This window comes from Tripterygium wilfordii, chromosome 21 (genome assembly GCF_013401445.1).
Source record: "Tripterygium wilfordii isolate XIE 37 chromosome 21, ASM1340144v1, whole genome shotgun sequence".
NCBI classification, from domain to species: domain Eukaryota; kingdom Viridiplantae; phylum Streptophyta; class Magnoliopsida; order Celastrales; family Celastraceae; genus Tripterygium; species Tripterygium wilfordii.
This window is the reverse complement of record NC_052252.1, coordinates 8,469,337-8,612,891: the sequence shown is the minus strand read 5'-3', so window position 1 is coordinate 8,612,891 and position 143,555 is coordinate 8,469,337. Positions and strand designations below refer to the sequence as shown.

General features: G+C 36.8%; 11 protein-coding genes and 1 pseudogene across 18 annotated transcripts; 8 read left to right on the top strand and 4 right to left on the bottom strand.

Annotated features, from left to right (window-relative positions):
• Window positions 1-2,685: 2,685 nt before the first annotated feature.
• Window positions 2,686-4,813, top strand: LOC119989718 (AP-1 complex subunit sigma-1-like). Its single transcript, XM_038835391.1, has 7 exons — window positions 2,686-2,785; window positions 2,892-2,978; window positions 3,504-3,595; window positions 3,702-3,810; window positions 4,131-4,166; window positions 4,266-4,352; window positions 4,480-4,813. Exons 1-7 carry the CDS (start codon window positions 2,783-2,785, stop codon window positions 4,549-4,551), a joined length of 486 nt encoding a protein of 161 aa, XP_038691319.1. The 5' UTR covers window positions 2,686-2,782; the 3' UTR covers window positions 4,552-4,813.
• A 6,869-nt stretch (window positions 4,814-11,682) lies between these two features.
• Window positions 11,683-15,188, top strand: LOC119988515 (B-box zinc finger protein 24-like). The gene is made up of 3 exons (XM_038833575.1): window positions 11,683-12,348; window positions 13,806-14,108; window positions 14,704-15,188. Exons 1-3 carry the CDS (start codon window positions 12,166-12,168, stop codon window positions 14,932-14,934), a joined length of 717 nt encoding a protein of 238 aa, XP_038689503.1. The 5' UTR covers window positions 11,683-12,165; the 3' UTR covers window positions 14,935-15,188.
• A 1,558-nt stretch (window positions 15,189-16,746) lies between these two features.
• LOC119988289 (protein YIF1B-like) lies at window positions 16,747-20,917 on the bottom strand. The gene is made up of 5 exons (XM_038833269.1): window positions 20,694-20,917; window positions 20,086-20,258; window positions 19,377-19,475; window positions 19,123-19,274; window positions 16,747-17,249 (listed from the first exon to the last, which is right to left on the bottom strand). The coding sequence occupies exons 2-5, from the start codon at window positions 20,254-20,256 to the stop codon at window positions 16,862-16,864; spliced, it is 810 nt and encodes a 269-aa protein (XP_038689197.1). The 5' UTR covers window positions 20,257-20,258; window positions 20,694-20,917; the 3' UTR covers window positions 16,747-16,861.
• Window positions 20,918-33,638: 12,721 nt separating this feature from the next.
• On the top strand, window positions 33,639-36,945 carry LOC119988362. Of its 4 annotated transcripts, XM_038833372.1 has the most exons (4): window positions 33,639-33,782; window positions 35,679-35,874; window positions 35,955-36,371; window positions 36,457-36,945. In XM_038833372.1, the coding sequence occupies exons 2-4, from the start codon at window positions 35,725-35,727 to the stop codon at window positions 36,787-36,789; spliced, it is 900 nt and encodes a 299-aa protein (XP_038689300.1). In that variant the 5' UTR covers window positions 33,639-33,782; window positions 35,679-35,724; the 3' UTR covers window positions 36,790-36,945. The 4 variants fall into 4 exon arrangements, with proteins under 4 accessions (XP_038689300.1, XP_038689298.1, XP_038689299.1 ...); XM_038833368.1 differs by lacking the exon at window positions 33,639-33,782 and having other exon boundaries at window positions 35,142-35,874; XM_038833370.1 differs by lacking the exons at window positions 35,679-35,874; window positions 35,955-36,371; window positions 36,457-36,945 and adding an exon at window positions 34,129-35,384.
• Window positions 36,946-37,350: 405 nt separating this feature from the next.
• Window positions 37,351-47,400, top strand: LOC119990193. 2 transcript variants are annotated; one of them, XM_038836061.1, is made up of 7 exons: window positions 37,351-37,592; window positions 38,030-38,118; window positions 40,319-40,468; window positions 40,577-40,815; window positions 43,689-43,799; window positions 44,740-44,784; window positions 47,075-47,400. In XM_038836061.1, exons 1-7 carry the CDS (start codon window positions 37,487-37,489, stop codon window positions 47,232-47,234), a joined length of 900 nt encoding a protein of 299 aa, XP_038691989.1. In that variant the 5' UTR covers window positions 37,351-37,486; the 3' UTR covers window positions 47,235-47,400. The 2 variants fall into 2 exon arrangements, with proteins under 2 accessions (XP_038691989.1, XP_038691988.1); XM_038836060.1 differs by having other exon boundaries at window positions 37,353-37,592; window positions 38,009-38,118.
• A 142-nt stretch (window positions 47,401-47,542) lies between these two features.
• Window positions 47,543-48,347, bottom strand: LOC119987859 (ubiquitin-conjugating enzyme E2-16 kDa-like). The gene is made up of 4 exons (XM_038832757.1): window positions 48,275-48,347; window positions 48,027-48,163; window positions 47,822-47,926; window positions 47,543-47,680 (listed from the first exon to the last, which is right to left on the bottom strand). Exons 1-4 carry the CDS (start codon window positions 48,345-48,347, stop codon window positions 47,543-47,545), a joined length of 453 nt encoding a protein of 150 aa, XP_038688685.1.
• Window positions 48,348-83,551: 35,204 nt separating this feature from the next.
• LOC119988787 (probable peroxidase 61) lies at window positions 83,552-86,388 on the top strand. The gene is made up of 4 exons (XM_038833949.1): window positions 83,552-84,037; window positions 84,189-84,368; window positions 84,603-84,762; window positions 85,239-86,388. Exons 1-4 carry the CDS (start codon window positions 83,804-83,806, stop codon window positions 85,670-85,672), a joined length of 1,008 nt encoding a protein of 335 aa, XP_038689877.1. The 5' UTR covers window positions 83,552-83,803; the 3' UTR covers window positions 85,673-86,388.
• Window positions 86,389-88,491: 2,103 nt separating this feature from the next.
• On the bottom strand, window positions 88,492-104,132 carry LOC119988786 (annotated as a pseudogene).
• Window positions 89,695-90,359, top strand: LOC119988789. Of its 2 annotated transcripts, none has more exons than XM_038833953.1 (2): window positions 89,695-90,187; window positions 90,275-90,359. In XM_038833953.1, exons 1-2 carry the CDS (start codon window positions 89,885-89,887, stop codon window positions 90,326-90,328), a joined length of 357 nt encoding a protein of 118 aa, XP_038689881.1. In that variant the 5' UTR covers window positions 89,695-89,884; the 3' UTR covers window positions 90,329-90,359. The 2 variants fall into 2 exon arrangements, with proteins under 2 accessions (XP_038689881.1, XP_038689882.1); XM_038833954.1 differs by having other exon boundaries at window positions 90,284-90,340.
• On the top strand, window positions 90,362-91,658 carry LOC119988788. 2 transcript variants are annotated; one of them, XM_038833952.1, is made up of 2 exons: window positions 90,362-91,149; window positions 91,434-91,658. In XM_038833952.1, exons 1-2 carry the CDS (start codon window positions 90,399-90,401, stop codon window positions 91,469-91,471), a joined length of 789 nt encoding a protein of 262 aa, XP_038689880.1. In that variant the 5' UTR covers window positions 90,362-90,398; the 3' UTR covers window positions 91,472-91,658. The 2 variants fall into 2 exon arrangements, with proteins under 2 accessions (XP_038689880.1, XP_038689879.1); XM_038833951.1 differs by having other exon boundaries at window positions 90,362-91,155.
• Window positions 104,133-118,005: 13,873 nt separating the features above from the next.
• On the top strand, window positions 118,006-125,607 carry LOC119989843 (protein NLP9-like). Of its 2 annotated transcripts, XR_005465899.1 has the most exons (7): window positions 118,006-118,268; window positions 118,748-119,802; window positions 120,488-120,532; window positions 120,749-121,501; window positions 123,356-123,479; window positions 124,003-125,304; window positions 125,376-125,607. XR_005465899.1 is itself a non-coding variant. In XM_038835584.1 (6 exons), the coding sequence occupies exons 2-6, from the start codon at window positions 118,849-118,851 to the stop codon at window positions 125,073-125,075; spliced, it is 2,949 nt and encodes a 982-aa protein (XP_038691512.1). In that variant the 5' UTR covers window positions 118,006-118,268; window positions 118,748-118,848; the 3' UTR covers window positions 125,076-125,607. The 2 variants fall into 2 exon arrangements, 1 of the variants encoding a protein (XP_038691512.1); XM_038835584.1 differs by having other exon boundaries at window positions 124,003-125,607.
• Window positions 125,608-129,522: 3,915 nt separating this feature from the next.
• LOC119989213 (ribosome biogenesis protein BMS1 homolog) lies at window positions 129,523-143,062 on the bottom strand. The gene is made up of 18 exons (XM_038834603.1): window positions 142,800-143,062; window positions 142,574-142,720; window positions 142,225-142,315; window positions 142,019-142,137; window positions 141,458-141,648; window positions 141,146-141,356; window positions 139,142-139,382; window positions 138,363-138,781; window positions 137,720-137,870; window positions 136,836-137,050; window positions 136,375-136,721; window positions 135,876-135,972; window positions 135,574-135,795; window positions 133,987-134,226; window positions 132,791-133,000; window positions 132,242-132,511; window positions 131,912-132,115; window positions 129,523-130,111 (listed from the first exon to the last, which is right to left on the bottom strand). The coding sequence occupies exons 1-18, from the start codon at window positions 142,965-142,967 to the stop codon at window positions 129,947-129,949; spliced, it is 3,708 nt and encodes a 1,235-aa protein (XP_038690531.1). The 5' UTR covers window positions 142,968-143,062; the 3' UTR covers window positions 129,523-129,946.
• Window positions 143,063-143,555: the final 493 nt, after the last annotated feature.

The following is a 143,555-nucleotide window of genomic DNA, read 5'->3' as shown; positions in this document are numbered from 1 at the left end:
CTGGGTCCAGGTATTTTTCGAGGAAGGAGATTGAAGAGAGCTCCCCTCCGACGGTATTTCTCTTACTAGCCTATTGCATTTTTTTCATCATGGTTTCGAATTAGACTTCACTATGCTTATTTCTATTATATATTTGTCATGCTATCCTATGATCTTTGATTTTTATAATCATATATAGATTTTTTATATGGAGTTCCAGTCATTTTCCTTCCTCAAATGTGTGATGTGTACTGTAAAATCGTAGGCCACAAATTAGGACGTAAACGGAATGAAGTCAGCATCAAGATTCTAAAATTACCAACCAGTTCTGTTTCTTTGTTTCACTGGTTATTTGGCCTATTTTGGCTCTAAATGTCATTCTTTTGCATCACTTGTTAGAATAAATCAACACTTTCTCGGTTACTTCTACATTTTTAAGCTAGACAGCATCGACTCGGATACGACGACACGGGATACGGGTGCGGGGACACATTGATTCGCAAATCCTCAAAGAATCCATAATGCGGGTGCAGGAGGACTCGGCAAATAAACGATTTTTTTATATATATATTAAACCAAAGTTTATTGATGATTATGACCATTGTCATCTAAATATTGGTGTGGGTCAAACTCAACTAACAAAAGTTATTAGCTGTACTAAGCCTTAGGCAGGCCTAAGCCCAAGTTCTAAAAGTTTCTTCCTTAAATTGTTGTCTGCAAAGCAGTTTAAGTAGACCCAAATTGTCTGCAAAGGCGTCTGTCTAATATTTATAAGTCAGACTGAAATTGTTCTAGTGGAGATGACAGTTGGCAATTGAGTTTTACTGGAGATGACAGATGTCTATTGGGTTTATAAGTTGATAACAGATAAATCCCATACGATTGAAATCGTTCTTCAATGCCAGACATCCCACACGAGTCAGCATACGTATTCTGCTGAGTCCCTGCCGCATCCGCGTCCTTGCCGCACTCAGTGCGGGTGCGACGGCAGTTTTGGCGTGTCGGTGCTGCCTTGTTTTTAAGTGACTTCTAGCAGCTTGCTTGGTGCAAGCTAGGAAGCACCAACACGGACACGACACGGACACTCCAACACGGGAATTTCAAATTTTGCGGGACACGGACACGACAAGGACATGTATACGTAGATATATATAAAATATATATATCCTATACAAAAATTAACATAAACAAATATTTTTGAATTGCATAATGCTTGATTTTATTAAATATATTTTTAGGTATTTTTGTCAAATTATTAAAGAGTAAAAAATAAATGACATTTTTTTTCCTTGCACGAGCATTCATGAATGGAACCTAGGTTAAGGACACCTATTGACCAACCATAAAGAACAAGGGTTTCAAGGTAGAGAAACGTGGTGTCACATCAGACTTGACTACTTACATGTAAAAATCCCATGGTGAGTGAGACATAAAACAACAACTCCAAAGAGAAAAAGAGCCTAAGAAATTTATTCATTTTGTCCTTGTTTTCCAACTAAGGAAAAGGTGGGCTCTCCCTCAAAAAAGTGTCCAGGAGTATCCCCATCGTGTCCTCTCTCTAAAAAATTGGAAAAAATCAGGACACGGCCTGGACACGTGTCGGTGGCGTGTCGGTGTCCAACACGTGTCGGATGCTTCGTCATTTTAGAAGTGTCCGTGCTTCCTAGGGTGCAGGTGAATGGTGATGGCAAGCAAGGCAAAACTATACATTATTCTGTTGAATTAGATACGGACATATGAATAGTAACACGTAGAGACCTGGATCCAGAGTCATGCCATCAAGTCTACGACAGAGGTTAAGCCACATATATATAGATTCTGTCAAATTAACTTGCTTCTTCATTGATTTGTGTTAATAATGGATGAAGCTGGTGTTGCTGTGTCGAGTTCTTAATTAAGTCCAACATGACCAGTCATTCTTCTTCTGCACATATAATTAAGAAGTTCTTCTTCTTTCTTGCCTTTTTATTTTGTTTAACTTTTGGTGAATACCTATTAAAATGGATTTGAAGAGGAAGATGAAAAAGGGGAACTTGATTGTGAAAACATGGGGGAGATGCAAAACATGTGTGGAATTGCTATATCTTATTGGGAATTGCTATATACAAATTATTGTGCACGATCAGTTAATCGAACTATATCTTCTGTTGAGTTTTGTATCGTGTTTCGTGGGCTAAACAACGAAAAGGAGATTGAAAGAACATGAAGCCAGAAAATACTTTCAGCAGCTGATTATGCCCATACCAGATGGGTATTCCATAGGGACTTGATGGTGTTACTCAACATATGTAGTTTTCTTGATGGTGATAAACAACAGCTTGGTCTTCTATTCACTGTGGGTTCTTAAACTGATATCCAAGACTGATAAATGAAAAATTATTGATCTCTCGCCGCAATGCTCAGGGCACACATTAGTCTAATCTAATTATTATTGTTATATATAAAAAGAGGATTCATTTCAACTAATGAGATAGCCATTAATTGAAACCAAGATTACAAAATATAAATATAAATATTTATAACACATAATCTCAATTAACTACAACTGATTCTCTCAAAGAAAAACTACAATCGATTGGTTGATAGTTTTGATTTGTTTATATATAAGAAAAGAAGCATACAATATCGATAAAATATCTTTTAAAAAAAAGTCAACGTTTTGATTTGCGAAACGAAAGGGAAGGCGCGTTGACCGCTTATAAAGAACAGAGAGCAGAAAACTGTTCTTAGCAAACAAAAAGCCATTTTTTGTTCTCTCCCCTTTGTGGAAGTAATAGTGATAAAAAAACACACAGAAAAAGCAATGGTAAGTGCAAAGTACTGTGTGTTTCAAATCTTAATTTGGGTTGATTTTCTGATGGGTTTTCTGATTTGAAGAGAAATTTTGATGGCATCCATCTATCTGTGTGCAGATTCAGTTTGTGCTTCTCGTCAGTCGCCAAGGAAAAGTGAGATTGACCAAATGGTATTCCCCTTATTCCCAAAAGGAAAGAAGCAAGGTATCCACCATTTTCAAACTTCCTCCCCTTTTCCATTTTCATTTTTTATATTGATGCTTCAATATTTCAAAATGGCTTCATCATCTACGGCAATTGAACTATATAGTATAGAAAACAACTTTCTTTGCTGTATACTTTCCCAGATTCCTTTGCTACTGTTTGCTTTACGCAATCGATTGAATAATATAGGTCATTGAAAGGATTTCGGAGATCAAGCAAAGTACAAAAGTCAGGATCTTTCATAAAATGGATTCCTACATATTCGAAGCTCACACAACCCCGTCAATTTTTGGATGGAATTCCAGATTTTCTTAGGGAAATATCTGCAAAAAAATTGGAATACCTATGGGATAGGAATAAAGAAAGAGGAAAAACCCAACTCCGAGCATAGATGTTTGATGAATTTCTATTGTGTAGTAGATGATTGTGGTGTATCAATGTTGTTTTTTTATTTTCTGAATTTGTAAAGTCTTGAAGTATGCATGTGGATTAATTTATAAAATGATTAAAAATGTTGGGGTGAAGGTGATTCGAGAGCTGAGTGGCATAGTGCTGAACAGGGCTCCCAAGCTCTGCAACTTCGTGGAGTGGAGGGGATTGAAAGTGGTATATAAAAGGTATTATTATTGTTATTATTATTATTAGATCATCACTTCTTCAGGTCTACTATGATACGTTGAAATTAACCTTAACGACATTCTTCTGGGTTCCATGGATATCCAGATATGCTGGTCTCTACTTTTGCATGTGCATCGACTCTGATGACAATGAACTGGAGATCCTTGATATAATTCATCTTTTTGTTGAGACCCTTGATCGCTATTTTGGCAGTGTAAGTAGCTTACTCTAACTGAAACAACTAACGCTATGCTTGGCAGAGGCCTTCATGGACATTGGAAACCCCCATTAACAGTATGTATGATCGATGAAGGGGGCCCTGTAGGTGTATATATTTTTCTTTTTAAGGCCTTTGAACACTACAGCGGAGTCTGTTATAATTTTTACAGCAGACCCCGAGCATCCCATTACAGGCCCTTGATTCCTAACAGTAGCCTGCCAAGCATAGCATACCTCATGTGCAGGAATATTTATGTAGTAAGTTTGATATGCAATATCTAAAGTTGATTTTTCTCTCTTCTTTTTGCCCATCAGGTATGTGAGCTGGATTTGATATTCAATTTTCATAAGGTATTTTTTTTTTTCTCTCATACTTGCATTGAATGCACCACAAAATAGACAATTGTATACATGGCTTCTTTCATTAGTGTTTTGTATATATATTCGCAGGCATATTATATATTGGATGAGCTTGTGATTGCTGGTGAACTTCAGGAGTCAAGCAAAAGATCAGTAATTCGCTTGATGACTGCACAGGTATATATATATATAGAGTAATTCTTTCATACCAATTGTTGCTTTGAATTTTTTTTTTCTTAATTTTTCTTTTCAATTCAAGGTTTAGTTTTGATTGAATGATAATAAGATTGAGTTTACGATGCAGGATTCTTTGGTAGAGATGGCTAAAGAACAAGCCAGTTCAATAAGCGGTATAATTGCCCAAGCCACCAAATAAGAAAGATCGAGCTAGCCCATGCTAAAGACCACCTAATCGTTTTCTGCTGCATTTCATGATTATATTAAATTTTTGATTGAGCTTGTGCATAAGGACTGGAATTACATGGAGTTTCTATTGTATTTTTTTGGTTTTCTTTGTTGATATAAGGCACATCTAATGAAGCAACCTATTCAAATTGTGTATAAGCTAAATTGTGTGTGCCAAACTACCTTGATGTATTTTTTTAAAATGGAATATTATTGTCTCAGAGAATCCACAAGTTTGATGCGTTTTAGTATCTTTTTTTTTGGGAAGGAAAATTTTCATCGACACCAAGAAAGTTACAAAAGCCGATATTGATCCTTCTCAATCAGAGAATCAATATCCAACCAAATAGCCCTACCCGAAACATACTTAGCCATTATTGCAAGAGAATGGGTTACAACAATTCCAGACCTAGGAACATGCTAACAATGAGAAACTCCAAGGTTAGACATAATAGATTTTGTCTCCCTTATAAAATATTCATTCTTGACTCTAAATAACTATCTCAATGTAATGCTTGAACAACATCTGTGGAATCCACCTCAAGAATAAAGTCTCTATATCCGTTATCCATTAGGCATCGTAAAGATCATGCCATTAATTAAAATATAGTATGAAATCACTTTTAGTATTTTTTGTACTCAACATTTTCTAAGGTCTCGTATAATTATTTTTTAGCCAAAATTGGAAAATATGAGAGATGGTTAAAGAATATGAAAGCTGGAAAAATAATTTTAAATAATATAAGAGAATGAGAGAATATTGATTAATACAAAAAAGTAAGAGAAAGAATCTAGGGAATGACATTTACATTCCTTACATTGATAATTGCTAAATACAAATGTTTTTTTGCTAAATACACACAAACATATATGTATTGATTTCACAAGCAATTAGAGATGATTGAGAGTGACAACTGACAAGACACAAAGAGGAAAAAATCTTTAGTTTCCAACTTTCTCCTTGAGATGAGTCCCATGTGAAAACCACCTTTTGTCATTATGCATTTATGCCGTCGTCTTTTATTTATTTCTTCTAAATATTTTAATTATTTAAATGATTAAAATATTCATTTTTATTTTTCCTTTGAAATTCTTATAAACATTTTTATAATTAATTTTATTTCAATAAGATATTTATTATACTTTTATATTTTCTATGTTAAATTAATCAATTATCTTTCTTAATCTACCGTTAAATTGTGTTCACAAAAACAAATTGAACACCTCAATTTTTCCAAAAAATAAAAACGTTTTTGATTTTATTCCCCGAAGGATCAATAATTGAACCGCACATTCTTTTAAATAATTTAACTTATTTACAAGAAAAGTAATAGTATCAAAATGAAAATTTATTTAATTATATATATTTCTGCTCAACTTAGGACCACCTAAAACACATTCACAAGTCATTCCAACTTTTTTTTATAACGAATTACACCATATCAGTTTGTCTTATATTCGATATGAGTCTAAATTTTAAATTTGAAGCATCATGTCAACATACACAAAAATTTATCACCTGACAACATGATAAGCTGAGCTGAAAGCTTGGCCGGAATAGTACATGAGTTAAATTGGCATTGAATAAATTTGTTCTCCTAAATCATTGCATTTTGAGTAAATCGGCATGATATTTGGATTTATTTAATGATTTTAGCCTGGACTGTAAGGCAGTAGCTCAAAGGATTGTATTATGCCAAATCTGTTCACGTGAAGGGCAATTCGGTCCAGTCGATTAAAGGCTGCAATGTCGACACACGCATTAAACAGCGAGTAGATCTACTTTCGCCTAAACTGTACACTATAAAATTTATCAGAACCAAAACTCTGGCACTCTCTCAAACTAACCTGATTTGACTGTTTTTAGTGTGATCAAATCATGTGTGTATTTAATTAAAAAGTGTGTGCATTTAGATGCACCCATTGATATTCCCTAATTTTGAAAAAAAAAAATAGATTTTGGAAATTCGTTGGGAAATGTGTTTGGTTTGGATGATCATATTCATAAGAGCATTTATATTGATGTGCTATAATATTAGTAGTACAGTATAGGGAATCATCTTTACTAGTATTAAGTTCCTATCTCTTAAAAAAATTTATATTTAAATGTTTAAAAATAAAAGTGAGTGTTAAATAGCATAAAGGGGTTTGTCCACAATGTTGTAAATGTCTTTTTACTTATTTCTTATACGAAATTCACCACTGACATTTATGAGTTTTACTAGATTTTTCGTCCTTAAATTATTTTTCTTCCCAATTTCATCCCTCAAACTATGAGAAAGTACTCCGTTTGTCCGTCAAAATGTTCTGACATCGGAAAAATCTTATGTGACATCTCACTAACTATAATTTGTACATAGTGAATATATGTGGAATACACATTGGATAGACTCAGAACTTTTCATCCTTCAACTATATATGTGGTTTCATTTTCCTCCTTCAAGACTTTTTTTTCCCGTCTCTCAAAGGTTGTTTCTTTATTTCTCATTTTCAATAGCAAGGGTTGGTTCACAGAAAATTGTTTCAATAGCCAAAAAATGTCCAAATATTTTTCCGTGCAAATATAGGAGTTGGTAAATCAAAGTAAATGATAAAAAGGAAAACATAATAAAAAGAGACCTCACTTTGAGTATATAATTGCCTCTGATTTAATTTTGATTTCTGCATTTTATGTCTTAATGTGATTTCAGAGATAAAAAAATTACTTTTTACATAGTTGAGGGATGAAAAAATATCACACTTTTATATTTTAGGGATATAACATTGAAGTTTGTCAAAATTTGCCACATAAAAAAATTTCACTTGAAAGATGAAATAGGTAATTTCTCATAGTTGAAGGACAAAATTAGGAGCAAAATAATTTAAGGATGAAAATGAAATAACGTGTATATTTGAGGAATGAAAATTTATATTTAGCCTAAATTTTACTTATTTTCTAATGATTATTTTTTCAAAAGAATATATTTTGACTTGCGGAAATTATGATTCGCTTATTGGAAGGTGTTGAGACTTACTAAAAATAATCAGTCACTTACTCAAAACAACATTAAATATTGTTTGATCCCCCACAACATTAATGAAGTAAGTTATATAAAGAAACATTAATGTAGTAATTCCCGTAACAAAGTTGTGAAAACAAAATAATAGCATTGATAGCCAAGTGATAAATCTCTCTAGGGTTAAACCATATGGACTTGGATATCATGAGTTGGATTCTCATTGGGAGCATTACACATGTGGTCATGCGCTAAGTTTTGGCCTAATTTACCCAAATAAGAAACTTTTGTGCACGCGGCTTGACGACTAAAGTTTAGGCTCATATCGGATGTTTAAAGGGTAAATTTGTATGGTTTCATTCTTGGTTGTCAAAAAAAATGTAGTGAGGGCACTAGGTGTTCCAGAGGGATACTAGTACTATGAAATCTGATATAATAAAGGTTAGGGTCGTGAGATATGAAACACACGCACAAATTGCAACACATGTGGTGCAACATTGTAAAACAATAAATATCAACCTATAAAAAATAATCAACAACCGTCAAGAAGACTCAAGTGGCATAATGCCTCCACAATTCAGATTATCATTCAAAATAACTAGAGTAATGAGACCTCAGTGGTCGATATCAAGCAACGAAAACAAAATATCATCTCGAGTCTATAGCGATTGAGTCATAACATCATTCAAAATAACAACGTAATTGACATTCCTAGACAGTGACAAGAAAAAATCATGGATGACACTGGATACACCACACCATCACGCCTCTGGCATCCGATAATCTACGTCCTCCTGATTGGAAAGAAAAGTGATGAAAGGATGAGTTAATGCCCAGTGAAAAAATAAACAATAGGACAACAAGTAATTGAGTATAGAAATACCAATACAGGAAGGAACCGTACTAGATTCGGCTCCCTACAAGAGAGTTACAACACAATAATATGTCAAAACAGAATAACACATGCATGCAACAATAACAACATGCATTAGGCAATGCAAGTTACAATACAAATATTTATATATCATTTATATTCAATAAAAAACAACCAAGATCAATTGAGTTACATCGAATGTTGAAGCACTCAATAACCAAGTGTATTGATATACGCGTAAGGTCCAATTGCACATCGAGACAATCCATTTAGAAAAAGTGTACTCCAAAAAAGCACTAGAATATCTAGAAACCTAAGAGCAACTCTAAGGGAGACACCAAATGAGGCATCAAATCGCTAAAACATGGCTCCAATGGGAGCATCAGACCAACAATCAAAAATGGTGATCCTCTTATCTAGATGCAAAAATGATTCTGGAGGATAGAGAAATAGAGAAGAATCAAATGGTGGAGGGAAATTACAAATAGTCGTTGGTGACTCTAATGACTCTATCTCATCGATCTTGAAGGCTGAAGCACATCCGGAATGAATCATGCAATCTCTTCAAGATGTGCTACTGTGCGCAAAGACAAAGACGAAGGTAGGTTCGCACCCAAGCTTGAAGACAAAGATGAAGATGGGTATGGGTTTATTCAAGCTGGGTGTATATGAACGGATATGGGTTTGTGAATATTTTGTTTTTTAAGAAATTGAATTGCAAGAGAAGGATCTAGCTGGAGATGTATGGGCTATTTAATATGTTTCACGTTTAATTAATGGTTCATTGTGGATATATGAGCAAAAGAAGTATGATTTTATAATTCAAAATTTTATAAATAAAATGAATATGACTCATTAAATTGAAATTCGTACACTTTATTTAATTAAAATGACACACTTGAAAACAATATTAAAACAACATTAACCCAGTACATTAAAACAGGACATATTGAAATTATAATCTCTCATTCTACTCCATTTAAATTCCACAAATGATCAACAAGATCCAACTGGAGTTGGAAGTGAGTGTAGTTGTTTCTTATCTCACGGTGAATCTACAATATTGAAGATGAACTTTGCTATAGTAGGCTAATTTTAAACAAATTATTTTTAATATTGAAGATGGACTTTGCTATAGTAGGCTAATTTTAATGGGAGCTATTTAAAATGGTGTTGAAAAATGGTTATCCATTTGGTTACTTGGGTTGGAGTTATAACTTTTTCGGGAATCAAATGAGGTATCAAAGTACTGTAACATGAATCAAATGAGTGTTTTGATGTCTCATATTAAAACAACATTAACCTAATACATTAAAACAAGACACACATTGAAATGACACTCTCATTCTATGTCATGTAAATTTCACAAATGATCAACAAGATCCAACTAGAGTTGGAAATGAGTATAGTTGTCTCTTATGTCATGGTGAATTTACAGAAACTCCGAAGTGCACATACGAAACTGTCATATTAGGAGTTGCATCATCAAAATCAATGTTCAATGCTCCACTTTCATCCTCAATAATCATATTATGCATAATCATGCATGTTTTCAAAATATCTATCAATGTGTCTTCATCCCAATATCTTACTGGTCAACACACAATATTGAAACGAGCTTGGAGAACTCTAAATACTCGCTCCACATCTTTTCTAGTATCTTTTTGTGTCTATACAAAATATTTTATCTTCAACCCTATTGGAGTTGGAATTGTTTTTACAAAAGTCGTCCAATTTGAATAGATGACATCTGCAAGATAGTACCCCATAGAATAATTGTGAGCGTTAATAGTAAAACTTACTAGTGACGAATGACCGTTTACTAGGGCAAAGAAAATGGAAGAGCATCCCAAAACATTGATATCATTGAGTGAACCCAACATTTCAAAAAAAGCATGCCATATCCATGCTATTGGACAATTTTTTCACTTCTAGTTTCCAAGCATCCTAGGAAATCCACATTGCTCATCTATTTCTTGTAATCGAATCAAGTTGTCCTGATTTGGAGCCCTCAGATACTACTCCCCAAAGACAACAATAACAACTTTCACAAATACACGCAAACTTTCAATTACAGTGTTTTCACCTACATGTATTGGTACTCCATACACTAGTATCCTGAAAGCAGCAATAACCTTCTCAAGAAGGGATAGTCCAAAGACCCACATGCATCAATCTTTTGGATGAAGTAGGGACCATACATCTCTACTCTGTTGACAATTCTATAGAAAAAGGGTTGATTCATATGAAATCTTCTTCTAAAATAATTTTATGGTAGGCGGGATTTTTAGAAAAATAATCGTGATAAAGCCTATCATGACCATCAGATCTACCACAATTAATGATCCTGCGACTTCAAACTAAACCACGATGACATTGTTGTTGTTTCTCTCCCTCCAATTCCTCATTCTCCATCGCTGCTAGGAGCATATCAAGATCATCATCAGAATCACTATCAAAGTTTAATAAAAGATTAGGATAACGATTCATTAAATAATACAAAGAGAAAATCGAGGATATAATATAGATGGAGTTGAAATGTGATGGTTGAAGCTACATTAAAGTGAGACATTATATTTAAAGACAATTTTAGACAATCAAAGTTTAAATTTGAAAAAATTTAGGCAGCTACAATTCAAAATTTAAATTTTAAAAATTTTGAACTAGTTCATGTAGGCGGAAAATTTTGAAGTTGCTAACTTTTTTAAAAATCAAATGAGGTATTAAAGTACTATTGTAACAACAATCAAATTGTTGTTTTGATGTCTCATTTTTTTTGATATTTGTCATTGGAGATGCTCTAACCAATGGTGGGTGATACACCCCATCTCGAACAACATCACAATAAACCTTAATTGTCCCAACAAAACTAACTCTAGTGTAAGCCACATTTAAAACATAAATTTAAAAACAACAACTTGATGAGTGATTTCGCCAAAAGACAATTTTTGAAACAATTCAAATCATTTGTTTATATAGGATCGTATGATCTTAAATTACGATTTTGGCAACCAATCAGAATGTGACAAGTAACTAAAATAATAATAATGAAAGAATCTATGTAAAACTATCAATTAATAATTTAAATCTTGATAGGATTTATCAAGGAGACTAGGACGGTACATGCATTAAACAGTAGTTGGACTATTTAAAAGAAACGGCTCATTTATTATTATTAACTACTTGCACAAGGAAGAACCACAACCACAAAATTTTCATTACCCCCACCTTGCATTGCTGTAACGATACCCTCTTTTGCTTCTGATTTTTTCCCATTGATTCTCCACCAATCGACAATCACTCCACTTTCTGTGCCTTCCACATGTTTTCCTGCTCACTTAGTACAATCACTCTCTCTCTCCCCTTGTCAATATATTTTCTCAGTTTCTACGATTCGGTTTTTTTCTTCCTCCTTTTGTTGGCCAGCACATGCTCATGTGTTCATACCAAAGAGATTGTCGAACCCATTAGATGAAAACCTGTGAAGAACCATTTGTTGTGTTGTTTTGGCACTGTTAGTGGCTCTTTCACAGCTTATTTCCATTTGGGTCTATTCAATATTGAGCGAATTAACCTCCACTCGTACCTCCGATTCTGTGAAAATCTCGCATGTTGGTGTCTCAAGTGTATCAAGAAGGTTGAAGGAGTATATAGAGATAGAAGTGGGTATCAGTTAAGAGGGCTCGGAGATTGAGAAGCAGAAAAAGGATTGATAATGAAGATTCAGTGTGATGTATGTGAGAAAGCTCCAGCCACAGTGATTTGTTGTGCAGATGAGGCTGCTCTCTGCCAGAAATGTGATGTTGAAGTTCATGCCGCAAACAAGTTAGCAAGTAAGCACCAGAGGCTTCTCCTTCAATGCCTCTCCAACAAGCTCCCTCGATGTGACATATGCCAAGTAATGTTGATTTCATATCCTTCTATTGGTGTAGTTTACTTGATCTATGTGATTCGATTCTGTCTTCTAGTAATTATTATTGGTATTTTTCATTAGAGTTCAATTCGTTACTAGAAAATTTGAGGAACCATGCTAATTTGGGAACTCAATTGAGATTAGATTTTGTCCCAAAACTCTACACAGCTCACAGAGTCCTTCAAGTTCCTATATTTTCTTTGTGGAGCCATTATTGAATCAAATGTGCAGAAGTTGTTGCCTCACTTTCTGCATAGTTAGTCCCTCTAGCAGATCTAGATATCTATTGCCATCATATCATTTCCCTCCTTCCATCCTTTGCCCTAAATAGATCCTAAAATTACATGGCTGGGTCTTAGGAGTTCACAAACAGAGTGTTTAGAAGGCTTAATACAAGGAACGTTAGTTAGGTCATCATTGTACATGGTATCAGGCCTTCCAGTGTGCCTCTCTATTTTGCTGAATGGTGTCAGTTCTTTAAGTTACTTTCTTTCAAATTGTTTGTTTTTATTTATCAAAATTGAGGCTCCGTGTGGTTGTATTGAATTGAGGAGTGGTGAAAAGAGAGATTCTGGGATGAAGACCTCTTTTTTGTTGTGTTCTTCTAGAGGACTTGAGAACATTATTTTGTTACTCTAGAGGAAAATTTCGAAGAAGTTGCTCAATTTTATCTCTCCTTATTGGCACAATGAGATGTGGCTATGGGCGGACGAAAACTTTAATTGATGTTGGGTATGAGATGTAAACACTTACATTTACCACATAACTTGAAGCTCCATACTCAAACTCTGGGATATTCTAAAGTGATAGTAATTGCCAAAATATTGATAGGATCACAACAACAAAAAAAAGAAGATATAATGAACCTGTACCCCCTGCACCTAGGGGTCTGAGTGATGACAAGCCAACCACTCGAACTAGCGGTGGACTAGCGTCATGTATATGATATGGGAAGCATCTCCTTAGCAGGCAGATGTTGCACCTGGCATATACACTGCATCTTAGTTCGCTATGCTCAAATAATATATTGACCTTCTATCTATTGGTTTAGGGCATCATGTACTGCCCGGGTTGAATCTTGCAGAGGTGGGTTTGATGTGTTCCTTGGACAGGTTATACATACTCCCAAGAATGAATGAATGATATCGCTTGCTATTCATGTCGAAAGTTCCTTTTGTACACATGTGAGGGCCTCCATTTATGCCCAAAAATTGCCTTCGTGCTAAAGCTTAAGCTAGGTGGTGGCAAATTTACTCTATGTACTTCTTTGCTTGCTAACTTGGAATTTGAACTTGCCCCAAAATATTGTTTCAACTTTTAAGCAAAATTATTTTCTGTGGGATAATTTACGCTTCGACATTCAAGCATGCTTTTCCTGACACCTTTTCTTTTGCTTCTAATTCTTCTCCCTCTCCCACTCACTGTCATTCATTTGTGGGCAGGAGAAGGCAGCTTTCATTTTCTGTGTTGAAGATAGAGCACTCTTCTGTAAGGACTGTGATGAACCCATACATTCCGCTGGCAAGCTTTCTGCTAATCACCAGCGGTTCCTGGCTACTGGTATTCAGGTGGCTTTGAGCTCTAGCTTCACCAAGGGTACTGAAAAGAGCGGCTTAGACCCACCACCGAATCAGAGTTCAAAGCAAACATCTACAAAAACTCCCGTGCAGCCACAATCCAGCTTCACTTCTCCATGGGCTGTTGAGGACTTCCTACCGTTCTCAGATTTTGAATCTTCCAACAAGGTAATAAACATGTTTATGCGAAGTCTGCATGGTATTATTCATTTACAGATGTCTGCACAATATTTTCAGTATGGTGAATTACCATAAATATCTTCAGATACTTGTTATAAATGGGTAGAATTTGAAAGGCGAATTTCTACAATCACGATAGTTCCACAATGTTCAAGAATGAATCTTAGAACTGAAGAAAAAACCACTTCCATATCAGGAATTTGAATAACTTGCTGAAAACTTTACTTCATGCATAAATTAATGTATCAGAAAATATTCAAATGAATTTTCCGGATGAGTATTGTAGAGAACAATACTATAGCAGTTATTACACATTTTTAAAGTTAACTCTAGTTGAAACTCGGATATACATGGCTAGCTAGGATAACTGATGGAGTTCTATTTCTTAAAAATGGGACTCACATTCTGGTTCACCAAGTCTTCTCAGTGTTTTGGCCTCTGTATGACCAAAACATTCAAACTCACATTCTGAATCAGTGCTGTTTTTATCGGTATAAAGAGCACATCGATGCCTGATCATTGGCTTTCCTTGAGTTATTTTCATATTATCATCGCCTAATAACTTCTTCTTTTTTTCCCTCAGAAAGAGCAACTTGAGTTTGGGGAGTTTGAATGGCTAGCAGACATGAATCTTTTTGGTGAGCAACTTCCTCAAGTAGCCTTAGCTGCAGCTGAAGTTCCTCAGCTTCGAATGTCGCAATCGAACAACGTCAGCTCTTACAGACCTCCTAAGTCTAGCCTGCCCCACAAGAGGCCCCGAATTGAGATCTTGAACGACGATGATGATTTCTTTACTGTACCTGATCTTGGCTAGACGCACACTTTAGGTCTGTATTAGTTATTGATGTGATATAAGGTTATTTTGGGTATTTTACATTGTAAAAATTATGGTTAGTTACCGCTAAACAGTGTGTCTGTTAAGTAGTTCAATATGCTTTTGCCACGTGTACTGGCTTAGCCTTGGCAGGTACAAATACCAGATGTAATCGTTGAGTAAGGCAGCTAGGCTAATAATAAGAGTTTGGCGTGAGGATTCTCTCACGAGAGGAGTTCTTCTTGTTTCTCTAATAGTTCTCTAGATCATTTCCATTCTCTTATTCAGCTTGAGCTAGGGTTTGTTGAAATACACATCAGTTATGAATCAATAGGTCAATGAAATATAAATTGTTCTCTGCGTATTTACGTATGTATTTATGTATATACGTAGACATATATAGATTGTTGCATGGCTTAAGCCGCCTTTTGTGATTTGCGTCCATCCCATCTCAGTGGTATAGTAGTATATCGTTAGATTTTTCTGTATTCTATCCTTTCTACAAATCTGGTTCATCGTCTGTTATGTACTTTTGTTATGAGTTTCGAGAGAGAAATCATCCCATGCTCTGTCTTAAGCAAATTCATACATTGATACTACCGATGTGTTAGAATTTCAATTGATTAGAACTGAAATATGTTATTAGAAATTGTTTTAAGAGAACTGTTCCAGGTTTCTCTTTTTCTGAAGCATTTCAAGATTTGAACTACAATGCTTCTTGGATGGTAAACTGGTCATACATTTTATGGCTTTGATATGAACTATTTTTTTGCAAGTTAAAAGTGGAAGATCATGTTTTTTTTTAATACAAGGAAGGAAAGGGGATGGGGGAAGATTCAAACTCGAGAGCTCTATGAGATTATGAGATACCAAACACATAAGTGTTATTTGAGCTACTCGTGGTTCTCATCATAAGAGTATTCTTGAAAGAGAGGTAGGTGCATATTGTTATATACCAAGCAACGGTCTTTATATTTTTATTTATTTGCTTTTACTTAAAGATTTTATAGCAAGTAATCCAAGTTCTTGGCATGGCCATGCCACAACTATCAGTTCTTCGGTTAATTGAAAGATCGATTGATCCAACTTCAATTCCATCGTACTCGTATAGTTGTAGTTGGGATTTTGCCGTTGATCCATGTTAGAGTTCAGGGGGCGGTTTTTGGGGATCTTATTGCTCATACCCTTCGGACAATTCAAGTAGCCGAGTAACGGCGGCTGATCTTGATCCCATTGGATATGATGGGTCGGAAACTTGACCGAACTCACCATCATTGATCTACATAACAACAAATTCCGAGGGCCGATTCCACCAGCCATTTCCAATCACAAGAAACTCACTGTCGCAGAGAACTCAAGCAACTTGAAAGTATTGATATATCGGAGAACCACCTCTATGATTTCATTGATTGCAAAGCTTGACCTACCACCTACTTAAGCTTATTAAGAAATTCACTCTCCGGGAGAATCCCTGATCTCTCCAGATTATGGCAGCTCAACATATCAGATGTTAGCATCACTCAGTTCTACGAAATTTTGCAAAACTTCCGGCTAAGTTACGAACAGTATCTGCAAGCCAAAATGCATATTACACCCATAACAGGCCTCCAACTACATAGAAACTTAGATTTGAGTAACAAAAGTCTCTCAGGTCCCATTCGTAAATAAGTTCACTGCTGCAGATCATACGAATTAACATCTAAGTTCAAAATTAGACACCATAAAGTTGAAAAAAGAACCGACCGTTCAATAACAAAGGCAGACAGGCAACCAGTGGTTGGGTGGGTGGGTAATGAAATATCAGAAACCATATGTAACAACTAGAGAAATCAACTGAAGAAGCCAATAATTTCTACAATATTCAGAAGCACTATATGAATACAGATTTCTTGTTTTTCTTTTAGACTACAAGAAAGAGATCACAGTTTTAAAAAAGCCAGTTAACAGTAATGTTGCCAAGCCACATGAAAAGTGGGAACTGTGCCAAAGCAATGAAGAGCAACATATAGTGTTGCTTGCTTGAATCATAACTCCTCACCTCTGCAAAGAGGACTCTCTTCATTGTCTTCACCAAGAAAATACCCATGCATAAGCATGTCCATGGCATCAAAAAGTAGTACGAGTATCTCCATGTAATTTTCCCAAGAACAGCAAAACATAACCCAGTGAAAGCGTACCCAGCATATGCCACAATGTCCAACAAGGGTGCTTCTCCGCCTCCCAATGAAAGTAATGACATTTTTAGCAACATGACTTGCATAAACCAGCCAAGCAAACCCTTGACAAACAACCAATTAAGAGCTTCCGGGCTAAACCTGAAATCCAACAAAAAAAGTTCATTAGACGTTCCAATGTTAGCGGGACAGAGACATAATGACATACTATGGTAAATTAGTAATATATTGTGAAACAGACGTGCAAGTGTGAAACACAAGAAATAGCAATTTTCAAAATCTAACATGAAAAAAAACGTGGAAATACAAAGAACAAATAACACCATCTAGATGCCGTACATGAATTTACAGTAATTTTAGGGCCACATGTGCTACAAGGTCCACTCACATAAACAGGACAGAAAATATTTCTGTCTGTTATAAGCCACTTGATTATCATATTCGCATTTGATAAAGATAAATAATTAAAATCAAATTCAGAAAGTTCAAATGGGTGAGCTGATGTACAAAATATAGAAGAGATGCGTTATGGGGAGCAAGAAAAGTCTGAGATCTTTGCAACAAATTGGAATTGATCAACTTGAGTTCCATTCTGTAAGCACTTTCTTTATCTTGGTGAAGCCAAAAGATACAAAAGGTATGAATTGAAGTTTCTTGGTACGTCAGTAAAGATGGTGGACAAACCATTCGGAAATAATGTCACTCACTAGAGGAGACATTCTTCAGTTGGGATAAGCGCAGGGGCAATTTTAACTGGGGATGAGCTTAGGAAAAGGTGAATAATGTAAATTTGTGCTTACTAAGAATAATCAGCAAGGATGTAAACTATTTTCTAACTCTTGGCGATGCTGTAAAAGAATAATGGCCGACCATTTTTGCTGGAGTAGAGATGCCATAGAAAAAGTAACAGTAAACTTTTGATGATTGTACTTCATTGCTTATTTTGGACGATGACGAAGCAGAGAAATATAAGCTTCTCCTTTGATCATGTAGAACATAGCCTTAGTAGCATCATACGGAATTTTGTAGAAATGTTTTTCTTAGCAAAGCACGATCCACGATCCTCCAGAAATAAATAAAACATATATATAATAGTGCCAAATAATGGGCATATTATGAGAGTTCAAGTACAGGGCTTCAGGGGCGGCAATTAAATCCAAAATGCATGTTGTTCGCTTTGCTACTCTTGATACTGTTGTTCAAGAAACAGAAGAGGATTAGCTAGCGTTCATGGCAGCAGGCTTGAATATTTGTATTTCCGCAATAATTTGTTCCCTGTAATTTGTTTTGCTGTTTTAGCTTGCAATTGGCTATTTTGATGAGAATTTGACTTTCTGGTTCTCTTAGTTTCAATAAAATCATTATCAAATATCAAAAGAATAAAACAAAATACAATGCAGGAACACCAATAAGACCAAAGAGAGAATGGCCACTCAAGAAGCAACCACAAAAGGAGAATGACTGGAGCAGTATTCAAGTTAGCAACAGAAGTCAAAGAACAACATCCTGCCACAGATGGATTTCTGCAGTAGTCATATTGCCCATGTACAATCCAATCAAAGCATCAACAAACTACTGGAAGCAGGATATTCTATGCATTGTTCCAACTAAACAAAAAAGTACTTTCCTGGTGTACATATTCTTTTTTTTTTCCATTCCCCATCTATTTAATTAATTTTTAAAAAAGAGAAAAAATGTCAAATTTCAAGAGTCAACCACTTTAAAATGTCATTTTTGCCAAAGAGAGACTGCATAATCTTTTTTCTTTGCCCCCCGTATCTAGAAAACAGAAACCAATGTAGTAAAACAAAACATTATGGTGAATTGTAATACCGAATCGTTTTACAGAAAAGACAACCAGGAATGAAAATTTATGAAAGAACAAGAGGTTTTAAAGAATTTTTAGAAGTAGACATTATAAACTAAACATAGATTACACAGAAAAGAACAAAAGGTTTCATGTAGTTGAAATAAGACTTTAGTTGTGTTTAAAGAGGAGGTTGAGTAAACTTACTTTCCATTAAGCCCCAAAGACAACCCCGCAAGAACAACATAAGTGCCAAATGCCATGAACGGAATGTATAGATCTGGTGCATTGATGTCATAAATAGGGGGTTTATATGATAGCCTGCCCCCTACTGGCTCGGTTATACGTGTCCAATGTCCCTGAAGGAAATGAAGGAATATAAAGGAACCCAAAAAAAAGGAACTGAATGATAACAAGTAAACACTTTGATGAGAAGAAGACATTTTGGAATCAGCACTTACCCTATGCAAGAATGGAAATAGAACAACCTTCAATTTGTTCCTTACATAGTGGTCATTCACTTGGAAATAGTACTGGGGATCAGAGAAATACCTACTTATCTGTTCATTTCAAAGCAATAAGCCAGTTAAATGACAAACATAAAACTGCGATTAGGACAAACATGCTACAGTAGATTTACAGCACCATAATATATTCGATTACAGCACAATTTTATGTAGGGATGTCTGACCGCTTGATGAAAATCCAATAACAAATGTTCCATCCAATTAAAAGAAAATCAAGAGGAAGGCAGAGACGACATGACTTCCGGTCACTAAGACTTATTCTAAAGCTCCATGTTTATTACAAACTTGTATGTTTGAGTACTATTCATACTTCAATGGCCTTATTTCCACTAGATGTCAAGTATTCCCATAAAAAAAACCTTTTTTCCTATCCCAGAGGCCAGAGTCATCACTCAAAATCCTTTCAGCCTTCATGGCATTATGAGCATGAAGCCAGAAGTACTAATTGTCAACATCAACAAAAAAAATTTAAGTTTATCATTACACAAAAAAATACAACCAACCATCCCCAGATAGAGGGAAGCTGCACTGACAGTACCCCTTCATGGCATATTCCAACTTGCCAAATGTGGGACTGTATCTGTATACAAGTATCTTGTATGCAATGAACATATATAGGTTTCAAAGTTAACGTATTACTTACATTACTTTGCACATACTCAGAACTAGATCCTAAAATCTTTTCTCCATATGCACCCAATCCACCTTTGATTAATCCTGAACCAGCTCCATAAAAAGAATTCCCAAATGGATTAGGTTGATTGTTTGTTGGTGGTCTTGGCACCCCAGGCTGGGCCCCAACATTATTATACATTGCTGTCATTCCAATGAGATGAAATACATATAGTCAAAATATAAATATATAATTTACTTTAACATGTTAACTTCAATTAAATCATTCAGTTTGTGCATCTTCTAATTCAAATTAAACGATCCCCATCACCAGCAGCTTTAATCAGAAATTTTGAACAAACGGTGAGAATATCACTTGTTACCCTAAAAAAAACCTAGTGCCCTCAAGGGCGTTATCTTATCGTCAACTTAAGAACACAAGGTCCCAAACTAATTTTCTTTTAACAGTTTTTAGATCAGACGTCTATTCACAGTCGTTAACATCCGATTCGTACTGTAGGACACTAAATTTCATAGAAATAACCGAATCATGCGATACTCAGAAAGCTCTTGAGCGTTGGCGTTGACAGATCTAAAAACAAATCGCCCAAAATATAAAGACGAAGATAACATACAAACCTGTGAGTGGGAGAGAGCAACTGTTCTTCAGGTGAAGAAAAGAAATCCAAGAAAAGCCCAGAAAGGTCTTGGATTACTATTCGAATTCCTGCGTCTGCTGAAAACCTGAGGATGAGCTGGGGATAGAGAGAGCGCGAGAGGGAGGGAAGATCAGTATGTCGCCGGAAGGAAGCGAGGTCGAAGAAGAAGTGCATTAGACTTCCACAAACAAAAAGACCGACCAGAAACGACAAATGGATTTGCGTTTCGAGAATATTTTATAAAAAGTAAAAATGATTATTATAACTCCATTATCATTGGTATTTTTTATTATGAGAAAATGCCTTAAAAAAGAGAGACCATATAATAAAAATTAAAATCGAAATTTCTTGTATTAAAAAAAAAGATTTCAACTGAAGACACTGAGAAGAATAGAGCCCGTGGTTTCCACCAAATTAGTCGTAGTTGAACGGTAAGATGGTTGGCATGTACAGAACAACCCACCCATTAGGGTGTGGGTTAGGGTGTGGGTTAGAGTCCTCCCCTCTCCAAATCCCCTTGTATTGAAAAAAGAACCCTATGTTGAAAGGTTTTCGACACATTATCATTTTTTTTTGTGTGTCCCTTTTTGTGCAGAGACTGGGATGGCGTCGAAGATCAATATTCTTGGCCCCAAGGAATTGGCACTGAAGAAGGTTGCAGTGGCCAAGAGGGCCAGGGACAAAGAGTCGAAGATGAAAGGGATCGGGACTTTGGCTGGTGTGATATCGTCAAAGGCGATTGTCGAGGGTGTTGGGCGTTCGTCTGGGCGGGTTATTCTGAAGGACAAAGCAGAGAAGGCTCCCATGATTGTCGAGTGCGGGAAGGCCGTGGTATTGGAAAAGGATCGAGGGTATGACGTCTCGGCTTTCGACACCGTGCTCCTTGATGATGATGATGTTGACCTTTCTTTGGATTGAGCTGGAAATGTAGAGCTCCCATGAGCAGGCTCTTAACTAGCAGATTTCTGCCTTGCGAGCCCAAAATGATCACCGTCTGCCATCCCTGGAGGAGGCGAAGGCCGCTTGCGACGTCCAGTCGAAGCAGGCCAATGAGGCGGAGCATGCCCTTGAGGGGCATCGGCTGGAGATAGCCACAATCAAATTTAATTTGAAAACCACTGAGGAAGCCTGGGATTCGGCTCTAGTCCGACTGTAAGAGTTTGAGAAATTCGTTGATGCCCCGACAAAAATACTGAAGGGGATGGTGTCTAGGGCTAAAGAAGTTTAGGCTAATCATGCTTTTTAGCTTAAGAAGTTGAAAAACGTCTTTAACAAGGAGAAGTCGGAGTTGGTGGAGCAATTGGAGATTATTGGTGGAACTACTACTGCCGAGGCAAGGCTCCAGATGCTTAGAGAGTTCAAGGAGGGTTGATCATGCGACTAGAAAGTCGATGAGGAGATCCTTAAACTTGAAGAGGCTTTGGGAGTCTCTGCTTCTATTGGCCCTCCTACTGACTCTCCCGTGGGCCTTCATGCTGCCCTTCCTTCAATTGATGTTTCGTTCGCTCTCGTTGTAGTTCCTGTGGAAGATATTGCAATCACAAGAAGCTCACTGTCGTAGAGAACTCAAGCAACTTGAAAGCATTGATATATAGGAGAAAACCCCTCTGGTTTCATTGATTGCAACTTGGAACTGCTGCTGCCGAGGCGAGGCTCCAGATGCTAAGAGAGTTCAAGGAGGGTTGATCCGGCGAATGGAAAGTTGACGAGGAGATCCTTGAACTTGAAGAGGCTTTAGGAGTCTCTGCTTCTATTGGCCCTCCTACTGACTCTCCCGCGGGCCTTCCTGCTGCCCTTCCTTCAATTGATGTTTCGTTCTCTCTCGCTGTCATTCTTGTCGAAGACATTGCCAAGATTTGTATCGTTGAGCCACCAGCAACTTGTGTACTAGACAGAAGAACCACGATAAAAATACTACGCTAGTTTGGTACCTGCCAAAGGCACTTCGACGCTCAAGTTAAAATGATAATCGAAGGCTTCTTTGAGGCAATAATCAAATATAAAGGCAATGAATATAAAGCAATAGAATGTGGTTCGAAGATTGGGATGAAGATCGTGTCAAAGACAGAATGTTGATGAGAAAATGGAGGTCCGAAGAGGAAACATTCGAAGAATTCCCGGAAGAAGAAGATCCTTTCCTTTTGGCAAGATTTTGCTATTTATACCGAGGTGTTGAAGACTCATGTCTAGACGATAATCGTTCGATCCTTACTAGATTACCGTTAGAGACAAATTATACTTTTCTTATGACTTTGTTCTGACCCTTCTGATGCTACTCTATGATGGGACGTGGGATGGCTCTAAGTGTCCGTGGATAAACCTGTTGTGCCAACGGGCAGGCTGAGGATATCTTCTTGTGTCATAATCAAATCATCCAAATCGTTTCCTGCAACACTCCAAGTATGTATACATATATATATATATACACACAATATGAGAGTTAGGGAATTAAAGAATAAGATCATGGCCATCTCAGGTCGAGGAGAAGGTAATGTCATCATCGGCTTCGATGTTCCTCTAGATCTTCGACTATCAAAGACACGTGTCTTTGATAGCGTTGCTCGAATCGATTTTGAATTGGTTCTCTACTGTTGCTTGGCCTGTGCTATTTTTTGCCATTACAGTTTCCCTCTCTCAAATTTTCTCCCAATTATTACTCCTTCTCCTTTGTACAAATATGAGGGGATTCTCCCATTTTTTTAATGTTTTCTTTTAATTTGTTGATGTTCTATTGAGTAAGGACTACGGACATATCATAGTTTTCTTCCTAGAATTCCATTTGGGATATGGTTTTGCTTCAAGAGAGCTATATAATTGGAGATCCTTTAGCAAGTTTATGAGTTCCAAATTCCAAGATTAAGTATGGATAGTCGTTATTTCAATGGAGTTAGATTTGGATCTAGATCTCGATCTACTTTCATATATGTTTGAAAGAGTTCTCAAATGGTTAGATTTGCTTTGTTCCTGTTGTTTTTTCATGTTTGTTTGTTTAATCCGGTGAAGTCCAGTGCAACATAATATCATTCGGTTTTCGGCGATATCCGATGGAATATGGTGTCGTTTGGAGGTGTCCGACAATGATCGATTTTGTGTTTGTATTTTTCCATTTTTCTTTTTTTAGTCCTATTGGTTGTACTCACTTTTATGGTGGCTCAAATGTCTACGGAACTCAATTTATCTTACCTAATTTATTGGGTAAATGAATACAATTAGGATGAGCACTATATGGACTCCACGTTTTACTAAGTACACCCCAAAATCTCATGAAAATGCCCAATCATAAAACACCCCACTATCCCTACCATTTTCAACCCCAAATCTCCTCCCCCTTCCATGAAACCCTACAAACCCACTCATCAACCAGGGGAAAGCCATACTTTATGGACTTCAATCGAGAAACTCACCGAATAAAAGGTTGTAATCAAGGTTAAGCTCTTCAAGACTAGCAAGTGAGCCAATCGAGCAGGGAATCTCACTGGATTAAGGTTTGAAAGCGAGTTATAAATTGAACCGGAGAAGTAATTGTTGGATAAATTCAGAGTTTGCAAGAAAGGCAAGTTCAGCACGAATCGAGTGAACCCATATAACTCGCCTTGTCAAGAGCGAGTTCTTTCACGCGACTCGATTCGACCACCACATTATTGTCACTTGGGTCTACACCGAAGCATGAGCTGGGACTCACTAAGTTGGGCTCCACTAGTGTGCTCAAAAGTATGGAGAATGTTTGAAGGAAGAGGAGATGAAGAGGTTAGTTACAAAAAGCATGAAGAAGAAGAGGTGGAAGAGCAAGGATCGGAGCAAGAAGAGAGGAACCCAAATGGAACAAGAAAAGATAAGGCAGAGTTGTAGATTTAAGGTTTGGAAAAGTGGTGCAGATTGACTTTTTAGAAAAAAACTGAGAATGGAGTATACTCGATAATGTTATATTTTTAACTGGGTAGTGTTTCACAAGATCTACTTCGATCCGTGTCCCCCACTCATTTACATAATATAGGTAGTGTCTCACTTGGCATGCCCTCGCCCCGAGTCCCCTACATCACCATATCATCATGCATCTCATTTTGTTCGCATTTATATCATTCACATAATGTTCCTATAGTAAAAAGGTCTCGTGCCACCACTTGGAAGTCAACGTGCATCGTGCATCCTCTACATAGGATTGTACAAACTCCATATGGGCTATTTTAATGCTACATAGATTTTGGAGACTTTTGGGGGTCATATTTTGAGGGTCTCTAGCATTGTCCTTGAATGAATGAATGAATTTGATAGGTTAGGTGAATATGGGCTTAATTAATTAATTGACTAATTTCAAGACAATTATCCTTCCATATACTCTTAGATTTTAACCAATCTTCTGTGGGAGAGTATTAATTTAATGGGATTCTATGATACAATGTGTTCGAAAATGCCATGTGTGAATGACTCCCAAAGACAAGAGTATAAAGTCTGTAGACTTATCAAGTCATTGTATGGACTTAAACAAGCTCTTAAACAATGGTATGAGAAATTTGACCAAGTGATGATGCATAATGAATTTTGAATTAATGAGTGAGAGAAATACGTGTACTCAAAAACTAATTCAAGTGGTTGTGTGCTTGTATGTCTATATGTCGATGACATGTTGATTCTTGGAAATAAGATTGAACTTATTAAACAAACCAAGAAGATATGTAAGTAATCCAGGCCATGAAGATTGACAAGCATTGTTGAGAGTATTAGGATACTTGAATAAAACCAAAAATTATGCTTTGCATTTTGGTAGGTATCTAGCAGTGACGCTAATTGGATTTTTGATTCTGACGAATCAAAGTCAACTAGCAGTTACGTGTTTACCCTATGAGGTGCCTCAATGTCATGGAAATCATCTACACAAACATCAATAGTGCTCTCGACGATGGAATCTGAGCTCATCGCCCTAGATAAAGTAGGTGAGGAAGCAAAGTGGCTTCGTCACTTCTTAGAGGATGTTCCATTATGGCCCAAACCTGTGCCTACAATTAGCATACATTGTGACAATCAAGCGCACTTGTAATGGCACAAAACGTGATTTATAACGGTAAGTTTAGACATATTCATCATAGACACAATACCGTTAGGCAATTGCTCTCTAATGGAATAAACAAACAATTGGCGATTCAATACTTTAGTCCATCGACTAGTTAAGTGGGTCCAATATACTTTCACTAGAGAAGATTCAAAGCGAAAGCTACCTATCTTAATGCAATGTTTCTTCTCAAGCACACTCAAACTTCCTGAGTTAAAATAAAATATTTTGTTGATCCATTGATGTGGGGGATTGTTGGAAAATGTCATGTGTGAATGGCTCCCAAAGACAAGTGTGTATACAAAAATACCATACTGAAAACTTAGCACTAGGATTGCTAGTTTATAAGTCGAGTCTTGGACTTCTCATTTGGACCCAAGGGCACCTAAGGTTTTGTGGTGTAGAGACTCTCCACACCATAGGCCAAACAACCACAAACGCGCCCCCTACCATCCGATCAGGTGGACAGGGCTCGGGCACGGGTCTGTGATTAAAAATATTATTATACTTTTTTTATCAAAGTTTGACTAGAGTCCTAATTCAATTACAATTGGTTGGGTGATTAAATACTACTGAGATGAACTTTCTTCTCTGATTAAATTCTTTTCTTTTTACGAGATAGATTTAATTCTTTGGGATTTCCTCTACTATAAATACTCCATGGTAGATGAATTCCAAAATACACCGAAAATACTTTTTCTCTCCAATTTTGTTTTTCATCTACTTTTGTTCTTGAGTGTTGTCGTTCAAGACAATTCTACAAAGACCTATTCGACGTAGTGCTATTGAGTTCAGGTTTAGGTGGTGTATCTTGAGAGGTGAAGCTCTTCAATCTACTAAGCACCTGATAGGTAGGAGCTATCGCCTTCAAGAGATTTGGGGATACACGTACCTCACTTTTGTAAAACAGATACCAGGATCTATTTTCTTTTCTTTGCTTAATTTGTAATCATTTTATTTTTATTAATAAAATCATATTGTTCTTGCTTTCTGTCTTTAATTCTGCAACTATTTTTTATTATTACAATTACACAAAGAACATACCTTGGTGTTCCTTAATTGTTGTTTGATACATGACCCAAAAAAAATGTCAAGAAAATTAAGAATAGTTATGTACTCGTAACTTTGATTATTACCTTGATACTCATTAATTTTGCAAATTTGAAGTATGAGTATATTAGGCCCTCGAATGCTAGCAGATAAGTTCGAGTTAAACTCTTCAACAAACGCCCCACAACGTACAAATCAATTGATTTTTCCTATAAGAAATGATGTAGAGGGCATGTTAAAGAATTTAATAATGAAATTAAAAGAGGTTAATAATTATGTGTTTTGTTATATTATACTTACTCCAAACCTTCCAAGCCAATTGCTTAGTAATTTTTTTTCACCTTTTGAACTTTGAATGAGATCACCAATTTCAACGTAACGTCTAAACCAAAAAAACTCAATCATATATGTCAATCACAACAACAATGATAGGAAGCATATTTAGAAATGATCATTTGAACATAATTATATAACAATTAAAAAGGTTTCATCCTTCTTTGAAATTTTCTCAAGAAAAGATACAAAATGAAAACTTTATTTTGGATTGTTCAACTTTATCGATGATGAAACATTAGTATTTTCCATGAAATTCAACTTGTACCTATGTATTGTAGATTTGAATTTTTCATTGTTATAGCCAACTATAAAATTGATCATAGCATAATCATAACCCTCAATCAATAGATCCTTGAACCTTCCAAGTGAAGATGTTTTTACAGAGGTATGAATTCTTCCACCCTATTATGAACAACCAAATCAAACATCAAATATGTTTAGTAATTTATTGTCTTTCCATCCATAAGAAATATTTCAATTGTGTTTATTTGATTAGGTCTCACAAAGTTTAGAACCGTCCAACTTCCAATCATGTCTATCATGAGTGATAGTATCAATAAAGTCAAACCTTGGAACCATTCGTAGCATACAATAGCTAAGAAATAAAAAAATAGAGACAATGAGCGTATGTTTAATGAATGCATAGACCTCACAATTTAAAGATTACATTATACTATTCAAAATTTAAAAGATAATATTATCATAAGTGTAGTACCCCATTTTTTCCAACCCTGACATGCAGCTTTCTACCCCTAGGCCTCAAATCGGCTTATAACATGCAAGCTTCTACATGCAGCCTAGCGGGAACAAACCCATGTTTTGAAGGTTCCCTATGAGCCTCTAGAGTCCATTCCTTTAGGAGTGGGTTGTGTAAAACCCTATTATAAAAATAATAATAAAATAAAAAATAGGATAAAGAGGACTTATTGGGAAAATGGTAAAAGGGTGGAGAAAAAAAAATATAGTGAGGGGTTTAAATAGAAATTGAAGTTATGTGAGGGTTAAAAAGAAAAAAAAAAGATTAAGTGGGTGAAGGTCTGCAAGTCGCAGACCTTCACCAAACAAAGAAGAAACAAAAAGAAGGGGAAGTGACCGTGCACTTCCCCCACCCCTCAAAACCAAATTCCGGCAAGATTTTCAGCGAGAATTCCGGCCAGCAAGGGTGTTCAAGGTTGTAGTGTACACCCCACTTCATTAGCTTGTAAAAAGAGAAGAGAGTAAGGTAAGTTTTTACAAAAAAATGAAGTTAGGGTTTTGTGGGTTTGGCTAAGTTCATGAGATTGAGGTTTTAAGTACTTAAACTTGCGAATTTATCATGAGTTATGAATCATAATTTCATATTTGAACTTGGATTGAAGATTTGTGTTGACCAAGAGGAGATTGGACTATAGATTAAAGAGTTGAGCAAGGTAAGTGATTACTTTGAAATTAGGAACAAATTATGGAGAGAATTGATGAAATTGATGATATGGAAAGATAAATTTAGTTGTATGTGTGTATGGTGTAGGTTATTGAACTTGGAAGATAGGTGGCTAGAGTTGTGGTGAGATTTTACTCAAACGAGGTAGGGATTTTCTTAACCCTTAATCTCAAAACACTATTGGCTACCCGAATTGTGTTAAATTCATTAGTTTCTGCCTTCTTGTTCAAGGGGAAACAAACCCTGGATTGTGTGCTATTGTGAACTCAAATTGCTATATTGTGTGTTTAATGTTGAATGCATTACCCGTGGACACTCGGTCATCTATCGAGTAGTCGATACTCTTGATCACTTGTTTTAATGAATTTGCGCGCAAATAAGTTTAGTTGCTTAACATTCATGTGTGATGTTACATTTGATGCATGGTGGAAGTGGTGGAGTGGATTTGGTGCGTACATCAACGTGTACCAGTGGTTCCGGTTATTTGGCTCTAGTGACACGGTTGATAGTACTTGTATGGACATGCACTAGTGGTTTCGGTTAATTGGCTCTAGTGGCTCCGGTTAATTGGCTCTAGTGGCATGGAATGGAATATTTGTAAGAGCGTGTGCTAGTGGTTCCGGTTAATTGGCTCTAGCGACATAGCTCGGTTAGATGTAAGAATTGCATTTGTTTGATGACATGGCATTTTGTTGCATTGTGTTACTTTTTAAAGGATTTCTGCCTTATTCCTTATTTTATGCTCCTATTCGATATCCCTACTGAGCCTTCTGCTCACCGTTTCATTTTTCCCCCTCTTCAGGTGATATAGATACTAATGCTAGTGCTCCGACTACGGATCAGCAAGGAGGCGTGTGACATGGATGGCCTGGACTAGTGTTGGTGTAGTGGTTTGCTTTTATTATGTTTATGTAGTGTTTATGTTATGGATGAATGATGATTTTGGTTGGTTAGGCCTGAGGCCTTGGTATGTACATGCGTATAGGGATTTATGATTTGGGATGATATGGCCTGAGGCCCTGGATGATTATTTTGGTGGTATGAGAATTGTGTGGTTTAAATTGTTATAATTTGTGCAGGGGGCATTCTCCGAAATACGGGGAGGTGCTGCCGGATTTTTGTTTAAATTTTATTGCTATTAAAATTGTGGATTAAGTTGATTTGAGTCCCTGTTTTAAGTGGCGGCACGTGGGTGCACACACGTGTTGCCAATATGTCACGTTCCTGGGACGGGGCGTGACAGGTTGGGCCTATCGCTTAGCCCAATGATCCCTTAACAAAATTTCCAAGCCTGCTTCCTTTCTTCTTCTCGAAGTGAAAGTTCCCCTCTAAAAGGCAAAAAAGGTTCCCTTAAAAAAGGCGGGAAAAAGGGAAGGATAAAAGGGGGAGAAAGACCTAGAAAGGGGTTAGCATTTTCAAGTAGAAAGGGGGAGGCTTCCTAGAGAATCAAAAAAAGTTTAGGAAAAAAGAGAGAAAAAAGGGGCGAGAAAAAGAAAAAGGGGGAAGCCAGAATAAGGCACAGCCCATCGAGGGAGCTTCTCAAGCAAGAGGGATGGATGCGATCTGAGAGAGGAGCACCACATTATGATGGACGTCACCTAAGGAGTATTGTGAACACCCGTGTCCCTTATTCATCCACTCGATAATAGGTAGTGCATCATAGGTCTACCTTCCTCTCATGGTTTCTCTCTCATAATTACATTCACCATATATGAATATCTCTACATATACACTAGTACCTTGGTAGATGATACTTGATAAGGATCGCATGCGTTCGCGTCCCCTATCAACCCATTCGGGTATAGGTAGAGTTTCACGAGCATAACATTCTCATTAGATACCGAAAAATCCCCTGATAACAAAGGTTTTACGCCACCAGTTGGAAGCCACATGTAGTCTCTACATAGAGTCGTACAAGTTGCAAATGGAACATCCATCTAACCGACTCCCGACTCCCTTTCCTCCATGCATTTTTATTACGTACATATATACATATACTATCTCTTGTAGAAGCATCAATACTCGGGGTTATAACTTAAAGGTGGCTTGCAAGTTGAACAATATCCTCAGGGTTATAACCTCTTGAATTCGCAGGAGAATTTCCCTATTTACTATTTAGCATTAAGTTTGCCAGTGACGACGTATGAAAGTTTTCTCAATGAGGGATGGCAAAAACTATTTAGCATTAGATGGTTAACGTTCCATTTGAACGGATGTTGTAAGGTGCTTAACACCTTCCCCACATATAGTAATACCCCCAAAACTTTGCGAGTCTCCGGTAAATAAGTAGACCATGCCTTGACTGTCAGACATTCAATTGTGTCTATAAATAACAAATGGTGACGACTTCTTATGCGCTTGTATGTGTTGTGACGACACGTGCGAGTGCACACCCCCGACCGCCAGGCCATATCACATTGAATATTTAACATTTAAATTGGAAAAATTATCGCAAAGACAATATTATCTACACATTCAATTAAACTCAAAAAAAATTTTCAGAAAATTTAAGATTTGAATACTTTGCATAAATATCAAAGAAATTTGATTTGACGTGTTATATTTAATTCTAATTAATAATAAATTGTGAGTTGGTTGGATATGATTTGAAAATTTCAATATCAATATTTAAAATACTTTATTAACTAATATTTATTGTTTTCTTTCCATTCCAAAGAGACAGAGGCACTTCGTTATAGAAGCTGTTTCTAGGAAAGATTAAAAAAATTTATAGTGATAAAGATAATCATAAAAGTTGTTATGTATAGAATTTTAAAAAACAATTATTACGGTTACTATTTTCAAATAGGGGTAAAGTGATTTCGATACTAAAAATATAATTAAGAATTAAAATTTTAAATACAATTAGTTTCATTATTCATTTAAATGAGTAAAAAATATAATTTATATAATTGTAAAGGGCATTTTTATAATAATAAAAATTTGTATTGCACCAGAACACAAATTACACAATACATAGATGAGGAGACTCCTCTAGAAGCATAACAGGAAAAAAGAACTCCTAAATCAAGAACAAAAGAAAGACCCAAAACAATAACATATCCCACAAAAGAGATAATACTCTTTTTGAGAGGCAGGCAAGGGCCTTGGAATAGTTGTTGTACGATTACGAACTGCTTTAAAACCTTAACAAAGAATGGAACATGTACTGCAGCCTTTTGACATATCATCCACACCCTTTATTAGAGTTACCATAAGACAGACATTGTTGCGACCAAAAATCACCAGATATGAAGGTTTGGGCAAAACCACCAAATCTGAAGGCAAAACCATGAGATTTGTGGAATGTTACACCAAAGCATTATTGAATAATATAAGAAGAAACTCATAAAGTCTCATGTGGAATGTTACACCAAAGCATTATTGAATAATATAAAAAGAAACTCATAAAGAAATAAAAGAGTAAAGGAGAAAGTGGAAATTGGAGGGGAGAAAGGAGGAAAAGGGGGATTCGTTCCTCCTACCGTTGGAAGTTACAGATAGAGAGGGCGTGGAGATGGGAGTTACAGATAGAGGGGGAGAGAAAGCGAGAGAGTTTTTGGCCCAAGTGTAATATCCAGTTATAAAATGTATTTATAAATGGTTGTTAGAAGAATAAAATGATAGCAAATACAAATATGTTCACGGTTTTTATAATCTAAGGTCATCTTAATTTGACATTAGGGTTATCAAAATTGGCTTAACCCATCAGTCGAACCAATTTAACCCTCTAATTTTACTACGGTCGGGCCAATTCTTTAGTTGGCCTGAACACGCACTTGGCCCATGCTAGCCCGCCAAATATATAACGCGCAAGTTAACCAGCCTAAGGTCTCATTTTATATTGAACTTGGCATATAACTTTTTGATTCTCTTCCAATGTGGGACAAAATTTTTGCTTTTATATTGAACTTCTGAAATCACTTCTTGATTCCTTCAGTGTGGGACAATGCTTTGCCACTCAAAAATAAATTTCTGTCACTTTTTTTCTTCTAATGATGGGATCCAAACAACACCACAAAATTCAAACCATATCTCTCTTCTCCAACTCATCAGACAATAGTAGTGCATCTTCAAGCACCATACCTGGCATAACAAGTAAGCATCGCAGTTAAAGAAACCAAACTCCTCTCAAGCATAGAATCAAACAGCTTACACGACATCACCCCCTCTCACATAATCATCAACAAGAACAGTTTATGTACAAACGAAATTTGAATCAAATCCAAGTTTTATCACTATTTCCTAGTGATGTACACATATATATTAGTGTATAATTAAGTAAAATTTAATTTATTATACTATAAATATTATTTGTAAATAAAATAAATTGTTTTAAAAAAACGTGCGGTTCAATCCTTGACCATTCGAACCAATCGATTGAACCTTCAAAAATTATTTTCACGATTGATGTGCGGGTCAGTTTTGATAATACTTTTTGAAGTTATATGTTAATGATATGCATAGTGATAAAATAATGATATTATAATTTAAATGATGATAAAATATATTTATAAATGATTATTAAAATATTAAAAGGATAGAAAATTCAAGTGTGTATTTGGTTGGTTAATATTCTCTTTCTCTATTTTATATATATATATATATATATATATATATATTATCCTCTACATTTTAAATTTAAAAAATTTAAAAATATTTTAAAGTTGATTTAGAGAATAAATTAACTATTTCAATACTGGTTGAGAAAATAAATTAATGTGATAAAAAAACTTATGAGTTTAGGAGGAAAAAAAAAGGTCATGCATCTTCTCCGGGGAAAGACAACTTTTGGTCACTGAAATATCTGACCAGGTTCAACTCAGTCACCCATTTTTCAAATGTTTCAATTTGGGTATTCAAATTTCGAAACTGTTCCAAATTAGTCACACGGGCAGATTTCGCCCTATTCGGGCAGTCAACTATCCCACGTGGCACTTTGACCTGACAATAAAAATTAAAATCGTTTAATATTTTCTGACATGTACAAATGTGCTGATGTGGAAAAAATTAAGCGGGCAAAAAGTACCCAAAAATTCATTCCCGTAAAAAGCTAACCCCAAATTGTGAAGACCTTTCACCTTGAAATCACTCTGCCACTACACTAAATTGGTGCTCTCAACATCACAGATCACACCTTCTCAAGTTCCATATTCCATAGAGACGCAAGATCTGTGCAACGATTCAACACTCGATCAAGGAGATTAACAATCCAGGTTACTTCCATTCAAATCTTTGTTGGGTTTTTATATTTTGTGGCCGGGTAGATTCGTTGAAGATTTGCTGGGTTTTATACTTCGAGTGTTTGGGTAACCCAACTGTTGTTTATTCTGCAACTATTGTTGTCTCTAAATCAACAATATTAGTTGTGTTTTTGTTTTAAAAAGCTTTGTGGTCTCGATTGTTGTATATATGTGGTCCCGATTTTGTTCCTCTTTTTACATCTAGTGGCCCTGATTGATATAATGACCTTGTTTGTCATCAAGTGAATGAAATTCTTTATTACGTCATAGTGAATGCATAATTTACTGTGTTTGGATTGATGTTTATGTTGAAGGTTAGGCACAATATGAAGTCTATTGCTACAAGGTCTGAAGTGTTTACACCTAGTACTGACTTAACTCTAGATGATTCTGATGATGAATTACTGGATGCATATATGTCAGATTTAGAAAAGAATGCTAATGCAGGGGGAGGAGGAAGTAGCAGTAGTAAGGCAGATAATGATGAGGAAGAATATAGTGGTGATGAAGGAGCTAGTACTGATGAGGGAGATAGTGGTGCTGTAGGTGATGACAGTGATGTTGGACAAGGTAATGATGTTGAGGTAGCCAATGATGATGATCATGATGAAGAATTGGTGTACGAGTTTGAGGACTGTGGCATGCTATTGCATGAATATGACAGTGATGATGAAGTTAGGGTACGTGAGCATGGAAATCCAAAGTATGATCCTAAGGTGAAAGAAAAAGAATATGTGTTTCAGCTTGGAATGGAATTCAAAACTTTAAAGGACTTCAAGGAGGCTGTTAGAGGTTATGCTGTAGATGGGGGTTATCAAATACAAATGGTTAGGAATGACAAATTGAGGTGTCAGGCTAGGTGTAATAATGGATGTCCATGGATGATTTGGTGCTCTCAGATCAGGGGGGAAACCACATACCAAATAAAGACCTATATTAAGAAGCATAGGTGTAACAGAATGATGCCAAACAAACAAGCCAATAGCTCATGGCTTGCCACTAGATTGGTGGATAAGATTAGGAGTGAGCCAAAAATTAGTGCTACACAGATATGCACTTATGCTAAAGAACACATGTCACTTGCTATATCAAGGACTCATGCTTACAGGGCCAAGAAAAAGGCATTAGATATAATCCAAGGTAAGCACAATGAGCAATATGGACAATTGAGGAGTTATTTTAGTGAGGTTTTAAGGACAAATAGGGGCAGTACATGCAATATCATTGTAGATAGGGCTAGGCCTGAAGATCCTGCAGTGTTCAAGAGAGCCTATGTATGCTTAGCAGCATTGAAGAAAGGGTTCATCGAAGGTGTAGGCCTCTAATTGGGCTAGATGGTTGTTTTCTAAAAACTGTGTATGGTGGTCAATTACTTACTGCAATTGCCTAGGTTGGAAGCAATGGCCTTTTCCCTATTGCCTGGGCAGTAGTGGAGAGGGAAAATGGGGACTCATGGGACTGGTTTCTTAGGAAGCTCTTGTTGGATATTGGTGGTTTTGATAACAATAGATGGTGCTTCATTTCAGATAGGCAGAAGGGCTTGGTTCAGGCAATTGAAGGGTTGGAAAGAGAGATGCAACAAAGAATAGAACATAGGTTCTGTGTTACGCATATTTATGCCAATATTAGTAAGCAATGGCCTGGAGCTCACTTTAGGTGGCTAGTTTATGAATGTGCAAAGTCAACTACAATGCAGGGGTTTAACATCCATATGCAAAAAATTAAAGACTTAGATGAAGCTGCTTGGAAATACTTGAGTGACATAAGACCTTGTTTGTGGACTAGAGCTGCATTTTCAACCTTCAGCAAGAACGATTCAATTGTGAATAACATGTCTGAGAGCTTTAACTCAATGATATTGCCATCTAGGGATAAGCCAATTATAACATTGCTTGAGGAATTAAGAGCTGATGCTATGGATAGACATGTGATGCTTAGAGAAACAATGTCGAGAAAGCAAGGGGTTCTTGTGCCAGAAGTACACAAGATTCTAGATAAGGAATTTGAAAATAGTAGGTTATGGACAGCTAAGTGGACAGGAGATGATCAACATGCCATATTTCAGGTATTATATTTGCATTTAAACTACCTGTGTAATATTTTTTGTATGCATTTGTTATAAAAATTTGTACTCTCCTTCACCAGGTTAGTAAGAAACCAGAACAATACATTGTCAATGTGGAAAGGGCAACGTGTACATGCAGGGCTTGGGACCTGTCAGGTATACCATGTACACATGCTGTTGCAGCAATTGGTTGGTTGCACAAGGACCCAGCTGATTTTGTCCATCAAGCTTATACTAAAGCAACCTATTTGAGGGTGTACAAATTCAATGTAGAGCCAACAAATGGAGAGAATTTGTGGATTAGTGCTGGTGGTGATATTGTTCTTCCTCCTCCAATTAATGTTGTAGTTGGAAGGCCAACCAAAAAGAGGAGAAGGGAGCATGATGAGCCCAAGAGCAAGAGCAGGTTGAGAAGAAGGTATGGCAAGACAAAGTGTAGTAAATGTGGACAAGAAGGACACAATAAGAGACGTTGTGAGAATCAATCAAATGTTCAGGTAACCTTTGTTATTAATTTTAGACAAAAATACATAATTATTTAGTTATTAGTTTCTTATTATATTATGATTGTTGGAAAAACAGGTTGGAAATGTTGCTTCTGGGAGTAGCAGTGTTACACATGAGGCAAGGGTGTTGACTGGTACAGGTGTTGCAGGCAGAGGTGTTGCAGGTAAAACTGTTGGAAGGGGTAGAGGTGCTGCTGGTAGAATTGCTGGAAGGGGCAGAGGTGCTGTAGGTAGAATTGTGGGAAGGGGCAGTGGTGTAGCTGATAGCCCTGGAAAAAGGACCAAGGAAAATGCTAGAAGGCTGCCAAATACATATTCAACACTTCAAGGTTCAACCTCAAGCTCCAGGTACTCTGCAATGATAAATGCAACTCAGGAGTCCATCACAAATGTCAAAAAGAATGGATGAAATAGGTGTACGAATCAATACTCGGAGGTTGTTCCACTTTTTGTATTATTATGAATGTGTTTTTGGACTATTTGTTGCATGTGATAGCTATGTTTTTGAGACAATATAATGATATGGACTCTTATTTATTTTATAAATTATTTGGTTAATTGAGTTATTGATATGTCATGGAATTACAATTCCAGTGAGTTATTTGGAACAAAGTGATAAGTTTTGGTTTGATTACAACTACCATTACAAGTGTCAAGCCACATCAGCCTAAATTAGTTGATTTTGACTATATTATGCCACATGGGATGGTTGACTGCCCAAATAGGGTGAAATCTGCCCGTGTGACTAATTTGGAACAATTTCGAAATTTGAATACCCAAATTGAAATATTTGAAAAATGGGTGACTGAGTTAAACCTGATCAAATATTTCAGTGATCAAAAATTGTCTTTCCCCCATCTTCTCCTTTTATATATTGTATGATGTTGTACGGACATAACTATCAGTTATACGGTTCGGCCAAAAATAATCGAACCAATGGTTTGGACCGTTTAAGGGTCGATCAATTTCTTTTTCGTACGAGTGCTAGGGTCAGTCTCCACTCGATGGCATCCGCAGAGACTTTCGGAGTCCCAGATATCCATTTCCTCCTAAAACACTCGTAAAAGCCTACAACTTTACTGTCCGAAATAATAAAATCTTCACAAATGGAGTTTGAATTGGAAGAGGACGTAGTATTGAAAGTGTTGGATACTTCTCTCTTTCATATCAAATGGCGACTTAAACCTGCAGCTATGCGACGACTCCAGATAGGTGCCCTTTTTGTGTTTTCTTTTTTATTTTATTTTATTTTATCTTGTGATTTGGGTTTTTGGTTTTCTGTTGGCTCTAACAATGCATTTCATCAATTCAATGGGTTGCTTTTCCTTCATGATCTAGTAGCCAAATTACATTAAAAAATTAATCTGAAACATTTTGATTCTATGTTTAGCTTTTAATATTTATACTTTCTGTAGAGAGGGATGATTATAGTGATTAATACAAGTCTTTTAATGGTTTTTTATGCACAATTCTCGTTCACTTGATCTGGGTATACTGGAATTTTTTATATATTTCTTTCCACCATGAAAGTTTAGCATGTTTATATGTGAAGGGTAGTTCAATTTATAATTTTTTCATATCAGATCTTCAAGCAGTGAAAATTGAAATTTATTGGAAATTTTGGGCAGATATTCTGGCATTGTGCACAGGGATGAGGCCGGTTATAATGGTGGACTATGGTGGAAAGATGCCTGAACTACAAGAACATTTATGTGAACTCGTCAAATTTTGTCAAAAGGTCTCACTGAAGTGTTAAATAGATTAGTATGAACTTCGCAAAATTGCTCTCCACCCTTCCCACAACTCCCTCCTTTCCCTACTCTTCGTTGAAATGATAATCCCTCCATTTTGTTGGTTCTACAAGTTGCACAATGATTGACATTCTTTTCCTATTTTTTGTTGCTAGATCAATCCCATCTATCTGTGTATATTATAATTGAGGTATTTGAAAATACGTAATGTTGTCGTACCTACTAGCCAATCTAATCATATATGATGATATTTGTTTGTGTTTTCAATTGGAAATTTCCCTAAGTTCGATAAAATACTTCGAATTTTTCGATGATTCAGTGATTGTAGAGTTACTGTTATTCTTAGGATGAGAATATCGGAATGCTGATTTGTGATTAACTAGAGCTTTTCCATCTGGTGGTTCCTCTTGGAATGATAATTTCTCAATAGCTAGAGTTTTTCATAATGTAGAGTTTTTCCATGTGAACCAATTTTTTCAATAGGAAAGTCCAAAAGCAGAAACTTGAAATGCTGAAAGCCATCTGATAAAAGAGTAAGATCCAGTTATTAAGATGAGTAGCCGAGACAATCCATGAAAATGCTTTACTACTGGGGAAAGTAAAGCCTTTTTAACCTTTCTAATGTATAGTAGCTTCATCATATAATCATGATGAGAACACGCTTTTAGCAAGGAAGATGTAGCACTTTAATTAAAAAAAAAAATCACATCAACTAAAGTAGTAGTTATATCCACCGCAGAATATATTAAAAAAATGTAATTGTATCCACATTAATGAATAAGTTGATTAGTCATCGAGATTTATATTGAGAGCATCTGTGGAGGAGTCTTAATATCTAAATTTTAGATGGTCGCATCATTTTATGCCTGATAATTGGATAATGTTTTTCATGGTTAACAATGCTTTAGTTTAGTCGTTTACTTGTATATTTAGGGACTTTCATGCATTTATAACTTGGAGAATCTTTGAAAAACTGTCTACAATGAATTCATCATGCTCTATGCCGTCGATGTGAGGATAAATGTTCAGATTGCACATAGTAGTAACTGTATGTTTGAATGTTTGGCTTGGGCGACCAATTTGGAGGCTTTTAATGCCTCACATTGGATGGTGATATCTTGACTTTACTAGTTATCACAAAGAACTCATTGCTAATTACTCGCTGATGGTAATCAAGTAATGGTAATGTGCTAGTATTCATTTTGTCTTTCTATTATTTGACGTAAATTGGAACTTTCTTTTCAAAGCATTATACGAGGATGGTTCTTAAATGCTAGAGGATTGTTGTGCTTAATGCTGATGCACATTTCAAATATAGGCACCAAAATCATCTACCAGTTTAACACTAAATAGTGGTATTCATATTTAAATGAAGAGGAAATACCTGTTGTGTCTCTCTCTGGCAGGAGTTAGAGATACATTGCATTTATTTCATTATTTTTTTACTATTGGTAGCCTATTATGAAACCAATAGAATATAAAAGAGTTTATATTTCTTAACACCGATGATACTTTGTCTTTTAGTATATATGTTTCCCAGAAGGCTTATCCCTCTTCTGCACTGGATATATTAGTTCGTTCGAGTTCTATCAGTCATTTTCATGTGTAATTATTGCTATACATGTTTTAACCTCTCTGTTGTGTCAAATTTTATTGGTTGAATCTTACGTGCAGCATTTTTTTCCTTGGCATACTCATATCCCCTTTTCCAGTAAAACTAAATCAGTAGCCTTATTATAAAATGTATGAATTAATCAGTGTTCGTTAAATTATTAAGTTCTTAAAACTTCTTTTTCATCCCAATTAAGTTAAAAAAGTTCAAGTGATAACCAATGTCACATTCCACACATATATTGCTTGGTTTTGGACAAAGTGTTGATTGCAATGGCAGTGGCATCTTGTAGTTAGTAACATCTTCAATCATGCATCAACCTTTGTGAACATGTGTTCTGCTTTTTGGTGATTTCCATTAGGATTGAGGCTGAAGGTTCAGTTGATAGTCTACTTTCTAGTTCTTTGTTTGGATCATTTTAGTAGTGTTCATGGTTTTCTTTATGAGTGTAGAAGAGTTCATGTTAGCTGCACTACATCATTATTGCAGTTGCTTATCCATCTCCTTTTCATTGTGAGTGAGATTACTTTTAGTTCAGGTTTAACTTTTCTTTCTTTCATATATCATTTTGTCAGGAATCACCCATCTTTGAGCAACTAAAAGTAATGGTAATAGAAGATATGATATATCTAATACATGTGAGAGGACTTGCTGAGCATGTTAATTCTAGCTTGAACTCGGAAACACAAATTCTCTTTGTGGACCTGGAGCAGGATCCTCCAAAGGTTGCTTTTTAGCCGTGGGATGTGTTCTTTTTTCTTTTTGTCATTTGGTATTAGAAGTTCATCTTAGACCTTCCTTAATTGAGAACCTACATTTGCTTTTTGATGCAGATGATTGCACAAGCAGAACATAGTTCAGTAGGAGTGGAGCTTCAATTAGTTATGAAGTTATTCGCTTTGGCATTTCCTATTGATGGAAGGAACAAGGATCTCTCATCGTGTCAAAGAACAGATTACTTGGCATCTGTTGCATCCTCCGTCGATGGGCCCATCGCTTCTCCCTTGTCTGAATTTGTTGATGTCAGTAACTACCTAGAAAAAAGTCAGGTCACAATTCCAACTTTAAATGGGTAACTCGCTGTTCTCCCTTATTCTCTCTCTCTCTCTCACACTTGCTTGCTCTCTCTTTCTAATGTTCTTGTGTTACTTCTTAGGCATGATTTTCTTGTAATATGACATCATGCGACCCAGGCATTATCATGTATTGGTATAGAACAGTAGATGATAGGATTGTCCCACATCGGAAGATGTGGGAGCTAAGGTATTGTTTATAGGGGGAGGTATGGGCCTCCCTTAGTACTCAAGGTTTTCTAGTATGGGCTGGGAGGCCTTGGGTACAGCCGGCCTATATGGGCAGGTGTCGGTTGGGTCTTGGGTGCTGAGCGTGTATGGGCGCGACTCTATCAATAGTATCGGAGCATACGATCTTGTTATGGCCATGGTGCTCGACCCACGGGGGCAAGGGCCCTGCGGAGGGGTCGGCCATGGTGCTCGACCAACGTAGGCGTTGTTCTTGAAGGGGAGGGTATTGATTGGATTGTCCCACATCAGAAGATGTGGGAGCTAAGGTGTTGTTTATAGGGGGGAGGTATGGGCATCCCTTAGTATCCAAGGTTTTCTAGTATGGGTTGGGAGGCCTTGGGTACAGCCGGCCCATATGGGTGGGTGTCGGTTGGGCCTGGATTGTCCCACATCAGAAGATGTGGGAGCTAAGGTGTTGTTTATAGGGGGGAGGTATGGGCATCCCTTAGTATCCAAGGTTTTCTAGTATGGGTTGGGAGGCCTTGGGTACAGCCGGTCCATACGGGTGGGTGTCGGTTGGGCCTTGAATGCTGAGCGTGTATGGGCGCGAATCTATCAGTAGACTTTTTGGGAAACTTTTCGGGAAACTTTTCATAGGATTTGAATTCATTTTTCCTACTTTTCTCCATATAAATCAAAGCGCGCGTATATTACTACTACTGGTTAGAGTTACCTATTCTACTGCTCCCCCATCTTGAAGTATGCATGTTAAAGTATTGTATACAAATCATGTAGTTATCATAATAACTTAATTACTTTAGAAGGGATGGAGAGAAAGAGACCAATCATCTGGATTGGCCAATAATCAAAAATGTCATCTATCTCAGGTGTGAAAGCCTATTTGCAGAAGGTCCTATGTCTGCTCTCAACGGGTTTTCTTTTTTGTAAGTTAGAGGAATCCTGGCCTATTGACAAGATTATTCCTGCCCACCACCCACCCAACCTGTCTAGCAACATTCTGACCCATGCATGCTGTTTGAAACAATGTGGCTTTCTGTTCAGGTCTAGCAACAGCAATAACCGTATAATCAACTGGTTGACATTGAGATCTACAAGGGATGGACCGTGAATTGCTGAATATCCATTATTGAAACAAAACTGAACTTACCCCAACAAGATATTTGGCCGCCTAAAGTCCCTCCTAGATTGGTTTTGTCTGGGTTGGAGCCAACTTGGCCAAGGGTACTCATTATTGACAAGTTGAGATCTAGGGATTGGTAATTATAAATAGATGCCATCTTTGTAAGTAGGAAGAAGAATCTACTAATGAATCCTCCTGCACTGCAAATGGTATAGAAGCTTATGGAGTATGGAGACTAGCCTAGTCTCGTGGAATTGAAGAGGCTGTATGTAACTCTCTGATCAATTAGCTTACTACTTGAAAGATGACATTGCATCAAAAGGAGAAAGAAAACTTTGTAACTCAGGCCTGGATACAAAGCAGTCCCTTCTTTCAGTCTTGGCTATAGGTTCTTCAACAATGTGGAATCTAGCCTTGATACTGTTATTGACAATTGGCTTGCTACGTCGCAATTTTGGCTTCCACATTCGGATTCATGTAACAATGGTAACTTCTTGGAGTTCAAAGATCTTTCTCTAAAAAAATCATCTGCAAAAGTGTAATTCTGCTTGGACAATTGAATTTTCTTGTGCTTTTCCAAGATGATGGAGACATATAGTGAAGATGTAGCTAATATATTAAAAATGGGTGGATGAACTGGAGTAGTGTATTTGAGTTTTATACAACCGAATGGTTCCTTTATTGTTGAAGGAAAATTTTCGTAGGTCGGCCATACGACCGCGATAATGTATGGTTCTGAGGATTGGAATATTAAGAGACGACATATCTTAAAAATGCATGTAGTAGAAATGTGAATGCATAGTTGGGTGTGTGGCCACGTGAGGGAAGATATGATAAGAAATGATAGTATTAGATCTAAGATAGCAGTAGTACCAATTGAAGATAAGTTATGAGAAAACCATTTAAGATGGTATGGGCATGTATCATGTAGAGATAGCGGTGCGGTGGTGAAGAGAATCGAGAGAATTTGTATAAGAGAGAATAGGAAATGAAGAGGAAGACCTAAAAATACATGGCTTGAAGTAGTAAGAAAGGATATTGATTCAGGAGGAGTTGATGTATGTATGAACTTAAATAGAAACGAATGGCGAAAACGAATACCTGTAGTGGATCCCCTTTGATTTTCTCATAGAGTCATGTAGCCGATCCCAAACTTATGTGATAAAGGCTTGAATGATGATGAACAAGTTCTACTAGAAGGATTTTTAGAAGAAGAGCACTGTCGGGTAATGGCGCCATTATTGAAATATGGACTGTCTTGGTACATCCTTATTCGTTAAAACACTAAATTCTTACTTATGCCTTAATTGATAAAACCTGCTTAACACTTGGAGAAAAATATTATAAAGCTTAAGATCATGTGCCACATTATTGTACTTTTCATTCTTATTTGGTCAAACTAAGTGTTACACTGTCACACTGTTGAATTATATCTCACTGATTTGTTTCAGATGTTTCCTTATTTTTCCAAAATAAAATTTTGAACCATTGCACTATGTTAATTTTTTTGGTAAGTTTGCATTATGTTAATGCTAAAAATAGGTATTTGACGTCTTTCAGGTGGCTTCTTGGTTATCCAGTTGTGTACTTGTTCAGCAAGGAGCATATTGCAGATGCTATATTTAATCTTTCAACGAAATCTCTCCGTGTCTTCAGAATTTTAGTCCGCAGGTCTGCTTCTTTCTTGTTCGTTATGTGTATATTTTGACTTGACGTTCAAGAATGACGTAAGCTGGTCGCTTAAATGATGTTTAAAGGCTTTTGTCGCTGCCTTTATATCCTTACTATTTTTCTCTTTTTTTTAATTCCTTGGTAATATTCTAAATCTTTCTGTTGACATGCAAGAAAGGTGAAATTGTCAAGAGGAGACTTTCCTGAAATTTGAAAAGCTTCTTTGTCTGTGTTTTAAATTTAAGAGAATAACTTTATTGGACTCTCATCTAATAACCCGGATTCAATCCTTGAGGTGAAGAATAAAAAAGCATTTTGTTTTCTTGTTGCGTTGTCCCTGAGTTCCTAAAGTTTGGAGCATGATTTGGAGTCTAATGGTAGTCAATTGGGTCCCCTGTAGTAATTTGAGCTCGGGAATGGAAGCTTGGCAGCCCCTCACCTCATGTAAATCCAAAGCCAAGTATCTGCTTATGGTTTTTCAGGGCACATGTTGGTTAATCTGGAAGGAGCGGAACTCTAGAATTTTCCGCGAGGAGTGTTCGATGGGGATTTTTTTGGAAAATTGGCTTTCAGAGCTCAAGCTCTGGTCGATTGGGACTTGTTCTAATATTTTCAATTATATCAAAATTGTGGAATCAAGTTCGTTCTGGGGTGGCACTCCCTTGGTGGTGTTAATAAAACAATTTTCTTTTCAAAAAAAAAAAACAATCATCAACCTAATTATGAAAGTTGAGTTGCAAACTTTGCTTGGGTCTCTGCTTTAGGTAATCTCTCCATGTGCACCTCTACAAGTTATTTTGCAAAACAAGTGTCACATGGATTTTGTGGTTGCCTAGAAGATTTTATTTATTGCTGGTGAAGTAGAATTAGCATTGTAATCAAATATATTAGAAGTATGCTCCTTATTGTGGATGAAATTGTTGATGTTGAATGATTGCAGGAATAGTGCTTTCTGCAAAGGAGCTCAGCAAGAGGAACTGATGAGGTAAGGGGTTTCAAATTTCGATACGTATACTGTACTAGCTACTTTCGTTCTGAATCTTCTGATTAAGACTGAGCATCAGTTGGTTCAGTTCAGTTTCAGCAAATTTATCACCGAACCGAGAATTGTACTCCTACGAAATAAGATGATACGGATGGTTAGGGTATTATGGGGAAATAACATTTTCGAAGAAGCCACATGGGAAAGAGAAGATTTGATGAAGAATACCTTGGCCTGTTCAAATAAGGACGCAGAAAAATTTCGGGGACGAAATTTCTTAAGGGAGAGAGATCTGTAACATCCCGAAAATTTAACCGTAGTAATGAAATATTAACAAGTAAGTTAACCCTACCCTATTTACAGGTGGGTAAGTTGGGTGACATTGGAACCTAAATGTATCAAACGTCCATATATATTGAGTAAGAACATGTTAAATAGAACACACCCGGCTCCCGGCATAATATATTAATATATATATATATATCGATAACTGCATATGTATACATATATATACATACTCGTTCATGGGAGATGGAGCATGCATGGCACATAGAATTAATTAGGATGAGATATTCACCATGCATGGAATCTTATAAATATTGTAGATAAATTGAAGGCAATCATTGGTAGAGTAATGACAAGCTAAGTCTTTATTGTGATGAATAAGACAAAATTTAAGAATAATTTAAGAGAAGAAATAATAAAGGGAAGAGAGTAGAAGCTCACATGTGCTTGGAGAAGGGGGTCATGTGGGGAAGAAGAAAAAAATGGGAATTGGTCAATAAAAAGGTGATGAATAATTGGACCCAAAAGAGGTTTTAGAAAAAAGGCATTGGGTTGTCTCATATGTACACCTACAAAATGGGTAGTTATAGAAACAAGTCTAAGCAAGGTGGACAAGTGGCAAAAGGGAGGTGCTCATGATATTAGAAAATATTATCAATGATTAGGAGATGGCCAATTGAGGAATTTAGGGAATGATATATTAGATAAGAAAATTCATGGAGATTGGGGTAACCTTTGTAGTATGGACAAGTGGCATAGGATGAGAAAGATTGTGGTAAAAAAAAGAAAACAAAAGAAAAAAAGAGATGATATAAAATGTGCATGGGAGAAGGATATTGACATATAGGATAAAGGCAAGTGTCAAAACATTGCCTTGAAGAGTGTTATACAAGGCCATTTATGATTCATGGCAATGTTTTGAAAATTCTGTTCAGTTGTATAACATACGACTTTCAGTCGCGGGATTCTTCCTTACTTGGGATGTGGGGAGTGGAAACTCTTCCTTATTCTTCCACTTATGTGATTGTTAATAACAAGAGCAATGGATCCCCAATGATCTTTCAATATGCACAATCTGAAGTTGCAATTATCCTGTAAAACATAATAAATTATATTTCAGCGTTCCTGCATGTTTTCAGAGATTTGCATTACTTATTATCTTCTTGTCTGATCACTATTTTTTGTCTACTGCTGCATACCATTTTTCTGGCAGATAGTTACCATCTCTATCATACACTTACATGTCTGCTATTGGGATGGACTTGGGGGCTGTGGGTGATTGGTAGATAGTAGGTTTTAGAAGGAACTCGTCACTTTCCCATTCTAATTAGAGAGTTTTTTTTTTTTTTTTTTTAGAGTGGGGGGAACATATGGTTAAGTGAAGATTAGATAGGCAATGCAAAATCAGGCCAGCTTCCATCTGAAAGTTTATGTAGCCGGTGCTGCTTAATTTCCTCACTTTGCTACAACTTGCGAATGTAAAAGGAAATGATGCAGATCCTTACCAGCCATCTGTTTGAAACATGTTGAGCCGCACTTCATTTTGATGTTCTGTGATACAATAATTATTTTCTCCACCAGAATTACATTTCATTTTACTCTCTGGCAAGGCATTGATAAAAAAATGGAATTCCTATTCTATGTTGAGGAAAGTTTTCATCGTTATCTGCTTTCTATAGTGTAAATCACAAGACAGCAATCGGTGGCTATGATCTCCCATTCTGGTCAGTCTGAAGCTGCAAACTCTTCTATATAGCATAAGACTTTGGTCTCAGGATTCTTCCTTATTTTGAGATATGGAAACTCTTTCGTACTATTCCACTTATTTGAAATGAACAATCATCGTGATAAAAAACATCTTGTTGGATGCACATTGTACTTACATGACTATTGATTGGCAGAGTTGGAAGCTCTCTTATTGTTGGTTTTAAATATTGATTACTTGCATTTTATATATTGTTGTTGTCATACAATATCTAATTGGTTTGTCTCGAAACGTTTTCACCAGTTTCTCAGTGCCTTATGATCTGAGCATGGGCGGGAGTAGTGAACCCTGGGCCGAGGAATTTCTCATTCGCTTGCAGTCGAAGTGGGGAAAACGCAAGCAAACTTGGCGATCTTTGGAGATGGAGGTAAGTGAATGCTATCCACAAGCAATTGTGTTGTAGTAAAAAAAAAAGACCATTTACCTGTTCAAAGATACACCTCTTATTTAGATGATCATTAGCAAGATTTTATGAGTTATGAACATGTAAATTGAAGAGGTATTGCAGATGATATGTTTTTGGATCATTGTGCTTGATATATATATATATATAGGGAGAAATTATGCAAGTCTCTATTTGGACCTTTTTATTACGGATTAATTTTTTTTTTATTCACTTGGGTCATCACAATAATGGATGATTATTCCAAGGTTATTCTCCATATAGGATTTCAACATTTGAAAAAAAAACAAAAAAAATATTCTATTATTTCATGCATTGTCCCGGGTCCACTCCTGAGCAGTCATGATATACTGGGCACGATCGTTTAAGTACTGTCTGCCAATAGCGGGGTCCAATGGATCATTAGGGTTGGGCTCATTCAGCAGTGAACTTATAGACAAAAGCAGCTGTCACAAACACGTAAACACAATTAAACCAATTAGTTAATTAACCCTGACATATGACAATATATGTACATATATATGTATATGTATATATTAGAAATTAAATAAATTAGTTGAAGCCAATTTTAGAATTTCAATACGTACAGTGGATATGCCAAGGGCAGGAGTCCATTTGTCCTTAAGAATGTCGAGGCAAATGTTACCCCTGGAATCAATATTAGGGTGGTAAATTTTTGTTTCAAACTTGACCTGCCAAAAAAATAAGAAGAATAAATATATAAGTTCCGTATGTAAGAAAACTTTAGTGATACCCTAGAGCGGACAATACGCAGGTAAAAGAATTGAGTACCTTGGGTGGCTTCATTGGATATCTATCGGGTATAGTTATCGAGACTCTAAATACACCCCCTGCATAAGGACTACCATCAGGACCCATAAGGCAGGCTTCCAAGATGCTTAGGTCATTACCACGACTATCCTTTGGTCCTATCCACCACAAACAAAAAACGAGTTAAATTAAAAAAGATTGATGGCATAATTAACTGAATTTTTCATTTTTCCAATTAATATAAAATCTATCTTTTGAAACTGAATTACCAATACTGGCGACTGGATTAGGCTCTTTCTTTATATCCTGCAATTCTTTCGCCACTCTCTGCATAGACTTCATTGCCATGGTCATTCTCCTGCTTACATTGCATTACATTCCATCGTTAGACTAAGAAAAAGAGGTTTTTTATATATTAACACAAACACAATATATAAATACATATATATGTCTTTATATATATATACGTATGTATGGGAAGAATAGTCTTACTGGGATGGATAATGTGGTACTGTAGCTTTTTGAGTCTTAAGCTTGGTGTGGTGGGGAGATGTCGTCTGGTAAAGCTTGTTATATATAGTGATTTTGAGGATCTTTATTATTAATGGTGATTATTTTTCATTCAATTTTTAGCATGTACAAATTATAATGAATGAAAATTTAGTTATAATAATTACCCATGTCATGTCACACTGCCATAAATAATTGGTAAAACTTTTTTTTTTCTCCTTTACCGAATTGACTAAAAATAAAACAAAAGAGTCATTTCATAATTTTCATTATATGTATTCACCACGAATTTGAAACAAATAACAAAATAATTTTAAGCTAATTAATTTAGAGAAATTTATATTCATTTTTAGCTGAAGTGGCATGCTTTGGTTGAAAAAGTTACATTAATTTTCCACATTGTAGATGCTAATGAAATTAAGTTACCTGGTCATCCAAAATTTATTATTTCATTCAAGGTCAATATTAAGTGTAGGATATCATGTAATTATTTATGAGGAGTAATTATCCGCCTTTGGCCTATGTAGTAAAACTCAAGAACTTGACACCCGAGCTATTAATTGGAGTGATAAGGATGGTGTGCATCATCTTGGTGATCAGGATTTGAATCCTCATCTCCCGTTTTAAGAAAAAAAACTGAAGAACTTGAATGAAAAGTTTTACTTGAAATCTTTCAACTGCAAATATTCATCCCAATAAGCCATTTTACTAGTAAAATAGTTGTAGCAGATCATTTAGTTATATATGCTAAAATTATATAAAATATTGTTTTCATGAGATTTTCATTGTAATATTTAGTAAATAACTACTACATTTTAGTTATCAAGAAAAATATCAATTACGTATTAATAGTTTTATATACATATTATATGATATATGATAACGTTTTCAATTTAAATATACTACATGGAAAATTAGTGCAACACACGTCTCATATCATATAGACCCATAGACCATTAGATCTGAACTTTGTTAACACTTCTTGTGTCCCACATCGAATGACAATGTCAGAAGATGTTGGTTTATGAGTGTAAGGCCCTCTCACATGCATGAGACATTTTCCTAAGCTTAAGTGCCAACTCACTTGTTGGGCTTAGGAGAAACGAAGTCGTGTAGGCCCGATATATTCACAGGAGCCGACAAACTCAAAGCGGACAATATTACGTATGTGAGTGGGGTGGGATTTCTAGCATGGTATGGGAGCATTGTCTCGGTCCTGTTGGATGGACCTCCACCTATCGACTTGTTTGGGCAATGCCAAGAGATGTGCGTTTATAAGTGTGAGCCCTCTATCACATGCATGAGGTTTTTTCCTAAGTTTAAGAAAGTCGTGCTAACTCGATATATCCACAAGGAATTGACAAACTTAAAACGAACAATATCAAGTATGTGAATGGGTGGGATTTCTAGCAAACTTCAAACGTTTATGCTAATGGGGACAAGTACATAGACCCTTCAACTATCATATCCGATTTTGAAACCCTTGAACTATTGGTTGTTTGAAAGACCTCCCTCACAAATAATTAAAATTTATACATTTATTTCTTGATAAATATTTAAATTAATTTCAATACTTTTGATTTTTTTCTTGTGTGTCCTACATGGGAGATTAATTACTTCATATTCCATAGTTAAATAATTGGTATATATATATTCTTGAAAAATAAAACTTTCTTTATATAAATAATAATTATTTTCAAAAACACTTTTTATTATATAGTTAATCGAGCATAATATTATTTATTTTTAAGTAATTATTTTTTGTATATTTTTTAGTGCTAAAAGTTAGTTGAGGAAGGTGTATATTTTTTAGTCAATATGGCCCGAGCTAGTTGTTCGATGGGTAGCTGAGTGAGTTCCATAGCCAATTATTTGGTGGGCAATTGAGTAGATTTACGTTATCAAAAATAATTTAAATTTCGGATCTTAAATTTTAGGTTCGGGTTTTTAACCAAAAAATAATAAAAATGACATGTAACACATCAGTTTGGTTGTCCATGGGAGCTTAACATGTTTATTCCACTCTTTTATCATGGAATTCATTGTCCAAAATTTATTGTTTTAATATAGATTCTATTGTTTTTTAAAAACACAGTTTAGAATTCATTGTTTTATTTATGAATGCATTATTTTTGAAATTCCATTGAAAAAAACAATGAAATTAAGATTCACGTACCCGATAAAACTTATCGACAATGAATCTTGTTAGAAAGAGTTTTATGCGTTGATTCTGAATATGTAATTGTTTTAAAAATCTAACATGTATTTGGAGAATTAAAAAGTTTTAAATTTCATTTAAGAGACTTGAGTTTCCATGGGCTACCTAATGAAAAAATAATTTTATTTATAGTTTTACACTATTTATTTAAAAGTTAAGAATTTTCAGTTTTTGGCACTTGTCACATATTTCACGAGCTCTAGATTAGGTTAGAACTAAATTATAAAATATTTAAATTATTATTGTAAAATATAACAATATACATATCCACCAAAAAGCTAGTGCATGTTTTCTCGGAGGCGAATATAAGCCTACTAATTTATTGTTCCGTTTGGTAGACCATTCTAAATAACATTTGCCATTTCTTTTCCTTTTGGTTCCGGAGTGCACCAGTTCATTAACCTGTGTTTTTTTAGCCATTGCCCATTGGGTTTTGTAAGAATAGATCTAACCCTGGAAGGGGATAATGGGATTTATCATTATTGTAAGGATATGTTTGAATTGGCCGATCAAGTTTGTTGGGTGCATTAATAAATGAGACCAACCCTTTTTTCATTTTACAAAGCAAATGTTGCGGCTGTTGTTCACACTTTTGGTCTCCTCCACTTCTCAACGACAATGAAGTCCATGCACAACTACATGGATTAATTGAATGTAATTAATAACTTAAACAGATTCATTCTCATGCCAATTTTCCTCCTTATAAACATGGATTTGTAAGTTCCTTTCTCAAAGAAAATCAGAATGAATATACCAAAATCTCTCTCAAAAAAAATTGGTCACTATGACATTGAGATTAAAGGTTGTAATGTCAAAGTTAGTGTTGTTGAAAATCCAGAGCTTGTTGATGGTTACATTTCTGAGTTAAGGACTTTGTGCACCGTTAGTACGGGTGTCGTAGGAATCGGAGTCAAGTGTTTCGTTGGAGGATCGTTGTTGCTTCTCTTTGTGGAGAATCGATGCCTGATCATCAGCTTATCTTGCATGCGACAACATTTAAACGCATTCATTCTTCCCAACCGTCTCGTCGACTTTTTGGCTGATAAAACTAAGTGTTTTGTTGGATATGGAATCTGATGACGTTCGAAACAGGTCTACCCTATTAGACGGATCAGCCAAGTCAAACTTAGCAGGAATAACTAACTTCTCCTTTGCGGGTACGTGATCTCTTCCTTCCTTCCTGCACAAGAAGCGAACGTAAGCTTCGGTAGGGCCCCGAGGGTGTACTCGGGGGGACCTCTCCGACGCTCAAGTCAGTACAGTACCAAACTTGGGAGGATGGCTCGTTGCTTCGAGCGTTGCCTCTTGCTCAGTAAGTATTTTAGAGTGCAGGAGTTAGATAGCTTACTTGAGGGCAGAGGTTCCCCTTTTATATGAGTTTGAAGTGTTTGAGTTGTAGTAGGAGTCAGACTCTCTCTCATTGGTTTTCCAGAGGGTTTCTAGGATGGTAAATTCTATCCGTATCCCTTCCCAATGGGGAGTAGGACTCTTCTATGACTGAACCTTGTTTACCGAAGTAGCCCCTTTCGTCATCCACTGAGATGGACACTTCGGTTGAACCGAAGCATCTCATTGCCTGTAGTACCGAAGTGTATACTTCGGCTAAGAACCGAAGTACACCCTTCGGTTCACCTTCAGCCACAGTTTTTCTGGCGTTCTTTCCGCCACGTGGCCTTCATTAATTCATGAGGGTTATTTTAGGAATATCAGTTGCTCCCTACACTTGTACCGAGGCATCTTAAATGATGAACTGGGTATGAGTGTAATAATGTTTAGACGTCGGCTCATCTTTGCGGATGAGATCGAAGGATATGAAGCGTCACCAACTTCTGTCCGTTAGATCAGATCTTTTACCTTGTATAAATACGAGATTTGTTGTTCTCTTCGACTTTTACTAGTCCTTTTTACTGTTTCAAGAGTCATCCATCAGACCGACCGACCGAAGCCTCTTTCATTCGACCGAACATACTTCTTTCCAGTCCCTTCAGTCTTCATCAGGTCAGTCCCCTCTTCCTTCTCATTTTAAAGTGATGTCTTTAAGTTCCTCCTCCACCTCGTCCTCCTCTTCGGGGGATACATCTTCCTCTTCCTCTTCGAGTGAGCGGACTGCATCCTGCTCTGAGGTGAACATTGTTGATTCACCTCAGACTGGTCTTACTGAAGCTCCGGTACTTCGGTCGGCTCACCCAGAAGTTGTTGCTTCAAATGAGATTCCTCCCAATCAACAGGAGGGGGGAGACGAGGCTGATTCTGAACCGACCTGTTTATCGGGTTCGGGATTAGATGATCATGGGGTGTCCAACATGAGGAGAAAGTACGGTATCCCCTGGCCATGTCGTCGCATCCTTCCAGACGAACACCCCCTTCATCCAAAGGAAGGGGAGTTCGCCGTCTCATTACACTCTTTGAAATACGGTGCTAGGATTCCGTATCCACCTGCTTTGACCAGCTTCTTCCGTTTCTTCGGTATTTGTCCAACCCTCCTGACCCCAAATTCTTGGTTCTTCCTCAATACCATTATCAACCTTTGTGCCAAGTATAAGGTACCCTTCAATTCTTTTATCATTCAACACGTCCTTAGACTTAGTAGACATGGTAGGGAGGCCGGGCTGTACTACTTTTAGTTTCGGCCTCCCATTGAAGCCCCTCACTACCAAGCTTCCATTAAGGATTGGAAGAAGGGTTACTTCTTCGTGAAGGCCCCTCTTCATCCCGGAGAGAACCTTCCATTCCGAACAACCTTCGGTATTCCACACGTTCTTCAGTTCAATAACCCCCTTGAACTCAGACTTGAAACTGATAGAGAACTATTAGATCGACTGAAGTCTTACCTTCCTCCCAATCCTTCGGTCCCTCTATCATTCAGTAGAATTGATTCGGCGTATGCATATTCTTCGGTTATTCTCCAGAGAGGTGTGCTACAGTTGGTCTTTTTAGACTCAGAAAAATTCGCTCATCTATATTGTCTTTACTAATAAGTTCGGTCATCCTTTTTTGCAGATATGGCGAGCATGGAAGACTATGTGAACATGTTCAGTGCTGGGGCTTCAAAAGGCAAGAAGCAGGGCATTGGTAAGGGAAACCGAAGGAAGCCGAACCCAAAACGTTTAAGGAAGAATACCACGGGAGAGACTTCAGCTGCAGCTAACGCTCTCAACGCCCCAACTACAGTCCGTTCTTCGGTAAGGGTAACACAGCTGGGCCAAAACCCTTCCCGAACCCCAGATTTCACCAACATCCCTCTTCCAGTGACCCAACCACCCCGAAGAATGGATATTGAGGATCTCACCATTTATACACCGAACTGGGATGTTCTGGTGAGTGACTCGGCCAATAACCCGACTGTCGCGGGTAGGATGGTAGCGAAGGCACCAACTCCTGCTGACTTCAGCAGATATGAAGCACTTACCTTATCAGACAAAGTGTCAGAGCTAAACGTTGCTGCCATGAAGGTACAATAACTTTACTTAACTTCGGTTTTGATTTTTTAACTTGAGTTATATTTTACTGTTGAAATTGGCCCCGAAGTACTGAAGTCTATCATGCCTATGTAGGTTGTCTCTGTTCTTGCTACACTTCCTGGAGGTATAGCGAACATGGCTCACAACGAAACAACTGCAATTGAAAGGGCCGAAGCAGCTGCCTTGGCGAAGGCGAAGGCTGAAGCTGAGCTAGAGACATTTCGGGCCGAACTAACGGAGAGGACCGAAGCTCTAAATGCTGCCAATGCCAAGGAGCTGAAATACCGTAAGGAGAAATCCAGGCTGGAGACTGAGGTCGCTAGGCTTTTGCAAACTGCTGAAGTTGAAAGAGTGAAGGCCATTGCCGAAGGCAAAGCCCTGGGGGTTCAAGAATACAAAGCTTCAGAAGAGTTCAAGTTGACTCTTCGTCAAGAAGGCTACTTTGGTGGTCGAGGTGCCTTCAAGATGGCTAGGAAAGCTCTAATTGAGGTTGGACAGGATCCAAGTGTTCTGGACAAGCTTTGTCCGGTTTTGGTTGGAAAGGACGGATTGGAGGAGTCCAAAGAGGAAATATACGTTGAACTTGCTAGGGCTGAGGATGAAGTTCGTCGTCAAGCTGAAGATGAGGAGAATTCTGAAGAAGATTTCGAGGATGGGGATGAACTTCCTTCAACTGTTGACCTTACCGCAGTCACTTCAGATGAAGATCCTCCTCATATCATCCCTACTGAAGGTGATTCTCCAATTCAATCAACTGAGCAAGGTGATGTTCGTCCTTTTACTCCAGAAGATGTTCCTCCTCCAGAACCTTCTGAACTTGTCCAGCCAGAAGCTAACCAACAAGAGATGCCAGACACTTAGCTGAACCCTCCGTCCAAACTTGTTTAGTTTAGTTTTTTCTTTTTTTTTTTTTTTTTTTGAACATTGTATGGACAAATTTGCATTATTTCAGAATGATATTTCCATATTTTGTTGCTCTTTTAATTCTGGATTAATTTGTGATTAAAGTGGGGACTTCTACCCCAAGTTCGGTCTTTTGCTGAAGCGCTTTTCTTTTTGACTGAAGTTGGCTTCCTTCATTCTCTGAACAATTTTGAAACCTCTTCGGCTGAAGGGTCCGCTTTGGCCGAAGTGGCCATATTGGACCGAAGAGTCTAATGGCCGAAGGGGCCTATTTTTGAGACTTAGAAAATTTTTCTAAGCTTTGGGCCGAAGAGCCTGCCTGATTGGACCGAAGGGTCTATGGGCCGAAGGGTCTATATTTTAGACTTAGAATATTTTTCTAAGTTTTGGGCCGAAGGGCCTGATTGGACTGAAGGGTCTAATGGCCGAAGTGGCCTATTTTTGAGACTTAGAAAATTTTTCTAAGCTTTGGGCCGAAGGGTCTATATTTTAGACTTAGAATATTTTTCTAAGTTTTGGGCCGAAGGGCTTGATTGGACCGAAGGGTCTTAGTGGACCGAAGGGTCTATATTTTAGACTTCGAATATTTTTCTAAGTTTTGGGCCGAAGGGCCTGATTGGACCGAAGGGTCTTAGTGGACCGAAGGGTCTATATTTTAGACTTCGAATATTTTTCTAAGTTTTGGGCCGAAGGGCCTGATTGGAGGATTGATTGCGACAACTTCCGAACTGTTGTTTTATTGAACTAATGAAAAAATTACACATCTTTAAAAAATTATTGTTCAACTAAATAAAATATCTACGTAGATTGTCAGCATTCCAAGGACGCATCTTCTTCCCAGGGTTTTCTGGGTCTTCAATTCGGTATGTTCCTTCCTTGAATGCTTCAATTACTTTGTAAGGTCCATCCCACGTCTCCCCTAACTTTCTGGGGTTCTTTCCTGCGGCCTCCTTCTTTCTTAAGACCAGGTCCCCTGGGGTGAATTTTCTTTCTTTGACCCTACGGTTGTAATACCGGGCAGTCCTCTGCTTATACGCAGCAGTTCTGATTCGAGCTTCCTCTCTAACTTCCTCCACCAGGTCTAAATTATTCAGAAGGGCTTCATTATTTTCCTGGATGTTGAAGTTAATGATCCTTGTAGTTGGGATTCCAATTTCTACAGGTATCACAGCTTCGGAGCCAAATGCCAGGGAGAAGGGTGTTTCTCCAGTAGAAGTCCGTGCTGTGGTTCGGTAGGACCATAGCACACTTGGTAGTTCTTCCACCCATCTTCCTTTGGCACTATCTAGTCTTGTCTTCAAACCTTGGAGGATCACTCGGTTTGTCACTTCGGCTTGCCCATTAGCTTGTGGGTGACTGACCGAAGTGACTTTGAGATCAACCACCAACTCTTCACATAGCTTCTTCATCTTTCCTCCGACAAATTGTCTGCCGTTATCAACAATAAGGGCCCTTGGTATCCCATATCTACAGACAATGGTTCTCCAGATGAAGTCTATTACCTTATTCTCAGAAATAGTTGCAAGTGGCTCCACTTCTACCCACTTAGTGAAGTAGTCCACGGCTACTATCAGATATGTCCTTTGACCCGATGCTGGTGGGAATGGTCCAAGAAGATCCATACCCCACTGAGCAAATGGACAAGGACTCTGAATAGGCACCATCTGACTAGGAGGAAGGTGGGGTACGTTGGAATGCCTTTGACACTTATCACATTTTTGAACAAGCTTTTTGGCGTCTGACACCATCGTAGGCCAGTAGTATCCACAACGTAGCACCTGATAACTTAATGTTCTTCCCCCTATGTGACTTCCACAAATTCCTTCATGCACTTCTCTTAGGGCATAATCAGCCTCTCTGGGCGCCAAACATCGAAGGTATGGAAGTGTGAAGGACCTTCTGTATAATTCTCCATCAATCAGAGTATATCTTGCTGCCCTTTTTCGGAGACTCCTTGCTTCATTCCTATCTTCAGGAAGTTTCCCTTCAAGTAAGAATTCTCTGATCGGGTCCTTCCAGCTTGGTTCAGCTTCAACCGGAACAACTTCTAGTTCAGCTGAAATACTTGGTTGAGGAAGTACTTCAATTCTGACCGAAGTAGGCCCTTTGGCTGAACAGGCTGAAGCTAATCGTGCAAGGACATCTGCTTTTGCATTTTCCTCCCTAGGTATTCGATTGATCTCTACCTTGGGAATCTTGGCCAATAATTTCTTGACCGCAGCTAAGTACTTGACCATGTTTGAGCCTCTCGCCTTATAGTCTCCCTTCATTTGTTCAGTCACTAGCTGAGAGTCGCTGTTGATCAACAAATTTTTAATTTCAAGTTCGGTAGCAAGTCTCAATCCAGCTAGTACTGCTTCATATTCTGCTTCATTATTTGACGCTTTGAAGTGAAAATGAAGTGCATGTTCAATACATATGCCCCCCGGACCGAAGAGGAGTACTCCAGCTCCGCTACCCTCTTGATTAGAAGAACCATCAACGAAAAGGTTCCATTTTGGGTAGTCCTCTTCGGTCAGTGTTATCATGGTTAGTCGAAGACATTCTACAACAAAATCGGCTAAGGCTTGAGCCTTAATCGCCTGTCTTGGTTTGTATTGAATGTCAAACTCACTCAACTCAATGGACCACTTTATCAATCTGCCTGATGTATCCGGCTTCTGAAGTATGTTCTTCAATGGTTGATCAGTCAGAACTACTACAGTATGAGCTTGAAAGTAAGGCCTTAATTTTCGAGTAGCAGTGACCAAGGCTAAAGCAAACTTCTCTGCTTCAGTATAACGAGTCTCAGCATCTATTAAGACCTTACTGACATAATATACTGGCTTCTGTATTTTATCGTCTTCCTGTATAAGGACTGCACTTACTGCATGATCAGTCGTAGCAAGGTACAAGTACAATACCTCTCCTTCTTTTGGACATGTTAGTAGAGGAGGATGTCCGAGGTATTCTTTCAAACCCTCAAATGCCTTCTGACATTCTTCAGTCCATTGAAATTCCTTGGCCTTTTTTAAGGCCTGGAAGAAGGGTCTACACTTATCACCCGACCTAGCAAGGAATCTCCCAAGTGCTGCTGCTCTTCCCGTTAATCTCTGAACCTCTTTCGGAGACTTCGGAGGCTCCATCTGAAGAATGGCTTCTACCTTCTCTGGGTTCGCTTCGATTCCTCTACTAGTGACAAGGAAGCCAAGGAATTTTCCTGAGCTTACTCCAAAGACGCATTTATCTGGGTTCAGTTTCATTTGAAACTTATCTAAAGTGTTAAACACTTTTTGAAGATCTGAAGGGTGATCTTCCGCCCTTCTACTTTTCACGACCATGTCATCCACATATGCTTCTACTGATTTTCCTATCTGCTCAGCAAAGACATGGTTTATTAACCTTTGATAAGTGGCACCAGCATTCTTAAGTCCGAAGGGTATAACTTTATAGCAATATGTCCCTTCTGGAGTTATGAATGAGGTGCTCTCCTCATCTCTTGGGTTCATCTTGATCTGGTGGTACCCCGAATAAGCATCCAAGAAGCTAAGGAGTTCATGGCCCGAAGTTGCATCCACCAATTGATCAATCTTGGGAAGAGGATAGCAGTCCTTAGGACAGGCTTTGTTTAGATTTGTGAAGTCAACGCACATACACCACTTTCCATTCGCCTTCTTTACCATGACCACATTGGCCAACCAATCTGGATATTGCACCTCTCGGATGAAGCCTGCTTCAAGTAACTTCCCCACTTCTTCCTTGATAGCAGCTTGTCTCTCTAGGGCGAAGTTACGCTTCTTCTGTTTGACAGGTTTAGTCCCCGGTATGATGCTCAAACTGTGGGAGATGACTTCCCTACTAATTCCTGGCATCTCGTGTGCACTCCATGCGAAGTTCTTTATGTTAGAGAGGAGGAGATTGGTTACCTCCTCAGCTAACTTTTTATTTAACAGAGACCCTAGAAATAACTTCTTTTCAGTTCCTTTCTCCACAGTTATTGGAAGAAGTGCTTCAACCGGTGTTGGCTTCAGTATATTCTCTTCTTCCTGAACATCTAAGCTTCCAACTGATATGGAGGTCTTCTTCTTGTCCTTCAAGTCCGTATAGTACATCATTCGAGCTAACTTCTGATCTCCTCTCACTTCTCCTATCCCATTAGAAGTTGGAAACTTCATTTTGAGGTGGTAAGTAGAGACCACCGCCCGAACCTTGTGCAGCAATGGTCTGCCAATGATGGCATTGTAGGGGGATTGAACATCTACTACAAGAAGATCGATCATATGCATAACTGTCCTTGGATAGGTTCCCAGAGTAACAGGTAGGGATATGACTCCCTTGGGAATTATGGATTCCCCTGCGAACCCATATAAAGGAACCGAAAAGTTCTTCAATTTTTCGTCTAAGATCTTCATCTCTTTGAAGGCGTGATAGAATAAGATATCTGCAGCACTTCCATTATCCACCAGAACCTTTTTCACCGTGAAGTTGGCGATGATTGCTTCTATGACTAGGGCATCATCATGTGGATCCTGGATATCTTCAGCATCTTTTTCTGAAAAAGTAATTTTTTCTTCATCCCTTCTTGGCTTCTTTCTTTCCTTACTTACTTCATTTATTCGAGCATAAGCCCTTCTTGCTGAGGAGCTTTCTCCTCCTGCGGCCAGACCTCCTACAATAACTCCAATTGTCCCCGCAGTCCCCCTTTGGTGACGAGGAGACCTATCCCTTCTTCTTTGTCTCCTTCGGTCGTTATCCTTATCATCACTATCGGTTCTTCTCCTCTTTTCTTCTCTATCTGAAGTGAACTGCTTCAGGTAGCCTCTCCAAATGAGGCCTTCAATCTCATCCTTGAGATGCCTACATTCTTCAGTGTCATGACCATGATCCCTATGGAACAGACAATACTTATCTGAAGTACGTTTTTCTGCCGGGGCCCTCATTTTCTTAGGCCACTTCAGTATATCCCTGTTACTTATTTCAAGAAGGATATTATGCAATGAATTATTAAGAGGAGTATAGGAACTATACCGAGGGACTGGACCCTGGTCAGTCTTCCTACCAGACTGATCATCCTTCCTCTTGTCATTCTTTCCTTCTACTCTTCCTTGCTTCTTGCTTGGAGGGGGTAAGTCTTTCTCAGTCTTTCCCAAGGCGCTCGAGCCTTTTTTGGCAGGGGCCAAGGAAGAATAGAACTGGGAAATTTTCATCATGTCCTCAGACTGCATGAATTTATCCCCCCTAGCGTAGAGTTCTCCCATGCTCTTCGGGCGCTTCTTTGTTAATGAACGTACATATGCTTCATCCCTTACCGTTCTTACTAGGGCCGAAATAGCTACCTCTACTTGGACATATGGGATCTCCAAGCATGCTCTGTTGAACCTAGCAAGAAATGATCGAAGTGATTCTCCTGGCTCATGGTCTAGATTCATCAGGTCTAAACTTGTCTTTGTTGTTCTACGTGCGGCGGAGAAGTGAAGGGCAAGTTTCTCGGACAAGTCCCCAAAACTAGTTATACTATGTCTTGGTAATTGATTGAACCATGTTCTTGCTGGCCCGAAAAGGGTTGATGGGAAGATCTTACACATTATGAGGGCATTTGCCCCCCGACACTCCATCATTGATTTGAAACCCTGGATATGGTCACAGGGGTCAGTCAACCCTTCATACTTCTCCAGTTTTGGAACAATAAGGTGACGTGGCATTTCAGCTTCAAGTATCTCCGAAGCTAAGGGTGTTAATGTACTGTCCCACACTCCCTCCATTGGGGACACTCCTTGTAGTGCTGCAATTTTTTGTTCATTTCATCTAGGTGTCGGCCGACATCTTCATTGTAGTTTGTTCCCCTTCTAGTACTTTCTCCAACAGTACCTTCGGGGTTCACTCTCCTGGTTGTTTCTTTAGATTTACCGGAGTGCGAACTTCTTACTTCCTCATTATCCCGAATTTCTTGGTTTTGTGGGGGAATTTCTTGTCGACCTCCAGGCTGATTCGCTTGTGACTGCTGGTTCATGATTAGTTCGGTCTACATTTGCACCTGATGAGAGAGTTGTTGGAACTGTTCCTGAGTGCAAGGTACTTGGGACGGTCCGGCTTCCCGGTTATGCAGGTTGGTTCAGTCAGCAGCATCCCCCTGGCGTTCTACCTCCTGACGGGGGTGATCACCCTGTTCCCGGTCGGGATCATTAGGGTCAGCAACTCGACGGCTTGTTTCTGAAGTAGTAGCGGCGTTCCTTCTCGATCTGACCATTGTGAGTTTCTTTGGGAAAGTGTACCTTCTTTCCCACAGACGGCGCCAAACTGATGACGTCCGAAACAGGTCTACCCTATTAGACGGATCAGCCAAGTCAGACTGAGCAGGAATAACTAACTTCTCCTTTGCGGGTACGTGATCTCTTCCTTCCTTCCTGCACAAGAAGCGAATGTAAGCTTCGGTAGGGCCCCGAGGGTGTACTCAGGGGGACCTCTCCGACGCTCAAGTCAGTACAGTACCAAACTTGGGAGGATGGCTCGTTGCTTCGAGCGTTGCCTCTTGCTCAGTAAGTATTTTAGAGTGCAGGAGTTAGATAGCTTACCTGAGGGCAGAGGTTCCCCTTTTATATGAGTTTGAAGTGTTTGAGTTGTAGTAGGAGTCAGACTCTCTCTCATTGGTTTTCCAGAGGGTTTCTCGGATGGTAAATTCCATCCGTATCCCTTCCCAAAGGGGAGTAGGACTATTCTACGACTGAACCTTGTTTACCGAAGTAGCCCCTTTCGTCATCCACTGAGATGGACACTTCGGTTGAACCGAAGCATCTCATTGCCTGTAGTACCGAAGTGTATACTTCGGCTAAGAACCGAAGTACACCCTTCGGTTCACCTTCAGCCACAGTTTTTCTGGCGTTCTTTCCGCCACGTGGCCTTCATTAATTCATGAGGGTTATTTTAGGAATATCAGAATCTCTTCTGACATAAGGTATAGAATTGGTGAGTGCTTCTTTGATGGGAAAACTGGGGTTGAAGTGGGTGATTTGGTGGCAAGAATTCTCAAGAGGCCAGAACTGTGTAAGGCTAAAATGGCAGAGTTGACAAGGGCAGTTGGTGTCAATACAGGAGAAGCCGGTCCAAGTGTCTCTTTCTCGAGCTCTCAAGTCTTCTCTCCTGAACAGATCAAGTCTCTTGTTCGTGATCTGTGCTTGTGCTATGTTGTTGCAAAAAAGTCGTTGGCATTGCTTTAGGTGGTGGTCTAGGGATTATGTTGCTTAACTCTGTACCTTGTGTTCGGGTTTTGGTGTTTCAGAACTCACTAAGTCTTCTTTGGAATTGTTGATTCTTATTTTCTATTTAATTAAGTTATCAAGTGTTTGCTCTTTTTTATTTGGTCATATGCACTTTTAAAAATCATTACTACTATTTTATAATTCTACGTATTTATCTTTATCTTTATCTTTATCTTTATCTATATCTATAAGACTATATCTATCTAGAGGAATTCTCTCATGAGATCCTAACATGAGGTTTTAAAATGAGGTCCTAACTTTTAAGGTTCAAAACTTTTTAAAAACATTTGGAAAAAATATATTTGTATTTTGATCCTTCTTACGAACTCAACGACATTTTCTTTTGTTAGAAACAAAAATCAAATTCAACATGAAAAGTGCATGATAATTCTGAACCGTTAAATTTAAAACAAAAAATATTTCTTGCACTTTTCAGGTTGCATTTGTTTTTTGTTAAAAAAAAATATCGTTAGGTTCACAAAATATACCAAAATAAAAATATATTTTTTCAAATTTTTAAAGAGATTTTGAACCCTAAATAAGAATAAAAAAGGACTTTTCTATATTTCATTTTTAAAAAAGAATATTTAGTTTTTTTTCCTACTAAATAAGAATAAAAAAGGACTTTACTACTTATTCATGAATCAATAATACATTTATGATTTTTTTGGTGAGTAAAACCTCATTAAAGAAATAATGTACATATTACAAGAGGCATGCACCTCAAGAAAAGTCTCGCAACATCTTGGGCAGTAAAAACCCAATCGGAGTCAAAAACAACCAAAGCGTGGAAACAAGTAGAAATTACAATTTCAGAAAAACACAATAAAACCCAACAGTCAACAGCAACGACTTGTCGGGATAGCCAGTATTCTCGTCCGGACAGCCATGAATCTGTGAAGTGTGATTTCTGGCAGAGGGGAAGTCGATCAAGCAATTTGGTGGGATGATCCATCGACAACGACTAGCATCACACAAAACCAAATTCACTCTGAATAAACATTAGTCCAAAAATAACTAATAGCAACTTTGATGTGTCTTCACAATCAAAGGCAGACCTATTCTATGATCATTGGGAGCGCAGCCCCCCCAATGATCTTGCAATTATTTTACTATTTCTAATGTGAGATGATGTATAGTCCCCAACCAAAAAAAAATACCCCTAGTACACTAAACCAAGATACTCATAATCTTGGTCACACTCACCCCTTACCCCCACCCAACCCACTAATGTAGTCACTTGCATCAACTAAATTTAGTGACCCAACCCGCCATCCCACTACGACAACCATGCACTCCACTTTGACCAAATCCTCTCATTTGCAATGAACGTATCGTGTGCCCTTTCAAATCAACAAAAATTATTATCACTTTGACCAAATCCTCTCCTTCCCAATGACAAAAAGTATCCCTAGAAAAAATTTGGGGAATTGCTCTCATACCCTCACACCACTTTTCTATGCCTTAAATGATCCCAATTCCTAGATCTATCATATCGTTTGGCATGATCCTTTAATTAGAATGAAAAAGGTTTTAATCTCAAAATTTCTTGTGAACATGTAACATCGCCAAAGGTAGCACAAACTTACTCAAAATCATTTTCATATTCCATACCGTGGTATTTGAGAATAATTTGGAACATGTGTGTATTAAGACTCATATTTGTTGATTCAAAGGAAAAATAATGCATGATGATCTTACTTGTCTAGAGAGATAGGTCAATTACTGCAATGTGCGGTTCTCATGAGCACGAATGTATTTCAAAGAAGGAATATTCATGTTGTTTCCAATATTACCATGATGATGCACATTGAGGATTAAACACATTAGCATTATGCATGACATTGCCACAATTGATTTTAAAAATTTTGTACATTTTGCAAGTTAAGATCTTGTAACAATTGTAGCAAATTATATGCATGATAAGCTAATCGATCCTCTTGGTTATTTGTGAATAAAATTTTAAATTTTCACTGTGTGTTTTGTTAGCAACCTTTCACATGCCGCACAATAACTACTAGCAATGCATATACATAAGAATGCAAATATATATGCAATAATCATCTACCACAACCTATGCACACAATAGTCCAGAAACATTCATCGGAGGTTGTGGCACCAACAATGCATCGTAGTGCCAAAACAAATGACCAGTACTAGGGACAACCAATACCCTGTATCACCATGCGGATAATAACAAAACGAGAAATAATCCTAGATAGTAATCACATCTCAAGGTGGTGTGTAGCTAGCACAACCACTGCAAACAGCCTATCAAAAACAACAAGGTTTCAACAACCAATCAACTCTATTACTATTATCCATCCAAGCCAACCAATCAATCAATGAATCATCAATATGATGCATGAATTTATTATAAAATTCTCACACATCCGAAACCATCCGAAAATTATTTTAAAAAATATTTTATTTACTAAAATATTATGCAAGTATCAACTCAGAATTTTAATCAAATCAAAATATTTTTATTTGGTTTAAATTATTTTCAAATAATATTTTTGTCATAACTCAGTCGTTTGAACTCTGATTAAGATAATTTTTAACACGTTCGTAATAAAACTCTAAGACCCAAAGAATTGTGCCTATTATATATCTGAAGAGTCGAACGTTTTAGATTTCAAATCAAGGTTGAAAGTTTGTGCATTGGCCTGTGAATTGTATAGACATAAATTTATCTGCATTATATGTTGTGGTTTTATTATGGTTAGTATATATTGAAATTTATTTATACTAAATTTATCTACATTAGTTTATTTACATTATCTATTATGGTTTTGTTATGGTTAGCATATATTAAAATTTATTTACACTACTATGCATATAAATTATATGTTCTGCAGATAAATAGTTCTTTATGCACTTCAAATAAATTATGTACACTATATATAAATTATATGCTATGTAGATAAATAATTTTTATGCATTATAGATAAATTATATGTACTGCATAAAAATTATCTGCACTAAATTTATTTGCGATATTTTTTTCATCTTAGAATATATTGACGAATGATCTTTTTTGAAAGAGTTTTTCACCCTGATTGAGAATATATATATTTTAAAAATCTGTCATGTATTTTGAGAGAAATCATTTTGAAGTTTCGTTTAATAAAACAAAAATGTCAAAACTAATGATGTCATGCATGTGGAGAAAATGTGCAAAACAAATAAAGAGAGGAACCGATGCTTAGGACCATGTAATTTTATTAAATGAAAATGGGCATATATGTCATTTAATAAGCTGTGTCCTTATAATTAATTTTTTTTTGGATTATCCTTATGGAATAAGTCTTCCTAATTGTGGGTCTATTGATAATTGTCCCTATATATAACTAGATACAATCTACCGAAACAAGTGGCAAGTAGCGCAACGATAACGAATAAGATTAGGCAAAAAATAAATGCCGCACAATCACTACTAACAATGATATACCTAAGCAAGATGCTTATGACTATTTCAGATTCAGAGGGGCTAGAGTGCACTGGGCAAAAGTGGAATGGGAATCTTGGGCTCTGCCTAGGTGTAATTTTATTCTTTGGTTAGCTGCTTTGGGGAGGCCAAGAACTAGGGATAAATTAAGATTTATTCCTACGGACACTTTCTGTATTTTCTGTAGGCAGGAGAAGGAATCTGACCAGCACTTATTCTTTGGGTGCAGCTGGATAAAACCACTTTGGAGGAAAGTTAAGAGCTGGCTGGGGATTAATAGGCATATGGAAAATTTGAATTCTGCCATTAGAGGTTTGAATCATGGCAAGACTCTTGTGTCTAAAATGAAAAGAGTGTCTTTGGGGCTCCTTGTATATTTAATCTGGAAGGAAAGAAATAAAAGAGTTTTTGAAAAGGTGCGTAGTTCTCTGGATATTCTCTTCCATAGATTCCAAGTCTTGTTTTTTACTATCCAATACTTTCATGGCAAGGACATGGATGTCATTCAAGAGTGATGGCCTTGATTGTTGGTGGTTCTTGGTATGGTTTAGTCTATTTGTTGGGTGGTGTGGCCTCTGCTTTGGAGTTGGGTTATGTTTTGGTTGGTCTGTTTCTGATCTGTCCTCTGCTTTGGAGCTGAGTTCAAGATGGAGAATCATTACTCTTGCTGATGGGATCTTTTTTTCCTATTTGGTTTTCTTGCCTGGTTGGTGTGACTGGTTAGCTATCTGGTTGCTGTTGGACTTATTTTCTAGTATTTGTAGTTGGGATTTGATCATATTTTCCTCCTGCATGTTATTGATTTTCCTTGCTGAGATAGTGCTATGTTGCTGGAGGTTTTGCTTGCTCTTATGTCCTTCTCCTGGTTTCTGGGTTCTGTTTGATTCTGATGGAGATCTCTATGTTGCTTCTATGATGGTTGATGCTGCTAATTTCTTCTGGACTACCTCTGCTTTCATGGAGCTGCTATTGAGTTGCATTCTTATGCTGGAGATGACTTTTTCTCTGGCCTATTTTGATTTCCTGCTGCTGCATTGATTATGGTGGATCAGGATGTTGATAGTTGTTGATTGTTGGCTTGGGAGGTCTTATGTTGTCATTGTTGCTTGTTTCTGTTGGAAACGTGCAACGCAGCGGAAGTGTATAAGGACCTCATAGACATAAACGATAGCTAGACAAGTTTCAAAAATTTCTTATCAAATACTAATCACTATAGCACAAACCATAGATCAATTAATTGCAAGAAGATTATATACCTTGAGATCTCTCTGATTTGATCTCTAATAATCAGGAACGAAGGATGGAGTCAGCGAGTTTGATACTAAGCTCAAACCTGCGGATCTTCCACCGTATGCACCAATTCCCAAACTTGGATTGAGAGGGTGGTCTCTTTTCTCCAAGAACCTGAAGAACACAAACCAAAAAACTAGTGGAAACGATTAGAGAGTAGAGAGGCCAACTGGTGTCTCAAAACTTGTGTTAACAAAACACACACTATGTGTGTATTTATAGGGTTTGGCCACACCTAGGGTTTTCTCCCTAGGTGGGCCGGCCCCTAAGCCTCTCCCTCTCCTAATTCCGGTCCGTTTTGGTTTTCCTATATCTTCTAGTATTGGGCTTCTGGGCTACAGTGGGGACCAACTAAGAAAAATAAAACGTGGGCTTCCTATGAATTTAATTATCAGCCCAAACCCATGGACATAATTATAATTCATAAATTATAATATATTCCACTAAAATATTATAATTGCACTCCCCATTTTATCTCAAATTAAATCTGAGCCTTTCGTTATACTTGTTCATAAATTCGTCACGTTAAGTTACAGATACCCGTCAATTAAATATGCCACTGACATATAATATTTAATTGACATCTTTAAATATTTCCTTGATCTCACCGCTTAACTTATTTGAATGTGTCGGATTAATTAAAATCCACCTACAGGGTTTTGACACAATCTCAAATCCTATAAGCATTCTCAAGAGGGTATCATCAATCCATAATTGGACGTGAATTTTATTAACAGATTATTTTTCATCGTACAATTAATGTGGTGGCCCAACTTACTTGGTGTTTGTTGGCCTTGTTGGCCTGTACAAAAAGATCTCACCCTTTAGTAAATCAAAGTCTCGTACATTAAATGCACATGTACCAATAATCTTTAATAAATTAAGAATATGAACAATTCTATAACGTTTGTGTGAGTGTACAATTTTTCATATAGTCAGACTGGGAAAATTGACTCACCCGTAGTCCTGATCAATACACTCCAAGTGTACTGGTATAGTAAGTTCAAGCTTTGCCGCTCTCCGTAACCAAGATAGGTATACTTAAATACTATACCACAGCCAAACCGACGGTTTGTCCAATTCCGTCTTAGCAATGATCGCTTACTTATATTCGATAGGAACTTATGAATTGATCTTCCGTGTGTAAGCTTAGACTCTACACACCAATTCATATACCATATAGAATAAAAGACACTGATGTCAATATGTCTTTTCTCATTTTGAATGCTAAATATATTTTATTCAAATAAATAAATCGAGTTTAAATATTACATAAAATAATGGCCTTTAGCATACTATTCCTATCAGTTTCTTGGGGTCTTGGGTGGAGCTTCTTGTTTGAGCTTGCTGTGGGAGCTGGTGTTGGCTATTGTGGCTGCTTGCTTGTCCTGTGGCTATTGGAGTTGGTCTTTGCTGATTGAACTTGGAGTTGCTGGTGCTGCTGTTGTGGTTTTCTAATTCTCTTGTAGTTTTTTGTGATAGGGTTGGTCTTGAAATCTACTCTTAGTGGTTTTCCTGACTATCCTCATTGGTTGGCTTTGGCTTCTTGGTTCTTGCTTGGTTGCTTTGGTTTCCTGGGTTGTTTTGCCCAGCTTGCCCCCCTGGCCTATCAGGGTTTTGTTTGTTGTATATAGACTCTCTGGACATTCCAGTTTTTGTTTCCCTTTTGATCTTTAATATACTTACATTTTGATAAAAAAAAATTGATATACCTAAGCATGCAAATATTTACGCAATAACCATCCACCAAAACATGTGTGCGCAACAGTCTGAAAACACTCATCGAAGGTTGTGCCACCAACAATGCACCGTAGTGCCAAAACAAAGGCCCACTAGGGTCAATCAATACCCCGTATCATCATGCAAGTAATAATAATAGGAAAAATAATCACAGACGATGATCACGTCTCTAGATGGTGTGTTGCTAGCACGACGACCATAAACAACCTATCAACAAAAACAAGGCTCAACAACCAATCAACTCCACTACCAATATCCATTCAGGTCAACCGTACCAATCAATCAATCAACTATCTCTTATGATGTATGATTTTTTTATAATTTTTCATGCACCCGAAACCATCCAAAAATTATTTTAAAAAATATTTTATTTACAAAAATATTATGCAAGGCTCCATGAAAAAAATTTAATCAAACTAAACATTTAAATAAAATTATTTTCAAACAAAATAATTTTATTTAAAAATTATCATGGACCCAATTTTCAAATCAATACACGTCTAACAACATGTAGTATGGAATTTACCATGCGAGAACTATTACTATTCTAGAAGATGAAGTAAGGATGAACGAATAACGTGCAATAGTCAAGTGAATGGATAATTCATAGAATCATACCATGCAAGAAATATTAAGCACTAGAGGCCAATATATACAGAACCCCTACCTAAGTAGCATTGTACAATCAAATACGTGTCTACAGAGTATTCCCGATCTTCTATAAAAGTATACCAGCGTGTAATGGGTTATTAATTCGTCCAAATTACTAGACTGTCTAAAATAAAATTCTCTGATAATCTCTTATTTATCTGGTGAACATTGGCCGTAGGTCTGGTAAGGCGATTGGTCGAATGTGATCAATTATAAGGTATGGTCAACCCTTGTAAAATTCTGGTCAAACTTTATAAAATTTGTCAACTATTTAATTTGGAAAATGGATCATTTTAAAAATAGGCTAAAAAACCACTTTGGCCAAAATACACTTAGTGGTTCAAAACCTTTCAAATGGGTCAACCGTTTAAAAAATGTCAACAATTATAAATAAAATTGGGCTAGTCATTTATTTGAGTCAAATTTCTAATGTGCTTTCCTAGCAATTGAGCCAAGCTTCTTACGGTCACTGGCCTATTAAGTATAACTAATATGTCCAAACTTCTTACGGTCAAAGCCCCACCTTTGGTCAGGCCCCCTATTAGAATTGGGTCAATTTGATGAAGACCAAGGAAGCTTGTTAAAGAATGCCTATAATCGAGCTCGTAGATTGAAGATGAAGGAAAGGCGCGACGGAACTAGTCACGTGAATGAAGCCATGCAAACCATACAGGGTGACGTCAGCATGGCATACTCATCAATGGAAGTGCCGCCATAAGTTGCGGAAGCAACTGTCATGTCTTCGTTTCCATTATTAATTAGTAGTTCTAATTAGTTTAGAGTAAGATTTCCTTTAGCGATTCCTTGTGTGATTCAAACTATAGTTTACATAGGATTAGGACTTTTAGCTTTGGCTATATATAGCCGGTAAGATAGTTATGTTATTCTCAACTTTTATCAATAAACAAAAATCGAGTTTTGTCTCAAATCTTTCTTGCTCTTCACATAAGATCAAGAATATGTCATTGGTGTTTTCATTGAGAGATTGCTTTGAATGGCGACTCAAAAGGAATGCCTCAAAGCTTTGGAGACTGTGAACTCCAAGGTCCTACAACGGATGTCATGTCTTGAGGAATTGCTGGAAAAACTAGCCGGTGGATCAAATTCTACCTCAAAACCCAAGAGCAAGCCACAATCTTGCAAAGATGGCAGCGGTCCAAAGCCCTCCACGGAATCTAACGGTGATTCGTCCAAAGGAGACAAGGAGTAGTCGACTACGAAGCCTCCTGACAATTTTTCGGTTCCAAGTAAGCCTAGAATGAATTTTCCACCCTTCTTGGGGGAAGATCCCATCACATGTTTAAGCCGAGCAAACCAATTCCACGAGGTCAAGAAGGTTGTCAGAATTGACTACGCAACTTTTTTCTTGGAGGGAGAGGCCAATCTATGGTGGCAATGGATTGAGCGAATCTATCGGAAAAAGGATAAGAAGGTGAGATGGAAGGATTTCGAAAAGGAGGTACCTGCCAGGTTCGGACCAACGGGTATGTTGATCATGATAAGGCTCTATCGTGAGTCAAGCAGATGGGCGAATTGTGTGAATATCTTAAGCTGTTTGAGACACTGTCCAATTTGGTGCATGAGTGGCCAGAAAATGCCCTCATAAGAACTTTCATTGGCGGGTTGACACCAGAGTTGGCACATGCACTAAAAGGTAACAAACCACGGACTGTCAGAAAGGCTATCGATTGGGCAAGATTGGAGAATGACCATCTAGCTTGTTGATATCAAGAGAGGCGGACGACTCGGCCAAAACGTCTCACTGGGACACTGCCCGAGACTTCAAACCTCAAACTAGTTACTTCAAATAACAGTAATCCAAAACCTATCCCACCTGGCGTTAGAAGACTATCATGGGAAGAGATGCAGAGGCGGAGAGAGAAAATACTATATTTCAATTGTCGTGAGAAGTTCGCTTCTGGTCATAAGTGTAAGGCACCCTAAATTTTGTCATCGAGAATTTTGAGGAAGGAGGAGGGCAGTCCGCTGCGGAGGAATTTTTGTGTCCAGTTATTGAGGAAATTGATGCTTTTGACCACGTAAAATCTATGCATGCATAGGCTAGTGAAAAGGGACCGTAGACTATGAGATTCCAAGTGCCAATTTAGAATTTTCCAGTCATGGAACTCATTGACAATGGGTCATCACTGAATTTCATTAATAGTGCTATCGTGAAAAGATTGCAACTGCCAGTATAGTCCATAGACGCCTTTGAGGTTCCTGTCGCTAAAGGGGATCAATTGACTTGCGATGAGATTTGTCATAAGGTAATCCTTAAGATACAATGGATACATCTTTGTGTAGATTTATTCGTATTAATAATGGTCGGATTAGATGTTGTGCTTGGTGTTCAATGGTTGGAAAGCTTGGGAAAGATCGTGTCTGATTACCACCACATGACTATGAAATTTGCATGGGGTGACGGATGGGTTAAATTGGCCATATAGCCCCCAAGCAAGCCAGAGACTATCCAAGCCAAATCTCTAGAAAAATTGTACAGACATGGGGGGCAATGCTTTTCAATTATTGAAGTCTTGGAAGGCCACTCCGAAGATAGGCAGAATATCGAAATTCAAGGCTCGATGAAAGCCTTGCTCGAGGAATATGCTTATGTCTTGGCCGAGCCGTGTACGTTACCCCCAAACAGAGATTTTGATCACAATATTCCGCTCATATGGGTATGCTCATTTTCAGAAGAATGAGATAAAGAAACAAATCACGGAGATGTTGCGTAACGGATTTATACGTCTAAGCAATAGCCCTTTTTCTTCACTTGTACTCTTAGTCAAAAAGAAGGATGGGTCATGGTGTTTTTGTAACGATTATTGAGCACCTAACGAAGCCATAATTAAGGATAGATTTCCTATCCCGACCATTGATGACATGCTAGATGAACTAAGAGGAGCCTATTTCTTTTCTAAATTGGTTTTGCATGCCGGATATCATCAAATTCGGGTCCACTAGGACGATATTCATAAGACGGCATTCAGAACTCATCATGGGCACTATGAATATCTGGTAATGCCATTTGAATTATGCAATGCGGCTTCTACTTTCCAATTCCCTATGAATTTAATATTTAGTGCGCATTTGTGGAAATTTATTTTGGTATTTTTTTATGATATCCTCATGTATTCGAGGAGTCAGAGTGATCTTATCGAGCTTTTTTTGATTTTACCATCCGTACGTTTTTTCATTGGGTATTTGTCTCCGGTTTGTAATTTATTAGGGAACAAGCATCGTGCCGCTGTTACCAATAGCGGCACCTATCTATCTTTAGTGATGCCGCTGTTTGTAACAACAACTTGGTGTAAATGGCTTTAGCCGCTGTTTGAAACAGCGGCACAGGGAGATCTGAACAGCGGCACCTCATATCCCAACAATGGCATTAGGGTGCCGCTTTTAGCAGTAGCGATTTGTTAGAACCCAAGGTAATGTCGCGGTTTAAGACAACGGCATCATGGAATTCCAAGCAATGCTGCAATTGTGAACAACGGCTTATTTTGTCTATAAACCAAACTAGAGGCACTCTCTGATACGCACAAACAAAAGAAGTCATACAAAGAGGGAGGGAGGGAGTGTTTGAGTTCAATGGTTTTCAATAATCGTCGAGCAGCTAAACGGTAATAATTTTTTGTTGATTTATACTTGCATTCGGTTTTTGGTACTTATCTTATCTTATCTTATATTATGTTTAAATTTGTTAATTACGTATATTAAAAGATTTGTTAATGTTGAATTGATTATTTTATTTTGTATGTAAAAATATATTTAATTTGTTAATATTGTCGTCATTATTTGAATTGGAATAATATAATTGTTTAAATATGTTAATGTTGCCTTGATTAGTGTAGTTTGTATGTAAAAATAGTTTTGATTTGTTAATGTTGTCTTGATTAGTGTAGTTTGTATGTAAAAATAGTTTTGATTTATTAATGTTGTCGTCATTAAAATTGCAATATTAAAATTGTATATTTTTTTAATGTTTACTTGATTATTTTATTTTGTTAATGTTGTTATTAGTGTAGTTTATTTATAAATATTGTTGATTAATTGTTATTGTTATCTTGATTATTTTAATTGGAATATTAACTCGATTATTTTAATTTGTATAAAAATATTGTAATACGAAGGTGATAATGACTTCACGGAGAAATCAAGATTTTCCATATGAATATGAGTACGATTACAGTCAATCTGCTCCTTGGGTTGATTGTACCCAGACAACTGGTGGAAGTTCTTCTTCACAACATCAATTATCGAATGTTAATGTCACGTTGATCCCAGAAATGTGTGGTAGTGAAAACACCGATCATTTTGAGGAGGCGGTTGCGAACAACGATGTTGAGGTTGAAGATAAGGAATGTTACATAGAATCTTATGCTAGTGACGTTGAGGATGAGGATGATGATGTTGGTGGTGACATTGCAGAAAATGTTGGGCTTCATACTCACCTGGTGCCACAAATACCTGAATTTGGAGATGTTAATTTTGATGATGCAGTATGCACGGATTGGGATTATGTTAATCAGGGGACTGAAGGTGACTTAGAAGTCAAGCAAGTGTTCGAGAGTAAGGCAGAACTGCTTAATACGGTGAAAGCGTGGCACATAGAGAACAACTACCAATACAAGACTCAACGTTCTAATATAGAAATTATTCAATTAAAATGCGTGAAGGACAAGACTTGCAGATGGTATCTTCGAGCGAGGGCGAATGAGTCAATAAAAATGTGGATGATAACTGTGTTAAAAGGGCCACATACATACACAAATGTCTCTTTAACACAAGGACATCGACAACTGGATTCTGAGTACTTGGGGAGTACGGTTTTGTCTATTGTTCGAGCTGATTTGAAGATTAGTATTGCTGTTATACAAGCCTTTGCAACCACACAACTGAAACATGAAATATCTTATTATAAGGCTTCAATGGCAAAACAGAAAGCAATGGAGAAGTTATTTGGATCGTTTGAGGCATCCTATGTTGTACTGCCTAAGTTATTTGAAGCTTTAAAGATGTCGAATCCAGGCACGGTTGTTTTATTTGAGCATAAGAATTCTAACAACTCATTAGCTACATTTGGACGTGTGTTTTGGGCTTTTAGGCCATGTATTGAAGGGTTTTAGTATTGTCGTCCATTGATCAGCATTGATGGCACGCACCTGTATGGAAAGTATAAGGGGAAATTGCTTATAGCAGTTGCATTTGATGTAGATAATGGGTTGTTCCCATTATGTTATGCTTTGGTCGATGCAGAAAATAATCGAAACTGGTCATGGTTCATAAATTGTATCCGTGTGTATGTTACTGATCGTCGAGGTATATGCGTGTTGTCTGATCGACATCCCCGCATGAAAAGCGTAATATGAGAGCAATGGCCTGAGCCATTCGCATTCCACAGATATTGTATCCGACATTTAGCCAGCAATGTCATGACAAAGTTTAAAGATTCTGATTTAAAATCCACTGTGAATATTATGGGTAGAGAGAAATCTCGAGAGAAGTTTGATTTTTGGATGACAAACTTGAAAGAACTAAATGCCGAAGCATGGCATTATCTCGACAAAGAAGAGAAAGAAAGATGGGCATTATCATATGATGATGGACATCGATATGGTAACATGACTACCATGTCAGAAATTTTTAATACTGCATTTTCGCAGTTGAAATATCTTAGACATGGTCAACCTATTTCGTCTGGTCTTGTTGACCTTGTAGAAAGAAATTGACTACTATGATATGGCAATCGTTGGTGCAGCACATGGAGAAGTTCATCTTTATGTGTGCCACCATGCTGTTGACTTGAGTGAAGACAATGATGACAATGCATATCATACTCCTGCAATTATCCCCAACAATTACACAAAACATTTTGAGGTAACAAGTAATTAAATATGAGATTTTATTTGTGTATTATTTTATTTTATAATTATTTTTTTTCCTTGTAGGTTGTCGAATCTTCTGCAAGAGGATGATCAGGAGATGCGATTGTGAAACTAATGGCAAAGCAAGGATCAGAAAAGAAGAATATTGATTGATGTGTCAGAAAGGCCATTATGTCTATGCATACAGTCCGTAATGAGTCGAAATAAAATATGTAATAATATAAACATAATGGACGACTCTAGTTTAGAAGTTAAGCATTTTAAGATAATATTGTTATGCTAACATTTTTTCAAACTAAAATACGTAGTAATATAAACATAATGACTCTAGCGCGCCGTCCTCCGCCTAGTACTCGGACTCCAGATGGTTGGGGCGGAAGATGGAGCTAATGCAGAAGATGGACCAGCACCAGAATATGAACCAACCTCATATTGACTGTGCTGCGAAGAAGGAACCCGACCTCGTCTGCGTGCCCGACCTCCTCTCACTCTAGCACCACGTGCAGGCTCTACTGGATCTGCTGGCTAGTGAAGACGATGTCCCTCTCCTAGCACATCTAGAATATCTCGACATGTCGTGAACCAACCATGTGCTCTAACAGAAGTGGCATCAGAAATAGCATTAGCCATAGCAGCACTAGCAATCCTAGCCCCCTCCGCTGCAAAATGAGCCTACATATGAATAATAGTTAATTAAAAAACCATAAAATATATGAAAAAATGCATAAACAATAAATTCCTTAAATACTTACAATTTGATGTAGCCTACTAATGTGAGGCTCGTACTCTAGTTGTGAAATTATTGGAGTTTCTGTTGGAGGATTGATGAATATGCGTGTGGTAGATGTATACCACTGCATATAGTCATCCAAACCTAAGTTTGCGATGCGGTCCTATACAACTAGGTCATGTCGTTGGTCCCACTGTTGTACCCACGCTGCATGCTCATCAGCCCAATTCACATCGCTCCGCCCTCTTCTACTCAACTTGTGCAAAGTAGCACTCGTATCCACTGGCTCTGGAATATACTGAAATAGTCCAAACTGTCGTATGACACGATTAGGGCAATGACACTCAACTATTTCATAGCATATGAGCGGTACGACCGACGCCCGAATATGGAATCCCTCAACACACACTTGTGGCGCCGTAGAAAGCCGTTCGTCTGTGTATGGCATCCACACAACCTGTCGCATAAAATAAGAATAAGATATGTACCCCACAAGTTTTTATATACTTACCAATTGTCATAAATAGTGGTTATTACCTGATGAGGCCCCTGACTATCAAGTTCAGCCCTAGCAAACGAAACCACAGTGGTGGGATTATTCTTGAAAGTCCAACCCCACTCCAGATAACACCTAGCAAAGGCAAAGGTTCGTCGAGTCCATGTACGACCTGCCTAACAATCTCTGGGTGACATAGATGTAGTCGCTCCCACGACCAAAACTACAAAATATATAAAGTGTCAAGCATAAAATTTACAAACATAACGACAAACAAAATTACGAAAATAACTTCGAAATGTAATAATTAATACTAACTTGTAGTAACATTGCACATCCACCCATCCCTCTTGCTCCACTCATACAAGCTCGATAAAGATTTCGATATAAAACTGCTACAACGGCTGCTCCCCAGCTATAAATACTAGCTGCTGCAAGTCCTCCAATAGAGGTAGATAGTGAAGTGAAACGCTATCGCCATTTGTGCTCGTGAACAACAAACTCCCAAACAAGGCCCAAATATAGGCTCAAGCATACTGTCGTAATACATCATCTCCAGCTCCATCGAAAGGTGGACTGTGATGACCAAAATTATCAGAAAGCCACGACAATCGAACAGAGGCACAATGTCACTGCGTACGTGGAGGGACCCGACCCAATAGTAGTTGCATGACGTCATCCCATTGCTCAACCACAAGTCCAATGACAGCACGACCATCCACTCTCAGCCCTAATAGCAAACCTGCATCCTGAAGAGTGACTGTCATCTCACTACAACGAAGATGAAATGTGTGCATCTCGCGCCTCCATCGCTCAACTAATGCCGTAAGTAGTCCATGATCAAGCCTGATATGACCAATCTGGGTGATCCTATAAAAACCTGCCTCGATCACAAATGGCCTAACACGTGTGTCTAAATCCCAAAGCACATGGTGCCTAAACGCGATAGCTCATCTACCATCATCCTATATATATATATATATACAGGAATTCTCCTATGTGAACCAAAAGTGTGAACCAAGTTTGTGGACCAAAATCCAATGGTTGTAATCAATCACAACATAAGTGGGGGCCACACATTTATTATGGGACGCACCACATCTATGGTTGAAAAACAAGTCCACAAACTTGGTCCACACTTTTGGTCCACATAGGAGAATTTCTGTATATATATATATAATTAAAATAAATCATAAGAGAGTTAAATTATAAAAAAAATGAACATTATGCTCTTACCTGACCACTCCAAACATCCTCTAATCTATGACCAGCCTGCATATACAAAACAGATCCATCTACTGGACCAGGATTCTGGCCTCTCGTGATCGTAGGTACGGATCGAGATGTTGAATGACCTCTACGTGTGCATGCCATACAAAACAACGATATAAGAATAACATATGTAAGTTTATTAAATTATGTTATTCCTTTAACTTCAGCCTAATTAGGATCATTAATAAGGTACTACAGGTAAAAAAAACATTTGAAATTGGTGGGCCAATCTTGTCCTCTTTTTGTCTTATGATTCTAACATATATACTATTTTGGCTTTAAGGCCGCCGACCACCAACCACCATACATAATTATTACTAAAAATGACCATTTCTTTTGTCAAGTATCATATACACACACATATATACAAAATTTTTATCTTCCAGTGATTGAGACCTGACACATTTTCCAAACAAATCAATGACTCTATACAAACCAAAAGCTTCATTTGGTGTCTAATACTATATAACTTCACGTGTTCGAATTTTCTCAGGTTCCAAAGTTAAAGGTCAAAAACTACAAAGACATACTACCAATTACACATTCTCCTCTTCTAAATTATTTTTCACTACCATCAAAACAATATCCCTAAAAATGGAGGAAAACCATAAGATGAACAATCTAGGAAATCATAAAAATATTCATCATATTACCTGGGTAGAGCTGGAAGTGTGGAAATAGACGTCCGACGGTGGAGCTGCGGTCGACGACGACGGCGGTGGAGAGGTCGGCACCAGCAGTCGACGATGGAGTAATGGTGGGTGGGTGTGCGACGCGACTGCTGCTGTGTTTTGTGTAAAATGAAGCCCTAAGGCCTCTGGTTGCACGATTTTGTTTTAAACGTGTGCCGCGTTTACAATTGCGGCACACTAGTGCCGCTGTTGAAAACAGCGGGTCCTTTGTTCTTCAATTGCAGCCGCGGTTTAAAGAAGCGGCTTTTATTAAAACAAAATGTTACCAGGCTTTGTAACCACGGCACCACTAAAAACAAATAGATGTCATTGTTACAAACAGCGGCATCACCAAATACAAATAGGTGCCGCTGTTGGTAACAGCAGCACGGTGCTAGTTCCCTAATAAATTACAAACCGAAGACAAATACCCAATATAAAAATGTACGGATGCTAAAACCAAAAAAAAACTCAATCTTATCTTGCATCTTCGTATGGTTTTGGAAATTTTGGATCATCACACATTTCATATCAAACCATCTAAATGTGCATTTGCAGAAGAGAAGACCGACTAATTGGGACATATCATATCTCAGGATGGAGTATAGGTAGATTGTCGAAAAGCCATGATTTCCTGGCCTAAACCGAACAATATTTCGGCCTTGTGTGGTTTTTTGGGTTTGAATAGCTATTATCAGAAATTCGTTAAACATTACGGGGTAATCGCAAAACCACTCACAAATATGCAGAAGAAGGGTGGGTTTCAATGGTTGGATCAAAGGGAAGAAGCTTTTGTGCGATTGAGAGGAAGCTGTAGCCCGGACCCCTGTCTTGGTTATGCAGGATTTTGAAGCCAGGTTTGAGGTCCATATCAATGCTAGTGACAACGGCATTGGGGCTGTGCTTACACAACATGGAAGGCCATTAGCTTTTCTCAACAAGGCCTTAGGCCTTAAGAAACAATCACGGTTAGTATACACAAAAGACATGCTCGCTGTAGTGGAAGCCGTGCGTTTGTGGCCCCATACATATTGGGACGGAAATTTTTGATTATTACGAATCAACAACCTTTAAAGCATCTTCTTGAGCAGAGAATCATTACTCCAGAACAACAAAAATTTCCAGCAAAGCTATTGGGCTACGTATTTGAAATTCTTTATAGACCTAGTCGAGAAAATTTTATTGCAGATGCTTTATCTCAACAGGACGAAAGTCCAGTTTTGCAAGCAATTTCGAGACCAGTTTATTCAATTTGGAATGAACTTCGGGATTGCACTAGAAGTTCACTGGAGTGTCAACAGTTGCTGTAGAAAATAGAAGCGGATCCTGAGTCTCAACCCGACTATGAGTTGCGTTTTGGCTTAATTCAGTTTAAAGGAGCTTTTGTATTGGACATGGGGCAATTACGAGGTAAAATTTTATAGCACTATCACGATTCCTCTATTGGAGGACATTCTGGGGTTTATCGTACTTGGGTACGTGTTGCACAACTTTTCTTTTGGCTGAGTATGAAGGGAGAAATACAAAGGTGTGTAGCTGCTTGCGATATTTGTCAACGAATTAAGCATGATTCGTGAAGGCCGGTTGGGCTTCTCCAACCATCAGCGATGCCTGTCCAAGAATGGGAGGATATTTCGATAGATTTTTATTAAAGGATTACCACAATCTAATGGGTACGATGAAATAATAGTGGTGGTTGGCCGATTAACGAAGTACGCACCCTTTGTGGTTGTGGTGCATCCTTATACGCTCAAGTCTATTGCACAGTTGTTCCTCGCTAATATCATTAAGTTACATGGGTTGCCTAGAACCATTGTCTCTGATAGGTATCAAATTGTCCTCAGTAATTTTGGGGCGAGTTGTTTAAATTACAAGCGACCTAGCTGGCTATGAGTTCGACATATCATCCTCAATCTGATGGACAATTCGAGGTCACTAATCGTTCCTTTGAGCATTATTTGTGCGCATTTACACATCAAAATCCCTGGAAGTGGAAAGATTTTCTAGCTTTGACTAAGTATTGGTATAATACGACCTATCATGCTTCTACAAAGAAATCTCCTAATGATGAAGTAGATCGAGATTTGTGAGAGCAGGATGATTTGCTCAAGGAACTTAAATGGAATTTGGAGAGGGAAAATAACCGCATGAAGACGCATGTTGACGCTCATCGACGAGAAGAGTCCTTTGAGCTAGGCGATTTGGTTTACTTAAGGATCCAACCCCACAAACAGAAGTCGCTATTTCAAAAGGCCCTCTATAAATTGAGTAGCCGATATTATGGCCCGTATAAGGTGTTACAAAGGATTAGTGAGGTAGCTTATAAGCTTGAGCTTCCTTCGGACTCGCATATTCAACCCATTTTTCATGTTTCTAAACTAAAACGTCGAATCGGAGGCTGATATCACGCTAGTCATCATTCTAGTGATGCTTGACGATCCCTATAGAGGCCACCATGGTTGCCGTGCGATAGTAGATAGATAAGAGGGAGAGAGAGCATATCCAGTCTTTTTCCCCTCACTTTTGACGATAGTGGCAAGCTAGTCACGATGTCTCCAACATATCCAACATTTTGGTTTGTCATCGGAAAAATGAGACTCCATGAGGATTTCTCAAACAAATACAACCAAGAGCCATTTAGCCTAACTTTTTTCCATCTTGTAGCACAACCATTATGCTCTGCCTCTTGTCTTTCTCTCCTAAGTCATAGCCAGTCTCAGACTCTCAAAATATCAAATGTGAGGCGTGAGCTAGGGCTTGCTACTTGCTAGTTTATTAGATGTGTGAATTGTTAGTTGCTATACGCGCCTTAAGGTATGCTTCTCCTTCCTTTATCCCTCTCTGTTTGTTCCTTTATTAACGTCATTCCCTAGGGACCCAACAAAACTTCCATTAACCCTGACATAAAATCCTACGTCTGTCCCTGACTACTGATGCAAGGGGGTGCGATTGATTTAGGATTTTCTTCCTTAAGAGCGTTTACATGAGAGTGAGAGATACGTGAGAGAAGATGGTATTATAGAAGTTTCTAATTTTAATTTTGGCCCCTCTACTTTATACAGTTAATTATTTTCTCCCCTAAACTTTCATGCCTTTTAATTCTATCTAAAAGTCTAGATCTCAAACTCAGAGATATATTTAACATCCCATAGGGGCTATAATTGGAGATACCATTGTTTGTGGTACATAAGTTCCTATAAAAATGGGAAATACCCTACCTTTGAGTGCCTGCTTAGTTTAATTTGTGCCCTAAAAGTTCAGGATTGTACAGAAACCAGGATGCACAGGATGTTGATTTGAATGATGATAATTCTATGCATCATGTGCGTAACAGAATTGCCAACAAGAAAGTTTTGGTTGAGATGGTAAAGTTGACTGCGGTAACTCTTTATAAACGTGGGAGGTTGCAAGTTTAACTCCCACGCCCAATGGTTTTGACTTTATTTTTTTGGATGGACCAAAGGCCCATGGGAAGTTTTCTCCACACGGGTTTCACCATGTACGTCTCAATTGTCGTCAACGTGGCATGGGTTGGGTTGGCAGGTCGAGTTTAGAGTTAGTCCAATTGTCCATAGGAAATTCTCGATTATCAAAAAAGCGAAACAAAATTGCCAGTGAACTTTGCAAATTAAATATTTTATCAACTATATGTTAACAATATTTATGTGTAATAGCTATGTACTTAGTTAAATATAATTACTTGTTAATATTTAATATCCTTATTGGTAAATTGACGGTATATACTCTATGTTTAGATTCAGTTTCATCAAACACCCAAATACGATACACGTTAGTATAAATCAACAACGTATACTCTGTCAGCAATATTATTATGTGTCAAACGGAACTAAAAGTACGCTAAAGAAGACAAACATAAAATATGCCAAATTGAACTGAAAATGGAGTTTCAATGAATCAATAAAGGTGTGAAATACCACTTTAAAGAAGAAAATAGATAGCTTTGTCTGTGTGGTCAATACGGAGCGTACAAGACGGGTTTGGACAACCAAATCCAGAGATGGGTCGGTCAAGAGGCCCAACGCGTTCCTCCTCCACTTGATATTTTGGCGATGAATGTTTTTCAATAAACTTGAGCATTACTTTAGCTTTTATACAACAACAACAAAAAAACCCTAATTTCAAGTTTCTTTATATTTGACAGTTGTATCAAATCATGCAAGTTGGGGGAAGACCCTTAATGTTCGATTAAAATAAAATAACTAATTAATCAATTCATTAATTCCTTACTAAGATAATTTTGACCAACAAAGATATATCGTTTTCCCTTTTTTTTTGTGATCGTTATTGTTGATGAGGGTTTTTGTCAGGTGTAGTGGTAGTGTCTCTCCCCCACACCATCGAGGTAAAGGGTTCGAGGCATAGAGGCGTTGATGACGAGCTAACAAAAACCCTCATCAACAGTTATATCTTTAACTTAACAATTTTCACTTACTTACAATATGTTTCTTGTATCGCGTAAATTTTCAAGTATTTGTATTAGTAATTAGTATTCTTTCATTAGTTTTTTTGTAACAACTTGACCTTGTGTTTTAGGATTTTAGAACATTCACATCACCTCTTCTATCAAATTATTTAAAAATACGGTAAAATGAGTTATTTTTTCAGTTTTATGTAATTAATTACAATTTGACATCACTCTACACATAAGCTCCCTCAAATGTCCTCTATTAAGAGAGATTATTTTTTTCAATTATTTTTAACATTTTTTGTTCATTTTTTACCGATTATATTGTAAAAAAAAATATAATTCTTACAACCATCACATTTTTTAATAAAATGATATAAATTTTTAATATTTGTTGATATTAAATATTAAATATATATTTTTTCAATGTCACCCTAGCTGTTGCCGCACTTGATATACATATGATATACTATATATATAGCTAACTTGGAAAACCTAAAACTTTATTGGATCACATAATCTTCTACATAGTAAGATTACAAAACCCTAAATTCAAGGTGGAACCACATGCATGAACATGCTTAGAAACAAATTAAGCTTTCCACATTTAATAACATTGGCGTATAATGTCATAATAATCCTTCACACGGTGTCCTAATAACTTGATTATCAAAAACCCGATATAAACAATAATATTTCGAAATTTATCTGACTTGGCATTGTCGATCATGCAAAGTTAGCACACCCTAAAATCAAAGTCTATATAAGACCATCCTTTCTTGTCATTGTGGACGCCAAGTTTGTAGAGCTACTCAGGGTCAGGGGTCAATACTTGGGAGGCGTAATAAAGAGTGAAATGGCTATGTTCTTCCCAGTATTGGCTATTGCCCTGAGCCTCTGCATTTCCAACGTCGACGCAGCAACGTCGCTGCCACAGCCGGTGAAGCTGGAGTGGCATTACTACAAGGTGCACAACATTTGCCATGATGCAGAAGTGTATATAAGACATCAAGTAGAGTTGATGATGAAGACAGACAAATACATCACAGCAAAGCTCCTCCGCTTGGCTTATTCAGATTGTTTTGTTAGTGTAAGTCTCTTAATCTGTCAACTCTCTATCTCATATAAATCTAGCTAAGGGAAGTTATCTGTTTAGAACACAAGATTTTCAAAGCATTCATCGTGTCTACACTTCTATTCCATCATGACCACAAAATGATGATCATGGCCAATAATTTCAGGGTTGCGACGCATCCATTCTCCTAGATGGGCCAGATTCGGAGAAGACTGCACCACAAAATCGGGGACTAGGAGGATTCGTTGTCATCGACAAGATAAAAACAGTTCTAGAAAGCCGGTGTAAGGGGAAAGTTTCTTGTGCAGATATACTCCAACTTGCCACCAGGGATGCTGTTCATATGGTAAAATCCTTGATCCCCTTCGAGAAGAATCATATTTCACTACTTACATCCTCAAAACAAAGGCATTACCAGTGAAAACAACAATCTTGGTATCTATCAAATATATATAGGAAAGCTCTGAATGCTATACTAGACATAGTTTCAGAAGAAAGGCATAAGCATATCCAGCTACTTATGACTTCTGATTAACCTAACTAATAGAGAATTGTATCTAATGTCAACTGAATCAAACAGGCAGGTGGACCCTCTTACCCAGTATTCACAGGAAGAAGAGATGGTATGACATCAAAGGCATCATCAGTGGACCTCCCATCACCATCCATCTCATGGCAAAATGCACTAAAATATTTCAAATCCAGAGGCCTAGACGTGTTGGATATGGTAACACTCTTGGGTATGATTCACAGAACTATGTCATTAGATCTGTTCATTCTCCTTAATATTAGCTTGCTCATAAGACATATATATGCACACACGAGTTGCTCAGTGTAAATAAACGCAGATTCTGGTCAGATGTCGAAACTAGAAGGACTTCTAAAGATGATATAAGAAGTTCTATTTTCAAATAATAACAAAAAAATTGAAACAGAATAATGAGCAGCTCAGTGTAAATAACTAAATAATGAGCAAAATGCATATAACCAAAATCCTCCGTTTCTCTGCTTCTCTAGCTCAATGTTCAGGGCACAGACATAATGCATACTTCACAGACTTACAAAACTAACGACTAATCTTTTCCAGTTTGTTTATTGAAGTTTAAACAAAAAATCTTAAACTCCCTTCTGGACTGGACAGACTCGAAAAATGGTAGAGGATATTAATGTACTCAACTCCATAGATTTTCTCAGTAAAACTGTCTTATGTGTGCAGGGGCGCATTCAATTGGAAAAACACATTGTAGACAAGTTGAAGACAGACTGTACAATAACAATAATACGCTAGGTCCAAGCATGAATGCAACATCTTTGGCAGAAATGAGAAAGCTATGTCCACCCAGAGTGAGAAAGGGCCAAAGCGACCTGCTGGTGTTTCTAAACCCAGAATCTGGCTCCAGCTACAAACTCACAAAGTCCTACTACTCTAGAATTCTAACCCATGAAGCTGTCCTTGGAATTGATCAGCAACTGTTACTAGGAGAGGACACTAAGACTATTACTCAAGAATTTGCAGCAGATTTTGAAGATTTTCGGAAGTCACTTGCACTGTCGATGAGTCGTATGGGAAGTATTAGCGTTCTAACTGGACAGCAGGGTGAGATAAGGGAAAATTGCCAGGTTACAAATGCAAATCTCCACAAGTACTAAGAGGTCAATGTGTTCTTAGATACTGGTGGATTCTTCAATGAACAAAAAAGTGGACGTAACGGATGGCATTAGCAGTAGAGGAATAAACCATGAAAAACAACATAGAAAGAAAAATCTGATTAACATCTATAAATAAACTTACAAGAGATTATTAATAAAGAACTCTCTTTGATTTTTTTCATTGACTCATGCAGCCGACCCCAAACTTTTGGGATAAAGGGCTAATGCTAGACATGAGGGGCCTTTTACTTTTCACTTTTATAATTTGTACATATCAGAAAGGCCAGCTGGAAACAAAAATACTAATAATCAAATCGATTTCTACATCATTGAGCCACCAAGTCCTCATTAAATAACTAACATATCTATAGTCATCACTAGCCATCATGAGCTCGCTCTCTCTCTATCCAATAAGTTTTCGAGTATTTCTCCTTTTTTCTTCCCCCCCTTTTTTTTTTGAGAAATCAATTTCTCTTTTTTCTTCCACATTCACGGGGAAAGAAAAGCAATCAAAAAAAGCTTGCATACATTTTATCTCATTCTCTGAAAATATTTATTGTAACTGCAAATGGCGAAGATATCAAATCTTGTATCCCTAAACTGTGAGAGTAATCCATTGAGCTAAATGACCAACCTGGGTACACCAGAGCAATGAAACTTCAAATTTTCAATCTTTGCACTAGCTTCACACGGTCGAAGAAGTGAAAACACTGAAACTGTGACATTAAAGAAAAGCCAAGTAAACTAAAGGCAGATTTCTCATTGTGTTCTTCAGACAAAAATTTATGAAGCTTCAACAGTAAAAGAAACTGAGCAAGAAAGAACAAAAAAAAGCCACAAAAAAGTTAAAGGGGAGAATAATGTTTTTTGCCAAAAAAGAATCTATGCAGAGCATTGTTACCAAAACCCAAGAAAAACAGTGAAAGGGAAATAATTCAAAAGCCAACAACTTTAAGTTTTGCAAAACATGGATTAGATTCAACTACAATTAAGAATCTGTTATTCACAATTTTAGAACCAAGGGAAACTTTAGGCACATCAATAAGATCACTTTCTTGCAGTTAGGACATCATAAGTTGAAACCACTGAGGCGGCGGAAATGCTGTATGTAACAACCTTCCCAGACTCTATAGGGAGAACACTTCAACGCCTATAATTTTTAATCGTAATTAGAATTCTTTCACAAACACCACACCAAGCCTAAATATTGAAAAGAACAACTGCTCAACTAATAGATGGCTATCAAAGGTGTCAACAAGGGATGCAACAGTAATTAGTACCACAATGATATATATAAGGGGTGCCTCTCATTTATTTTTAACATTTAAAGCACAAATCAATGTCACGCATCAATCTACTTGGAATAAGAGCAACGATGTTCCAAGTCTACCTAATGAATCATCAATGAAGAGAATAAGTAAATGCTACATAAAATATGACAAATTTTAAGGAGAATGTAGATACGTTGTAAGAAAATCAAGCTGACTGTTTTTTGAGATGAACCTATAGCTCAATAAATGTAAAATGACACAAGATGTGCAGTTATGCTATGTATCATAGAAAACTGGTCTCTACATAGCCTTTATACGTTTACAACACCTCTTCATACTACTGCTTCCTACACAAAATGTCTTCTTCAACAGTTGTCTACTTATGGTGGTGCAAATAGAGATCCAAGGGAAACCAACATTGCACAAACCATCAAAAAATGTAGTACAATAAAATGAATGGCCGACAACATTCACTCCTAATTCTGATTACGATTAAATTTGGTTTCCAGCTTATTATTGTACTAATATCTAGTTTTTTCTTCACTCCAGCACGAGATATAAGAAATTTCATGTCACAGACAAGCAAGGAGTGGTGTATGAACCACCCTTTTCTAGTCAAAAAGTAGAATGAATTTCCAAATTCTGAACATTCTCTGCAGTCCTCTGCAAAACCAAAAAAGACATAAAAAGAACCATCTAAAACACCACCAAAACTTTGACTTCTAAAAGGTAGGGACTGATAATCAATGGTTTTTAAGACCCCTATATTCGTTCATGAACTCTTATCCAGTAGCACCAATCCAATTAACATACATGTTCGCACAAACAAAGCATGTTTTGCCAATGAATATCTGAAAATATACAAACAACAATATGGGTGGAAATATATGCATGCATCTGTCTTGCATTGGGTAATAATATTGCGAGACAGAATACTTAAAGAACCAGACAGTAGTTACCTTGCAAAAGCTGTCGAAGAATATTGGAAGTACAAGGAACCGAACAAACTCCAGAAGGCAGAAGCACTTTTGCATAAATAATTCTATCATGAATCCAAATAACATAAGTTGCTCACAACATTGTCATTGATGCAAGGCCGTAGATACCAACTATAAACCATTGCCCTATAGCCATGTAAGTAGATGGGGAATCCCTGATCCTAATCATCATGCTGAGATGCAGGGCTCTTGCTCTTGATTAGCTGATTCAAAACAATAGTAGCGTTAATAGACTGTGGACTGGCCTCAGATAATCAAGTTATCATTGCAAATTTAAATATGGTTATTTATCCCCTTGATCATAAGTATCAGATGGAAGAAGCAAAACAGTCTTAAACAGATAAAATTGATGGGGCCACCAAAACAATACTAGCAAAGCACCAAATGACTAAAAAATGCTTAAAGACTTCAGTGAAAGAATCAAAAGATCATGTAAAAGAAACTGCAGTTCATATTAAAATAACAAGAAAATAAAGAAGAAATAAAATAAACACTACAGAACAGTCTCTCAGAAAATAGTTGTACAAGGAGATAAAGTTAAGTAATACAATCATCGAACCTTGTAAAAATATTTTTTTCGAAGTTTGATTGCCAAACGTATACATTGTTTGATGCGGATCTTCAGCTGCTTATCATTAAAAATCTGGAATAAATTGAGTATATGGGTCAATGATGATTGAAATAAACAACAAAAGTATCCACCAGTTATTTAATTCGTTCGCATATATATGGAATGAAAACAAGAATTTATTCAAAGGGTGGCAAGAGGTGCAGCTCGTATAAAATCATTTACAAATTACAAGAGACGATTTATGTACATCAAGAAGACTGCTTTCATCTATTAATGTTAGATATGTTGCTTTGGAATTGCATACTGCATAATTTCACAATGATTTTACTGTTTACCAACATACAAAGAAAAAGCCTTTACCCTATTGTATTAAAGCCAGACAATCTACTACTTGATTCTAATAATAGACAGAACTCCACTTGATACATGGCCATGTGTAGAGGACAGGTCCAGGTTACAACATGGAACAAAGTATTCCATTAATTAGACATATGAAAGATAAAATCACACAATGCTTATGGAAAAGATAACACATCACCTCCCCCATACCCTAGGTAGCCATAAAATCCAAGCAGTTCTTCTAACAAACTTGGATCTACTTATTTACATCCAGGCAAGGGAAATGTCAGTTTACCCATGTGATTTACAATGATAAATTAGTATGCAAGTGTTACCATCTAAAATGCAATAAGTTTATAAAAGTAGACATGAAGATACACCTACCTTAATCAGATCATCAATTGAACGGGTTTCTCTTATAATTTTCTGACGGTTAATGATAAGAGTTGCTGCCACACAGAAGACAGATAGCTCATCATCCCCATTTCCAGTTGATGACACCGCAGTGCAAATCTGCATGTGATCAGTTCTTGACCAAAAACTCCTTGTCAAGCCACAGAACGGATGTGCCATTGCTGATTTAATTGCAATGTTTTCAGCTGAGGATTGATCCCCATTTCCATTTTTCATTTGCGAACCCCCCTTTAAGCTACCATTACCATTTTCTCCACTTTCTTCCATCTTTTCCGCTCCATTCTCAGAATCCCTTGGAAGCTGAAGCACCAATCCTTCCAAACAAATACCGTGGATTCATCAAAATCAGCTGCCCACATCATCTGCATCAAGGATATCAATTTATATAACAAGTGATAGTATCATAGAAGATATAGCTGTTAGTTAGTCAGATATAGCTGCTGTTAGTCATAGAAGATACAGCTGTTAGTCAGATATAGCTGTATAGCTGTTAGTTAGTCAGATATAGCTGCTGTTAGTCATAGAAGATACAGCTGTTAGTCAGATATAGCTGTTAGTCATAATAATACGGCTGTTAGTCACAATATTAGGCTTGTATTATGGAACAATATGATATTTAATGGAAGGTACTCTCACAAGGAGAGGGACAGCAAGATTGACAGCAATTTTGACATGGTATCGGAGCAAGGATTCTGAACTACTTTGCTCTCTGATTCTTTGGTTTTCTTGGCCTTTTCTTGTGTTCAACAGCTCTTTGATTTTCAGATCTGCTGTGATTTGTTTTCTTGGTACTCTTGGTTCTTTGGTTTTCTGGTTTTCTGGGTGCTGGCATAATTCCAAGCTTGCGTTATTCTTGTGTTGTCAAATCATTGTTTCATCATGTCTACAAGCAACAATGATTCGTTCAATATTCGATTCACTGGTAAGAACTATTCCTCCTGGGAATTTCAGTTTCAATTATTTGTCACATGGAAGGACTTATGGGGTCTAATAGATGGAAGTGATCCAGCCCCTACAGATCCTACAAAGTTGGCTTCTTGGAATGTCAAAAATGCTCGTGTGATGACATGGATGTTAGGGTCGGTTGATCCTCTTTTGTCCTCAATTTGAGGCCATATAAAACTGCGAAATCCATGTGGGAATATTTAAAAAAGGTTTATCATCAGGACAATTCAGCTAGACGTTTTCAATTGGAGTATGAGATTGCTTGTTACTCTCATGGCAATCTCTCCATTCAAGATTTCTTCTCTGGTTTCCAGAATTTGTGGGCAGAGTTTACTGACATTGTTTATGCTACAGTACCCGCTGCATCTCTCTCTGATGTTCAAAAAGTTCATGAGCAAAGTAAGAGAGCTCAATTTTTAATGAAGTTGCGATCCGAATATGAGGTCATTCGCTCCAATTTGATGAATCGTGACCCACCTCCATCCTTAGATGTTTGCTTTGGAGAATTACTTCGTGAAGAGCAACGTCTTCTCACACAAGCCACTCTTGAGCAGGGGAGGTTGGGTACTAATGCTGTTACGGTTGCTTATGCGACTCAAGAGAAAGGCAAAAATAGAGATATGCGGAAAGTGCAGTGTTACAGCTGCAAAGAATATGGACATATTGCTCTCAATTGTAAAAAGCGATTCTGCAATTATTGTAAACAACAAGGGCACATCATCAAAGAGTGTCCTACTCGTCCTCAAAAGCGCCAAGTCAATGCCTTTCAAGCTGTAGTTGGCACTCTGCCTGATGGACAATCTCCAGAAGGGGCCAACTATCAATTTATTGCTCCAGCAGTGTCTACAAGCACTCCTACAGGTGCTGGGCCAGCAGTTCTTACTGCTGATATGGTACAACAAATGATTGTTTCAGCATTTTCAGCCTTAGGGCTGCAAGGTAAGGGTAATACATCCTCTCAACCTTGGTTTCTTGATTCTGGTGCATCAAATCATATGACTAGTTCATCTCATATGCTTCAAAATGTGCGTCCGTACAATGGTTCATCACATATTCAGATTGCTAATGGAAGTCATTTACCTATTGTTGCTATTGGTGATATTACTCCATCTTTCAACAATGTTTTTTTGTCACCGGGACTTTCTACTAGTCTTCTTTCGGTTGGTCAGCTGGTTGATAATAACTGTGATGTCCATTTTTCTCGTGATGGTTGTTCTGTGCAGGATCAGGTGACGGGGACGTTAATCGCGAAGGGGCCTAAAGTTGGGAGATTGTTTCCACTACATTTTTCCATTCCTAGTGTCGTATCTTTGGCTTGTACTACTGTTAAAACTAAGGGTGATGTATGGCATAAACGTTTGGGTCATCCAAATTCTCTTGTTCTGTCTCATGTATTGAATTCTGGTTTGTTGGGCAATAAAAATCATTTCACTTCCCACAGTCTTAAATTTGATTGCTCTACATGCAAATTAGGCAAGAGTAAAGTCCTTCCTTTTCCTTCTTCTGGCAGTCGTGCTAAACACTGTTTTGATATTATCCATACTGATGTTTGGGGCATTACACCTATTATTTCTCATACTCACCATAAGTACTTTGTGACATTCATTGATGATTATAGTAGATTTACTTGGGTATATTTTCTACATTCCAAGTCTGAGGTCTTCTCTGTTTTTAAGACCTTTTTGGCATATGTTAATACTCAATTCTCTTCAGGTATTAAAGTATTGCGATCTGATTCTGGTGGGGAATATATGTCCCACGAATTTCATGAGTTTTTGAAACAAAAAGGCATTATCTCACAACGCTCTTGTCCTTACACGCCACAACAAAATGGCGTAGCGGAACGCAAAAATCGTCATCTTTTAGATGTTGTTCGGACATTATTACTTGAGTCTTTTGTTCCATCTAAGTTCTGGGTTGAAGCTTTGTCTACTGCAGTTTATTTAATTAATAGACTGCCATCTCAAGTGTTACACTATGATTCTCCATACTTTCGTCTTTTCCACGAGCATCCGAGTTATCATTCTCTACATACTTTTGGTTGTGTTTGCTTTGTGCACTTACCATCTCATGAGCGTCACAAACTTTCTGCTCAGTCTATTAAATGTGCCTTTATGGGTTATAGTGTTTCTCAAAAAGGTTTTGTTTGTTATGATCCATGCTCTAACAGATTTCGTGTCTCTCGCAATGTTATTTTCTTCGAGGATCAATACTTCTTTCCTACTCACGTTGAGTCATCTCCTACAGCAGCACTTCTTCCTACTTTTGATGACTTGCCCTCTCCTCCTGATCGATTCAAGCCTGGCTTTGTGTATAAATGACGTCAACCAACTTTACCCCTTCCGGAGATTGATCCATCACCTGAGACTGTTCAGACAGCTCCTCGACGATCTACCAGAGTCTCGCATCCTCCTGATAGGTATGGTTTTTCTCATACGTCTCTCACCGCTACTTTATCCAATATTTCAATTCCTTCATGTTACTCCGAGGCTGTCAAACATGAGTGTTGGAAAAGGGCGATGCAGGAGGAACTTCACGCTCTTCAGGAAAATCATACATGGGACATCATTCCTCGTCCATCTACTGTTAAGCTCATTGGGTGTAAATGGGTTTACTCAGTTAAACTTCGTTCTGATGGGACTTTGGATCGTTATAAGGCACGGCTGGTTGCTTTGGGTAATAGGCAAGAATATGGGATTGACTATGAGGAGACATTCGCTCCTGTGGCAAAAATGACTACGGTACGTACAATCATTGCTATTGCTGCTTCACAGCGTTGGCCACTTCACCAAATGGATGTCAAGAATGCTTTTCTACATGGTGATCTCAAAGAGGATGTTTACATGACTCCTCCACCTGGTCTATTTTCTACCTCTACTTCAGAAGTGTGTAAGTTAAACCGGTCCTTGTATGGATTAAAACAAGCTCCTCGGGCATGGTTTGAAAAGTTTCGGTCTACCTTACTTAAATTTTCATTTGTGCAAAGCCAATATGACTCGTCTTTGTTTATTTGCAAGACCTCCGCTGGTGTTGTTTTCCTACTCGTTTATGTAGATGACATCGTGATCACTGGTACAGATTCCTCCTTGATTGCTCACCTTCAACAGAAACTTCAAGACTCTTTTCACATGAAGGACCTTGGTCCTCTTACGTATTTCTTGGGTTTGGAGGTTCATACTGATACTTCTGGGGTGTTTGTGCATCAACATAAATATGCCCAAGATTTGGTTGCTTTGGCTGGTCTTCAAGATTCTTCCTCGGTGGATACCCCATTGGAAGTCAATCTTAAATACCGTTGTGAGGAGGGCGATCTTCTCCCAGATCCTAGTATGTTTCGGCAGTTGGTTGGTAGCTTGAATTATTTGACTATTACACGACCTGATATCTCTTTTGCCGTTCAGCAAGTTAGCCAATTTATGCAGTCTCCACGACATCTACATTTGGCAGCAGTTCGTCGTATCATTCGATACCTGCGAGGTTCTTCGAGTCGTGGTTTGTTTTTTCCTGTTGATACTCCTATTCGTCTTAATGCCTTTAGTGATGCTGATTGGGCAGGATGTCCTAATATTCGTCGTTCTGTTACGAGTTGGTGTATGTTTCTTGGAGAGTCCCTAATATCTTGGAAAAGTAAGAAGCAAGATCGTGTTTCCAAATCTTCGACTGAATCAGAGTATCGTGCTATGTCTGCAGCGTGTTCAGAGGTTGTTTGGCTTCGTGGGCTACTCGCTGAACTTGGCTTTCCTCAATCTGATCCCACTCCTCTCCATGCTGACAACACCAGTGCTATTCAAATTGCTACTAATCCAGTATATCATGAGCGTACTAAGCACATCGAGGTGGATTGTCACTATATCCGAGACGCTGTGGATACTCGTGTGATTTCTCTTCCGCATGTTTCCACCAACCTCCAGATTGCTGATGTGTTTACCAAGGCTATGACAAGGCAACGTCATCAGTTTTTGGTTGGCAAATTGCTGCTTCTTGATCGCCCAGCATCAATTTGAGGGGGGATGATAGTATCATAGAAGATATAGCTGTTAGTTAGTCAGATATAGCTGCTGTAGAAGATATAGCTGTTAGTTAGTCAGATATAGCTGCTGTTAGTCATAGAAGATACAGCTGTTAGTCAGATATAGCTGTATAGCTGTTAGTTAGTCAGATATAGCTGCTGTTAGTCATAGAAGATACAGCTGTTAGTCAGATATAGCTGTTAGTCATAATAATACGGCTGTTAGTCACAATATTAGGCTTGTATTATGGAACAATATGATATTTAATGGAAGGTACTCTCACAAGGAGAGGGACAGCAAGATTGACAGCAATTTTGACAACAAGAACGTACGAAAATGACGCAGAAGAATGGGAAAAATCATTAGTAGTTTACATTGTAAACTTATCGTAGAAAGTAAATATAGCTATAATCTCTTAGAGGGACTACTCAATACCATAAATGGCTTCTACTCAACCATGCAAGCCATCCTATACAATAAGAAACGTATCTAACAAACTCAAACTAAACCACTATAAGGACATGAAAAAATCCAAAGTAACCTAGGATTTGATACGACTAAAATCATAAAAGATTACAGCTTCAGTTTCCATAGTAAATAACATACTTTACCATTTATTTTATTATAACGACACTCTATACATGGAAATATCTTCGAATCTATTTCAGCAAAAATGTCTCATTCAGACAAGATAAGAAAATCTACTTTTCTTATTCTGTGAAAAATACCATATTTACACAGTAATAAAATTAAATAACAGCAAAAAATCCTCCATCACTTCAGTTATACAGAAATAGAGAAAACCCCTACATTTTCCAATATTAGTTAATAGCTTGCCAAATATTAAAGGCTTCTCCCATCACTTCAGAATTTCTAAAGTCTTGAATAACGTTCTTTCATACTTACTTCTCTAAGTTCAAATTCTAACAGAAAACTCCTTTAGATTATCAATTTACGAAGAAAATATAACACCATTAGCATTTTTGTTAACAATAACAACGACAAGATTTTAAAATAATTCTAGGCCATACATTGCCTGGTGGGCACAGGGCACTTAATTTTTTCTTTAGCAGGCTTTCTAATTTCTCTCTTCCTTTCTCTTTGGGTTTCACCTCCTTGGTGGCTCTCAATAAATTTCTTCTGCATTCAAAAGAAATATACCAATAAATTTGACATTATTTTTGTTGAACTCATTTCACTCCAAGCCTCATTTCTCTTAATTATCTTAATGTTGCTATTTTACTAGCTGATTTGACTAGCTTCATCTGTAAAGATAATGTATGACCAGACATTTTTGGAGCACAGTTTTATCTCTTTGATATTGACATGCTCCAGCTATTGCTTTTTAAAATTATCTATATAATATTGACTTGCGAGTTCTTCAAGTCTGATGTTCTAACCACATGCAACACACAGAAGTCATGAGATGGAATCAAGAAACCAAAATTAGCTGCTTCAACTTTTTGGCTTTGTTTGGGTTGTGATATTTTCAAAGATCAACCAGGATTAAGATCTTATAACGTAACATAGGTTAATACAATCATTAACCGCCCCAATTCATAGTTTTTGTTCAATTGTAGTAAATGTTATCACTTTAATTACAATCACAAGGCTCATCAGTTAAAGGGTTTTCAAGGTAAGTCAAAATACTCAATAGCATGTTGATACATTTGGAGAGAACCTCTCCCCAGAGGGGCAAATACACACAATGGAGCAGTAGACGGCACGTAAATTTGGAAACACCAATCATATATGATCTATAGACATCATTGTACCAAACTTCTATTTTCTGGCGGCGAACAAATTTTTATTTATGTATCAGCCATAGATGATCTAATCATACTTGCCGTGATGTTCATGAATGATTCAGAACTAAAATGAGGTCAAAAAGCAATCAAATTTTTAAGCCACAGCACATTCCCAAAAGTAACTTCTGCATTTGCCACTGAAACAGCATCAACCCAAAGATATTCAAGTTTAGATTTCAAAATATGAGTCCCCAGGGAGAGGAGCGGGGGTGGATACCAACAAGCAAACCATAAGTATTCCATCTTATGTGGATCATCTGTTTAACTATGGAACTCCCAATTCATTCAAATTGAAATTGACACCAGAAAGATTGCTGTAATTTGAATTCAATCTTTCAGAGACAGTAACAGTGAAAGGTACAAACCTCCCACATCTCGGCAAAAGATAATTCTCGACGGAAGAGAACCAGCAGCATCCGGAATGCAAAATGAAGGCTTTCAGCACCTATACGTGACAAGTGTGCAAATATTTCCCTGTCTGTGAGTTCCAAAATATGCCACAGAGCTTGCAACTGCTTCATCACTCCAGTTGGTCCCTCCATCTGAAAGTTTTCACGCTGAACAGGTCCAAAAATATGTCAGAAAAAACATTACATCGTGGAACTTAAAATTTTTGCTAAGTTTAGAGATACCATTCTCCTCAGAAGCATCTCAAAGCACCAAAATGCATCCGCATCATTCTCAAAGAGGACAACAAAAGGAGACAGCAAGTCGCTCATGCCTAAAATCACATTTTTCCAATTAAAGCACGTAATGGTTGATGTCCAAAGCTTACTAAAAGGGTTCACCGGTTCAGTCAAAAGTGAGAAACTAGAATATTACAACCTTGACAATAACCAGTTGCAGGGTCAACCCATGCATAAACAGCAAGGATGTCGGACATCCTAGCTAAATTCTTCATGTCCTCGTAGAATTCAAGATGACTATCTGTTCTTACCACATCAACAACTGGAAAAAAAAAAATTGCATTTAGAAAATAATAGTCTTAATAACACATGAGATAGATTCAATTATCATCTCTATCAAAATGAATTAACATGCATAACTGGGTTACCAATTCGATGCAAAGTCCATAACCATTCAGAAACTCTGTCTTCACTGATAGCTGCTGGTTGACATGTTGCATTACCAAATGTGCTATCCCGAGCATCTGACATCCTCAATGTGTTAACTACTTCAGTTTGGTAAGCAAGACTATTAGACTGCAGCACCGTTGCACTGGAGTCAGGACGAACCATTTCAATTTCAGAGTCCATTTGACACGAAACATTGTTAGACTGTGAACCATTTGATTCGATTACCAAATCTATATTGTTATTAATTTGAAAAGTATGCACTGCGTCATCTTCAAATCTCAATTTTTGGTGCTTAGAAGGATTTTCATTTGTACTCTTCTCAAACAAATCCGTAACAGGTAACGGAGGAAAATCGAAAAAACTTTGGCAAATATATTGTGATCCTTGAGCTTCTATCTCCCGTTTAGGTGAGCTGGGACTTTGTAGACCCAAAGAAGGCAGAAAACAAGAACTGTCATATCCTCCACCATCTGTGCTTCCCCTCAAGCTAAGAAGGTCAGCAGAATCACTAGAACTTTCCCTTTCACATATATATGACATATCTGTACAGTTATTTTTCCAATCACGATAACTCTCTTTTTTGTTGGTATTATCAACAGAAGATTGTCCACTCTCAACTTTAACTTCCCTTTCCCCATCATCTTTAGATCCTGTCCTCATGTCCATAACTTTGGACCTGACAACATAGGCAAGTGAACCAGTTCCTATACTTGAATGCATCAATTGGCATTGCTTAATCAGGTCATTGTATCGTTCTCTGCATAATAAGTTCAAAGAGCTTTTAATTGAACAAGAAAAAAATCTTTAGATGGCTCCCTTGCAAAGCACGGAGTATATGAAGTACATAAAACAACCCAGTAGAAGACGAAAGATGTGTATATGTAAAAGCAAAATACATGCGTGACTACTACCTTCCCTTTCAACACTAAAGGTTTAATATAACATCCTTCCAGCAGGGCTGGCTTGGCATAGCTTCCTAGTTCCCACCACTTCACTGTATTTTGCTATCAACCTCTCTTTTCATTAACACAAACAAGGATCCATTCATTACTTAAGTCATTCAGCATGTAAGGAATTTCAGCTACATAAAGTACATGACAAACGAAACTGTGGAATGAAACAGAAGTTCAGTGCACCGGACCAAATTAATGCTGACTGATACATTTGGTACAACTATACTTCTTTCTGCAAGAAGTCAGAAGGCACAATTAATTTGGACATTAAATTGAGATGTATCAAACCCTTACAAGAAGACGGGAGTAAAATGAGATGTTATCAGCTATGAAGTAAGAACAGCCAGTCCTAATAAAAAACGTTTGCCCGCAGTATCTATGAATAAACAAGATGAGGAAAATATGATGAACAAAATACTGTACAATACATTCCAGATAATTCAACGAACAATATTTCACCGGAATCTGAATAAAAACAACTAGACATGACCATAATAAATGTACCAGATAATTCCACCACTTTTATTTGAAGATGCGGCAGCAACCCTAAAAATCCATTAAATGGATATATACCAGCATAGAATGTAAATTTGAAGTTATATGGTCAAAATCTCAAGATTATTCTTAGTTGCCAAAGAAAAATAAGTATTTGAATAAAAATGTATATCTAAGTATTAAAATAAAATCTAAAGTTTTCCATTCAAAAGAAAATCTAAAGTAGAGAAGAGCTTAAACCTCCGGGCTGATCTTAGTTGCCTTCGGTACTCAGCTGTACTGCCAAGCGCATAACAACCAAGTAGAAATTCCCAAACTTCAGGCCTAATAGATGGCTCCACACCCTGTAATGTAGCAAATAATATGCAATACAGTAAAAAAAAAAATAAGCGGCACGTCAAGGAACATTTTTAAGGGTTATGTGTGTGAAAAAAGAGTAACAAAACTTTAAGATTTATCAATCAAGAAATGTCAGGTTCAACAGGAAAAACAGTTGCTCATTACACAAAATAAGACTTAAAACTGACTAAAATTTAAAACAGACTATGCAGCTGGAACTTCTATATCAAAAGAAAAAAATCACAACAATGAATACTGGCTACTTTAAAAAGCCAAATATTCATTACTACTAACTACCCTACACTATATGACCAGATTTTTAAGAGGAAAATGCAAACACAACCAATTTCAAGCCTCATTGACCAGGAAGTGTATAAAAGATATTTACTTGTAAGAACATCAACCAAAACATATTAGACCTCACAGATTATGGCTGCTAACTGGACTTGTCATGAAAATTCAAGGCGAAGGAAACTACACCCGTTGTCGCAAAAGTGCCATGCGATATGATACAGAAAGAAGGCCAGAAGGTGACATGTCTCAAACAAGATATTTCAGAATATACAGCATGCTCTATTAACAGTTTACAGTAGAATACATAAGGCAATGCTTGTTTCAACTATAAGTAATAGACAATTCATGACAAAGACTTAGAAATAAGGGTGGATAAAGTTCAGTGGTGATTCAAACTTCAAAGATACAGTTGACAAGGACATATTGAAGCAACGACAGATTAAATAGTTTCTTAATCGGTCATGGAAAAAAAAAGTTTCATGAAATGCTTGACAGAAAACCTTTTTGTTTCCCTTTTCTTCTTCATCTATGCCCCATAGGGATCAAATATGAACCTAAGAAAAATAAATATTGAAAGCCAAAAGCTATCTCTAACTTGGGAAAAAAGCCTTCCTTTATGCCTTTGTCGTCTTTTGCCGGGTTAAGGCCTGCCGAGACAATAGATAGTCAGGCAGGTGGCCTAGTCCTAGCTAAGAAAGATTCTGTGCAAGATTTTCTTTCAATAGAATTTTAGCTCTGAAACTCTGAAGGACAGGAAATGACATGATATGAACCAATGACAAACGTCATATGAGGATGAAAAATTAGAGGATCGAGAGCTTCTTACCAATAGAATCGATTGAATTCAAAAAGCTCAACTCAAGAAACATCTAGATAAGCTCATCTAAGCAAAAATCATAGAAGAAGCAAGAATTCATCCGAGATTCCAGCAATATTCTTATCCTTCTTGATGACCTTATATCAATTCTAAAATTCACCAATCCATCCAAGACCCAAGAGTATTTAAATTATTACCCACACAAGCATCGCCAGTGAGAATGACAATAAATCTGTCAATTATGAAGTAGCATAATCCCAAATCCAGCAGCTTTTTTATAAGTCATGGGGTTATATCCTTAATTTTTTAAGAGAGTAGGGTATCAAACCATGCAAGTGTGCAAGTATAAGGAGTTAGCTACCACTAGACCTAATCCAGCACCAGCAGTATGTAGTGCTAAACTAGGATATCATTTGCACTGATGATCTCACCCTCAGCAACTGGAATTTCCTTATGTTGTCAAGCCATGCTATAGAAAGGAAAAAGCTCAAGATGCTTTTTCATTGGACTAGAATCACAGGAGAACTACAACAATTTAAATAGATGACTTCCAACAGGGTTAAATGCGAAAAAACAGGATCAGATACATGAAAAGCCACAAACAAACAAAAACAAGTAATAGGGTTGTCAACACAAAACCACGATAGCATCAAGCATCATTCCTACTACTTTATAGACCCTCTTCATACTAATGTATTGCTAAAACATTTTACAATAACAAGAAAAAAGAAGATATACCACATATAAAAGCAAGAGACGTACTTCAACAATTTAAGCATACCACAATAAACAAAATTACAGTAGATATCCAGATATAAAGAAGCAATTAAACAACATACCCCTAAAATGATCAGCTTTAGCACTTTGCGAAAACCAAAAACCTTCCCATTGCTGTCAAAAGTTGCCTGCCACTTGTCTGGTTTAAGCATTCTGCTTACCTGCTCGATAAACAATGAACAAGGGGGAACTATTATAATATGTCAAAAAAAATGTTGTAAATAAAAAAAAATAGCTTTACGATCATCCAATAAACCAGCTAAGCCTAAGGCTATTTAGTCAATTCACTCCCCTACTTGTAAGGGTCCCAACCTTCCTGCCGTTTTTGGGAGGCAGAGATCACCCCTTCCTCCTCATCTTCCTCAATCACTTCACCTTTTCATCCTCTTTTTCAAGAAAGTTTTGTTAAATGGATTCTTATAAACTTATGCCAGTTTGTGGAGCAACTGTTTTGTGAGTTTATCCTTTTGCCTGGTGTTCTTTCTGCCAATTAGAGCTGATCAGTAGGATTATTCCTTAGACGATTCCAAAATGCTGCTACTAGAATCATGGCTAATTTAGTTTTCACATTAGGTCAATCTCCTTCATAATGACTGCCCATTATTCAAATCCATTCCCCCCTCCCCCCCAAAAAAAAAAATGGAAAAGAAAAACTCCACAAAACCAAAGTATAAATATCTTTGCCCCACATGTCTCACCTTCTAAAACACACAATCATCCATTAGTGTGTAGGATCAGTAAGAAAAAGTAAATAGCATATGGAGTTATGGACTAATGGTAATCGAATTGACAACAAACTTTTCTCAGATGAAATGTTTTACTTCTAACACTTTATTTCCCACGAAAAGTAACGAACATCTTGTCAACTAGACTAAGTGCAGTGAGTGAGTTCCAACTCTTCAGTTTTCAAGTCCAAATTTCTTCAGCAAAACAGAAAGATCTAATCTGGCCCCTATATAACCTCGGGAAACAGAAGAAGCTATTGGGAACCTTTTCTTCGTCAGTTAAAAACTATCCAGTAATTCTAAGATCTCTTGAAAAAACCACGTAAACTGCTATTGTATTTACAAGCCAAATTTTAACCTAAACAAATCTAAGTATATAGTTTATTCTATGCAAACACTGATTTTTTTCTTTTTACTTTTTTTAAGGATCCACTGGATTAATGAGAAAGATTTGTGCAGATACCCACAAATCAGTTGGTGATATTGGAACCTAACAAATCAACCCGATTGATATATTATCCAGATGCCCTCATACATTAGAAAATCTTTCATAAAAACGTATAGGGTAAATTTTCTTTCTGGTCGCTTGTGTTAACTTTTTACATCCAAGAGGTCAGGTTCTAGACAACTAGCTATATTGCTCTACATAATTTTACAAAGTGGTGAACTTACTTTAGGATAATGTTATTCTTCAATCTTCTGGCAAAGGAGCAAGAAAGGAGAGATATACTGTTGCTCCCATCCTTCTGTCTCTTGGATAACATAGAGGAAGTAAAACAAAGGGCTCTTGAGGGTGAAGAAGCTCAATTGGGGTCACTTAAGTATGGATGGTTATCCTACTTTTGTAATTGATACAGCACAAATAATTTCGAGAAAGAAATTTATTTCTAGGCACAATGGATCTACTAGCTTGCAGATGTTTGCCAATTGGAAGCACCCACTTGTGCCTCTATGCATTAATATATCCAATTTCTTATGTTAAAAAAAGATGTTGGTTATTGAATCCTAGATTTAGTTTACTTAAATTGTTACATTTATTCTTCAATTTATTGTTAGCTCATTAATAAATATCTAAGGTTCTGATTAGCATAAGCAAAATTTTGAAACACGTTAAAATATAGTTCAAATCAAATCTTCATGCATCTAGGCATGAAACACGGGGACTGTGACAATCTGTTAATTTGTTGGCACTCAAAGAGACTGAACACTTTGTCAGCCTAAGAAGTACTAAAAAAGAAAATACACAAATTTCAACAAGTTCCTTTAATGCAGCACACGCGATTAAGCTATAACCATAAAAGAAATTCAAAACATCATTCACCATTACCATATCTTATGAAAATGTTTCCATTAACAAACATTAGTTGATGTGTTCAAGTGCTATATTTTATAGTTACAGGAAATGCGGATCATTTTGGTCCATGCAACATTCAACACTTGCCCACCCACAATGTACATCACTTATACAACTGACTGCATGGCACTAACAAGGATCCAAGAAAGAAGGCAATAAGCGAAAATGTAAAGCGAAAATGCTCTTCGCACCAACTACTTAAAATTGGGTACTTCTCTCATGTCTACACCACATAACAGTAAAAGAAAATACAAATGTAGTTTCTCTGAAAATTAAATAGATCCAAAGCACTGATAAATGTAAACTTTGATATAGGAAAAGGAAAGAAATAATGAAAATGATTTAAAAGAGAGAATCTTACAGCTATAACAACCTTTATGGGTGTTTGAGAGAGGCACAGATCGCCAATATCTCGCACTATAGAACCCACTCTTTGCAAATTCGCTACCCCAGCCTTTCCACAAGTCCATAGCTTTTCTTCTCCTCCTCCACCACAAGACATCACCATCAACACAAAACCTTCTTTATCTCCCTCTCTCTCACACAAACAAATATACACTCTCTCTACTATGATCGCCGAGACAGAAACCCAATTGAGAATCCAAACTACAAATCGAAGTCAAATGTGGAAAAAAAAAAAAAAAGAACTTCAATGTTGTGCCAAAGCAATAAGATTGATTTCAGAAAAATAATCAAAAGACCAGTCACTTCATGATTCAGAAGTTCAAAGGATCCACGAACTCAAAAAAAAATGCAATCGACAGAAATGAAGAAGAAACTAAACGAAAATTGATTTATTAAGACTAAAATTGAGGGCCTAAAGGATCGTGCCCAGAAGGTGATCGGATCATCGATCAAAATGCCATATATCATGCCACATAGATACATGCATTGAATAGATGTACAAATAGATAGACGGGTAAACAGAGAACCTACCTGAAGTAGCAGATTGCGAATGGAGAGACAAAAATCTCGCAAACGAAGAACTGAAATTGAGGGCCTAAAGGATCGTGCCCAGAAGGTGATCGGATCATCGATCAAAATGCCATATATCATGCCACATAGATACATGCATTGCATAGATATAAAAATAGATAGACGGGTAAACAGAGAACCTACCTGAAGTAGCAGATTGCGAATGGAGAGACAAAAATCTCGCAAACGAAGAACTGGAGATGAAGAAAACAAAGAAGAAGAAGAAAGGTAAAGGAGAAGCTCCTCCTCCGCGGCCATTTCCACGGAGAGGCCGTTTTCCGTCTCATATATATGTACATTTTTTTCCAAAGCGTACCCTGAATTTTGTTATTTTTTATTTGATACGGTAGCTTATATTTATTTTTAAAGCTTTTTTTCAGTAATTATATTTGAGGAAATCATTTTTAAAAAAAATCCGTAACAGCAAATATTACATTTAACATCTCGTTAGCCAATCTAGAAATTTACAAACTCTAACATAGGAATTACAAAATCGAAAAACAAACATTAGACTGTCACCAAGTAACGGATATGCCCAAATAACCATCTCCTTGGATAAACCCAAACAGACTAAACAACAAAAAACATAAATAAAAAATGACACAATATGGATTGAAACAAGATTATTGACTTCTCATTCATCGAGAAAGATTTATCTCCGTCAAATCTAATAGCGATTCACTTTTGACAACTTATATTGGTTGAATTTATTACAATATGAAATTATAAGTATTAATATCAGTATGTTAATTGTAATTGTAATGGATTTTAAATGCAAAAACATATATTTTAAAACAAAACCAATGTTTTTTACCCATGTGTGTATTTTGACTCGCATCTAATTAAATCATTTCTTAAACATATAATTGAATAAATAAAATCAATCATTATTTAATTTTATTGCCTCGATGTGTCACTTGTCATGCTGATTAAATATGACATTTTTTATTCATACACGATTGCCCTAGCCTTTGCTCCATCGTTTCCTTTCTATGCAAATGTGAAGTGAATGTTTAGAGTTTTTTGTAACTTGTCTTGCATTGAGTAGTTTGACTTCATCACTTTTCATTGATTTCTTCTCTCTTTTTGAACATATATTACAAAGATATCTCTTTCCCTTCTCTTTTTTCTCTTTTCTTATTATCTTTTTTAATCCCTTTAGGCACGAGCATCACTCCCTGAAGCGGCCGTGGCGCCCTAGAGCATGGCATCTAAAGAGGGTGTGATAGATCACGCTTGGTGCGCTCGCGTGATCCCTACTCATTTTGACTTTGATGTTGGATCTTTGGCTTTAAATGATGCCTCATTGGCAAATCCTCTTTGTCTAATGTCTCTTTGGTAGTTTTTGCGAGATAAGACCTCGGCTTGTTCATTCGGTCGTTCGCAACAATTAAGAAGAATTGATGTGATGTCTTAGAAATAAATTGTTGTAGGTGTCTAAGGAACGAATTAGCAACTGAAGTAAATGTTGTAGATGAAAGAATTAGCTGGAGAAGTTCAATTGTTTATTAACAACATGACATGTATTTGAGAGTGGTATTTTGCATTTGATTGAACTAGTTGCATGCTCGTGCTTCGCGTGACACATAATTAATTTTAAAAAATAAAGATTTTTGATAATTTTTTGATATTTTGTTACCATGATGAACAACAGAGCTTGAATTATAGAAAATGAAGATAATTGTGAGATGAACAAATAACTACAATACTTTTTTCTCAATATGTTAAGAAATAATTTTCTAAAAGGGAGTGAAAAATTTGATGCATAAGGAAAAAATATGCTCAGAGTGTAACAATTATTATTTGCGTTGTTTTTTGAACCAAGTTGTAAAATAACTAAAAAACATCTCATAAATTCTAAATTCTATAGAAAATATAGCGCACCTCCTTTGTCTCCTAGTTTTTACATCTCATTTATTATTGCTTCTTATGTCAGCAAGCCACAATTTTTCATACTATGTCAATAAGCATATATAATATATAATTTGTTGTACTCTGTATCTCACATTTGATTAAATTCCTCATTTGTACGATCATCCACTAAGGGATTATCTTATACGGAATCATCGGGATCATCCTCTATGAAATCTCCTAAGAATGCATCCTAAACTGAATCTTTTTCATCATAAGATTTTATTGAATTGTATAATTTGGTTGTTGTTTGACAACTAATTACATGAGTTGTAGGGTCATATCGTTAGGAATTTTGTTGAAATTGTTCATTTTTCCCATGAAGTTTTTGTAGTATCTCTTAGAACTTTGTTGTGATCTTGTATGTTTTTGTGTGTTATTTTATACCTATATTGTGAATATGTTTCATTTAAGCTTTTATCTTTTTGTTTTTCTATGCAATTAATAGATGATAATTGATATGACTATTTGTTGTATTATTAAATATGATTTTAAAATTATTTGTATATTATTAACTGTATGTGTTTGTGGGTCTTAAAGTTATTCAATATATTTAACTTTTTCTTTTGTCCGTTACTTTTTGTTTTTTGTGTAGGATTTTTTTAGAGGCATCCACGTGGCACCAAGGAGAAGCCTTTTGGATCCTCTGTTATATATATATAGATTGATGATTGATATCATATGAACGTGAGTCTAGTGAAACTAGAAAGGGATATGTGGCAAGCATATGACAAAGGAAAAAAATATAACAATAATAAATCAATACTTGATGTTAAGAAACATGACTTGCACTTGAAAAAGAATAGGAATATAATCATGAGTGTATCACTTAATTTGCGGCAAAAAGATACTTTTCGTCCCTCAACTATGGGGCGAGTTTCATTTTTGTCCCTAAACTTTTTTTTCTCCCATTTGCGTCTCTCAACTATTGAAAAGTATCATTTTCGTCCTTTCAAATGAGATTGAAGTTGGGAAAAACCTAATTTGACGAACAATATGATGTCACGTAGGATTTTTCAATGGCCGGATTTATTCGAGGGATAAACATGGTACTTTCCCATAGTTGGGGGACGAAAAAGGGAAAAAAAAAAGTTAAGGGACGAAAATGAAACCCGACCAATAATTGAGGGATGAAAAGTACTATTTTGCCCTTAATTTACACTTGTTGGATTAGGGGAAATGGAGAGTTCTCCGATGAAATAAAATGAAAAGTGCTTGACTTTTTTTTAAATACAAAGAATAAAGAGTGAGACGGGAACATGAGTGAAAAGATGAAGGAAAGAGAGAAGCACCGTGTGAAAGAAGAACAAGAAAGGAGGCTTACAAAGGTGCTAAAGTATTGGGGTTGTGTCAAGGGTCCAGTGATACCCGAACTATTAGACCAAGGTAAAGAAGGAAATTCTATCTTTATTTGATTAGTTCAAGTGAGGACTCTAATAAGTAAACTATGATTTTATTAGGAAAGTTACCAAAAAGCAATAGGAGGTTCTTCAATGATTTGAAGAAGGGTAAATGTAATGATATTTCAACTCATTTTGTCAAATAAGAGAATTTATATGATATTCAAGGATGCATGTGACCATGGGTTTAAGATCAAATGATAGTGATATTCCTAAAATAACCCTCATGATAGGAGAAGGCCACGTGGCGGAAAGATGCCAACAAGGCCATGAATGAAGAAGAACTGAAGGGTGTACTTAGGTTCTTAACCGAAGTATGCACCTCGGTACAATAAGGAATAAGGCATTTCAGCTCAACCGAAGTGCCCATCTCGGTGCATAGCAGAAGGGGCTACTTCGATAAACAAGGTTCAGCTACAGAAGAGTCCTACTCCCCTTGGGAGAGGGATATGGATGGAATTTACCATCCGAGAAACCTTCTGGAAAACCAATGAGAGAGAGTTTGACTCCTACTACAACTCAAACACTTCAAACTCATATAAAAGGGGAACCTCTACCCTCAGGTAAGCCATCTAATTCCTACATTCTAAATATACTTACTGAGCAAGAGGCAACGCTCGAAGCAACGAGCCATCCTCCCAAGTTTAGTATTGTACTGACTTGAGCGCCGGAGAGGTCCCCCCGAGTACACCCTCGGGGCCCTACCGAAGCTTACGTTTGCTTTTTGTGCAGGAAGGAAGGAAGAGACCACGTACCGAAGAAGGAGAGATCAGTTATTCCTGCTCAGTCTGACTTGGCTGATTCGTCTAATAGGGTAGACCTGTTTCAGACTTCATCAGATAGGAAGCAAAAAGTGGTGATAATGTGTTCTAAGAGTGATCTAGGTAGGAGGTATGATGAATGATACAAATAGGTTATAAAGAAACAAGTATAAATCGGATAGGTGGATAATGAATAGAAGTTGTTAGATAAGATGTAGAGATAAAGATTTGTCATGTCATATGGGACACATGATACACCTTGAATAAGATCTATATAAAGGGGCATAATCCTTTAATGCATGAGTAAAATTTTGGAGAAATTGAGAATCGGGTAACATCACCCTAATGGTCGATTTAATGCACATGTAAGAAATAATCCTTTAATGTCCGATGCTATGTTTTTTGTGGGTATTTTGTGATTTTTTTTGGGTGTTAAATACTGCTCGTTGAATTTACTATTTGAACTCTCTTCATTACTATCGAGTAAATCATTCTTTCTTAAATTAATCGGTTTGGCATGTAATTAGACATGCACTATATTGAATATCGGGTTGGTGAAAACTTATTGAAATAGATGCATCATGATATATGCTTGACTAAGTGTTTGGATTGGATTGTTATTTGTGGAGTTGGGTTATTGTGATGACCTTGTTGTTGTCTGACCGATTGTGATTCGGGAGTTGTGTCGGTGGTTGTGATAGTCTTGTTGTTGTTGTTGTCTGGCTTTGTGCAGTGGTTGTGTTCGCGACACACCATCATGAGACATAATCACTGTCTGAAATTTATCCCCTTAACTATTACCCACATGATTATACAAGATATTTGAGTGCCACAGCCTCCGATGGGGAATCCTAACTGTTTGTGCTACCAATTGGATGTGGATGATTTGTGGCGCTATGTGCATGATATTTGAGTGTCACGACATTCGATGGAGAATCCGGGCTGTCATGTGCTGCCCTTTTGCTTCTTCTAGGTTTAATGTCATTTTTTGAATCATGTTGAACTCTGGGCAAGCTTTTATCAATTTTTTGATTTTTCAACATGAGTTTTTGTAACTTTCACTGGGATCGAAACTTGAACTTGAACTCGTTGAGGGATTGAAGTTGAAGTGAAAAGATCTTTATTGCACACAACATTCGTAACTTGTTTCATAAGGCTGGAAATTTATCTTTAGATTGTTGGAGAATTAAGAACATGTATGAGAACAAGAACACAAAGAACATCAGAAAAATAGAACAGAATTGGATTAATTGAGACTTGCAATAATAATGTCTTAAAGACAAATTTGCACTATGCTCTCAAGATTGCTTAGCAATTTCAATGGTGATTGTCTAATAGGATACAACAGATTCTTGATTAAAAGAGAAACAATCTCTACTCTTTTAATTCTTGTGAACCATTGTGTCTCTCTCCAAAGTATACAACATTTCAAAATAACTCTACATGAAAAGATGAGACTTTTATAAAAGAAGTTGATAAACAACCAATTAAAACTAATAAAAACCAATTGGAACTACCAATTGAAAAATTGCTCGATAACTACCACATGTGCACATGTAGACTTTCATTCATTAAAATTAAAATAAAATACGAACAAATCTTATATGTCGAATACAATCAAACTCTATGATAAGAAAAAATTGATTGATTATAACTCTCTAGATGACATCGGTTATAGTAATGAGTAGGTGAATGGAAAAATGGCTGAAGTTAAATTAATATTTGAGAAAAATCAGATGTTATGGAAAAAATCAGATGTTATGGAAAGGAAAAAATCAGGAGAAAAATTGGACCAAAAAAAAGGATTATTAGGAAATCAAGTGTTTCCAGTAGGACTGTGCAAATGAAATCGAATAATCAGACCAAAACTGAAATTGGACCGGTCGGTCTGGCCTAAATCGATTAGTTGACCGAGTTTGGTCAAACGATTTCAAAAACCGAAACCAACCGAGTTAAGCTGGTCCATACATGGTTTGTAATTTTTGTAACCATTGGTTAACCGGATCGGATTGGTATATATAATATATAATATTTAATACTATAATGTCTTTTAATATGGACCATTGATATATAATATATATTATTACATATGCTATCTACCATTAGATTAACTAGAAAAATACTAATATAATATATATTATTTACACGTTTACTAAATACTAACGTTACTCGTCTCTTATTCTCTTTGACTCTTCTAAACTTTTCCTCTTTTAGTTTTAGACTTCTACTTCAAGCCAGTAGTTTTCATATGACAACCATTATAAAGTTTCACTTTTCTTTTCAATCACAGGAAGTTAAGCACAAATACCATAATGGATTGTTTTCCCAAAAAAATTTACATTATAGCTTCTATGGATCTACTCGTCTACATATTATTTTTATTTGCTCATGCATTACGCTTTTGTAGCCATTTGTAGACCATGGATCTGTAGGGTTTGGATATGGCATTACATTGTTTGCATGTTTTTAACCTGTTTATATATAACTTTGATATTTGATTGATACCCATGGATTTGTGTTTGCACTTAAAGATTGCATATTTTATTGGAAATTATAACCGGACTAAAAGCCAACTAGTTAATTGGTTAACCGTAGTTATTGGTTTTTATGGTTTTGGTTTCAGAAATATAAAACCGTAATTTCTAAATTGGTGATGGTTTGACTTTCATGGTCCAGTTAAACGGACCATGCACAACCCTAGTTTAAAGTTATAGAATAGTTGAAATTAGATACTCTTGATGAGGTGATGGTTGTGACCAGCTAGTTGAGGAAAGTCGCAATAGTCTCTTTCATCTCAATAGGCAAAAGCAATTGAATAATAATTATTAAGCAATAAAAAATAAATGTAAGTTAGTAATTAAAAATAATCAAGTAGATATTAGTAGATGACTCATTGATTAATATAATCTTATTTGACTCGAATATTTTTATTGATTACTTAGATAACACGACAACAAAACATGTCGGTTTAAAAGGCAACAATTATCAGAAAGATATCTATGAATGTGTTAATATATACACATTAATCAAGGGACAAGATGAATTAATGGGATGATTGGGATCCCAATAATCCCTAACATTTTTTATATAGATAAGATAATTTGTTTTCTCACCACATAAATACTTATCATTAAAAAATTTCAAAAAGTAGTAAAAATAACTCATTATTTATAATTTGTTTTACTAGATGACTTAAAATTCTTTCAAATATATAAATATTACCTCAAAAATATTTATAATTGTGTATATGGAATTTATGTCCTTTACAACTTAGAGAACAGAAGCTCTATGCTCTTCTTCATGGCCTCCTCTCTCTTAGACAAATGGGTGTTCATCTTTTCCACCTCTACAGATGAATCCAATGCAAATCGTTGTGCGAATGAATAGATTACAGGTCTCGGTTTATTTCCCTTCCTTAGTTCGCTAAGAATCGTTGTTGGATTTTGTGTGAGAGAGAAAAAACATATGAGAGATAAAACCTAAAAAAGTTGGAGATCGGTGTTTGATTTTAAGAGAGAGAGTCCAAAGTCTAAACAGACGAGAGAGAAAGTTAAACAAAATTGGATAAAGAGATATATTTTAAGAGAGATACAATTATGACCATCAGATTTATTTTTTATGATCTAACGGTTCACAAGTGAACAGGCTATTAACCTGTTCACAAGTAGGGATGGCAATGGGCGGTAGGGTGGGGCGGGGGATCATGGTCACCCTGTCCCCACCCCGCACCTCCAGGTGGTGCCCCGCGCCCCGCCCCGCCCCGTCCCGCATGTCGGGGTGACTTTTACGCCCCGTCCCTACGGGTCCCCGACATCTTTGAAAATTGAAAAATTAAATTGCACATCCTAGAATTCAAACTTGAGACTTTTAGGTGATAGAATAATGGACTAACCAACAAACCAAAGCTACTTTTATATTACACTTGTCAACTAATTAAAATATTATCTTTACATACCACCTATTATATTTTTAACACAATTAAATAATTTTAATTTTACTTAATGGGTATTGATTTTAAATTTATATTATACACTTCTATAGTTTTAAATTGTTTAATTTTATACTTTATTTTATAAAATCTTAGGGTCTTAAGATTTTATCAATATTTATGAGTATAGGGTCATATTATGGCTTTAGGGTTTAGTGCCTTTAGGGTTTAGGGTCTTTAGGGTTTTGGGGTTTAGGGTTTTGGAGATTAGGATTTAGGAGTTTAGGGTCATATTTAACTTAAGGTTTAGGGTATATTTTTATCAAGATCAATTCAATTGACTTAGGAATAGAGACTAGAGAGTCATATTTAACTTAGGGTTTAGGGTAAGTTTTTATCAACATTTATTCAATCAATTAAGAGTATGATAATATTATGTTTAGGGACTTAGGGTTTAGATGTTACTTTGATTTTAATAATAATATCAAATTAATATATGTTTAAAGAAATAAATATTTTTCTATATTATGTTTTATATATATATGAACATCTATAGCGGGATAGGGGATCGGGGAGGGGAGGGGCGGGGCGGGGCGGGTTGGGAGGCATACATGTCCCCGCCCAGCCCCACAGCGGGTTGAGATTTTTTGCACCGTCCCCTCCTAGTACAAGTTTGGGTCTGAGAAAATCCGAGCGGGACGGGGCGGATCGGATCGAGGATAAATTGTCATCCTTATTCACAAGTGAACCGGCTCTCCCCTGGATATAAAGAGGTTGACTGTACTAGATGACGTAAATATATTAGAATTAACTATATTCTAGTCAACTAAAATTAATTAATTCATGATGATGTAGATACTGATACCAAATATCTTCCTGTTCAGTTTTTATTACATGAAAAAAAAAACCTGATTTGATTAGTGATCGATACTTTTTATAACAAGAAATACTTGCAATTCAATATCGACGGGTTTAACCCACTAGTAAGTGTACATGCCGAAAGACAGTAAAATAGTGAATGGGGTCGAATCCACGAAGAGTGTATTAATTACCAACTGACTACTAACAATAGTGTAAATTAAATCTCAGATGCTGCTAATATTAACTAACAAAATAAAATTGAACTAAATATCAACGGATGAAAACTAGCTTGGGTTTGGCTTGCCAACTACCTCCACCTGTGCACACAAATTAATACGCAATCACACAATTTAAAAGTTTAACAATGTCAATTGAAAGGCCTTGGTCCAGTTGCAATCAATTAGATTTCCATAAACAACGATCCTAACTTTGGTTCAGTTGCAAGATCTTTTCTTATCAAAGGAGTCTTGGTTGGTCTATCCTAAGAGTTTCCTAAGACAATCATAAGCACTAGAAAATCAACAATTGCACAATCTAGAATAATGGTCTATTACCCAATCAATTATGTCCTATGTTCCCAAAACTTGGATCTTACGCAAGTTCTTGTTACTTCGTCAAACATCGGGTCATGGTCAGCCGAATATGTTTAACTAACAATTCCTAAAATTATGATGTTGATCAGGCATGCATAACAATATGAAATAAGCAATCAATCCAGAGAACAAAAAATTAAACTTAGTCTGATTGTCAATCAAATCTGTGCACAAGGTTTATGGTAGAAGAATTACCAAACCCTAGCTTGAAAAGAGTTTAGTTACACATAATCATAATAAAAACCTCCAAAATACTCATTAACAATGTTCGAATCAATGGGAGAATTGAGATTTGCCGAAGGATTGGACTGTCAAGTTTGATGTGCCTCCTCCTTCTTGCCGTCACTCTCTGTCCAAATTAGGTCTCAGTTTTTCTTCAGCAGCAGCAGCGTGTGTCTTTTCTCCAACACAAAAGCCCCTTTATATAGATTTAAAACCCTACAATGGTCAATTGTATTTGTCACATCAGCAACTTAAACGTGCAAACTGATTCCCATGCTCTGCGGCCGCAACAGGTTGCAAAACATGTTACAAATTCTGTCCAGTCACAGCTTTACTCTCCGGCAATACCTGTTTTAAAAATACCAATATGGGCAGTATTTTAGACTAAACAAACTTAGAAAAATAACAACTTTAAACCCAGAAAAATATGTGTATTTTACACCTAACAATTAGGTAAGAACTAGTTAGCTTGCTAGTGCCATGACTTGCAAAGCCTATTGAAAAAGATAGTTAAGAGACATTGACATTGGTATGCAAATTGCGTTATGAGAAAGAAATACATAAGAAGTGTTATTAACAAAATTCATTTTTACGATCTCAATTTGCATCATCTTGATGTCTATTTTTTATCAATCGACTTGGAAAAATTAATTAAATGACTTACTTATATAGCTGTAAAATCACTGAATTTATAATTCAGTAATTTCTTTGAAACATGGAAACCCACCATCATTATCGTTAAAGTGTGTACGGAATAAACTCAAGAACCCTCGCAATATTTTGGAAACCACTCGTGCCAAACAAGCACATGATAATTCTATGCAAATAGTATTATTTTATCACCATTCAAAAATGATTCTGTTTGGTTGAGCATTTCAAATATATTAAAATTAGAGATAAAGGGGGCGTTTGGTAAAGCGGTTGAAATATGCAGTGAGATGTAAAAGCTGACGCTAACGAAAAATATTATATTTTATTATTTCATATTAAATTTTATATTAGATTTAATCTAATAAATATAAATTTATTATAATTAATTTTAAGCATAATTAATTTTTTTAATAAAGTTAATAAAATAATTATTTTTATTTAAAAAACGTTGGCCTTCACGTAATTTTATAAAAGGCTTATTTTATAAAATATAAATATTTACAATAATTAAGTGGGGGCCAACTTATTTCTTAAAAGAAAAATGAATAAATTGTTAAGTAGAATAATGAAATAAATTAATAAAAAATGTTAAAGAATAGTAATAAAAAAAATAATGAATAGTAATTTTTATTAATAAAAAAAATAAAGAATTCATAAATTTTGTAATGAAACTGCTAGCATCCACAAGCAGCTCTGCCTCGTTAAACATAGGCATTACGCTAGTGGAATCGCCTTGTCAAACAGGCACAAAAGCTTTGTTTGGTAAAGCATTTCAAGTAGCATATTTGCTACTTTGTAAAATATATGCTATTTCATAACTAAAGGCGATGAGATCAAATTACCCTCCACTCAACAGTGGACATGTGGCAACTTAGCTAGACAATGAAAACATGACTCGGTAGACTAACAATGAAGCTACCTCGGTATGACCTGAGGTATAGTACGCTTCACTACCCATAACTCACATAACCCATATATCTCAGATCTATGGACAACATCGTTGTGGTAAAGATTGTAATGCTAGAGGAATCATTAATGCAAGGTATAGAGGGGGAGGTCATAAGCGAATGGATCTTTTTATCGAAGTATTAGAAAAAAAGGGGTTCAAATCTCTTTATTGTGGCTATCTTGGATAAAATGTGAGGAACATTTGGAATCCAAAATGAAATATAACTCACCAGGAAGAATCCTTCTCCAATTTGAAGACCAACAAAGCTTGTCTCCTAGCCAAGCTAGAACTTCCTCAAACACATATCACACTCCACAATGTAGTATGACTCGTTCAAGTATAATCTACACACATAATTTACAATATTCTTTTCTTACTTAAGCATTAGAGCATCTTTCTCAAGGTACACACCTTGGGGGACCTCTTAACTTACGTTTGTCACTCGGTAGAGAAGCAATTTTCAACATTAGCATCAATCGTAGAGCCTAGTTGAACTTACTTGGTACGTCAATGAACCAAGCTAGATTTGTATGTTATCAAAACGCTTTATTTGAAGTAACATTTGAATTGAAGTAGCATAAAATAACATTTTTTTTTTGTATTTTGAAATGCTACTTGAATGTAGCATTTCATAATTTTAACATCCAAATACCAAGAATACCCTACCTTTTTTAGTCATATTTCAAATATACCCTAAATTCTATTTGCTCTTCACAAAACTTTTAAAAATATCCAACATTTTAAATATATAACAATCTAATTCTAAAATTTTAAAATATGTAACAATTTTTTGTGTGACTACTGAATATGTAACAATTTAGTTTCTTAAATATGTAACATTTGTTAGTTTCAACATGTCACTTGATTGAACATGTCCCTAAATCCTTTAAAATGTTAAACAATTTGATAATTTTTATTTTATGATGAATTGTATAATGCCCTTGTATGTAATTTGTCACAATATTTTGAACATTATAAATGCTATCAGCAATAATTGAATCAAACAACCACAATAGTTTAGACAGCATATATGCTAACATTTACACTATGTTTGGTTAGTCAGGGAATGTGAATGTGAATGTGAATGAGAATGAAAATGGTAACATAATAAGAAAGGGAACATGAATGAAATTCCTTGGATTTCGTTGTTTAGTTGGTGAAAGAATTATAGCAGGAATAAGAACGAGAATAATTGACAAAATACTATATTCTCTTATCGTTTATTGTGCTTTAATGATAAAATGATAAATTTGCATTATTTTTAGTTGGGTATGATTTACCTTGTAAACAAGTGGTATTTAAAAAATACATTTATGTAAACCAATAGCTTATGTATTTAGCTTGCATTCGAAATAAACAATCCAATGATTTTTGATTAGGCTAAATAGATGGATGGTTGGGATTTGTTTGATCCAATGGTGATAAGTTGTGCAAACGGAAAAAATATTAACCATGATGTAGCTTCAATGTCAAATCCTTGCTTCACACCATTCCTAGTCGTCACAAAGTGTAAGTTCTTCAATTGTTTTTATATACGTTTCTAAAAAACTAAAAAAAAAATTTGTTAGCTTGCCAGATAAAGGATAAGTTATATATAATCTTATCATTTTTTTTAGAAGACCCATAAACCATACACAGACTAAGCCTTGCCCGTTCTTCAATTGTTTTTATATACTTTTCTAAAAAAATTTAAAAAAATTTGTTAGCTTGCCAGATAAAGGATAAGTTATATATAATTTTATCATTTTTTTTAAAAGACCCATAGGTCACACACAGACTAAGTCATGTCTGAGGGGCATAAAGACCACCACAGTGGATGAAAACTACCCAAATCCCAACCCCTAGTGAGAATAGAACCATGAAAACTACCCAAATCCCAACCCCTGGTGAGAAGAGAATCTTGGATCTCAAGGTCTTGAGCAGACAATCTGACCAACCGGGCTACCCCCTATTCTCATATATAATTTTATCATTAGAAGAAAGAAAGTACAAGTCATACATTTGGTGTCCACATGATTTACTAATAAATTGTGAAAACGGTTTTATATATATAAATATAATATAATATATATAGATCAGTAGGTGGGTGGCAGAATCAAAGGAGGATACTTTGGAATCTAATCCCCCCTCCCCTCCCAGATTCTATGGTACGCGTTGCACACGTGTCGCCTGTTTGACCGCCAATGCTGCTTTTTCTTTTATTGGCTTCTGACATCATCCGTTCTCCAATTTTACCCTCCATTGTCTCTAATTTCTGTGCGAAACATAGCCTAAAATCAGTCATTTAAATTAGTTTGAACACAAATAAGGGGAAACATTTTTTTTTTGAGAAGATAAGGAAAAAATATTGGGTAAGAGAATTTGAGATCAAAAGACACTCGAGCCACCAAAAATGATGGATTACATCCCATAAATATGAGAACTATTTCAAATGGAAATTACAAACATTGAAAAGATTGGACATCACCAAAAAAATCAATAATCAATAAGTCACGACATATGGAGGAGATCTAGAGTTTGAGTGAAGAAACCCTTAATCAAACCATATTCAAAATAAAATAGAGAAATTAGAGTATAAAAAATAAATCGGAAACATCAACATAAGGAGGAGGAAGTAGAGCTCGAACAAATCTAAAAAAGGAGGTGAGTAGTTTAGAGAGAGGTAGAGAAGAAAGTTTTTAGAGAGAGACGGCTAGGGTAGTTCATGGATCCATGAGTTTGTTTACCATGGATGATGGATTGTATGTATATAAAAAATAATTAACGAAATTTAGGATTTTCAGATTAATTAAGTTAAAAAAGAATCCAAAAAAGTTGAAAAAACAAAATAAGGCTATAATTGGCATTACAAAGCTAAGCTATAATACAAAGTTGCATAGCACCTCCTCTTGTAAAAAGCTAACCAGTGTGCTTGGATCTCAAAGAGCAAACAAACAGACACAACCGAACAGACCAAAAGTAGCAAACTTTTGTGTTGCCGCTGATTAAATTGCTTGACCAGACAATTTCTATTTTTAGTTAAACCCAGGAGAACAAAAACCCACTTCTATATGAGCCCCATTTATTTGTTTTGAGTTTCCTTCTCTGTCTCACTCTCTTTGTAATTGCTTTGGCCTTTTATACTGATATTCGGCTGAGTTTGGAGGAGCTTCCAATCAGGTCGGTCGTTTGATGTTCAAGATGGTTTGAATTTAGTTTTCAAGTTTCATTTGATTTTTTTTAATGGATTCTCTCTTTTCTGGAAATTTACTAGCATACCTATATCGGCGACGCGTTAGTGGACTTTGTATGTTTCCATAGGAAGACTGTGAATTTGGTGTTCAATTTCAAAAGTGATTCGTTTTAACTGTGCATTTCATTAGACTCATGCCGATTCATTGATTTTTTATTTAAAAAGATAGAATAATATATGTTAGGCTTACATGAAATCTGGGTTGGAGAGATTTGGGTATATGAGGGAAATTTTGGAGGTGGGTTTTGTGCGTTATTGTGGATTGAAAGCGGTGGACTGGTTTGTGTCATTTGTGAGGTCACTTGTATTTATTTCTGTTTCTATTTGTAGAAGACATTATGCTATTTGTGGGTGTTATGTAAATGGGACTGAAAGGAGTTGTTCCTTTGCCATTTGGGTACTGCAGGGTTACTGTGAGATATTGAGAGTGGTTTTAGTGTCAAGTTCAGTTCTTTCATCAAACGCTAGGAAAGTTTTAAACATCAGAGGTTTCAAGTTTGATTAAAGATGGAACACCCTTTTTTGGCTACGGAAACGGGAAGAGGTTATTGGGCTCCGCCAAGGGAAGAAACAGTTAGTGCCGCACCATTAGAATGCAGCGCAAGGAGTTCGATGGTTGACGATCCGTGCAATAACTTTCCAGACCTCATGAGTTTTGATACATATGCAGGATGGTGCAACAGTCCATCATTGATTACGGATCAGATGTTTGCTGCGTATGGGTTGTCTCCATTTCAGTCAGTACCGTGTGCATCATTAGATACATCAAATTTCATTGGGCAAAATCCTACTGGCTTTTCTGATGGTGGCATGATGTCAAAGACTGCGGGGTCTTCTTATAATGGTGAAGAAAGGATGGTGTTTCAGGAAAAAGGTGCACAACTTGGTTATCATTTTGATTCAATCAATGCTGATGATGCTGCTGCTGAGCAAAATAATAGTGCTTCTGTACCGAAAATTACATCCACTATGGCTAATGGTATGGTTTCTCGGCCAATTGGGCGGTCACTTGATGAGAAGATGCTTAGGGCGTTATCCTTATTTAAAGAGTCTTCTGGAGGGGGAATTTTGGCACAAGTCTGGCTCCCGATAAAGCATGGAGATAAGTATATGTTGAGCACTTATGATCAACCGTACGTGCTTGATAAAGTTCTGACAGGGTATCGTGAAGTGTCGAGGAAGTTTACCTTCTCGACAGGAGTGAAACAAGAGTTTCCTCTGGGACTTCCTGGTCGAGTATTCGTCTCTAAAGTTCCAGAGTGGACTTCAAATGTGAAGTTCTATAGAGATGCTGAGTTCTTACGTGTAAATCATGCTGTTAATCATGCAGTCCGCGGTTCAATTGCCTTGCCAGTCTTTGAAAATCATGGGATGTCGTGCTGTGCTGTGCTAGAACTTGTAACAATCAAAGAGAAGCCAAATTTTGATTCAGAGATAGAAGCAATTTGTCATGCATTGAAGGTTAGTTTTTATTTGTGCTGTAGAAAAAAGTCTTCTTTCTGTAGGTTTTTTGTGCTGAACATCCTTATTTGAAAATTTACTGTGCTCCATGAAATTTACAATGAAAGAAGGAAAAAGCTGTAGGAGGGGAACCAGTATATCTATGTCCTATTTTCTAAACACAAGTAATATGTGAATTGGCTTACCTAATCTTCTTCTTATACCGCTAGTGAGCTTTGATTCTTCAGATTTCTTTTTCTGCAAGATTCTATTTTGAGTCTTCCGAAATTATTTTTTCAATATCCTCTCTCTCTCTCCCCTTCTCTCTCTCTATATGATCTTGTTTCATATTTGTTAAATTTATCTTTATGCCAATTCTAAGGTCACAGGTTCAATTTCTGGAATAGCCTCTCCACATATTAAAATGATGAATAGAGGAAAGCTTATGCAAAAAAAGAAAAAAGAGAGAAGAAAAAGAGAACTGAATGGAGCCTCATCATGTTGCACTTTCTTTAATTTTACTATATATTTTTCTGGTACTTGTTTGTTTATCTCTTATAAGGATTGCATCCTAATTAGTTGTGATTATAACTTATTACTCAAAGGCTATGTCCTATGTGCTGTTATTCGTATATGGATTCAAACTTACAGTTTTAATGGTATCTTGCATTTTTATGAAATCTCTCCGAATTCATCCTATTTGCAGGTTGTGAATTTGCGGTCCACTGCACCCCCTCGACTTTTTCTTCAGGTAGACATCAGCATCAGATGCAGAATATCTTTTCTTTTCACTTATTTATTCCTTGATTTACCCTTACCCTCCCCTGCTCCCCACTAAATGACACCTGGCATCTTAACATTACATTAGTAAAATTGAAGGCAAAAGAAGATAATTACATTAGTATATTTGCACGAGCTTTCTTTTACCTTCTGTGGAAGCTTTCTAATATAATCTTCTATTTTCCAGAGCCTCTCAATGAATCAAAGATCTGCCATAGCTGAAATATCTGATGTTTTACGAGCTGTGTGTCATGCGCATAGATTACCTCTAGCTTTAACATGGATTCCCTGCAGTTATTCTGAGGAAGCTGCTGATGAAACTATAAAAGTACGCGTTAGAGAAGGAAATAAATGTTCAGATGGGAAATCTGTACTTTTCATCGAGGATTCGGCATGTTATGTGAGTGATAAAGAGATACAAGGGTTTGTGCATGCGTGTGGGGAACATTATATCGAGGAAGGTCAAGGTGTAGCTGGGAAAGCACTTCAATCAAATCACCCCTTTTTCATACATGATGTAAAGACATATGACATAACAGAGTATCCACTTGTCCATCATGCACGTAAGTTTGGCCTAAATGCTGCTGTTGCGATCAGGCTGAGGAGCACCTACACGGGTGCCGATGATTATATACTAGAGTTCTTTCTTCCTGTCAATATGAAAGGGAGCTCTGAGCAGAAACTCTTGTTAGACAACCTGTCAGACACAATGCAGAGAATCTGCCAGAGTTTGAGAACAGTTTCAGATGCAGAATTAACTGGAGGACAAGGATTGAACATGGAGGTGGGAGGTGTCGAAATTTTCCCTCCTGTGGCTATTCCTGCGAGAGGCTCTCAAATGAACTTTCCAGGAACGAGTGTGGTTTCAAATGAAAAGATGTTTCTAAACTTATCAGAAGCAAATAAGGATAAAGTTCAAGCCGATGCTCCCCAAGAACAGGTAATGTGCTTGAATGCTCTTTTCATTTTTAAAGAAATAGTGTTTTTACAATTGAGTTGATTTTGCTCTTTGCAAAATTGAAAGATCACACTTCTATACTTTTATGTACATTTTTTAAAAATAGCTGAATAATTCTAACATAGTATCGACTTTTTGGGGACGGGGAAGTAAATAATTTAAAGGTCATGCGCTGCAATGATGAAATGATAGGACATTGAGGTTGAGATGCCGTGCGTGACGTTTGGATTTCTTGTTGTTTTAGTTGCTATCGAGCTCTATTTCGATAGAGAGCCCTTTCATAAATTTGTAATTCGAAATCTTCTTATAGACCCTTGTTTCAAACTGCCATTTCATTTTTTATTTTCTTCTATTTTGAGGTGTAGGTTATCTTACAATTTGTTGAGTGTAGAAGATGGATTTATTATAGTAACAAGGACGTTTGAACATTTGGTCACTAAAATGGAATTTGAAAAAAAAAAAATTGGGACCGAAAGTGGTATTAACCTGACATTTTTTGCTTAAATGGAATTTTTTATTGCTTGAAAAACAATTTGCTTATAGTTAATTGGTGATTCTTGCCTTGAAGCTGCTAAAAAGCATTTTCAAGGTGCAATTCTTATTTTACAGATCGATCTCGTCTTCTCACGTTTTCGATATTGGAAAATAATAACTGTGGAAGTGTGTCGTCTGATTAAGAATTTGAAAAACCCTCTTATTTGTATATTCTTGTCAGTTTAGTTTTGTGTACAAGTTCTTTCCAGGCATGGAAGCTCATTTCTATGTGGATCCCCACATGGTCCAAGTGGTAGAACCCCACCTCCCTGACCAAGAGTTCATGAGATCAAACACCACCCCCACCCCACCCCCAAATGCTTGCTTTATATAAATATTTCTATTATCAATGGCCATCTTGTTGGCCTTCTCAAGGGATGGTAATGATAAAGCAGACAAGGAAATTATGCCGTTAAGATGTGACGGGAGAGGCAGGTAAGGCAACCAAACTGCACAAAGTAACCACAACAAAAATTTTAACTGAACAAGTGTCATAGAGTTAAGAACTTCTAAATTACTTCTGGTGTGCGGCTGCCACTCATTGAACAAGAAAATTAGAGCCGTTTTACTGTAGAAACAGTGTTTTCCCGTTGAGCTGGGCTGATGACATTGATGCTCGTTGCCTCATTATAGACAGCACGTATAAGTGAAATAGGACTATTTCTTATCATAAAAGGAACCATGTGGCCTCCGGATTTTTGCTTTTCCTTTTACCTCCTTCGACCTCAGATGTTTGCCTTTTAGCAAGAAATTAGATCTTGGTTGACAGCATTTTATCTTAGTGTTTTACCAAGTGGCCAAGGGTTCTAACTCCCCTTCCCTAAACCTTGCCTACAATATATATATATGAAAAAGAGTTGAAAGCAAATTCCGTTGCCACCATTGAATAGGTTCTTAGTCTTTGGATTGGCAGTTCAATCCAATGAAGTATCACTACGTAAAATTGAGAAAATAGTCTCTGTGGAAGCTTGAGTTACTTTTAAAGTATATGATGGTGGTTTGATGGATGTGCTGAGGTGTTAATACTGCCTTTTCGACTTAAAAGAATAGAAAGTCATTCTTTTGTGAGACCACCAAATCCCTAACGTTCCCCACAAAGATCACTGTGTATTGCTTGTCTACATGGTGAGCATATGTTAACAAGACCTGGGTGGAAAAATATTGTTAAAGGAAAGTTGCCAATATGGGAGTTACAGTCAGGCTTCTCTGCTTATGATTTCTTAGCTAAGCTGAATTCAGATTTTGAACTACCTGTTTTGGGTTGAGCTATAACTTTTTCTGTTTGTTCAACATTTCTTGTAGGGGAGGAGTGGATCTAGAAGACATCCAGAGAAAAAGAGAAGTACGGCAGAGAAACATGTGAGCTTGAGTGTTCTTCAGCAGTATTTTTCTGGGAGCCTTAAGGATGCGGCTAAAAGCATTGGGGGTAAGACCCCATGCCATTTGCTTATATGTCCAAAGCTTCAAAAAAACAAAAGGAAAAAGTGTCATAGGTTTCTGCTTGGTGTTCTCATGTCAATGATAAATATGCAGTGTCCATATTGTTCCAAAATTATATGTTTACCATTGAATATGAAACGTTAAAGCTAATTTATCTTCATCAAGTAAATTCAGAATACTAGAGAAGTATTTGCTTTTTGTGAGGGAGGGGTGAACCAAAGCCTTACCCCTCGTGCAAGTGATTAGGAGCAGGCCACCACTAGGGCACAATAGCTTCTTTATTAGAGAAGTTTTTGGTTAATTAAATAGTTTTAAGCATGAGTTATGTGTACATATATTTGGTATAAATGCAAGAGAAAATTTTCTGCTGGTGGTGGTAAACTAATAATTTGTGGAGCTACTAATATCTAACGAGATATAATTGCAAAGTCTGCTGTCAAGATTCTATGTGGTTAATTTTAATGTAAGGGCTTTCTGGTGATCCGAATTTGGAAATTTTGCTTTTGTAGTTTGTCCAACGACTCTGAAAAGGATATGCAGACAACACGGGATCTCCAGATGGCCATCCCGCAAAATAAACAAGGTGAATAGTTCACTGAGGAAGATACAAACCGTGCTTGACTCCGTTCAGGGGGTGGAAGGAGGGCTTAAGTATGATCCAACCACAGGAGGTTTTGTGGCAGCTGGTTCCATCCTTCAAGAAGTCGATGCTCAAAAGATAATAAATTTTCCAGACAAAAACCTGCAAGATGCTGTGCCAATAGCTTCAGCATCCTGTCTTGAGGGCGAGAATTCGGTGGTCAAAGTGGAGGCAGATGACTGTTGTCTGGATAAATGTCATGAAGAACTAAAGCAATCTACTGCTTCTGTCATCGATTGTAGTAAAGACTCCAAGTCGGTTGTGATAGGAGCTGGACTATTCCAGCCAGGTAGTCTTGGCTCAACACGTTGGGTCCTCCCAGAAACTGCAGCTCTCAATTCCTATTTTGTTAATCAGGAGGGCAGATGGGGTATGAACAACGATAGTACAAAAGTAGAGAAGTCTGACTGCCATTTTGCATCTTGGAGCTCATGCTCCTTGGCTGCTACTGATGAAATAGATACCAAAATGGAGGCTGATGACAGGATTCTCGAGCATGACCAGCCCTCTGCTTCAAGCATGACAGACTCATCATATGGCTCTGGTTCTTTGATGCATTGCTGTTCAACAAGCTCTCATAGTTTTGAAGATGGAAAGGATTTTAAAGCCAAAACAAGCTGCAGCGACAGTGGATCTGTAATTACTGTAAAAGCTACTTATAATGAAGACACAGTGAGGTTCAAGTTTGACCCTTCCATGGGCTGTTTCCAGCTATATAATGAAATTGCGAAAAGGTTCAAATTGCAAAATGGAACGTTCCAGCTCAAGTATCTGGACGATGAACAGGAATGGGTGATGTTGGTGAATGACTCTGATTTGCAGGAGTGTGTTGATGTATTGGACTATGTTCGCAAACGCAGCGTGAAATTTCTTGTTCGTGATGTGCCTTGCGCAATGGGTAGCTCTGGCAGTAGCAACTGCTTTTTGGCAGGTCCTACGTAGCATGGGGTGATGGTTTCGACATATGGATCATCTCTGCATCTTCCTTTTTTAGTATCGTGTTTCATGATGACTTGGGTTCTACTTCAAATACGATGATCGGATGATGTAATGCCACTGAACTGTAATGAGGTGATCGAAATGGCCAGAATTTCACGGGTTTTACTCCTAGTTCTTTAGGGATTATCAGAAATCCAAGCATGGACCAATAACTTCTGTTCTTTTGGCCAAGGTACTACTCTATACCTCAACCATGGTGTATTATGTATTACCTTCAAAATGCAGCCGTTTCGTCTTATGCAGATGGTTGTTGCGAGAAACGTAGGGGACAGTAGTCACAGAACAATGCAGGTACAAGATGAGAGATAAGCCTACGACATTCTCATACGTGTCAATGATAGGTCTGTAAATTGCTAGAAGCAACAATAGGGTGTTTTCTTAGTCTGTACAATAATCAGTGTATAAATTCTTTAGAGTAGAAATTATATATAGCTTGACGGTGATTTGTCACAATGCAGTCTTATATATGTTGAAATTCCAGAGCTTTGAGAAAGTGCAGAGACTGTAGCTTCGTAACACTGGGACTTGTGCAAAATGATGATAGATTGAGTGTCTTTATTCTTCTCTGGATGATACAGGGCAGGAGATCTCTCTGCCATGAAATGGTGGCAATGCATAGAGAAGTAGTATTCCCACCCCCTCAAGTTGGTTTGTATATCTCTAGCCTTGCTACCCTTGATCGAGTATGGAAGCTGTTCAGCGCAGATCCAACAATGCTACCTTCTGTTCCTGTTTATAAACCACCTGGAGAATTTGCCCACAATTCCTAACTGGTTTTGGTTGACATTAAACGTTGGACGCACTGTTCGGAGTGTCTGGTTCGTGGAATAGTGAGGGAGACGACTCCCCATTAGTTAAGAGGGGAAGGTGGATTTTAATCAAGGGTAAAAAATTCTCGCAACTCTCTCACTTTGGAAATCTGAATAAACCGAAGTAGGCATCTTAGGTGGAGGATTACAAGATTTAAATTGCCTGAGATAATCAATGGCGGCCCCAGAATTCAAACTCATTGAGAGCACAACTAAGCAGTAGCGAGGGTTTGGGGGTAGTGATCCTGAAATTTTTTTTTTTAGTTATTTATATGCCACGAAGATAATTACTAATAATGGTTTAGAGTAATAAATTTGTCTTGACAATATTCATTCTCGAAAAATGCATTCCAATACTTGCTGTGCTATGGGTAAAATCAATTCTAACTTCAAAAGTTGATACATCAAAAGAAAGGAAAAATAAAATACTTATTTGTTTGCACTCTCAATCAAAATCTCCAAATTGTATATCTAACTGTCTAAGTGCTCTAGCCTGCAAATGCCCATACAAGGTGAGGGCTAAGGGTTTAGATTTAGATAGTTGGACCGGATGGATTAGGGGCTTGAAATATTTTGATTTGGGACCCTTGTAACTAAGCCCATATACACCCTATTAGACAAAGAAATTAGGTCCAATATACCTATTTATTAGAGATTCTTATGCAACTACTTGTTTATAAGATCAGTACCACAGTCTCTATTTTATATACTAAATAATGAATAAAAAAATTGATATAAAATAAAAGATGACCAATCACATGAGAGGGGTAAGATAGAGTTTTAATCCGTAGTTGTAATTTGAAAAACAAAAATGATAAAGATGCTAGTGATGATCATCCCAAAAATACTTTAGCATTGTGTGGCATTAATTCATTGGGTATGATTTTCAATGAGTCCCTTTATTATGATGTCACCACACTAATGAATAATTGTCACACACTGCAGATGCTTTTGGTATGATTATCACTGGGATCCTTAACATTGTTGTTTTAAAAAAATTCAATGGAAGCAAAATTGAAATTGATTGGGGGCATAAATGTCTACTTATACATATATACATTAATGGGTTCTTAAGATGTTCAATGGCCCTTGCCATCATCATTGTCGCCATAACTTTCTTCTAATTATTTCATATGTGCGTCACTATAATCCTTATGTAACTCTTGGTCATAAAAGTAGCAGTGACTCGGATACAGTCACATGGAATGTGGAGATACAGCGATGCGCAAATTCTCAAAAAATCTAAGATGGCGGGTGCAAGGGATTCGGTGAATAAAAAGAATCTTTTTATAATAATCGAAAGAGCTTTATTCATAAATATAAAATATTGTTCACAATAATATCAATATGCTAATCTATAAACTAAAAGAAACAACTACATCACCATGTTCGACATCTTCAATAAAAGGAACCGATTCATCAATAGAGGTTTACAATCTCTAGAATACCTGCACATCCCGTAAGATCGAAGGCATCTCCACCAATATCTCACAAATCACATTCTCCTTCCATATATTGATGAGTTTTCCTTGAAAGAACACTAAGATTAGTATGTACAAACACTAAATCTTCGGCACGTTGTGGTAACATCTTATTTCTTTTCATGGAATGAATGAATGAATATGTGCTCTAATTTTTCTAGCAACAAGATAAAGGTTGTCCAAGTAACTTCAATGCTATTGATTTCCATATAGGAATAGAAACATCATACATAACCACCAAAATTTTGGATCAAGGGATGCTCTATCATTAAAGGAATCATATGAAAAAACACTCTTACAACTAGAAAATTAGCAAACTCCATTATTAGGTTCTTTCTTTCACGTCATCTGGAGTACCTCCTAAAGCTTTTGTTCATTTCATTTGAAATTTCCATATCCTTATGTGGAGGAACACAATACGAGTCCATCAATCCATTCTTTGCTATAATATCTAAAAATTAATAAGTAAAACCAAAAAATTTATAATTATTATCTTCCGTTATATTGGTAAAATATTAAAATTTTATAATTGAAAATAATATTACCTTAGGTTTAATGAAAGAGTTAAGTAATGAAGTGTAGTGTTGCTCTTGTTCTATCTATACACAAAAATGAAATATACAACTGAATAAAAACTTATTTTTTTATTGTGTTCCAAACCGTTATAACGATATACAGGAATGGAACCAGCATTAGATATTAGGGACGAAACTTAGTGCGGGGGTCCAAGGGCAACATCCCCAAAAATTCTTTTGGGGTTCTATATATATCACTTGTTAACATTAAGATAAAAGTAAAAACTATATCCATAAATTTGATAAATTGTTTACAATTGCTTTTATCGAGTTCTCATGTTTTGATAATACTGCATAATAACCTCATTCGGAATTTGACCAAACATTTTTTCTCAATGTATATAACTAGACAATCATTGAGTCATTCATCTCCCATTCAATTTCACAATCGTTGCTTTACAATCTTCATAACTAAAAATGTCCTCTATATGGTTGTAGTTACCACAGGTAAATCAATGCTAGTGTTATTAGTTTATACACAAGTGATATGCCAAGTTATACCTTAACGCAACCATTTTCACTACAAGACTAGCAATCTCATGAACCCTATAAATTCGATCAAAAACCATTATTTTTTTCTTGGTTTTTTAGAGGGGCCAAGAATAGTTAAGTTAGATTTTACTTGATATTTTGACATACCCACTACCCCAACAACAGTATGATATTGTCCGATTTGAGACGAAGCCCTCACGGATTTGTTCCTCTAGGCCCAACGACCTCGCTTAGGCCCAGAAAATCTGTCATACTGTGATAGGTTGTGAGAACTCCTTATCTACTAACCGCTCATTCCTTTCTTTACCGATGTAGGATCTCATCAATTTACTAGGACATTTGCTCCCTACTATTATGACACTTGCATATATGGACCTTGCATGGTTAAAAAGACACTTTTAACTAAAGTAGAGGGGCCCAAATTAGGGATATCAAAAATACCCGTACTAGATAGGTACCTACAATGACCTGTCTCAAATTAGACGGGTATGCCCGCCCCATTAATTAATTGACCGAGATCGGGGAGGGTACAAGTATTATGGAAAAAAAAAAACAAATATAGGTACAGGGATAGGTATATCAAATCCAACCCGCCTCGTACCTATATATGTTATAACTTATAAATTTATAATACCTATAATTTACTTGTTATTTTGATTTTGATATGCACATATATATTAGTTTCAATTTTGCTTTTAATTTATTCATTTTTATATTTACGGGTACGGGGATGGGTAAAGAAGTCTCAACCCCAAGCCCGCCCCATTGACATCTTTCAGTGACCAAAAATTCAATTAATCCATACAAAGAAAGTAAACCAAAGTAAACCAGTCACATCTCCTAAAAAAAGAACAACTGAAACCTGCAGGGACCAAACACTTGTTGTACTCCTTAACTAAATCCATGCATCAAATCCAATAATTATATCTATAAACCAGAAGTAAGAGCAGGAGGAGGAGCCATGTGAAAGCCTGAAACCAAGAAAACCCCGAGACTGAATTGAGAAACCGCAACACAACCATCATGCCCAATGTTGATCTCACAAAAAGGTGGGTGTTTTTTATAAAGTAAATTGCAACTTCTATGAGATTGACCATTGCCCAGCCTGCTACTCTTGCAAGAGGGTTCACCATTAAACCACCCACCCAAAACTAAATAGTGCAGTTACTTGTACAAAAATACACCATGGCTAAAAAAAAAGTACGATAAAATTATTGAATTTTAATGTAAGCAACCAGTTTGGCACAAGTGCGCGTCCTTGACAGCACATCTACTTCCACAAATTGAAGTACCCCCTTTCATTGTGGCCCATTATACATGATGAGTCGATGACCAGTTTCTTGTCTGTTGGTGCACCCACAAATCCCAAGTGATAAAATTCACACTTGATAGAAGACTGGAGCTGATTTGTGGATTTCAATTTAATTTATAAGATTGATGGTGCTATGTTTGGCTTATCAGGATTCAGAAACTCTCTTCATCTTCTTCTTTTGTTTATCTTGCACCCGATATCTCTCTCGCCGTTGTTCTCTCTGGCGTTCTTTAGTCAATTTTTCATCCTTAGCTTTCTCTGCTTCAAGTGCTCCCCTCTTCTGTTCTTCCTTCAGTTTCCTCTTCTTCATCTGTAAAATCGTTGGGACTAATTATCAACTTTACTAAATAAAAAAAAATTTCGTGGCACCAAGGGGATGCAACAAAAAACAAAAGAGGATCATAATAGAAGCTACAAAAGTTCGCTAGCATATTACTGCTGAAACAATCGAGGATATCAGAGAACAAAAAAATGACCATGCTAAGCCAGTTATCTACTACAATTTCTAGGAGCATTTCTTTCCCATTAAAGCATGTACAGTTCCTTTCCTTCCAGATTATCCACAACATAGCCAGAGGAAGTGTTTATAAGATCCGATGCTTGTTCTTGAACACGTAAAGTTCCAGGTGATGGGTAATTAGTTCATAACAAATTCTCACAAGTTGGAAGGATCATAGTGGAGCAAACAAAAGAAACCATCTAAACAAGAACAGTACCGATTAATTAATACCCAATGGCAATGGTGAAGGCCAACTCCAGATTGTATATATATATATACTAACAAGAGATCTACGCTGCTCATCTTTGAACAGCACGAAAAGCTTCCTAGAGAAGCAGCCCCGGATTCCCCTACTAAAAATATTTTCCAAGAAAAATTACACATGTAACCTTTTATAAATTGCTAAATTATCACTATGCCCTTCCGTTACCCCAACATGACTACACAAATTCGAACTCACCTGCTTTTTGCTCAGCAGTCACGCAAATTTATATTATATAGATATATATACACACACCAAGCTTATATAGTTATATTTCATGTTCCCCAATTATGGCCTATTTTTAATATATTGAATAAGATATCTAAATATACATTGAATTTTAGTCTGGAGATGGGGATCATGTTGCCAAACCACATTAGTTTACCCGTCATCTTTGAAGCTAAAGTTATATACAAGGGGTTTACAAGGGGCTATCAAACCCTACCTTTTCTCATAGGGTCTATTTTGAAAAACTAAAGAATTTTGAAAGGTCTACTGTTAATAATAATATCAGTCAATCAATCCATATCAATTATCAACAAGGAAAATCGTATTTTCTGGAAAATAAAACTTCATGTTAGATAGCATGATGCAGATTGTTACAGCATTGGGAAGCAAGACGCTAACATAAGTTCAAATACACAATTGTGCCATAAAAAAAAATTAAAAAAAAAAAAAGTTCGAACACACAAACACAATATATGATGGAGCCTCAATCCCCAAAATGCATTTTAAATGAACCAAACTAAAGAGCCTAAGCATGACCGAGTCACTACTAAAGAAAGATCCAGCACATTACTTAACTAGGCTCATTAGTAATTAAGACTATATCAGCCAATGGATAGACCTGCCTCTATCCTGACATCATCTGAGGTAACATGAAATTTGAATAACAAGATATCTCAGGTGATTATTGTTCCCCAAGATGCTTGCTAAAAATAACCATTTTCGTCCACAAGTAGAAAACTAGGCGGCCTTCGAAAATCCGAAGAAATTTTCTCGATCCTATTGACATACCTTTTCTTGTCTGTGTACAAACAGAGAACAAGATCTTAAAGCTAACAGGCAAGATCTCACTGAGGCTTTTGAGCAAAATGCAAATTGAACCCATAAAAACAATTTTCCAACCTTTCATACAATCATACTAAAATTAAAAATATTTAAGTAGCTTTCAAGGTCTCAATTCTACTCGTGGTCCAAAAACAGATATATCTATAGATCTTCATTAAAGAGAAATAATAACTAAAGGGTTTTACAGAAAATAAGATTATGGAATGGATAAAGTGCAAAAATCTGGATAGAATATATTTTAATTGAAGAATTCTCAAGTTTTGTCTTTGAATACGTACCTTCTCATGCTTAATCAGTTGAAGGTGTTGAACAAGAGCATGAACTTTACGCTCGTGAGGCTCCATGACAACAGCTCTTCTATTTTCAAGGAGTGGCATTTTCCGACTGGGTATATCTTTCGGTTTGGATGCAAATGGGAGAGCAGCTTGTAATGACTTGGGAATTATTAGCGGGTTGAACTTCTTGGGTGTCCTTTCAATTGGCTGTTAAAAAGGGATTTTAGAAAATAAAAAGCTAGCAGTTAAATGCAAATAAAAGAAGAGGAAAATAAAAGGTTATCATTTTCCAATCAGGAAGGAGGCTGGCGTGAAAAGGGCATCAAACATTACCTTGTATAGCGAATCCTTATTAACAGGAATATGAATATTAAGGTCTCTTCTCAATTCAGCAACAGTTTTCATTCCTTGCCAAGTCTCATCACGTGGTTGGAGGGCTGTGGTTAACGGGTTGTAGAAGGTAGGAACTTCAACTTGAGTCCACGCACGCAGGAAAACAATATCACTCATCAGAATTTTGTCCTCAAAAGTGCACCTTGCAACCCCCTCTCTGGGTACCCCTCCCATCTTTTTGGGTTGGTTACCGATCTCTTCCTTTGCAGCCTGCAATGATTAAAATAAATAAAGAATCATTTCAAGGAGACGTTAACAGCACAATGAAGAAAACATATATACCCATGCCAAGTTACCCCAAAAATTCTGTATAAAAGAGGATTTCCTACAAAGAAAACAATAGTTCTGCTAATTTTCTAGATTAAAGAGTCCTGCTGACAAGTTTAAACATATTAGCAGTAATGCAAATGTCACATTCCAATAGGAAAGCATAAGATGTTAAGAACATAGCTAAGATCTCAAACCAATGAATCAATCAAAAAAGCATACCTTTTTGACCTGTCCCCGGATACCACTGACAGTTCGAACAGCCGCACCTTCAAACCGAGCAACTTCAAGGTCTGAAGTGAACATATCCTTGATAAGTGCAGTCTTCTTGAAGATCTTGCATGGATAACCAACCAGCTTGATTTTCTTAACTATCTGAGCAGCGTGGTTAGACTCAAGCACAACTGCAGTTGCTGTGATGCGGAATGCAGCCTGAAATCAATGACATCGAGTAGGGAATGAATATAGGTAACTAAACTGATAAAGAAGGGATAATACATATTCCAATAACTTTTTTTTTTTTTTTGCCACAGGATGCAACAACTCAAAAATATTCATTAGCAGACAGCAAAATTTGAAAAGAATGGTTGGAAAGAAAAGGAATGGTTGGAAAGAAAAGGTGCTCAAGTAGGGCTGTAAATGACTGTCCGTCAATGAGCTACTTGGTCATTACTCATCATATCTTCACTTTGTCATAATAAATAAGCCCGGCCAAACGCAAAACCTATTTTAGACTGTTTATTGATTAAGCGAAACACAAATTCAGTGAGCTTGGTTCGCAGGGTCAATGTCTAGTCAAGGGTTGTGTATTTAGTTATTCCAATCAAAGAGGCATACTATAATCTAGGAGAGCAAGAAATGCATTCCTCGTGGGCAATGAAGTTCGGAACATCTATGTGACATTATCAAACCATATATTATGCACTTCCATTAATTCAGGAAAAAAGAAACAACCAACCAAAGACACACCATTGAGGTCCTCCGAAACGATAAAGTCTAACACCCAGCATAGTAAGAAGCAAAGCATAAAGAATTACAATCTTTCCAAGCTACTGCCATGCTGAAATTGAACAGAATTATCAAGCTGAATTTTAGCATCAAATTATTACCTTTCAAATTGATTAAGCCAGGCCCAAATCCAGATAATGTGGTTCAGTGTAATTAGAGGAAACCCCAAACACAATTGTAGAAATAAAAGTCTTCACAAAAGTAAAACAAATTTGAGTATTCATATCAAATTTTCTCACATTAAATAGGCATCAAGACATTCCAAGTCAGCCTAATCTAAGTCGATTGGTAATTGATCCAATTGATTCAGCCTCATCCAGGCATCAACCGCCTTACCCTAGTCAATCAAATTGCACCTTTTTTAAAAAATTTCAAATGGGTGTTCAAATTAAGAGAAAAAAACTTCCAACCTGGTTGTTTGATAAATTCTGTACAGCAACCACTCCTGTTTTGGGCGGGGCAAGGGGACCCCAGAACATGGCAAGACAATGCATGTGTTCTGGAGTGTATTTGAGCATGCGATGCCTCCCATTACGATCCTCAATCGCATAAACAGGTGTAGTTTGGTAACGCCTCCACCCAATGGACACGATTATGGGGTCTCGTGTCTTCAAAACTTTTCTGTGCCACCTGTGTCGCTTTAACCTGGCCTGTAAACAAGAAAGTAATTAACATAATGCTGGTAACAAGTGGGGTTGGGTTGGCCGCATTGAGTTAGTTAAGCAATCCTTCCATTACAATTTGCGAAAGGATAAACCTACATACATATAGATACTTACAAATTTACTATTGTCAAATGATTAATGACGACCTGGTTTCTGTATTTTTCATACTTCTATTATATAAAGGTGCTGAACCAAAATGCAACCCAAGGAATATAGTGACTAAACAAGAAGTCAATGATGAGATATGTTGAAATGAGAAAATAATCAATCAAAAATTTCAAAAAAAATGAATTCAATGATTAAGAAGAAAAGGGTTCGTGTAACAAAATCAAAATGTGTCTACTTGACTAACTATGGCATCACTTAAGTTCGTAAGTTCATATAGCACTAATACTGCATAAGAGCTCAACTCGATTTTCCGAAATGAAGCAACATAAAACATGAAGATTTACAAGCCTATTTAATTTGCATATGATCAGTAACTTGTTGACAATAAAATTTGGGGGACGATATGCTGTTGGGAACTTAACATTATATTTCTAGCAGTTCCCAACCGTACTTAATTTTTTTCCTCTCTGTTTTTTCCATTCTTTTGTCCAGCATAGGACAATGGAGTTAAAAATTGACAGTTGCAATAGTAAAACAAAATGATTAAATGGAAAAGATTTTCCTCATTGACAGATAAAGCGCAGAGTGCTATGAGCAGTAATTCCCCACACAAAAATAAATTCCCAAAGTTGCCACATAATTCGGTAAAGCTCAAGTCAGACGATTCTACAATGCCTTCAAATTATCATACCTTGATTTATCTAAACCGTAAGTAACTCTAAAAAATAAAGTAAAATTTTATTACCGATGGTAACACCTCAGTTTACCTAACAAACCAAAAAATACTGACAAATTAAGTAAATAAAGGAAAAGTTGAGTCTAGAGGTGCTGAATTAAGTCTTACAGCACAAGTTACATAAGAGTGCAAGTAACTGTAAACAATCAAAACTTAAAACTTCATTAGCGATAGTCGATAGTAACGCCTCAGTGTACTTAACACAATCAAAGAAACGTTACGAATCAAGGAAATAAAAAGAAAATTAAGTCAGCAGCACATGCAATAATTAAAAATGCAAGCAATTCTAAATAGTTGAAAGTAAATTGTCAAGGTAAATCAAGGTATGATAACTTGAAGGTATTATAGAATTGTCCTAAGTTCTAGTAAAATAAAAAGAAGCTTTGCTTCAATCACAGGTAAACAATAGCCTGCTTATAACAGAGGCAGAGCATAAAATATCTTACAACATTGCAGGATCTTTAAATTGAAGGATTGAGTCTCCTAACCTGCATGTATCCAACATTTTCCTCACCATGACGACCAAGGCCCCCAACCAGAATAGGATGGCAAGGATCAAAATACTCAACCATCTCACAGGGAACATCATGAACCTCCAATCTTAAATACATTCCTGTACGAAAACCCTCTATCTCTAATCGATCAGTCTCACCAAGATCATTGAGTTCAGCAATATTCTTTTGTCTTCTAAGTTCATCCTCCTCCTTTAGCTGGAAGAACAAAGAGTATGTTCGCACTAAATAATTGTACAAGCAGGCAAATTCATCTCAAATGTAGCTAGAAAGTTTACCTTGTCGAAATGTTCACTTTCATTTGCTTGAGTGTGATGAAACTTGGCTCCATCTTTCTCATCTATTTCCCCATCTGATAACTCGGATCCATCAAATGTAATTAAAGATTAAGGTCACAAAAGCCAGTCTAACATTGCTCTCAGCTAAGCAAATGAGGAAATGAGAAACACAAAAAGGAAAAATACATGCATACACATACAACCCAGCTAAAGATTATCATTAGCATACCAGCACAGTTAAAAAACTTTAGAGAAAAAAAAGAAGAGAGAAACAGAGAGACAGAGAAAAAGAAGAGGTTGTGGAACCACTATATTAAGAATATGGAAAACAACCACTAACAGCAGTCGGCTACACCACCCGACCCCAGTAAGTAAAAAAACGAGGCAAATGCATTCCAAGGAGGAAACTAGTGTTCTTAGAAAGTACAATCATAACTTTAAAACTAATAGGATTTTAAGCATAAAAAATATAATCATAGAATTTTCGTTAAAAGGATATTGTGCATCAAATTTGGCACGAAGTGCGAGCTTTTTTAGCCTTCGCTCCTCACTTTCTGAGTTGTTTTCTTTCTGGATTAAAGCATCCCCAGAATCATCTGTACGATGGCCCTCATACCTCTCTCCCGTCTCTAGATCTTCAAACTCACCATAAACAGAATCATCCTCTTCAACATCAGCGCCCAAGTTTTGATTTCTGCGAGCAGCTTTCGACCAGTCACCGGTAACAAAACGATCTCGGATACTTTCATATATTTCTTCCTTTTTCCAATCTTTGAGGTTACCATAATTCAGAAACCTGGAACAGTCTTCAGCATTAACAATTTCACCATCTTCTCCTCTTAAATTCTGGTTATAAAGAAAAAGAAGAATAAGAGACCAAGCAACAAAAACTCCAGTTATTTAAGATCTGGCTCCACATAAGAGAGCAAATTTTATGAAAATACAATATCAAGCACAGACCTTACTGCCTTCTCCTTTTGGCCTAAAAAACTCTTCTCCATCACTTTCCCCGTCCTCACTTTTCTCCTCCTCTTCATTTACAGAACCGGTTGATGCTGATGCTGATGCTGATGCAGATTTCCCATAGACAATTTGCATGAGGTTAACATTTTGTCTAGAGAGAGTACGCTCCACTAATGACTCCTTCCACTTCGATATGTTTCCCATGTCATCTTCTATAAGAGCAATTAATGATGTAAGTAAAGAGGAGTCACGAAAAGTGTAATTAAGCAAGCAGTGGATAAAATTTTTCTATATCATAATCAGATTGCTTTCTAAAAGAAAGAATATTGATAAATCCCATCCTAACTTGTAAGTCAAAAAATTGAATCTCTTAGCCTCTACTAAAAACAAATCAACAAACTAGAAACATAGCACCCACTATTGATGTATATACCAACAACTACAATTTCAATTATCAATTAAATCATTTCAACAATAGGTGGGTCGCAGTTGGAGGAGTGCACCATATATAAAAACCAAAATATCTATACAAAAATGAGGCTGATTACCGCAGCTTCAAAGTTGCCACAAATCAAGTGCTTTGCCTTGGTATGGATGGTAAGCATTTAGCATGCATACCTAAGTCTCGTATGCCATATACACACACTTTAATAATCTAACACTGGTGCGTAATAATTCAAGGGGGAGAAGGGGGTAATATGCTTAATTACACATAGATACAAGAAAATGAGGTTTTATTAGCATAGTAATGGTTGTCATCAAACAAGTGCTCTGCCTTGGATACCATAAATAAGTATATGCAAAGATCTCAGATTCAGAAGGAGACGCAAACATGACAATCTAATAATAACATAAAAATAATTAGAATAGACAAAACATACCATCACTTTTGGTGTCCCCTTCATCGTCGTCAGAAAAATCAGAACCAGAATATGTCTGACTCTCCAAATCATCTTTATCACTGCCATCATTGTCGTCGCCGTCATCATTATCGTCACTACTATCAGCATGATCATTCTCTTCATCTGACTCCTATAATTATCATCATCAAAGAAACATATAGACTAACAATATTTGATAATTCGTATTCCAGCAATAAAGGGTCTAGATGAGTATGATAGGTATACTGCACAGTATCAGACCTAAAATAAAAGCATAAATTCAGGACATGAAGACAAGCCCAGAAATATTACAGATGCCAATCGTCAAGTCTCAAACATCCTCTACGAAACAACATAGATTATCAATTAAGTAGTCTAAGTACTCAGCAACGTACAAACAGGATACTCAAGATGTTTAATCAATTTCACATCAAAAGCCTTATCATAGATGCATAAACAGACATGCATCTGCATGAAAAAAATAATAAGAAAATGAAGGAATACTACACAACCATTTTGACCAATCATTTTAAAGAAGACATAAAAAAAAAGAAAGTAAACTCCTCCTGTGCAACTCTACCACTGTCACATGTTCATCTATAAAAAGGTACACAACTTGTAAAAGCATAAACATTATTTTTACCTTCACATCATTATGGTCAACATCATTTTGCAAGAAAACCTTTCTTCTTAGCCTTCCACAATGAAACTCAGAATGTCCCAGGTGAATTTCCTGCTCTGATTTGCTGCCATTTTCATTATCAGAGTCATTACCTTCACTAGTCATCATCGCACCACTTGGAAAAGCTTCATCTTGATCTGACGACTCTGAATCATCCAGATCTGCTTCAATTTTTTTGCCAGATTGAGGTTGCATTGAAGGGTCCACATCAACTTGATCTACATGTTGATGAGCATTTTTCACATCATTCTGAGCTTCTGATGAGATGCCAGGCTTCCGACTGTAATAGTTAATGAAGCTATTTTGTAACTTCTCATCAAGTGAATATTTTGTATTCTGAAGTGACTTCACCAAAACCTCACCCACATCCCTTTCGTTTCCTGTCAACAAAGAACAAAAATACATGAGGAATATAATATGAGAATCATGCAATCTGCAAAAATTGGAATGCTCCCTCTTAAAATTTGAATTAGGCCAGTATCATTGAAGTCGATCCACTCACAGATACACAAACAGGATACCACAATGCATTCATCACTCTCAAATATGAAATACAATTGAGAATCCTCAGAAGACGATAGATGACAGGTGGGAGTCATAAATATGTGATACGAATTGAGAATCTTCAAAAGATGGGAAAAAGTGAGTAAGTGAGAGATGAAAAGGGCATCATTGACCAAACATGCACTACCAATATCCTCAATCACCCAAAAAAAAAAAGGTTTGAACATGAAAGTAACCTTTTCGTGTTGTTTTCTGATTCTCATCATCAACTTTGGAAAATTGAACAAAGTGATCATTTATGTTTATATAGACAGCATCCTTGTCATACAGGAGATCCCCAAGGCCGGACATTGGCGCATAAAAGAGTTTCTCCTTGTCACGCAGTCCCTTCTTTTTGGCAGCTGATGGTAAAGGACAAGGATCAGCAAGTTCTGAAACACCAGCTAGAGTATAATCACCGACACCAGCAATATGCACCTATATCACAAAAGTCTATTAGCTCACACATATACAACACAAGGATTGAACACATTGGCAAGCATGATTTTGCAATAGCAATCATTGAAAAATATCATTCAGCCGTTTAAATAGACCAGACAATTTAACTTGACAATATTCAGCATCCTACAACAACATTTGTGGCTTCATTTATCTTCTACTTGTTTCAACAATAGAGCATACCTTTCAGTTCAAGATATTAAAAGAACTTCCAACAGCAAACACCATTTCTAGCTTCATTAATAAAACTTTCCATTTCTCCGAAGCAAGCACAAATTTCCACCTAGAACGCAAAATTAAAAAAAAATCCCAGACTTTGGTAACTTAACAGAAACCTATCAAATGTGCAAGCGGCCTTGATTCATCTAGGCCAACAATTTGTTGGCTGCTAAAAACCTTATTCATGAAACTTATCTTCGAATGCACAATCAACACAAGAATTAGGTCACTTAAGTAAATCAGTTATTACAGCTCTAAAAGCATAATTGATCTACTTTAACAGTTTAGCTCTCCTACTTCAGTCTATTACTGCTAGCCTTGCTTCTCTAAGTAATTATCTGGTTGATTTTCAAGAGGCTTACAATTTCATATGCAACATGCCAACTTAACCAGTCCATAAGCAGAAGCCAATTGCCTAGTGTTGCTCAAACGTAGTGTATTGGGCTCAATATGCCAAATAATTAACAAGCAGCCTCCTTATCACTTAACCCCAAGCTCGAGTTGTAATATAAGAAACTATTCACGGGCCACTAAGGTTGAGGCAGCAACGAGAGATTAAGCATGTCCATCAAGAAAAACTAGCCTTATTTAGTAACTATCTTTGGAAACTGTTTTTTGTGTTTAAAAGCGAAGAACTACTGAAACATATTTGTTTAGTTGTTTTTAGTTAATTATTCTTCAAAACAAAAAAAAAATAGCTTTGCAGTTTCATGGTCACTAAAAACAGGCTACATATATACCTTGGTTTTTAGAAACACCAATGGCATTTTTTGTAAATCTTTGGTTTCACAACAAAAGAATTAAAGGTTGAGCTACTTTCTCCCAAACATAGTTTCTAATTTCCAAATATCAAAATCATCTCATAAACATTTCTTCCAAACAAAATTTTTGTTTTGCACTCTACAAAATTATAATTTTTGTTCCGGCTCCACAAAATTGTACCAAAAATCTCATCTTAAGAACTATCCTCAAAAACCAATTTCTGGAAACACAACAAAGCAGGCCCTGCCTTAGCTCAATTTGAGGTCAGTTTCAAACCAAACTTCAATTTCACAATAACAGAAACTAATTAAAGCACCTCAGTATAGCATTTGACTAGAACTTATTATGCAAAATAAACTACCTCAAACCTTAATATACAGTTGATTATTTTTCTGTCTAAACCTTCTGAAAAATCATTAACACAAAATTTCCATCTAAGATTTTTCAGGATAACCAAATGCTAATCATAGTTTAAATTACGATAAGAGAGATGAGAAATTCAACTTAGCAAGTTACACAAACGTTACAATGTTAATACAACAACATACGTGGTTTCTCCTAACTCACAACTATCATATCTAAAGAGGTCCAAGGTATTTGCATTTCCATATTACTAACCAACTTCTTTAGACAAATACAAAAGAAAATGAAAGCTCTATACAAGCTAAAAGACACCATCAAGTTGAGAAATAATCTATAACATCCCCAGACATTTTACTTAAAAACCACAATCATCAGTTAATAATTTCAACAGGATATACCTTTGTCCCCTTTTTCAAATTACAGCCTCGCAAATAACCATAGAGAATGACATTCCTGTCACATTTGGGATTGGTCTGTACTCTTTCAGTAGCAGTAACATCTTCAAAGCGATCTACCAAAATGTAAGGATGAGAAGTTCGCCAAGACAAAGGACTAAATTTCATGACGGATATGAACCGGGCAAGATTGTGAATTTCACGTTTTGTGTACCTGATTACATTGAAAACAAAGTAACCCCTCAATCCACGCAAAAGTAATTCAAAAAATGTCTTAATGAGCATAGGATCAACAAGTACAAGCAGAACACATACTTTTCATTAATCAAACCAGATAAATAAAATAATTTCGCTCCATCATATATCTCTGTCCAGAAACGATGTTTCAGTCGTTGCTTTGTTTTCCTCAGTTTCTTTGGATCCTTGAACTTATCCAGATGTGTAAGAACTCCCATAACCTTTGGGAATCCATGCATTTGCAAAATATTAAGGAACTCAAATGTTTCCTGTAAACAACATGAAAAATTAAAAATCTCCACATTGTGCTGAACAATCCTTCAAAACAACAAATTATTGGATGTAGCAAAAAAAATGATATAATGGTATAGAAAAACCAAATTGCAAGCAATATGATAACTGACCAGCAAAATTGAAACACCAATCCAATGATCCGGACAAAATCATAAAAAAAAATTCCAAATATTTCCGACATAGAAATTCATCTTTTGAACCTGCTATGTCCTCTGGCAAGTTATTTTGCTCAAGGAATCAATTTTATACTCCTAGTTAACAGGAAATGAACATTGAGAAATAGGCTATAAGAGGATTTTTACAGTTCAATCCCACAAAACAAAGAGCAAAACAACCAGTACTCACCATTTCAAAACCATAACTTCCATCTATGAGAAGCAGTGCCAGATCAGCAAACTTTGCAGCATCGATCATGCCATTTATATCATTTGGGCACTCCACAAATTGTACCCGCCTTTGCTTGCCTAACACGATTCAATCAGTAAATGTTGAGAAGCGAGATAGGGTGTGAGTTCAAGGATCAAGAATTCACGAGTTGAGAGAAGATAAACCTGATACGATAGTAATTGGGCCTCGGACCTCAGGTAAATTTTGCTTGGTGTAATGCTTTACAAGACATTTAATTAAAAGCGATTTTCCAACCTAACACCAATAATCCCAACCAAACCATAAGTAAATAATTCAACACAGCAGGATTAACCAACTCATAAATCTGCTGTGTGGATGGATGAATAGTCCAGTAAATTAAAATCACAAACTGCTGCTCTACTTGAAGAAAATAAGACAGAAGAAAAACATATGCAAAATAAAAACAAGCACAAAAACAGCAATTTGGATACCAAATCAATGCTCGAAAAAGAGAGAATCTTAGTAACAAATACATGTGCATGTATTATATACCTTAGGCGGTCCCTGCACCACAACTACATATGGAGGTGGCTCACCATAAGACCGATCAGGAATAGGATTACGAAGCCTCTTCTGCTCTTTCTCAACCGCTCTCGACTGCATTCGCTTGGCTTTCACGGATGACTTAAAAGCAAATGCCTAAATACCAGAGAAAAGTAAATAACTACAATTGCGACATAAGAAGCAAATAGGAACCAAAACAAAGCGAAAAACATACCTTAGGGTTTCGCTTCTGCTGCTTAGATTTGTCATGGTCTCCATCACCGTCAACTTCTTCGCTAGGGCGCTTCCTCTTATTATCCTTTGGCTTCTTTGCAGAGGCGCCAGACTGGTGCGACCTGTGCGCTTTGTGAGACTGGTCCTTGCCGCCACCGGAAACAGCCATTTTTTTCCCTCTAGAAGAGAAACAAAAGCCGAAAGGTTGAAAGAAGCTATATCAGCGTCTTTCTTCACTTGTGTTGGTCCTGTGGGTTTATGGAAGCGGCCGGCTAAAAACCTAACCTAAAAACTAAAACCCCGTTTTCCAATTAAAAAATAAAAATAATACAAACATTATGATTTTTTCAAGGTGTTGAAAACCAGACCGGACCGGCCGGTCGGGTCGATTGGTCGGTCCTTACTATGATCGGGCACATGTCCGCTTGGTTGATGTGTTAGAACTAGTATTTTTTAGGAATCGGGATTTTTCAATTGAACCAATCGATTTTGAATTGATTCGGTCATTTGTTTAAATTTAAAAAAAAAATTCAGTTGACGTGTTAGAATTGGTGATTTTTTAGGAATCGGGTTTTTCAATTAAACCGATCAGAACTGGCCGATTTTGAAAAATGATCTAACCACTACGTTAGGAGATTTTCTTTATTTAAAGTAACATTTTATTTGAATATATGGTATATTATAAATGTTCTTGTTTGTACCAAAATCAAATGTCAGTTGACACATGACAAGGCAGGTCCCACGATGCACAAAAAGC

Bases quoted from the DNA above. Each gene is read 5' to 3' on its own strand.
- LOC119988515 (XM_038833575.1), top strand. From the start codon at position 12,166: ATGAAGATTCAGTGTGATGTATGTGAGAAAGCTCCAGCCACAGTGATT. The intron at 12,349-13,805 runs GTAATGTTGATT...ATTTGTGGGCAG, and splicing joins CTCGATGTGACATATGCCAA to GAGAAGGCAGCTTTCATTTT. The intron at 14,109-14,703 runs GTAATAAACATG...TTTTTCCCTCAG, and splicing joins ATTTTGAATCTTCCAACAAG to AAAGAGCAACTTGAGTTTGG.
- LOC119988788 (XM_038833951.1), top strand. From the start codon at position 90,399: ATGTGGGAATATTTAAAAAAGGTTTATCATCAGGACAATTCAGCTAGA. The intron at 91,156-91,433 runs GTAATACATCCT...TGTTCTGTGCAG, and splicing joins CTTAGGGCTGCAAGGTAAGG to GATCAGGTGACGGGGACGTT.
- LOC119988787 (XM_038833949.1), top strand. From the start codon at position 83,804: ATGGCTATGTTCTTCCCAGTATTGGCTATTGCCCTGAGCCTCTGCATT. The intron at 84,369-84,602 runs GTAAAATCCTTG...TGAATCAAACAG, and splicing joins CCAGGGATGCTGTTCATATG to GCAGGTGGACCCTCTTACCC. The intron at 84,763-85,238 runs GTATGATTCACA...TTATGTGTGCAG, and splicing joins GGATATGGTAACACTCTTGG to GGGCGCATTCAATTGGAAAA.
- LOC119989718 (XM_038835391.1), top strand. The intron at 3,596-3,701 runs GTATTATTATTG...ATGGATATCCAG, and splicing joins TTGAAAGTGGTATATAAAAG to ATATGCTGGTCTCTACTTTT. The intron at 4,353-4,479 runs GTATATATATAT...TTTACGATGCAG, and splicing joins TTCGCTTGATGACTGCACAG to GATTCTTTGGTAGAGATGGC.
- LOC119988289 (XM_038833269.1), bottom strand. From the start codon at position 20,256: ATGTATAATAATGTTGGGGCCCAGCCTGGGGTGCCAAGACCACCAACA. The intron at 19,476-20,085 runs GTAAGTAATACG...TGAAATGAACAG, and splicing joins CTGAGTATGTGCAAAGTAAT to ATAAGTAGGTATTTCTCTGA. The intron at 17,250-19,122 runs GTAAGTTTACTC...GTTGGATTTCAG, and splicing joins TCTTTGGGGCTTAATGGAAA to GTTTAGCCCGGAAGCTCTTA.
- LOC119988789 (XM_038833953.1), top strand. From the start codon at position 89,885: ATGGAAGGTACTCTCACAAGGAGAGGGACAGCAAGATTGACAGCAATT. The intron at 90,188-90,274 runs GTAAGAACTATT...GAAGTGATCCAG, and splicing joins GTTCAATATTCGATTCACTG to CCCCTACAGATCCTACAAAG.
- LOC119988362 (XM_038833368.1), top strand. From the start codon at position 35,383: ATGCAACAAAGAATAGAACATAGGTTCTGTGTTACGCATATTTATGCC. The intron at 35,875-35,954 runs GTATTATATTTG...CTCCTTCACCAG, and splicing joins ATCAACATGCCATATTTCAG to GTTAGTAAGAAACCAGAACA. The intron at 36,372-36,456 runs GTAACCTTTGTT...TTGGAAAAACAG, and splicing joins AGAATCAATCAAATGTTCAG to GTTGGAAATGTTGCTTCTGG.
- LOC119989213 (XM_038834603.1), bottom strand. From the start codon at position 142,967: ATGGCTGTTTCCGGTGGCGGCAAGGACCAGTCTCACAAAGCGCACAGG. The intron at 142,138-142,224 runs GTTTATCTTCTC...GAATCGTGTTAG, and splicing joins CCCAATTACTATCGTATCAG to GCAAGCAAAGGCGGGTACAA. The intron at 133,001-133,986 runs GTTGGAAGTTTT...CATTGATTTCAG, and splicing joins AGAATTTATCAAACAACCAG to GCTGCATTCCGCATCACAGC.
- LOC119989843 (XM_038835584.1), top strand. From the start codon at position 118,849: ATGGAACACCCTTTTTTGGCTACGGAAACGGGAAGAGGTTATTGGGCT. The intron at 121,502-123,355 runs GTAATGTGCTTG...CATTTCTTGTAG, and splicing joins CCGATGCTCCCCAAGAACAG to GGGAGGAGTGGATCTAGAAG. The intron at 123,480-124,002 runs GTAAGACCCCAT...TTGCTTTTGTAG, and splicing joins TGCGGCTAAAAGCATTGGGG to TTTGTCCAACGACTCTGAAA.
- LOC119987859 (XM_038832757.1), bottom strand. From the start codon at position 48,347: ATGAAGTCTATGCAGAGAGTGGCGAAAGAATTGCAGGATATAAAGAAA. The intron at 48,164-48,274 runs GTAATTCAGTTT...TGTGGTGGATAG, and splicing joins TAATCCAGTCGCCAGTATTG to GACCAAAGGATAGTCGTGGT. The intron at 47,927-48,026 runs GTACTCAATTCT...TTTTTTTGGCAG, and splicing joins ATCCAATGAAGCCACCCAAG to GTCAAGTTTGAAACAAAAAT.
- LOC119990193 (XM_038836060.1), top strand. From the start codon at position 37,487: ATGGAGTTTGAATTGGAAGAGGACGTAGTATTGAAAGTGTTGGATACT. The intron at 40,469-40,576 runs GTTGCTTTTTAG...TTTTTGATGCAG, and splicing joins TGGAGCAGGATCCTCCAAAG to ATGATTGCACAAGCAGAACA. The intron at 43,800-44,739 runs GTCTGCTTCTTT...GAATGATTGCAG, and splicing joins TTCAGAATTTTAGTCCGCAG to GAATAGTGCTTTCTGCAAAG.